This window comes from Kogia breviceps, chromosome 3, assembly GCF_026419965.1.
Source record: "Kogia breviceps isolate mKogBre1 chromosome 3, mKogBre1 haplotype 1, whole genome shotgun sequence".
Taxonomy (NCBI): domain Eukaryota; kingdom Metazoa; phylum Chordata; class Mammalia; order Artiodactyla; family Physeteridae; genus Kogia; species Kogia breviceps.
Genome location: NC_081312.1, coordinates 183,946,354 through 184,069,446, shown reverse-complemented (window position 1 = coordinate 184,069,446; position 123,093 = coordinate 183,946,354). Strand labels below are relative to the sequence as shown.

General features: G+C 39.7%; 2 protein-coding genes across 5 annotated transcripts; one reads left to right on the top strand and one right to left on the bottom strand.

Annotated features, from left to right (window-relative positions):
• Positions 1-4,050: 4,050 nt before the first annotated feature.
• Positions 4,051-74,030, bottom strand: STAM (signal transducing adaptor molecule). Of its 2 annotated transcripts, XM_059058339.2 has the most exons (14): positions 73,752-74,030; positions 55,986-56,070; positions 39,140-39,215; positions 38,963-39,058; positions 37,363-37,509; positions 32,500-32,590; positions 30,467-30,659; positions 28,097-28,191; positions 24,466-24,554; positions 22,382-22,469; positions 21,855-21,909; positions 21,122-21,275; positions 19,100-19,272; positions 4,051-5,361 (listed from the first exon to the last, which is right to left on the bottom strand). In XM_059058339.2, exons 1-14 carry the CDS (start codon positions 73,789-73,791, stop codon positions 5,154-5,156), a joined length of 1,590 nt encoding a protein of 529 aa, XP_058914322.1. In that variant the 5' UTR covers positions 73,792-74,030; the 3' UTR covers positions 4,051-5,153. The 2 variants fall into 2 exon arrangements, with proteins under 2 accessions (XP_058914322.1, XP_066886598.1); XM_067030497.1 differs by lacking the exon at positions 19,100-19,272 and having other exon boundaries at positions 73,752-74,009.
• Positions 74,031-91,167: 17,137 nt separating this feature from the next.
• On the top strand, positions 91,168-121,775 carry HACD1 (3-hydroxyacyl-CoA dehydratase 1). 3 transcript variants are annotated; one of them, XM_067030741.1, is made up of 8 exons: positions 91,168-91,439; positions 101,309-101,426; positions 101,615-101,633; positions 101,710-101,798; positions 104,438-104,559; positions 109,212-109,390; positions 112,516-112,615; positions 120,624-121,775. In XM_067030741.1, exons 1-7 carry the CDS (start codon positions 91,180-91,182, stop codon positions 112,596-112,598), a joined length of 870 nt encoding a protein of 289 aa, XP_066886842.1. In that variant the 5' UTR covers positions 91,168-91,179; the 3' UTR covers positions 112,599-112,615; positions 120,624-121,775. The 3 variants fall into 3 exon arrangements, with proteins under 3 accessions (XP_066886842.1, XP_066886843.1, XP_058914326.1); XM_067030742.1 differs by lacking the exon at positions 112,516-112,615; XM_059058343.2 differs by lacking the exon at positions 120,624-121,775 and having other exon boundaries at positions 112,516-112,686.
• Positions 121,776-123,093: the final 1,318 nt, after the last annotated feature.

Here is a 123,093-nt window from a genome sequence, read left to right as displayed (position 1 = left end):
TCACAACCTGATGGTGTACATTATTGTAACTTGCATGTGTTTCTAACTTGACTGTGGGTATAAATTTTAGTCGGCCTGATTCCAATTTGGCAACCAATTTGAGGAAAATAAGTAAAAACTAGAACTTTTAAAAAGAAAGGATATCCCTTCCTCTGAAGTGATTTCAATATCTTAATAGAAGATATAACTAATAGGTAAAGAGAAGTCTTTTTAAACAAACATGCCAAAATGTACACATCCCAAAACAAAGTCCTATAATTGTTGATGACATTTCTAAAATACCTAAAAGCCATCAAGAGTGACTCAGGTACATGAACAAGCTTGAGAAAAGCTCATTCTGGTTTGAATGGTGGAGAAGGGGAGCCAATTATTTTTTTACAGGGCACAAATTTCCTTCAGGCGCTCTGAATGCAATTTGAAAGGAGAACACCAAACTCTACCGAGCCATGGTGGCATCAGTGGCCTGAGCACACGGTCTCTCACACAGAATAACCATACTTTAGGCTAACAATGTTCACTTATATGTGCAGTTTTCTGATACGAGCTTGAAAAATTTAGATTCATCCCCTGTAAACATAAGTCACATAGTTCTGACTGCAATTTGGAGGGATTAATTAATAATAAAGAGTACTATAATGAGAACAGTGCATCAAGTTAATTAAATAACATCATACAGAAAGAAGAGATAAATCCAGAATGTGGGACACACTACAAGATAACTGGTGTAGATCTTTAAAAAGGCAGGGAAAAATAGAAGAGATCACTCCAGATTAATAGAGAATAAATGGACATTAAAAATGTGATATATTTCCTGGATTTTAAAAAAACTGTCCCTATAAAACCGTTTGGGGATGTTTGGTAAGAATAATAGTACAGAATTACTGTTAATCTTCTTAGATGTGACAAAGGTTTAGGTTATGAAGGAATATGTACTTATCCTTACAAAATACATGATGAAATGCTCAGGTGTATAGTTTAGTGCGAAGTCTGTAACTTTGTCTATTCACACAATAAAGTATATGTGCATATACACACACAGACACACCTATGCACACACATGGATACACACACACACACACACACATATATATAAACATACATAAAGAGATAAAGCAAATGTGACAAAATGTTAATGATCAGTCAGTCAAGACGAAGTGTACTCAGGTGTTCAATGTATTATTTCAACCTTTCTGTAAGTCTGAAAATTCTCAACATAAGAGTTGCTGGGAAAAGCACCACCTGTACTATCAGATACTGACTTCAAAGGGCCAACTGAGTAACATCGTACTCCCCTCTGCTTAATCTTAACCTCTAAAACAGTGGTCTCCAAATCGGGCATACACAACCTAGGGCACAGACTAAATGAACCAGAGATACGGGAAGAAAATATTAGAATTTCTATTAATAATTTATCTCTTGCCCTGTCAGATTCCTATTTTTGGTGTGTTTCATAATGTACTATATGTATTACTACAGTAGAACTTCTATAATTTGCAAATACACAGACACATTTTGAGGCTATAAACTCAAAAGGTATTTGTTACTGATGAGGGCAGCAGATCAACGAATTTGTATGTACTCTTATGAGGGCAGCAGATCAATGAATTTGTATATACTCTTTTCTAAAATAGACATAGCTTTTTTTTTTAAGTCTCTGAACATCAAACGATTATTAGAACCAGTTCCTTTCGCGTTTATACAGGGGCTTACCGACACAATAATTTAATCTTCAATCTTTATCAGAAACTCTTGACTCTAAAAGAAGCAGGAAACAGAGAATAATTGCAGAGGGAAGTATTAACATAAAGCTAGGGAGTTGAAAAATCAACAAAGAACAAACAGTATGACCACAAGTTATCACCAATAAAATGTTAGGTTTTGTTCAATAAGGAAACCTAATATTTTAAACACTGAGATTTAAAATGCTCTAGAATATTATAAGGAAATAATATTGCTGAAGCTAGAAAAACTTCAGGGAAAAAAATTACTAAGTATTGTAATTTCAAAGGACGACTACACTAAAAAAGAATACATAAAACTCAAGGCAGCTTTGCTTAAAAACGAGAGGGGCATGTAATTATAAACAGCATAGAAAATAATCTAGATATTTGACTAGAATACTTAATCGAACCAGGATTCTAAAATAAGGTCTCTGAGAAAATATTTAGATAAGTGTCTTTTATATATTTATTCTAAAGGGTACAAGGATTCATCGACAATGAAAAAAATTTTTTTAAATTAGAAAATGATATGGGTGAAGAATTTAAACTATAATTTTGTTACTAAATATTTAAAGAGTTATATAGCAGGAGGCTATATAATTGTTAATACAATCTGTAAGATAAGAAAAAGAAAACAGTAATTTTAATGTATTAAAGAAATAAAAATTTGACCAATTATACCAATGGACCTCATTTTAGGAAATAATTATATAGTTTTTGCAGTTGCATGGTTTATCATATAGGACACTAGTTTATCTTGTATAAACTTGAAGCTTGGGACTAAAGGTAGTTCCATGCTGAATTATACACACGTCATATATGAAAACTGTATCTATCAGAAAAGAATGTTAGGGTCTGTTAAGCATTCTAATTACAAAAATTAAGAGGTAGCGAAACAAGGTCCAGAAGTTTTCAATATAAAGAAGGGAATCTCTGGGCACAGGAAAAGGTTCATCACGGAGTAGGAGAGACAGGTAATGGTGAAGCAGGACCAGGGAGTTAGAGAAGACTGTAAAATCATGGTAAGGACATACTCCGTATTATTCCTACTAGGTAGGTTTAGGGCACTGATATGTTTTCCATCCAACTGACTGTGGGGTTGTTGGCTACTCAAGCTAGATAGTGTGTAACTGGGCTGAATTTTTCCATTCAAATGTCACTGGTTTATGGATACACAAACTTTATAAAGGAAATAAACTGAGAAGTAAAATTTGCTTCACAGAAATTCATATTACAGTTAGTTCTTTTTATCAATAATCCTATTCCCTTTAAAAGGGGACAGCTATCTTTTAAAGAAAGACTTTACGGAAGTGCCGCACATACACCGGTTGCCGAACAAAATCACTGCGCTCTTAACTGGTCCTCTCCTATTTCCGTCCTTGCCATGTCATCTGAAAGATGGAAAATACAGTGGTTCCTTTTCAGTGGATTTTTTTCTGTCTGCTATTTTTATAACTAATAAGTGAAAACTGTAAACTAATATAGTATCAGTTTTAAGTACTCATCATTTAAATCTTTATAAAGGTAAAGAAACTTGCATATGCATTGTAATAAGGGTAGTCTTTTTTCATTTCACCATACTTTGACCTCTACAGGGCAAAACACATACTAGAGAATATATCATTGATTTTACATCATGAAGCATATCAAAATAAAACGGGAAAAATGATACATTTGCCATTGGTAAACAAGAATTCATCAAAAGACAAAGAGAAAAATACAGTATGACTTGAGACGAAGTGTATCACTTACACTGGAGCATTCAAACTGGAATGAGAAAGAGTACGATGTTTTGACAATGTTCATCAAAAAACAACATATTAAAAAATTTTAATGTAAAGTTTGAATTCAAATTTTAAAATTACTATTTGAGGGCAACGTACTCTAAACTCAGGAAAACACAACACTAGGGTGAAACACCCTAAGCTGAAGATGAGGATTTAAGTTTGAACCTACCTTGCCAAAGATGGACTCATTTGTCAATAGGAAAAAGCAAGCACCTGATTAATAACAGTTTCAGAAAACAGAAATTACATCTTCATTTATGGTGTGACACCTGTTACTAAATCAATTTACTACCATGCTCAATTTTTCAGTTGTTTAAATAACAGCACAAAACTAGGGAAATTATAAATATTTAAGGAGATTAAAGTGTCCATAGAAAACGTATTACATATGGGTTAAAAGAAAAGCATTCATTCAAACTACTCCTGAATAAGAAGCCAAAATAATTCCATTTAGAACTTTAAAAGAGAGAGAGCAGCCCATAAATCCCGTATGAAAGACACGAATAAATAAACAAACTGTTAAGCAAAGCCAGGAATCTAGATGACTTTGAAACATCCACTTACATCCATTTTAATGAAGAAATGAAGGATACACTGTGTTAAAGACACATTTAAAGGACTAGCAGTGGAATAAGACAGATGAATCAAATTTCGTTATAGCCTAAATAATTACAAGAGGCTTTGAAAACGTAGTGTAATTTCATGTGTTCTTTCCAGTTTCAAAGCTTCTATCCATTGCCTCTATCTTTGGTGTCACTGCCACCAATAAACACAGTATACAGCTTAGAAACCTGATTACTATCTTCAACTAGGAAAAAGTAAATTAACATTATTTCTTTAAGAGTAAGATATAAAGAATGTGGTCCAACTTAATTTTGTCTCACGGTCCCACAGTATTCTGAAATACCATGCCAAAATGTAAAAGTTTAAAGGGGAACATCATCATTTCCTATAAATGCACCAAAAATTTAGCTCCTGTACGCTGGTGTGATGACAGCTAGTAGTACGCAGAGGCCGCACAACGACATAACATGCGTGTGTTCAGCGCACAATCACTCCAAGGAAGGCTCAGTTTAACGGGAAACTGAAACACGGACAACACGATATGCCTTCATGTACATACGCCATAGCGTGGTTCTCTTGCAGTTCAAAAGGACACTGTAATTCTCTTCAATTCACACAAAACATTGTGAGACATGGCAGTTGCTCGTGATTAAAATAAAACAGCAATGTCAATTAAGTTAACAGTGTTAAATATATTCACATGATCACCACCGTGGTTCAACGTGGCCACGAGTGACGTTACACAGCGATCTATGCACACATCTGCCACAGCGGTGTTTGCCAGTTTGACTTTCTGCAGACCAGGTAATTTTACGAGACAAATAATCTTGCACTGATTCTTTCATATTACGAAAGGAATTAGATGTTGTAAGTAGTTTCATTCCTCTGGGGGAGGGGGAGGGGAGGACCTCTAAAAAGTCAGTGCAAATTGAAGAGAGGTCTCCCTTCTTGAATATTGGAACTTGCTGACCAAGATACGATTCCTATAAGCTGAGGATTAACAAATCTTAAGATATCAAAGAATCTCATAACATTGTCATCGGCGTTTAGCAGGTATTTGCCACAAAGAGGAATCCCAGCCCTACAGCAGGGCCTTCGGAGAGAACGGCTGCTGGGGCGGAGGCGGCTGGGGCAGCGCTGATGTTAGAGTATAGCTCGGCACCTGGGACAGGCTGCTCCCTGCGTTCTGGTACACGGTGACGTCGGGGCCGGCAGCGGCGGCAGGAGGAGGACTGTACACTGAAGCCTGGCTGGGGTACGTGCCGCCCTGAACGGAAGTGCCCATCGTGCTGTGGAGGGGAGAGGACACTCGGTTAGATCAATACTGACTTGCCCAGCCATTTAGAGATGAACAGGAAAGCTGTCCATGAAACAGATGCTCATTCATGCAACACATTCGATAAATACTTAGTAAATAGCTATAACGTGCCCAACCCGTTATTTGAGGCATGGGGTATCATCAAGAAAGAAGGGAGAAACGTCCCTACCATCATGGAGCTTACATTCTAACAGGAGAAAAAACATGATAAAAATGTATAACATGTCAAGAGGTAGTAACAAGAGGTGGTATAAAGAAACATAAAGCATCGTGGGAGAACCCCGAGTTCCTGGGACAAGAGATTCCTGGGTATCCAGGGTGGTCCCAGAGGCTGCTCAGACACAGCTACACTGAAGCAGAGACCTGGAAAGAGGGGGAGGGAGTGATACCGATCATCTAGGGAAACAGGCTTTCAGGCAAAGAGAAAAGCAGGCCCTTGAGAATAGAAAGGGCCAGGCGTGTTCAAGGAACTACGAGGAGGCCTTGACGGCTGGAGCAGGGCGAACAGAGGGGAGAGCGGCGTGGAGCGAAGCGGCAGAAGCGGAGCGGAGAGGAGACTCCGATGAGGACGCTGGCGTGCGTTTGAGGGGGACGGAGACGCACAGGTTGGCTGTGGACACAAGAGCAATGCGATGTGACTCGGCTTTAACAGGCTCACCCGGGCCCAGGACAGAAGCCAGGTGAGCTGACGGGGGGCTGCTGTAATCGCCCCTGTGAAGCCGTCGGGCAGCTGGTGAGAGCCGTCTGGTGAGAGCCAGTCGGGCGGCTGGCCTGAGCCAGGAAGGAAAGGGGAGGGAAGGGTTCGATTTTGAAGGAAGTTCCATCAAAGGAGGTTTGCATCACGTCTGAGGTAAAACCTTAGAACTAAGTCCTACTCTACTCTGGTAGAGTAGCCATTCACTGGAAAGGAAAAGACTACACATAAGGGCCACGGCAGATGTGGGGAGGGAGAATCCAAGCACGGCTTTGGACATGTCAAGCGAGACACCTGGGAGGTCCCCAAGAAATGGCAGGGAGCAGGCGGCGGCTAGGCGGGCCTGGAGCCCAGCAGAGAGGAAAGGGCTCGGAGCTCGAATGCGGGGCTCATCAGCACACACAAGCGGCGTTCAGGGTCAGGGACCTGAACGACATCCCCCAGGGGGCGACTGCAGACAGAGGGAAAAGCACCCCACGTTTTGAGCTCTAGAGCTAGAAGTCAGGGAGATAAAGAGGCACTAGGCAAAGGAGGCTGAAGCGTGGCAATGCGGCAGAAGGAACGCTAAGAGAGCATGGTCATGGCCAAGTGAAGAAAGTATTTTCAAAAGGAAGTGACCACTGGGTCTGGCCACATGGACGTGGCTGGTCCCTAAGAGCAGTGCTGGAGGACTAGGGGAGATGAAGACCTGATATCCTTCTTTCTCTTACTCCCTGAAAAGAGAGAAGCAAATCACAGAGACCCTCTACCGACCCCCACGAACACACTTACCCACGGCCTCACCCTGCCTTGCCTCCGGCTGGAACTGACCACCTGGCGGCGCTCCTGTCCGAGGTGCCCCCCACTGTGCACTGACCCCCACCCCGCCAGCCAGAACTCCTCCGAGCCGTCCCGACTCACGTCTCGGCTTCCGCTCTCCCCATCCCCAACCTGACAGGCGAGTCTCTACTATGTGTAGGACACCAGGATATATACAAAGAGAAATACTAAGAGTTTTAACAAGCAGATCCCCCCCCCCCACCTCTCTGTGAAAAACGTAAAACAAGCTATACAATGGGCAATTGCCTAAAATTTTCAAAATACTGCCTATTTTAAGACTTTTCTTCAATTCCTAGATTGTTTATAAATCCAGGTTGGTAAATTCAATACTCTTGTACTTTGCACAAATTAAACCGATTCACTATTATAACAGATAGTCATCTGCTGCTACATTCCACCGACTAATGTGACCACGAAAGTCACGCTTAAAGGCATCCCCCGTTATCATTCCACAAGTGCTGTGTCGTGAAATATAAAGTATTACAAGAACTCAGGTTTCGTGCTATTGGTCACATTGATAAGGGTCACAACAATGCTACTGTATCATGTTGAGACTACGTGCTAAGCTCTGGTGCCCAAATGCCTAGTTCTGTATCTTAGCTAAATGGGACCTTAGCCATCGCTCCCTGCCTCAATTTACTCATCTATAAAATGGGGATGATAGTGTACCTACTTTGTGGGTTATTACCGTCAATGAGTTAATACACATAAAGCATACAGCGCAACACCTAGTGCTTACTATCCCATAAATGTTAGCTATTCCTGTAATCATTCCGACTTTGTACTATATTCCTTATCTCAACTGAGAAGTCCTACCATCCACCCAGTTGTCCAAGGGTTAGACCCCAGCAACTGTCCCATATCTCTGCTCTGCACGACCTCCCCGCCGTGTTACCCACAGGCAATCACTTGCTCACCTCTAAACAACTCTTTTCTCATCCCTATCTTGCAGTGAGACACTCATCATTTCTTGCTTAATATACTAGCCTCCCAGCTCCTAATCTAGTCCCTATGAATCCATTAACACTATCACCACCTGAAGCTCTTTACGGGCTTTCCCAGACAAGACCCAAGCTCCTTCACATGGTATCTAGGACCATCCATTACCCTTGTCAATAAGTCCAAGCATCTCTCTCGCCTCTCCCCCCGGAGACTTTAACCCTTTAGTAGCACTGCATCACTGGCAATGCCCAACATGCACCATGCGTTCTCACTGCTCCCCATTTCACCCGTTCCACGGGTGCCATGCATTTCATAGCGTGTCAGGTCAACAAAAGCATGAAAACCACGTCTTTGCTCATGACAGACAATCATTCTTACTTTTTCCTCCAGTCTTAAGAGCACATTTTTCTTGGAAATCTTCCCTTAACCCTGAGGCTCCTCAAGTACCCTGCATATACCTTTATTTGTAATTTGTGTTGTAATAACATACTTTGTGTGTGTTTGCCTCCATTAGCCCCTAAGAACCTTGAGGCTCAAAAACTCCAAATCAATGGTCAACTAGTATCTGACAAGGGAGCCAAGAATACTCAATGGGGAAAGGATAGTCTCCTCAACAAACGGTGTTGGGAGAACCGGATAACCACGTGCAAAGGAATGAAAAAGGAGCCCCGTCTTACACCACACACAAAAATAAACTTGAAATGGAATAAAAACTTAAATTTAAGACCTGAAACTGGAAAACTCCTAGAAGAAAAGACAGGGGAAAAAGGTTGTTGAGACTGGTCTTGGCTGCGGTTTCCTGAATATACAGCAAAAACACAAGCAACAAAAGCAAAAATCAGTAAGTGGGACTACATCAAACTAAAACGCTTCTGCACAGCAAAGAAAACCATCAAAAAAAAACAAAAGGCAACCTATGAAATGGGAGAAAATATTTGCAAATCACATTATCTGATAAGGAGTAAATATCCAAAATACATAAAGAACTCATACAATTCAACAGCAAAAAACCTAACAATCCATCGTTTAAATAAATAATCACTTTGCTTTCTTGACCTCCCTCTCTGTCTCTGAAGTCTTTCTGCCACAAGAACCTACCCTGGGAACCATCCTTGTTGGAGCCATCCAGGAGAATTCAGGAGGATCTTCAAGATGGCAGAGGAGTAAGATGTGGAGGTCACCTCCCTCCCCACAAATACATCAGAAATACACCTATATGTGAAACAACTCCTAGAGAACACCTACTGAATGCTGGTAGAAGACCTCAGACTTCCCAAAAGGCAACCAACTCCCCACGCACCTGGGTAGGGCAAAAAAAAAAAGAAAAAACACAGACAAAAGAATAGGGACAGGACCTGCCCCGCTAGGAGGGAGCTGTGAAGGAGGAAAAGTTTCCACACACTAGGAAGCCCTTTCTCTGGTGGAGGTGGGGGGTGGGGAGGGACGAAGCTCCGGAGCCGCGGAGGAGAGCGCAGCCACAGGGGTGAGGAGGGCAAAGCCGAGAGATTCCCGCACAGAGGATCGGCGCCAACCAGCACTCACCAGCCCGAAAGGCTGCTCACCCATCGGGGCAGGTGGTGGCTGGGAGCTGAGGCTCCGGCTTCAGAGGGCAGATCTCAGGGAGAGGACTGGGCTTGGCTGCATGAACACAGCCTGAAGGGGACTAGTGCACCACAGCTAGCAGGGAGGGAGTCTGGGAAAAAGTCTGGAACTGCCTAAGAGGCAAGAGACCATTGTTTCGGGGTGCGCAAAGAGAGGGGATGCAGAGCGCCACCTAAATGAGCTCCAGAGATGGGCGCAAGCTGCGGCTATCAGTGCAGACCCCAGAGACAGGCATGGGATGGTAAGGCTGCTGCTACAGCCACCAAGAGGCCTGTGTGCGAGCACAGGTCACGATCCACCCCTCCCCTCCAGGGAGCCCGTGCAGCCCGCCACCGCCAGGGTCCTGGGATCCAGGGACAACTTCCCTGGGAGAACGTGCGGCGCACCTCAGGCCGGTGCAGTGTCATGCTGGCCTCTGACGTCGCAGGCTCGCCCCGCATCCGTTCCCCGCCCCACCCCGGCCTCAGGGAGCCAGAGCCCCCGAATCAGCCTCTCCTTTAATCCCGTCCTGGCTGGGCAGGGAACAGACACCCTCGGGCTACCTACACGCAGAGGCAGGGCCAAATCCAAAGCAGAACCCCAGGAGCTGTGCTAACAAAGAAGAGAAAGAGAAATCTCTCCCAGCAGCCTCAGGAGCACCAGATTAAATCTCCACAAGCAGCTTGATGTACCTGCATCTGTGGAAAAACTGAATAGACAGCGAATCATCTCAAAATTGAGGCAATGGACTTTGGGAGCAACTATAGGCTTGGGGTTTGCTGTATGAGACTGATCAGTTGCTGATTTATATGTTTATCTTAGTTTAGTTTTTAGTGCTTGTTATCACTGGTGGATTTGTTTATTGGTTTGGTTGCTCTCTTCCTTTTTTAAATTACTTTAATTTTTTAAAAAAATTTTTATTTTAATAACTTTATTTGTTGTCATTTTTTTTCCTTCTTTCTTTTTTTTCTCCCTTTTCTTCTGAGCCGTGTGGCTGACAGGGTCTTGGTGCTCCAGCCAGGTATCAGGCCTGAGCCTCTGAGGTGGGAGAGCCAAGTTCAGGACATTGGTCCACCAGAGACCTCCCAGCCCCATGTAATATCAACTGGTGAGAGCTCTCCCAGAGATCCCCGTCTCAACGCTAAGACCCAGTTCCACCCAATGGCCAGCAATCTCCAGTGCTGGATGCCCTATGCCAAACAACTAGCAAGACAGGAACACAACCCCATCTGTTACCAGAGAGGCTGCCTAAAATCATACTGAGGTCACAGACACCCCAAAACACACCAACAGATGCAGTCCTCCCCACCAGAAAGACAATACCAGCCTCATCCAGCAGAACACAGGCACCAGTCCCCTCCACCAGGAAGCCTACACAAGCCACAGAACCAACCCTACCCACTGGGGGCAGACACCAAAAACAATGGGAACTATGAACCTGCAGCCTGTGAAAAGGAGACCCCCAAACACTGTAAATTAAGCAAAATGGGAAGACAGAGAAACACGCAGCAGATGAAGGAGCAAGGTAAAAACCCACCAGACCAAACAAATGAAGAGGAAATAGGCAGTCTACCTGAAAAAGAATTCAGCGTAATGATAGTAAAGATGATCCAAAATCTTGGAAACAGAATGGAGAAAATACAAGAAACGTTTAACAAGGACCTAGGAGAACTAAAGAGCAAACGAACAATGATGAACAACACAATAAATGAAAGTAAAAATCCTCTAGAAGGAATCAATAGCAGAATAACTGAGGCAGAAGAATGCATAGGTGACCTGGAAGACAAAATAGTGGAAATAACACTACCACAGAGCAGAATAAAGAAAAAAGAATGAAAAGAATTGAGGACAGTCTCAGAGACCTCTGGGACAACATTAAATGCACCAGCATTCAAATTATAGGGGTCCCAGAAGAAGAAGAGAAAAAGAAAGGGACTGAGAAAATATTTGAAGACATTATAGTTGAAAACTTCCCTAATATGGGAGAGGAAATAGTCAAGTCCAGAAAGTGCAGAGAGTCCCATACAGGATAAATCCAAGGAGAAACACGCCAAGACACATATTAATCGAACTACCAAAAATTAAATACAAAGAAAAAATATTAAAAGCAGCAAGGGAAAAACAACAAATAACATACAAAGGAATCCCCATAAGGTTAACAGCTGATCTTTCAGCAGAAACTCTGCAAGCCAGAAGGGAGTGGCAGGACAAATTTACAGTGATGAAAGGGAAAAACCTACAACCAAGATTACTCTACCCAGCAAGGATCTCATTCAGATTCGACAGAGAAATTAAAACCTTTCCAGACAAGCAAAAGAAGAGAATTCAGCACCACCACACCAGCTTTAAAACAAATCTAAAGGAATTTATCTAGGTAGGAAACACAAGAGAAGGAAAAGACCTACAATAACAAACCCAAAACAATTAAGAAAATGGTAATAGGAAGAAAACATATAGATAATTACCTTAAATGGAAATGGATTACATACTCCAAGCAAAAGACACAGACTGGCTGAATGGATCCAAAAACAAGACCCATATATATGCTGCCTAAAAGAGACCCACTTCAGACATAGGGACACATACAGACTGAAAGTGAGGGGATGGAAAAAGATATTCCATGCAAATGGAAATCAGAAGAAAGCTGGAGTAGCAATTCTCATATCAGACGAAATAGATTTTAAAATAAAGACTATTACAAGAGACAAAAAAGGATACTACATAATGATCAAGGGATCAATCCAAGAAGATATAACAATTGTAAATATTTATGCACCCAACATAGGAGCAACTCAATACATAAGGCAAATGCTAACAGCTATAAAAGGGGAAATCGACAGTAACACAATCATAGTAGAGGACTTTAACACACCACTTCCACCAATGGACAGATCAAACAAAATGAAAATAAATAAGGAAACACAAGATTTAAATGATACATTAAACAAGATGGACTTAATTGATATTTATAGGACATTCCATCAAAAAACTAACAGAATACACTTTCTTCTCGAATGCTCACAGAACATTCTCCAGGATAGATCATAGCTTGGGTCACAAATCAAGCCTTCGTAATTTTAAGAAAAGTGAAATCATATCAAGTATCGTTTCTGACCACAATGCTAAGAGACTAGATATCAATTACAGGAAAAAATCTGTAAAAATACAAACACATGGAGGCTAAACAATACACTACTAAATAACCAAGAAAACACTGAAGAAATCAAAGAGGAAATCAAAATATACCTAGAAACAAATGATAATGAAAACACTATGGCCCAAAACCTACGGGATGCAGCAAAAGCAGTTCTAAGAGGGATATTTAGAGCAATACAATCCTACCTCAAGAAACAAGAAACATCTCAAAAAAACGATCTAACCTTACACCTAAAGCAATTAGAAAAGAACAAAAAAACCCCAAATCTAGCAGAAGGAAAGAAATCATAAAGATCAGATCAGAAATAAATGTAAAACAAATGAAGAAAACGATAGCAAAGATCAATAAAACTAAAAGCTGGTTTTTGAGAAGATAAACAAAATTGATAAACCATTAGCCAGACTCACCAAGATAAAAAGGGAGAAGACTCAAATCAACAGAATTAGAAATCAAAATGGAGAGGTAACAACTGACACTGCAGAAATAGAAAGGATTATGAGAGCTTACTACAAGCAACTATATGCCAATATAACAGACAACGTGGAAGAAATGGACAAATTCTTAGAAAAGCACAACCTTCCAAGACTGAACCAGGAAAAAAGAGAAAATATAAGCAGACCAATCACAAGCACTGAAATTGAAACTGTGATTAAAAATCTTCCAACAAACTAAAGCCCAGGACCAGATGGCTTCACAGGAAAATTCTATCAAACATTTAGGGAACAGCTAACACCTATCCTTCTCAAACTCTTCCAAAATATAGCAGAGGGAGGAACATTCCCAAACTCATTCTACGAGGCCACCATCACCCTGATACCAAAACCAGACAAAGATGTCAAAAATAAAGAAAACTACAGGCCAATATCACTGATGAACATAGAAGCGAAAATCCTCAATAAAATACTAGCAAACAGAATCCAGAAGCACATTAAAAGGATGATACACCATGAGCAAGTGGGGTTTATCCCAGGAATGCAAGGGTTCTTCAGTATACGCAAATCAATCAATGTGATACACCATATTAACAAACTGAAGGATAGAAACCATATGATCATCTCAATAGATGCAGAAAAAGTTTTTGACAAAATTCAATACCCATTTATGATAAAAACTCTCCATAAAGTAGGCATATAGGGAACGTACCTCAACATAATAAAGGCATATATGACAAACTCACAGTCAACATCATTCTCAGTGGTGAAAAACTGAAACCATTTCCACTAAGATTAGGAACAAGACAAGGTTGCCCACTCTCACCACTATTATTCAACATAGTTTTGGAAGTTTTAGCCACAGCAGTCAGAGAAGAGAAAGAAATAAAAGGAATCCAAACTGGAAAAGAAGAAGTAAAACTGTCACTGTTTGAAGATGAGATGATAGTATACACAGAGAATCCTAAAGACGCTACCAGAAAACTACTAGAGCTAATCAATGAATTTGGTAGAATAGCAGAATACAAAATTAATGCACAGAAATCTCTTGCATTGCTATACACTAATGATGAAAAATCTGAAAGGAAAATTAAGGAAACACTCCCATTTACCACTGCAACAAAAAGAATATAATACCTAGGAATAAACCTACCTAAGGAGACAAAAGACCTGTACGCAGAAAACTATAAGACACTGATGAAAGAAATTAAAGATGATACAAACAGATGGAGAGATATAGCATGTTCTTGGATTGGAAGAATCAACATTGTGAAAATGACTCTACTACCCAAAACAATCTACAGATTCAATGTAATCCCTGTCAAACTACCAATGGCAATTTTCGCAGAACTAGAGCAAAAAATTTCACAATTTGTATGGAAACACAAAAGACTCCAAGTAGACAAAGCAATCTTGAGAAAGAAAAACGGAGCTGGAGGAATCAGGCTCCCTGACTTCAAACAATACTGCAAAGCTACAGTAATCAAGACAGTATGGTATTGGCACAAAAACAGAAATATAGATCAATGGAACAGGAAATAAAGCCCAGAGATAAAACCACGCACATATGGTCACCTTATCTTTGATAAAGGAGGCAAAAATATACAATGGAGAAAAGACAACCTCTTCAATAAGTAGTGCTGGGAAAACTGGACAGCTACATGTAAAAGAATGAAAGTAGAACACTCCTTAACACCATCCACAAAAATAAACTCAAAATGGATTAAAGCCTTAAATGTAAGGCCAGACACTGTAAGACTCTTAGAGGAAAACATAGGCAGGACACTCTATTACATAAATCACAGCAAGATCCTTTTTGACCCACCTCCTAGAGAAATCGAAATAAAAATAAACAAATGGGACCGAATGAAACTTAAAAGCTTTTGCACAGGAAAGGAAACCATAACCAAGACCAAAAGACAACCCTCAGAATGGGAGAAAATATTTGCCAATGAAGCAACTGACAAAGAATTAATCTCTAAAATATACAAGCAGCTCATGCAGCTCAATATCAAAAAAAACAAACAACCCAATCCAAAAATGGGCAGAAGACCTAAATAGACATTTCTCCAAAGAAGATATACAGATTGCCAAGAAACACATGAAAGGATGCTCAACATCACTAATCATTAGACAAATGCAAATCAAAACTACAGTGAGGTATCATCACCTCACACCAGTCAGAATGGCCATCATCAAAAAATCTACAAACAATAAATGCTGGAGAGGGTGTGGAGAAAAGGGAACCTTCTTGCACTGTTGGTGGGGATGTAAATTGATAAAGCCACTATAGAGAACAGTATGGAGGTTCCTTTGAAAACTAAAAATAGAACTACCATATGACCCAGCAATCCCACTACTGGCCATATACCCTGAGAAAACCATCATTCAAAAAGTCGTGTACCACAATATTCATTGCAGCACTATTTACAACAGCCAGGACATGGAAGCAACCTAAGTGTCCACTGACGAATGAATAAAGAAGATGTAGCACATATATACAATGGAATATTGCTCAGCCATAAAAAGAGATGAAATTGAGTTATTTGTAGTGAGGTAGATGGACCTAGAGTCTGTCATACAGAGTGAAGTCAGAAAGAGAAAAACAAATACCGTATGCTAACACATATATGTGGAATCCTGAAGAAAAAAAAAAGGTTCTGAAGAACCTAGGGGCAGGACAGGAATAAAGACACAGACGTAGAGAATGGACTTGAGGACACGGGGAGGGGGAAGGGTAAGCTGGGACAAAGTGAGAGAGTGGCAGGGACGTATATACACTACCAAATGTAAAACAGATAGCTAGTGGGAAGCAGCTGCATAGCACAGGGAGATCAGCTCGGTGCTTTGTGACCACCTAGAGGGGTGGGATACGGAGGGTGAGAGGGAGACACAAGAGAGAGGGGATGTGGGGATAGATGTATACGTATAGCTGATTCACTTTTTTATACAGCAGCAACTAACATAACAATGTAAAGCAATTATACTCCAATAAAGATGTTAAAAAAAAAACAAAACTAACAACCTGATTAAAAAATGGGCAGAGGACCTGAATAAACATTTTTCCAAAGAAGACATACAAATGGCCAGCAGGCACATGAAAAGGTGCTCAACATCATAATCCACCAGAAAAAGAAAATCAAAACCACACGGTATGACCTCACACCTGTTGGACTGGCTATGATCAAAAACACCAGAAGTAAGGACTGCTGGCGAAGATGTAGAGAAAAGAGAACACCTATGCAGTGTTGGTATAGTCACTATGGAAAACAGTATGGAGGTTCCTCAAAAAATTAAAAATAGAGCTACCATATGATCCAGAATGCTGCTTCTGGGCAGATTTCCAGAGGAACTGAAATCAGGATCTCAAAGAGATATCTGCATTCCTATGTTCATTGCAGCATTACTTACAATAGCCAAGAAACGGGAAAAGTTAAGGGTCCGCCAAGGGATAAATGGGTAAAGAAGGTGTGAGGCCGAGATAGAGATACACACACAAATGAATAGTATTCAGCTGTGAGAAAGAAGGAAACCTTGCCCCTGTGACAGAGAAGGACAAATACCATATGATCTCACTTACACCTACAGTGTCAAACTCAGACACAGAAAACATCTGTTTAACAGATGTAAAATGAAATAACCGACAAGTAAGTACCTAGCTTTGGTCACCTTAGTATCATCGTGGCCACCATCACTCAGGTAGGTCTAGAAAACTGTATCAGTACCACCTTCCCCAGTTGTCAGTAATATCACCCTAGGGTGACAGAAGTCTGGAAAAGTGACCACCCTAAAACCAAAATTCTATGTAAAAGAATAAGAAATTGCCTCCTAGATACAAACTGAGGGACATGAAAAAACCTGCCTACCAAAAATTCCTCCTTGATCTTGATTTGCAGTTAGAAAGCTCGAGTAAAACATGCCGTACACCTCTATCGAGCACACTTCCGCCCCCAGCTCTCACTCCTTCCAATTTCGTAAGCCGACGTTTGTTTTGCCATCAGTTTCTCATTCGAACACACACACATGCACACTTACACACACAACTGTTCCCAATATATCTTTTTAAAAATTGCCTCAAAGCCTGTGTGAAGCCTTTTCAAGGAATTGAAACATATATCTCACTGGCCTAACACAGCCCTTGAAATTCCCATCAAAACATTTACTTATCAAATATTTACTGAGTTCCTACCAGGTGTAAAACTCTGTGCTATATACTGTGGCTCTAAAGGTGAAAGATGCCGCTCCAGCTCTCAAGATACGACAGTTTAGTGGAGATACAGAGGACAACAGGGTGACACGATGTGCTGGGGGCCTGAGATAGCATCAGAGGAGGAACAGTGCTGGTGAGATGGGAAGGCAAGACAGGCTTCTAGTAAAGACGAAGCTAAGCTAAGAGCTGAAGAATAAGCAGCAATTAGCCCGGCGAAGAGGGCTAAACGTTTCAAGGAAATGCTCTGCAAAAAGCAGCTACTGAAATGTACTTGTGTTTCTGGAGAGGTGACATTTACAGCTACAGCGCGTCAGTAGCCAGGCCCTGGAACACAGCGCGGGTCCTGCATGGGGGTCTCGCATCCAAATGGCAGAAGAGGACAGAGCAGCCCCCAGCAAACAGCGACAAGATGCTCTGGCTCTACAGCACGTCCTAGTTTAAGAACCTCCCAACAGAGGATCTCACTTACAAGGATAATTCCTCAAGGCTCTGAACTAAGAATGGATCCCAAGTAATCTCCAGTAATGAGACATCCAGAGCAGCATGTGACATGGTAACAGAGGACAAGCTGGGACAGAGGCGGCACTTCTGGCTAATACTGAAGTATCTGAGAGGTTCCTATATATGCTACTCGAGTACACTGGCTAACTTCTCAGCAATACCTACCTCTACTCACTTTGATCTAACTTTAAAGCAGCATGTCTCTCTCCTAATAGTTGCTCCCTACCAATTTCTATGTAAGGGTATTCGCTTTTTACCAAACTGAGACTTAGAAAAGAAAAAGAAGTCCTTGGACCAACAGAGTTAGACCTAACTTTTTTCCTAAGCTACATAACCCACTAGGGAGCGCTGTGTGCTTGTTGCTGCTGTCTGATGCCTGGAACAGGCTTCCACATCACCACCCTTCTTAAGGTCACTTCGGAACACGGGATGTGGCCACAAAATCATGTCTGACAATCCCCAAGCATCCCTAGAGTGTGATCCTTCGGCGGATGGACAGTACAATAGTGAGGGCAGTACAGGAGCATTCTGGGCAACTCCAACATTGATGGAAAGGTCCCTAGAAATTGTACCTGTGCCACTGAGAAACTTCTGTGGTGAGTCAGAACGTCATGACCTCTGCAGTTACACACTACTGAATTCTGAAGCCTACCTATTCGATCCAAAGTGATGACTTCAGCTTAGATGCCCACTGAAGTAGAAAAGGCATTTATAAATTATGAATAATATAATATATAAATATAATCACTTCCATGACAGGGGCGTTCTAAGTAAATGACCAGAACAAGGGGCCTGCCATTTCGTATTCAGCTACTCGCCCCATGAGCCACAGGGGCGCGCAGCTTCTTGTACTGCCTCTTTCCGTGTGGCTTATCATGCTGTGACATATACTGACTTCCCACACAGGGTGAAAAGAAGGGAATATCTGTCTTTAAGAAACAGCCCAGAACTATAAATTCTAAAATAATAACCACAGGAACATTCAGCTGTTACGTGAAATTTGTGTAAAGCATTAAATTATAGTTATCAAAATAAGTTTAAGTTACATTGAAGTTCTTAACAAATATTATCACAGACTCGGATAAAAAGAAAAGAAACTACGATAGGAAGGAATATAAAACCCACAAAGCTAAAACCAGAATACAGCAGTTTAAGGACTCAGTAGGACAGAGGGCTGGCAAGCTGGCTGGGACTGCGGCACTGAAGGAGGTCCTACGGAACCCACCTGCCACCACAGACGGGGCTGACCGTCTGGCATCAGTGACGGCACCTACCCCGGATTTTTCTTATCCATTTTTTATGATTGCAGACGACCAAGGGCACCTGAGACTTTTAACGGCGCCGAACGCAAACAAGAGCCAATGACCACATTACTTGAGGTAGGACGCCTGAGCCTGCTGACTAGGAAGGGCCGGGCCGGCAGGCAGCGCGGCTCCTTGGCTGAGAGGAGACAGCTGCTCTGCGGGAAGGCTGTAGCTCTGGGGCTGGCTCAGCTGCGCGCTCCCCGCCACCAGGTAAGCGCCACTCTGAGGAGGGCCTGGGTACACCTAGGGCAGTCGGAGACAAAACGCATGAGGGCTGCTCAGACTTTAACAGGCATGCATTCACTTACAAAAGAGCAACAATTAACATCTCTGAATTGGTTTTCTGAGTTCCTTCTGGTGACAGGCATTTTATTTAATTTTTTAATGTAGATTTCATTTATTTATTTATTTATTTTTAATTGGGGTACAGATGCTTTACGACAGGCATTTTAAAAAGTGCTTTTCAGTGAAGTGGGCTTCTGATGATTTTTGTTTTTAGGGAAACATTAGCTAAACTTGTGTCTGTCTCCGTACAGAAGCAGTAAAGAAACTCACCTTGAAATTTTATACTAATATAATCCCTCTTTCCACGTTGATACTGTATCTCCCTAAAAGGAACCCCCAAATGCTGAAGAAGTGTCTTTGAATTCTGCATTACAGCAACAGTCTGCATTTGTTTCTAGGCATCTACACAGAGATATATCTCCTAAGTTACAGCTTACTGAACATAGAGCAAGCTATCCTCCTAAAGCAAGGTCAGCAGACTTCTTTGTCTACGGCCCAGACAGTAAACGGGGCGGGCTTTGTGGGCTACATGCGCTCTGTTGAAACTACTGGGCTCTGCCCATAGAGAAAGCAGCCAGCAACAATGGAGAAATGAATGAGAACGGCTGTGTTCGAATAAAAGTTTATTTTTAAAAAGAGGAGGGAGGCTGGACTTTGCCCTTGGGCCACTGTTTGCGTACCCCTGCACCTAAAAACTATACTTGTTTTAAGCTAAACAGAGTAGTCTTAAGTGCCCCCCGAATCTTAAACACACATAATATTCTAATTTTCTGTAGTATCCATTAGATCCTTCCATTTCACATGTTTTAAAACAGAACTCCACTGTCCAGGGAGTGAGACTTGTAGCAGCTGTTAGGACAGTAACACACTCATCAGGAAATAAAACAACCATCATCTGAAGGCTGTGTTAAGCCACACAAGACTCACTACACACAGAATCCAACAGGACTTCATTATGGACACAGCTAGTCCAGTCCTCACAAATACAACTGTTTGTACTTTGCAAACTGAATGTGAAGGGTTTCTCTTTGTCTGCTGGCTCACACTGGCATCAAGACTCATGGGTAGGTGTCATCCAGCCCCACATTTCTCAGGCCTGGCTGCTCTTCTCCAGGGTTCTGGCCTCTCACTCCAGAAGCGGACTGCGTCAAAAAAAAATTCATCTGCACAAAGTTTATGCTACCCTACGTGGATAAAATGCTGTGTCTGGCTAACTACTCCCTATACCCTGAACTTAGTGAGTTTGTGGGAAATGGGCTCTTGAAATAGTTGCTGGACATGATGAGAGGAAAAAGGGCTCTCTGTTGCATTACACACGTTCTCATGTAAAGGAATGGAAAAAATCCAGATTAAAGAAAGTCACTATAAAACTGGAAATGGTAGATACTCACAAGAATTTAGTAATAATTAGAAATTTTACTCAGACAGACAAAAATTGTAGTTCTTAACCAGATAATTAGATATGAAGCTTTAAAAATATACAGATGTTTGGGCCTCATGCCTGGATTCAATAGGTCTGGGTAGAGTCAAAGCATCTGTTTTTTGGTTTTTTTTTTTTAAAGCTTGACAGTGATTGATGTGCACCCCTGCAGAAAAATCATTTTTTAGAAAAAGAACTATTATTATAGCTAGCATACTACACATTGTATTTGTCAAGTGAAAAAATCTTTTTAACTTTATTTTTACTCCAAACATCACTTTTAGAAAGTTTCACGTTTTACAAAAAAAAAAAAAACACAGCTATTCCAAATAATGTCAAATATATTTGAGAATTTAAAATGAAATACTTGCATTTTTAAAAGCTTACCTGAGAACCAGAAACACTAGATGACTGAATATAATACTGCTGATTCTGTAATTTTGCATACATGGAATACATTGGATCTTCATTCATTAACTTGGTATACAAGGACAGGGCCTCCATCACTTTAACATTGAGTTCTGAGAGTTCTGAATGTTTTCTGAAATATTATACAATAATGTGACACATAACTGCTATTTAAATGACATAATGTTCTAAATAATAAGATGCATCAAAATAGCAAAAATGGCAAAGAGTGGTATAAGTAGATATTATTAAAAATTTGACCTTGTAATGAAAAAAAAAAAATCCTATAGTTAGCTCCAAGGCAACCAAAATTGTTTCAGATTTAGGTGCTGTGCTGGAAGGACTCTAGCTTACTGTACTTGACTTTACCTCAAAATATCCAGGTTCCCCTCATTAATAACAGATGGGTCATGTGTGGGCCCCAATGATGCCGCTTACAGCAAATATGATAGTTAGTTAATAATAGTTAACCCTTATTTTTAAAACAGACTAACATAGTGAAAGTCAAATAAATCCTCACTTAAAAGCGGGAAGGGGGGCAGATGGGTCTAATTTTAATTCCCACATCAAGTAGAAAACAAGTGAATGAGAACTGGTATATCTTTAAAATGAAAATAAAATAAACTACAAGGCAGCTCTATTCCAATACTCAGTTTAGAGAGATCTGTGGGGAAGAAGGTACACAATACTGACGGAGCATATGTTCTTTTACCTGTCAATATCTTCCAGCTTCTCATCAATGAGAGGTCCCATCTGGTGACACATGGCTAAGATGACAAGGTTTAAAGAAACATAAGAAAATGCAGCAAAAGAAAGCAACTCTCTGCTGGATATTCATGTAGTTTAAGGAATAAAAGACCTAATTTGGAATAATAAAAATTCTATTAATTAATCTTAGCCCACAGAACCCAAGACTGATTTTCCTAGCTATTTATAAAATCAATAATTTAGATTGATTGTATTGATCTCCGAAATTTTTAATACCAATTTTCATTTTACAACATTTTAAACGTTGAATAAAATATTTAATTTGGGTCGAAAAGTATAAGAATTTGACTTCTACCAAAGGTTTAATTAAGCTGCATATAAACATGAGACTGGTCACAGAAGAGTCAGAAATGTTACCATTGTTTATATCATTTTCAATTTTATTTAAAGATAAAACCATTCTGTAACAGAACACTAGCTGTAACCCCGAATTATTCTTTATTTGCAAGGGAAATGGAAAACAAGGTTTACCTTCAAGATGCAGTAACTCTGGAAGATCTGGCTGATCATCACTGGGGTCTGTACTTTGCAACATCTGTAGCACTTGGTCCATTTTATCCTACCCGAATTAAACAGTTACTATAAAAAGTAACAAATCATTATGCAACAATACCTTCTCACTTCATTAGTTAGATAGTGGCTAATCCTGTAATGCACAGATATGAAGACTTCAATTTCGCTTCTATGTATTTACTGTCCGTGTATTCCCTTTACTATCATGTGAAGTCAGAGCCCTTTTGAAACGGCTACCAGAAATTCTCTTCGATGAGAAGAAAGAGGGCAACTTTTAAACTTACAACATGTGAGTTCTTTAATTTCTTAAGTCATGCTATTGGACTTCTGTGTCACTTTGTTTTGGGGCAGCTGTAGTCTTGCCGTGCTGACAGGTGTAACCTCTCTCTCAAGTTGGCAGTACTTGTGACTAACAGCTCTGTTACTACTTCTCTACCAGGGAGAACACAGCAGCTGTTTCAGTAAGGCACAGCTCAGCTCTGGTACAGCTGTTCTTCTAAGTAGCACCAGAAGGATTTACTCCACATTCTCTTTCCACCAATGCTTTACTTTGTCATCAAAAAAAGGAGGAAGATTTGTGGCTTCTCTATTCTCCTATGTGAAAGGCTGGAAGGCATCTCAAAGCAATGACTCAGATCTATTTCAGAATCTTTTGCCATAAGACCAACAGAACTAATGAAGGCATCATTCCATAAATACATCTATACATTATATTAGTAGAAATGTATCTACACGTAAGTTTTAAAAAACCAAAATATAGACCTCATGTACCAAAGAATATTAACATAATAATTACACTTTTCTCCATTCATGGTTTTTACATGCTTATGCTACTAAGCATAGTTACTTAGGTAAATAATTTAAAGACTACCAATTCTAAGCCAAGTGGTTATTTATACCAAAACAAAACTCTATACTCTGTACAGAAGGACAACAGTTTGAGAGATGAATTAATCACTAGAGAGTGAAAATGACACACGTATATTAAAACACTCTTCTGAAGTCAAAAGAATTCCATATTTAGAAATGGATATTATTTTTCAACATAAAAGATTCAGAATTTTCATTTTAAGTAGTCTAAAAAAGAAGGCACATGTCAGAAAAGTTTGCCTACAGCCATAAAAAGAAGGGGAGGGGAGTAAAATGAGAGTGAGAGTCAACTAACACATGGATAATTTCTCTTCTCTTTGTTTACAGAATTCTACAACCTATCTGAAATTATCTACTATCAGAGAAATGAGGTTTCTAGATAGACCGCTAGCATGCATTTTCCGATGGAATGCTATAGCCAAACCTAACTTTCCCTGACTCCAGTACATTCTCTGGGGGCTCTCAGCACAGCTTCTACAACCTGTTTTGCTAAAACAGTGCTCTTCAAACTTTCTGCTTCTGGCTCCCCTAAAAAAAGGCTAAAAACGTACAAATCCCCTCACACAATTTAAAGATGACATCTCATTTTTCATCATTAGTTTAAAATGTTACAAAGAATATAATTTCCAGAGCATTTAAAAATAAAAGTCACACACAACCTAGAGGGGTGGGATGCGTAGGGTGGGAGGGAGACGCAAGAGGGAGAGGATATATGTATACATCGAGCTGATTCACTTTGTTGTACCGCAGAAACTAACGCGACACTGTAAAGCAATTATAATCTGATAAAGATGTAAAAAAAAAAGTTACACATTCTTTTGACTATACCCCAAAAGTCTCATTATAATAGTGTTTGTAATAGCAAAAAACACACAAAGAACTGAAAACAACCTAACCGTCCAACAACAGAATAATGAAGTCATGATAAGTCCATTCTATGGAATATTAAGCAGGAATTAAAATAATGAGGTACAACTTTAAGTACTGACGTGGTAAGAATGGGACTAGGGAGGAATCTTCCAGGAGAATCTCTGCTTTGTCTATACTGTTTGAAGTTGTATAACAACAAAACACATGCATTAATCAAGTACTGAATTTTTTTAAATAAGAGAAGAAAACCATTGCAACTTCAATACTGAAAGTATGATGCTCTCAGGCAGGAAATCACTCACTTCATCAATGTAGGCTTGTTCCGGCTCTGGTTCTATCGTTTCTACCTGAACATCATCACTAAATTGTACCGTCTTCTTCTCCGTTTTAACTGTAAAACATGTAACATTTATCGTTTCCTTATAAATTTAAATTTTATTTAAATTTTTATTTAAAAGCACTTTAAGGAGAGAACTTTGATTTTTCTTGTATTCCCTTCAATCTGAGAAACTCAGTTTAAGGGATAATTTGGTTGCAGATTTAGGCAACCATGACAGAACATGATATTACGAAATTCTGTTAAAACTTCTTAATTTTTTCTTCTAAAGATTTTTTGTTTTCCATAACAGATACTTCACTAAAAATAAGAACTATATTTCTGGAACAAAGATTAATCACCTATTACATATGAGAGTTTAGTAAACTGCTGAACAGAAAGCAAAGTTTTACAATGACATAAATGAATTCTGCTATTGAAAATAAATCCTCTTTTCAAATTACCAGTCCTTTCAAAGAAAAATCTCCACTTTTCCACAGGCCACGCTCTTTCAACGTAATGAATTGGGAAGTTAGCTATATATTCCCCGCACGCCACTCAGTCTTCTTTTTAACTAAGGGAATGAACATCCAGGCCAGTGGAGAGCTTTACAAGTGGCCTTGGCAGGGATCTGAATTTTCCACTAAATCAGTCTGTATTTTTTAGTTACATTATTCTTACAATTGAAAAGGTGGTTACTAAGGGATCTGCAAACCAGAAGCACGTATTTCTCTTACTCAACAAAGCAATCTTTAAAAAGATTCAATGTAACATCAACCAGCAAATATAAGGTTATGATTAACATAATAATTAATCTTATCCAAAGTAATACTGAGAAACACATACAGCTTTAAAGGAATGAACTTCCTTTTTGGATTTTTTCATCCTGATATCAACGTAGTCAATCAGTATTCATAAAAATTAAGAATAAGGGGGATGGGAAAGGGGCAGAATTAAGGAAGGGAAATAATATTAATTAAACTATTAAATATGCTTAATGGAAGACTGCATTTCCCCCATTGAATCTCTAATACAATCCTATGAGATATGCCCATCCTGTAAATGAGGTTAGCAGTGGCTTAGAAAGATTAAAAACGCTTGCATAGGAGAAAGCTAATAAATGGTGAAGCTTGGATTTGAATGCCAATCATTCTAGCTCTATTAGCCCACACTACTGGGATCTGGCCTGTGATTTTACTCTGCGAACAAGAAGTCATATCACTTACGTATTCTATGCTATAGAATATAAATGGAAAAATAGTTTAATTTCCAATATAAGGAATATATTCATCCCACACAAATCATCATAAAGTAAAATTCTACATACAAAACCAGTTCCAGCTGATTTCACTTTCCCATGGAAGAAAAAGAGCCATATGCTATACATATTTTTGCTTTTTTATATCTTGAGCTATTAACAAGTAGAAAGCTGGGACAGCACTGCATCGGCTGCTACTCGTAAGAAAACACATGGTAGACTTCACATCCTAACAGCTGACCGTGCACAAGGTTGCAGCGCTTTTGCTCTCAGGGACTAATACTATTACTGTGTATGTATGTGTATGTCTGTGTATGTATTATGTGTATGTGTGTCTAAATAATATACACACAGATGTGTTTATGCATATACATATATAAAACACAGTGCTTGCACGAAATCTTACTGCCTCTCCCAAACGAAAACAAGCTAAGTAGGTCAGGCACTTCTAATTGACACATTCAGTGAAATGGGCTTCTGTTTCCTCGTAAAGAACGATGCTACAAGGATCTTGCTAACACTCATTTTCCAAGCTTGAGAACTGTGACTCCACTGTATAAGCTCTGATGCTCTGGTTTCTCTTTTACATGGTCCAGAGTGAAACACATGAAAATAACTAGTAAGGCTACATTGCTATGTAACGGGAAAAAAAAAGATGAGATGGCTACTTTATCTACCTGAGATCTTGGATCTCCTCTTGAATGGAAGCCCAAGACAATTCCATCCTTTCCAACAGCTATTTCAAGATTTTTAAAAAAAACAACCCAAACCCAAAAATCAAGCAAAATCCCCCAACACCATCAGCTCAGATTAAAAAGTTAGCACGTTATGCACTGCCTTCTAAACAAGGTTCCACAGGACATTTTCTGAGTTTACCAAAGAGAACTTTATTAAAGGAATGGGTATCACAATCTGTCTCTATAAAAGTGACACAAGACATCCCGACAATAACTAGGAGAGGGCATTACTTTATCAAAGATCTGTAACATCTGGTCTGTTATTAAAGCTTTTTCTTGAAAGAGAAGCATTTTTATATTTTCAAAGAAAAGTGTATCTTTACTGTTAATACACAGACACTTATGCTTCATTTATTGTATAAACATTTATATAGTCTGTATCCTGGATAAGATTCAGTACCAAGAACTGCTGGAAATAAAAAGACAACTGAGGGGGCTTCCCTGGTGGCGCAGTGGTTGAGAGTCCGCCTGCTGATGCAGGGGACGCGGGTTCGTGCCCCGGTCCGGGAAGATCCCACGTGCCGCGGAGCGGCTGGGCCCGTGAGCCGTGGCCGCTGCGCCTGCGCGTCCGGAGCCTGTGCTCCGCAAAAGGGACAGGCCACAGAAGTGAGAGGCCCGCGTACCACAAAAAATAAAATAAATAAAAAAATAACTGAGACAAAGATCTTTTCTTAAAATTCCTGTAAACTAAAACTGACCAAAGCAGATCGTGATTTATAACTTTCTTTGATCTCTTCTACCTGGCATTATAGAAAGATGAGATATTTTGCCAAGATAACTGTAGCTTACCAACTTACATACAAAAACTCTTAAAATTCTAACCATTTCAGTCACTACAGAAATCCTTCTAGATTAGAACATATTTCTGTCTCCTTAAAAAGAGGAACGTTGTGACTTAATCTTGATGCCACAAACTCATCATTATGAAGATTCATTACAGTATTGCCTAGAAATACAGTGAACCGCGTACCAACATTCCGACAGACTACTGGCAGCTACACGTCCTGCAGTGACGACGCCTCTACCAGTAATATCACCTTTCCTCCTTTGCCCCACTTTCTAGTCTGTTTCCCCTAGTCAGCAAAGGTTTGAAACTCAAAAAATTATTGACATGATTCATTATGGCTCCTTCTGAATATCTTACATGGTGGCTTAGGAAAGCCTTTAAGTTGCTAAGAGGCCACTGCTTCCAAATTTGGGGCTGGACACTAGAAAAATGAGCTAACCTTTGAATAGGAAGAACTCTCTATAAGGTTACACTGCATTTGTCACCCTTTCATCAACTGATGATACCAAAAATACATAATGCATAAATTCTATAACACTTCTTAATCTGCATTTTAATAATGACATATATACATACACACATACATATATATATGTGTGTGTATATATTTTTTTTTCTTAAAGAAAAATCCATAGTCTGTCTTAAGATAATCTTGGTAGACAGATGATTTCAATTCTTAGATGATTAGATGACTCCTCATAAATAAATTGACTAGGGAGCTGCATTTTTAATAAACACCTTGGAGGCACTAACTTTTGAGAGTCTCTGCTCCAGAAAGCTGAATTTTAGAGAGAATTGTGGATTATCATCCATTGACAGGCTGGAGAATACTCACTCATTTCTGGTTCAGCAGTGAGATCTGCAGTCACAAAATTAGAGGGGAATAACCCCATGCCTTGATGGGTTTCACCCTTCCACCAGTTGGGGTCACTAAGAGAAACAAGAAAGAATGCTTTACTATAACAAAGGATTTTTATTCCTATGTATCTTTATCTTTTATAGTGTTTAAGCTATATTATGACCAGATCTGAAGCTCACAACAATCCAGTGGAGGAAGTGAACGTATCATGATTACAAATTAGAGATGAGGCCTCAGATGCTACTAAACAGTTCTTTCTCATATTCTGGAAGGCTGGCGAACGCTTCTTAGGATCTAGGACAAGGCTCTGAACTCTCTCCCTCAAACAGAGGTCCCCACACTTGAAAACTGTCAACTTCGAATGGTTCACAGGCTCCTGCGTGAGAATCCTTTATAATAAGACAGACAGTAGGCTCTGAATCCAGGCCTCCATTCCTAATCAGTGCGCTTTCTAGCACACATTAGGAAACTTTCCCCCCAAGAGAATACACATGACAGTAACACCATTTATAGCACAAAGTGTTCACAAGGAACATACTTCCAGGTACGTACCCACACTAACCACTGTATCCCAGGACCTAGGATAAGGAAAGGTAGCAAGTGCTCAATAAATACTTTTTGAATGAATGAATGATCAAGGTTTTGTGCAACTCCCAGCTAACCAGCTCAAACTTTACTTCATTTTCTTCCACTCAAGAAAACATATTAGTATGTAAGTGTGACACTATAAGAATAATCTTAGGGCTTCCCTGGTGGCGCAGTGGTTGAGAGTCCGCCTGCCAGATGCAGGGGACACGGGTTCATGCCCCAGTCTGGGAAGATCCCACATGTCGCGGAGCGGCTGGGCCTGTGAGCCATGGCCGCTGAGACTGTGCATCCGGAGCCTGTGCTCCGCAACAGGAGAGGCCACAACAGTGAGAGGCCCGCATACCACAAACAAACAAACAAACAAACAAAAAGAATAATCTTAAATGTATTTGAATTGATCTTTAAAAACCACATGCAGGGACTTCCCTGGTGGCACAGTGGATAAGACTCCATGCTCCCAATGCAGGGGGGTCCAGGTTCAATCCCTGGTCAGGGAACTAGATTCCACATGCACGCCACAACCAAGAGTTCACACACCACAACTAAGGAGCCCATGTGCCACAACTAAGAAGGCCTGGAGCCACAACTAAGGAGCCCACCTGCCACAACTAAGGAGCTCACGTGCTGCAACTAAGGAGCCAGTGAGCCACACTGAGGAGCCCGCGTGTTGCAACTAAGACCCAGTGCATCCAAATAAATAAATACATAAATATTAAAACAAAACAAACAAAAAAACCTAGTGCATTTATCCGACCTCAAAAATAAAGATTTAGGCTTCCCTGGTGGCGCAGCGGTTAAGAATCCACCTGCCAAGGCAGGGGAGACAGGTTCGAGCCCTGGTCCAGGAAGATTTCACATGCCACAGAGCAACTAAGTCCATGTTCCACAAGTACTGAGCCCACGCACCAGAGCCCATGAGACACAGCTACTGAACACGCGTGCCACAATTACTGAAGCCTGTGAACCTAGAGCCTGTGCTCCGCAACAAGAGAAGCCACTGCAATGAGAAGCCCGCACACCGTAATGAAAAGCAGCCCCTGCTCGCCACAACTAGAGAAAGGCTGCATGCAGCAACAAAGACCCAACGCAGCCAAAAATAAAAATAAATAAAATAAATAAAAATTTATATAAAAAAAAAAACTTCCAGGTCAGCTCTCCCTTTAAAAAAAATTTAAAAATAAAGATTAAAAAAAAAAAACCACTTGCAAATTTTAGCACTTCATTATGAGTAATAATCATCAGTAACAACTAATTTTCAAGTAAACATGAAGCTGTAGTAAAAAAACAGATGCACTGTATCACCTCCCCATGATATAATGTATACAACACCATGTAAAATGAATTTGTTCCACACTGATATACTATTCTGTGCAAATAAATTAATTCAATATATTATGTATTTCTTATAAATTCCATATATATACATATATATATTTGGTGTATTTTCTAAAATCTTAACCTTTTTTTTTTTACTAATTTAACAATCTATATTATAAGATGGAACCAAAAATGAACAGAGTAAACTAGGCCTCCAAGACATATAAAACCCATATAAATGATAGATGAGGAAAAATTAAGCTACAAAATACGAATCCAGACAGTATGACATAAGCAAAGCAACCAATTGTCCTACAGAGAAACTACCTGTGTCAATATTTGATTTTATTACGTTTGATAAGGTGTTCAGCAAGAATAATATGAAACACAGAATATGTTATATATTTTCAAATGAATGTTCAACTTAATAGTAACCATCACCTGTCATCAAGAACTGTAATAATTTCTCCAGCTTTAAAAGTAAGTTCGTTATCTTCAGCAGCTTCAAAGTCGTATATAGCACGAACTTTTCGGCCTTCATGTTGGTGGTTAGTTAAGAGATTAGATGTGCTTGGATACAAACTGGAAAGGGTGGTTGACTGCTGCCTTTGTTCCTTCAGCGACAACTCAATGGCTGGAAAATAATGGGTTTAAAAAGACCCAAAATGTTAATATACCCAGCAATCCTAAGAAGTACAAAAAGATATCTGAAGGTAAAAATTATTCTTCTAATAATGTAGAGGGAAACTAGGACATATCCTGATATAATATACTGAACAAAAATAATGTCATCAATTTTATTCATTCATTCACACTGAGAGCTTAAAAAATAAGTAAACGAAAAAAAGAAAAACTGAACAGCATGATGACTATTTTTACTTAACAGGTACAATTTTAAATATTCTGGGTAATAAAAAGATATAAACTCAAATCAATTTTTGTTTAATTTAGTTGCAGATATTTTACATTTTCTTTCATCTTTTCAATGTATTTCTATAGCTTAAGTTTACCAAATAATAATCAAAATCACTTGAGAAGTCCAAAGTCCCAAGCTTGAGTCCTTCACTGGGGGCTTACTAAATAGAAGCCTCAAAAGTAGTATCTGAGAACCTACATTTTATTGTTCCAAAGGTCATTCTTAGGTAATCAGTCTAAGAACTGTAATTTGGAAATAACTACAGTAAAGTCTCACCTAACAAATCCCCCAAAATAGATTTCAAATGTGTCTGCTCTATCTCCTCTCCTAATACAGGCCATCACCATGTGTCACACAGGCTCTGTAACATAATCTCAATGAACTGACTTCCCTGCTTTCAGTGCAACACACAATCCCATCTTCCCTTCCATCTCTGTTCTCGATGAATAAAAGACCAGACGGGAAAATGAAACTTTAAAATTATCATAGAAAAATATCTTTCGGGATCCTGGGGGAGAGGAAAATATCTTAAACATTAAAAAAAAAAAACAAAATCATAAAAGAAAAGCAAAAATTTTGACTACATGGAAATTTAAAACTTGTTTAATAAAACATCCATTATCAAAGTTAAATTATAAACCAAAACCCAAGAGTAGACATCTGTAAGAGATATAACAGGCAAAAGATTAATATCCAATACAAAGATGTTCTATACATCATTATTAGAAAAAAATAGACAATCAGAACAGCTAATAAACATATAAAAAGGACTGAACCTCACTAGTAATCAAGAAAATAAAAATTAAAAACAATTAGTTATCATTTCAAACCCATCAGATTCACAAAAAATTAAACTCTGACAATAGCAAATGTCATGAGACTAAAAAGAATAAGTAAATAATAAGAGCTTTCATACACTGCTGATGGAAAAGGAAATACTACAACTATTTAGCAAAGTTAAAGATGTACCTACTCCATAAGCCAACAATACCACAAAACAAAATCTCTCTCTCTCTCTCTCTCACACACACACACAAGAGAAGGTGGACAAGGATACTCAGTGCAGCTTACTTGTTATAGTAAAAAAAAAATCAGAAAACCCAGCTGTCCATCAGTAGGAGGATAAATTACAGCAGATATTTATTAGTTCACTGGAATATTACACAGCAGTTAAAACAGATGAACTTGATATACATGTCTCATTATGAACAGATCTCAAACATACTGTTGCATGAAAAAACAAGTTGTAGATGATACCTAGAGTACACTATTTATGAAAAAATTTGTTGGACACAAAAAGTATTTGGTATTGTTTATGGACACATAGATAGTGTAGTAAAAACTTATAGAAACATAGACTGAACGGACATACATGATAGCAGTTGTCTTGGAAGAGGAGAGGAAAAGAGTGACACTGCAGAGAGGAATGAAGGAGAACAAGTAGATTTCAACTATAGCTGTGAGCTCCTATTTCTTTTATTTTTAAATATCTTGGGGGAAAATAAACATCAAGTAAGAGACCTATCTTCTTTCCATGATCAGGGACTTAAAAATGTACCTTTCGCTAAATCTTCTTCTTCTTTTTTGTTAGCCACAGTACCAGGATCCTTGGCTACCAGAGCTGGGCTTGCTTTTGCTTGTTCTGCAGCCTAACACACAAAAAAGGAAAATGATATTTGAAAGTTGTTCTCAAATTTTCCCACCGCCAACCAATCTAAGAACTCGCAAGATCCTTCCCATCAATCCACCACAGACATCTGAACAAGAAAGAAATCCGAACCTAAGCGGCCTCCTCTTTGAAAGGAGCCAGACAACAGGTAGAACTGCAGAAAACAGACTGAGAGGGTTTGTTTTCTTAGGGTTAACAGCCTAGCCACACCCTCCCAGGTTTGTGTGAAGAGGTTAAACTAGAAGCAGACACTACACAAACCAGAGAAGACAGACTAGAGGAGATTTCAACAAAAAGGGGTTGAGAGCGGAAAGGAGATGACTGCTTTGAAAACAAGCAGTCTTAAAATTTTTAAAATATCTATTCAAGAGTTTCACTGTTTCCTTCCAGATCAAAAGGATGTTATCATCTTTAGGAATCCAGATTGATATACAGTAATACAAATGCTCATAAAATTATACTATTTTCTAAACCAAAATACTAGCAGTTAATTTTGACAATATAGTAACTGTCCCTCTTAAACATATTTTGTATATAAGGTAGTGTACAAGTAAATAAACAAATACATTGATTCACAGTTACAGAATTACAAGTTTCTAAAGTCTTAATCGCTGCTGAGTTTTTGTGTGGTCAACGAGGTCAACCAGACTCCAGCCTCATTTTTCATCCATTCTATCAGCGCGCGCGCACACACGCACACACGCGTGCACACATGCACGCACACACGCTGTGACACACATTTGCTTCTACTCATGACGTCCTCCCCTCTGGCTCACTGTACTCCATCCACATTGTTTCCTAGTGAGATTCAACCCACCAGTCAGTGAACAGCTGAAAATCACTTTCTCAGTGAAATGTTCCTAAACCCTCTCATTAAGCCTTCCCTCCTCTGTGCCCCTCTGGTAACACTTTTTTTTTTAAACATCTTTATGGGAGTATAATTGCTTTACAATGGTGTGTTAGTTTCTGCTTTATAACAAAGTGAATCAGCTACACGTATACATATGTTCCCATATCTCCTCCCTCTTGTGTCTCTCTCCCTCCCACCCTCCCTATCCCACCCCTCTAGGTGGTCACAAACCACGGAGCTGATCTCCCTGTGCTGTGTGGCTGCTTCCCACTAGCTATCTATTTTACGTCTGGTGGTGTATTTATGTCCACGCCACTCTCGCACTTTGTCACACTTTTAAACAAGGTATTATGATTCGGGTAGTTAAGGACAGTTAAGGATGCAAGCTGGGGAGTCAGGCTAATGGGGAGTCAGGCTAATGCGGTTCAAACCCCAGATGCACCACCTTCTAACCCACGAACCCTGAGCGCCTAAAAGCCTCCTTATGCCTCAAGTTCGTCATCTACGAAATGAGGACAACAATAGCCCACACACCACAGGCTGTCATGAGGATGAAATTAGCACATGTAGCTTCCAAAATCAGATGCAATGAGGGCCATTCAGGGTTTAAATCACAGAGTATATAACGTTGTCTCCTGGGCTTTAAAATGTATGCAGAGGTGATACATGCCACACATGTGATAACTACAGCATAAAGGATGCTGAAGTAGGGAGTAAATAAACTCTCTACAGTTGCAAGGTTTCTACATTTTATGTGAAATAATTTGCTATTAACTCAAAATAGACTGTGACAAGTTACAAATGTATGCTGTAATTCCCAAAGCCATCAATTAAGAAAAATGAAATTCTAAAATATATTCAAATTACCAAATGCATAGCACTTAGATCACTGCCCAGTATATAGTAACAGGCAATAAATCTCAGCCCCTATTATAATTCTCTGCTTACATGTCTGTCTCCATAACCAGGCTGCATGTTCTTTGAGGGTATATGGGGCTAAATATTACAAGCGATCATAAATGATTGTTGAGTAAATGAAAGGCAAAATATTCAACATTACAGTAAATACTGTGCTACAGTCTTCACTTAATATATTTATAATGTCAAACAATACACAAGGCATTTATTTTTAGAAAAGCTGATTAGAAGAGAGCTTTTGTATTCAGTGAATAGAACTTCAAGCACTCTCAATCTGACCCACCTCTAGTTGTAAACTTCCTGAAATAAAAATGTTTTAATCATCGTACACTTCTGAAAATTGAACGTATGCTTCATCAGATGCAACCTTTATCATTATATATGAATTTTTTTTTCACAATTTGTGAACTTCACAAAATAGACATATTGATCTTTTGTGGTCTGAGAAGGGATCTCTACTGGTCAAGAAGGAAGTGCAGAAACAAGCTATATTAAGCCCTACATTCCTGAACTGCTCTCTTTTCAAAGTTCCTTTCTATCATCAGGTTCCAAGTATAGCAACGCTACTTGTCTGATTAACTAGTCAAACACAGTAGCAGTGCCAGCATCACTTCGACCTCAGTGTCCAAAGTCAGTGCCAAGAGAACCACAGCAGCAAGAGTTAGGTGACTCAAGTATCACTTTTCTTAATATTTTTATATTATTTTCTTCTGTACTTGTTTGAAAGAATATACTTTAAAAAATTATCTTGTTTCCAGAAACTTTTTTTAAAATATGCTAACAAAGGTCTAGTCTGATTAAAATGTAGTAACGACTTAAGCAACTAAGTGACTGTAAGATTTGGAGGGACTTCTGCAGTTGATCCCAGATGATAGATTTTTTTAATTAAACATGAAGCTCTCTACAAACACGGTTTTCAATGAAAACCTCTTCAGAAACTACTATTAAAAAAATCACCATTCTACCTCATCATAGTTTACTTTATACACATTTTACATATTTCTTGTGGTTGAAAGACAGCAACTATAACAAAACGAGCTTTCACATGTTTTAAAAGATCTAGATGAAAACAAGAAAGGTAACTCTTAACTTGACTACTGCCGCCCTACAGGCTGCACCTTCTGAACAGGAGCGCAGTCTCACGTCCACACCAACTGGTGCGTAAACGCTCTTGCCAGTGTTCACTCCACTTCTTGTCCTTCGAAGCCTAGTCCGGACAGACACATATCTACTAACCTCAATATCAAACGGAAGGCAGGATCGTGTAGTGGAAGGAACACTGGACTGAGAGTCAGGAGGCCTGTGTCCTAGTTCCAGCTCTGTCAACTACTAGCTGTGGCCCTGGGCAAGTCACTTAACCATTCTGGGTCTCAGTATCCTCATCTGTAAAATGAGGGGATTAGATTAGAGGATCACTAGAGTTGTTCCCACAACTATCTGAGATTCTAGGTTAACCAAACGAAGCTACGTATCAAACGGATCATTAACTCTTCTTCCTTCTCTTACAGGAACAAGTTCCTTTGTGGATTGAAATGCAGTTTTCACTTGCACTGAAAGCTGTCCTCAAGAGCAGTGCTGCTCAAAACAGTGTCACCCGGGGTCTTGTTAAAATGGAGACCACGAATCCACTGTTGGGAGGCCCATGACCACCGTGAATGAGGTGTTTCAGTTCTCACAAGCTTCCAGGTGGTGAGGATGATGGCCAACCAACCACACTGTAAGTAACAAGCTCCGGAACAGGCTCTCAGGGAACAGAACCTGCCATTCCACTACGCAACTACACTCGCTGGCTCTCCATAGTAAGTCTACTCTTCGATAATTAAACATTGCTTCTATTGTCAAGAATATCTTATTATAAGATATCTGGGATTATTCTGCATAAAATTATTCCTTAATTATACAGATTTAGAAATTATCCTGAGGTAGTAAAAATGAGCTATCAATTATGAATGACTACTTCTCAAAGATGTAATTTATTATCATAAAACTATTCATAAGCCAAATTTTTTCAAGTAAGAAGAAAAATATCCTCTCCTTCATCTCCAAAATATATTTCTCGGTTTTCACATCTCAAGAGTACCTAGATAAATCAGAAGTGCCTTGGGAAGAAAGTCTAGGTAAGTCTGGATGAATCACTTCATAATTCCCTTGAAACGGTCAAAACCCTGAACGTGAGCCCTCTACAACTAAGAGTTTTCTGCTCATGCTTTCACATCACTCATTATATTCTACCCCAAGCCATACAGTGGGGAAAGACAGTGCAGTAAGCTACCACACACTTTAAGCCTACTTAGTTAGCTGGGCATCCTAAAGGATGGTTACCGGAATAGAAAAGGAATAAAAGAGATAATCTTCCATTTTTTTTCCTATATGACATAAATTAGAGATTGAGCTCATTACATAAACAATTTTTTAAAGGCAAGTTAAGCCTTTCAGTCAATCATATTTATTAGGAAAAAGAAAGAAGACACTTATGTGCTGGTCAGCTCTTATTAAGGGGAACTTCTCTTCCCAATGACCCCCTTTTATCTCCCTACCATTTTTTAATACAGGTGTTCATAAATTTCATAATCCAAAGAACCTCTAAATACTTCCTTAAATTTTAAGGAAACCTGAGTTTTGAGCTGTCATTCTTTGTAGATAAAATTACAGCAAGAAGAGCATTTAAAAAGAATGTCAGTATTACCTAATAAAGCAATTTCATCTGTATTATTAAAATTATATTAAAAAATTTTTTAATTGTGAAAAGGTTAAATGAATTCATTAATAAAGAAGGAGAAACAGTGGGGAAATGGAAGATGGAACACATTAACATTCCACTATATTTTTCTGGCAACTTTATATGCAAGATGATTATTATTAACAAAAATTCCTCTGGAGTATTAAAAACTACCTGCGTTTGGAGGAAAAAAAGAAAAACACAAATAAACATGGCTACTTTAGAGAAATGAACTGTAGCACACACACAAATTTATATAAAATACCTGAGAGCCAATAGCTGGAAACGTAACACCTTGTTCCTTAAGGTTCTTAATCATTGCTGATATTAGACTAAGCTGTGGATCATTCTTAAATTCATCCGTCCATTCAACCATAAGAGCCTTTAATTTTTCACACACTTTAGGATGACCCTTAAAAATAGAGAAAAAAATTAATAAAAAAGCACTAATTTCCTGGCAAATGATTTAATACAGATACTGTAAATATAAAACTTATAAAGTGTTGCAGATCTCTTTTTAAATCATAAATTATCCCTAGCTATAGATGACACATAAGAAAATACAGATGGTTACTAGAAATAAACTAGTTTTATTTCCACACTATGAAAAAAAATAGATTATACTATCACATACCTCATAACATATTAAAACATTAAATATATAGTAACTTATTCTGGAGGTCAGAAAGACAGGACTTTTCAGAGTATTTTGCAACTAAGCAAGTGTTATCTATGAGGAAGACATAGAAAAGTTTGTTTTCTTTTTTGCAGACCAATGAAAAATAAGTTGGAAAGAGAGAATAAATAGTATAATTCCTTTATTCCTAATTCCTGACTTTTCATGTGCATGGCTGTGTTTTTACCCAGTTACTTAATTATCTGAGGCCTGGCACGAGGTCTACTATATGCCGATATTCCTGGAAACTTCACTTCTTCAAAATAACATTTCCCCCTTAAGTATAAAACCAATATGTTCACTGTAAAATATATGAAAAATAAAGAGTTCTTTCTCCTATATGCAACTGTTTGCTTTTTAAAGTTGTTCACATTACTAAATACTGAGTACAAATCTTCAATTAAGGAAAATATTACATTAGAATCTCTTCATAAACCATTGTACATTTTGATGGACATTCAGGACATCAAGAGAATGGTAAATAATTAGCACAAAATACCTAAATATAACTGAATAAAGCAGAACAGGAAAAAATTATCACATAACCATGTTCTAAAAGGAGTACAGAATTTTAAATTCTTATTTATGTACTATTTCCTACTAAAATCTGGAAATACTCATTTTTTCCAAAAAACATGAAGCATTTTCCCTTTTAACACTTAAAACATTTTTTATATATAATTATCCCCCCCTAAAAAGGCCAGAAATAATTACCTTTAGAATGCATGAATTTTTACTGAGACAACTCACATATTACTTAGTAAGTTAAAATTTCTGAATTCCTTAAATTTCTGGATTTGAATTTTTAACTCTACATTCAGTTAAGCAGATGACCTCTGTGACTAAAAAAAAAAAACTGGTTATAAAAACTGTGCCTAAAGTAAACTGGTACCTCTTGGAGAAATATACATATTTTTCATCAGAAGAAAGGAATGGTGAAGAAAAGAGGTTAAATATATTCGAATTTGGCTTGACCAAAACCAAATCTCCAAGTTATATAAATGTGTAGTCTCTTCAGCAAAACCTAACATGGACTTATACATGGGATAGACATAGCCTTGAAAGAGTTAAAAAAAAAAAAAAAAAGCACAGTCTAGTCCTTTGTGATTTAAAATGTGAAGAACTGAACAATAAAATATATGAAGAAAGAACACAGTGTTAATTCATTTCTAGAAATAATGTGCCTTACCTTGTTTAATACGTTGCTTACTTCACTAGCAAAATCTCTTGAACATACTTCTAAGTGAAAAATTTTGCCACAATTTGATACACACGCTCCTAGAAGCTAAAAGTATAAAATAGGGAGTTAAAAGGGCTCAATTTCGGTAGACAATTTTGCAGTAGATCTTGAAATGAAACCACTCACAGTCAGAGCCTGCATAGCAACATGAGGATCTTTATGGTTCACCCTCCTCATAATAGACCGAAGACAATCTTTAGGTCTAAAAAATGAGAAATGTAACAATTAGTAGTACATTCTACTTTTTTCCCCCTTAACTATAAAAGGCAATAGACTATGATAGAAAAGGGAGAATATGGTAGAGAAGTTTAATTCTTACTAATGACACAATTGAAAAACTGTACACTAAAAAGTTCCTTTAAATTTTTCAAACAAAATTAACAGACTCTCTTCCTTAACGATCACAGATAAGGCGTTCTGGGCTAATTCTAGATGAAAAGTTTTGAAAATAAAATGACAGACCAAGACTTCCACTTCCAGTCACGATGGAATAACTGGAACCAGACGTATACTCCTGTTGTAAATAATTAGAAAACTGGAAAAATATATTTAAAATAGACTTGGGACATTAGGCCACAGGTAGCACTGAATGATGATCTCTAAGAAAGAACACAAATTAGATAAACAGACATCTGCCTCAACTTTCTACCCAGGGGCACTTTCCAGGTACCGAAATAGGCTTTCTGTCTAAAGGCAGTTTCTGGATCTCAGCACAGAGAAGGTGATCCCAGGAAGATGGCGGTGATCTCACTGAATTGAGGGGACAGATATCAGAATTCCGGCAGGCTGTGGGAGCTAGAATTTGCAGGACAGAGTAGAGGAGCTATATGAAGAAAGAGTGCTAGATACCTGCATGGGGTCCACTGAGGTCTGCTGCCCACCAGGCTGGACAAAAAGTGACTGAGAGCTCTACATTGAAGGGTTCCCAAAGCTCACACAGCTGTCAGAGCTCATACCAAAGTGGACAGTCCTTGCAGCACAGCGTTTAGGCCTTGGTGATGGGGCTACACCATCTCAAAAGACTATCCTAAATCCATCCAATAACAACTTAAAAAACAAGCCACAGAAGAATAAAATTGATCCAGACGTAACCTCTAACAGAATCAAGTCCAATATTCTTTAACAGGAGTATGACAAAACCTGGCATTCAACAATATAAAATTCATAATAGTAAGCATTCAATCAAAAATTACCAGATGTGACACAAAGCAGGAAGAAGTGACACTTAACTAGGAGAAAACTCAGTCAAATGAACATGTGGAAATTACATGAGCTATTTTAAGTGTGCTCAAGGATGTACAAGGGATGGTCAACACAGCAAAGGAAAGAAGTGGTATACAAAAAAGAACCCGATAAAACTTCCAGAGAAGAAAAATATATAAAATGAACTAATTAATTAACTAATTGGATGAAATTAACCTGATAGAAATGGAAGGGCGTATCTAATAAGGGATTAATATCCAGAATACATAAAGGGGTCCCACCTCTCAACAACAAAAAAATGATAATCCAATTCAAAAATGGGCAAAAGACTCAAACAGACATTTTTCCAAAGAAGATACATAAACGGCCAGAAAGCACATGAAAAGCCGGTCAGAATCATCAGGGACCGGCACAGGAAACCACAGTGAGACACGACTTCACGTTCAAGAGGAAGAGGCAGCCAGGGATGCGGGGAAGCGGGAACCCTTACGCATAGCGGTGCCCACGGCGAGGCGAGGCGAAGCGAAACGAAACGACAGCCACTGTGGACAAGTCTGACAGCTTCTCACCAAGTCAGACATAAAACTGCCCCGTGACCCAGGAACTCCACCACTATGTGCTGAATACGCACATAAAAGAACTGAAAGCAGGGACTGAAGCAGACATGTGTACATCCATGCTCAGAGCAGCATTATTCACAACAGCCAAATCTCCACCAACAGCGAACGGATAAACAAAATACAATGGAGTACTATTCAGCCTAAAAGAACGAAATTCTGACACATGCTACATGGGTGGACCCTGGAGACATACTTAGTGAAATAAGCCAGACACAAAAGGAGAAATATTATATGGTTCCACTTATACGTAGTACTCAAAACAGACAAATTCCTGGAGATACAAAGTAGAATAGAAGTCACCAGTGGCTAAGAGAAGGGGGAAGTGGACAGTTACTATTTAACTGCATACATACAGAGCTTCCATTTGGGATGGAAGTTTAGGAAATGAACAGTTGGACACACACATACAAAAGAAAAAACAGTATCAAGTGATCTGAACAACACTGAGCCCTGGGAAAACTGGCCAGTAAGAATAATTGTCCTAAAATATTTCTTTAAGAATTGAAAATGCAATTACTAATGATAAACAGAAAAGAGTCATTCTTAATAAAAAGATATTGGAATAAAAAATAAAATTTCTGTTTCTAAGGCTGTTTCACTGCCTGTTGGGAAGCTTTCCACCTAAAGAGCATGGAAAAAAGGGGGAATTGTATTTATGGGATACCTATTATATGTCAAGGATTCAACTCACGATTCTGCAGCTCTTATTCTACTGATTTTGTATTAAAAGTATCTAAAAGCAGCATCATTAGACTGAAGAAATAATATAACATTATTTAGATTTTGCCTTTTTTACAGTTGGATTTATTTTAGGAGCCAGAATCTGTGACCTCATGCTAATTTTTGCAGTTGTGAAAAGCATGTTGACAAACACAAAATTATCATTTCAAAGCACTGGCAGAGGCCAAATTATCTAAATACCAAAATTAAAATCATTTAACAATAATGATCCAAAGATGATTCAGCTCAGTGAATAAAACATTTTAGAAAATAATCCTCAATACTTGCTTTACCACCAGATTTTAAATGAAATTTCTGACGTATTGTTCATGAACCACATTCTTCTCTTCTTTTTTTTTTTTTTTAAAGAAAGAAATCTAAACTGTGGTGACTTCTGGAAAAGAGGATGGAGAAAGGGGCTTTGAAATGGAACCTTTTACTTTTTATTTCACTCATTTCTATACTGTTGAAATGTTTAACCACAGCCAATTTTAAAAACCAAGGCAAGGACATGTCTGGAACCAAACCAAAGTTGGCTATTGCATCCATAAAAAGGATAACGCCCAAAAAAGCCAACTAGAATGTTTATAAGTCCTGATGAACACTTTATGTATGCCAACAAAGCAATATCTTTTTAGGTATAATAAGCTAAAAAAAAAAATCCCTTCAGAACTGCGTATAAAATTGGCGCTATTAAACAACAGAAGTGACCCACAAAAATCTAATATTTAACGACCTCATTCTGTTCTGTTTTTTTTCAATTCAGCTTTTCAGTATTTCCACAAAACGATAAGTAAAATACAGAAGTGAAAGTATATTTATATACATTTCATTATAAATCTTACAATTCAACAAAAAATTATAGCTAAAATATTCTTTTTAAAAAGGTTTAAGAGTTATAATTGAATTTAAAGTAGGTGTCCTACGGCTATTATCCTCTCATTGACAAATGAAAATGGACTACAAATACAGTGTCTGTATAATTTATCATCTATACAAGTGCCCCTTTGAGAGTGAAAGGGGGTGCTAACCAGGCGGAATACAAGAACAGCAGGCACAGAGTGAAACTATCCAAGGGAAATTGGATGCATGGTCACCCCAGCCAAAACTATGTTCATTCAAACATTATCTTTTTATGCATAGATCTCAGACATGCAGTTCATACAAGAGTGAGAAAAAAAGGCAGTACTTCCATCTAGTTGTGGCTTCTACTGTCTTTTCCTCAAATCCTAGACCAGACAAGAAAACAGGCTTTTCATGAATGGACATAGCTGCCTAGGCATATGTCAGCTCTGATGAACTAAAGCATCAAAGTCAGTTTCATTATTCACATTACTCCAGGCCACCTCAATATACTGTACTGTGGGCTTCCACGAAAAGAAAGCTTTAGGAGGGGGCTCTTCTCCACTAGGCCCTCTCACTCCAGCTCCCCTCTCTCCACACCACTCTCCATCTTTCAGGTTCTATGTCTTCAACATGGCCGATGCTCAAGGAGTCATTGAGCTAAATGGGAAAGACACGAGTTTTCACTGTTGTACAATAATTAGTATTTAGAATAACTGAATAATCATCATTATAAAGCTCTATTTGTTACCAACTTCTGCATCTTCCGCTGAGTTTGCTTTCTATGTGGAAAATGTACATGCACTCGCAAAATCTATTTCTGAAAAATTACGTGATGAGGGGAAAATGCACAATAAGTAGTGCTGGGAGGAGCACAGGATGTGAGGAAAGGGCCTGTTGATACGTGCTAATGAAGTAATTTGTAAAATTACCTGCTAAGATAAAATCTGCATGTGCATTTAGAGGAGTCTACCAACACTTTCCACCACCAACCTTTTGTAAAGGATAGTCAAATACTGATCTCTCTCAAAACTCTTCCCAAAACTCCATTTTGGTATTTTAAAACATTCTGTAAGACTCATCCTCTCTCTGCCTTATCTTGAGATGGGAAAACAAAAAGATAGGAGAGGTCAACGATACAGACAAGAACAAGGAAAGAACTCTCTCTCACCCTTCCCAGTTTTCCAACCCCAAAATAACTCTCTTAACTTACCATGTGATAAATGACCAGACCACAAATCACACCACTGTAAAATGTAATGGAATTGTACTGTTTCCTGAGTTTCCAAAGTAAGGATAATAAGGCAAAAATGGCAGTTAATCCATTTTCTTTGATTAGGGAGTTACTACTGTTGTAAAACATATTCTGCCATCTCTCAAATATGCTCAATACAGGCAATTTCTCCTCAATGACTGAAGCAAAACTGTTATGTGGAGCACCAGGTGAAGAAGATGGCTTGTATATTCAGGGCCATGCTGTTTAAAACACGTATACTCTGAGGAAGAGTCATACTCAGTGCAGGGAGATATACACACTCTGTAAGAGAAACGGGAACTGGAATTTAAGACAGCACGTAGAGCTCACTAAATGGACAGAAGAACAAGTTTTGAAGAAAAATAAAATTAAGGGGGTGGCAAAAGAATATAGTTAAATTCAGTAAGTTAAACATGCATAGGATGTAGCTCAGATCTAGAGTTAAGAGGACCAAAGAAAACTAAAACTAATTTTGCATTCCTACAGTTCTCTTTTCAAAGAAAAATGAAATTTCAAATCTCTTTGAATAGCCCTGAGTAAATTTCCAAAACTGTCACCACATTATTTATAAATGTCTATCTACCTGTCGGTATGTTGTTGTACAGTTATGACAGATAAATAGCTCAGCATTCATCTCTAGTCACCAGTTAGTGACATTACCTGAAAAGGTCTTTCCATTAATATATAAGGAGGGGCTTCCCTGGTGGAGCAGTGGTTGAGAGTCCGCCTGCCGATGCAGGGGACGTGGGTTTGTGCCCCGGTCCAGGAGGATCTCACATGCCGTGGAGCAGCTGGGCCCGTGAGCCGTGGCTGCTGAGCCTGCGCTCCACAACGGGAGAGGCCACAACAGTGAGAGGCCCACATACCGCAAAAAAAAAAAAAAAAAAAAAAAAAAAAAAATATATATATATATATATATATGGAGAAAGCCAAAAATATTCAATGATTTTGTTGGATAAAGGAGTCAAAATTTGTGAGATCTTATGCTTTGTATGTTTTTAAAAGTCTCTTATTTAAAAATATGTCTCATCTCTACATCTTAATTGAAAAGTACTTTTATATTATAAAGATACTGTGATGAGATTTTATACGCTTGAGGAAATTATTACCATTGAAAAGGCAGTGAATTTAAATACTAATTATTGCACCTATTACTAAACCAATGATTTTAGATCAATCAACTTTTCAAAATGAGGATACCACCTCTTTATTCTCCCCCTCACAGGGCCTGACAGAAGAACAATAGGACATTTTCTTTAAAGTATTGTAAATATAAAAGAAAAGCAATATTTTTTAAAAAGTAACAGAAATAACAGTGTATAGCGCAGTTCATGAATGTGCTTGCACAGTTAACCTCTCATCACCTTTGAGGCAGGACTGAAAAGGTACAATATGTTTCTAAACAGGGGCAGAAAAATTCTTGCAGTGTAAGACTAGCTGGCGTATCACATCTCTGGTCCCTGCCTAATCAATGTCAGTAGTAACCTCCTGTCATTGTGACAACCAAAACCATCGCTAACAGAGCAACACCACTGGGCTGAGAACTACTGCTGGACAAAAGCAGCACTGTGGGGCTTCCCTGGTGGCGCAGTGGTTGGGAGTCCGCCTGCTGGTGCAGGGGACGCGGGTTCGTGCCCCGGTCCGGGGGGGGTCCCACGTGCCGCGGAGCAGCTGGGCCCGTGGGCCGTGGCCGCTGGGCCTGCGCGTCCGGAGCCTGTGCTCCGCAACGGGAGAGGCCCGCGTACCGCAAAAAAAAAAAAAAAAAAAAAAAGCAGCACTGTGATTCGGTAGAAAAAGATCTGAGGCTTGACAGACCTCATCTATAAAAGGGGACTTGAACGCTTCCTGTTCAGTATGTTACTACATTACTGCCAGAATCATGCCAGGGACTTAGAGACACTCATTGTTAGTTCTAGAAAGCACAAACATGTTCTTCTATCAAGTTACTTTTACAACATTAGCTTTCAAAGTTATTTTAGAGTGATTTAAAGTTTACATTTTCTTTTTACATGCTATAAAAAGTGCTTTACTACAACTTACAATTCAAGGACACATGTATAACTGTATTGTGGAGGTGGGAGGGGATATGTGTCTGCGTAACTTTTATAGGTCTTAGTACCCAGCAGGCACACACTAAAAGATATGGAACCTCAAATCTCTGCTGAACAAAGTAAAAAAAATTTTAATTAACAGAGAATATAAACCTTCCTTGAACAATAAAGGGAGTCTAATATAGAGCGTGGCTTTCAAAAGCATAAAGGCATTACATTAACTATAAAAGAAGTTTAATATTATAAAATGCAGGGCTTCCCTGGTGGCGCAGTGGTTGAGAGTCCGCCTACCAATGCAGGAGACAAGGGTTCGTGCCCCGGTCTGGGAAGATCCCACGTGCCGCGGAGCGGCTGGGCCCGTGAGCCATGGCCGCTGAGCCTGCGCGTCCGGAGCCTGTGCTCCGCAATGGGAGAGGCCACAACAGTGAGAGGCCCGCGACCGCAAAAAACAAAAACAAAAACAAAAATATTATAAAATGCGAAAGAAATCAGAACTGAAATAAATAATAACTGTATAATCAATGGCATATTCAAAGTGCATATTTGATTCGTAATATACATTAAATAAAACACAGTCTACAGAGCACAAGGGGGAAAAGGGCAAAACACTGAATACAAATATCAAATTCTGATTCTGAGCTTGTTAAATAGGTATTTCTTATGAGATAGCTGATGGAACATGAATATGGTCTACAAATTATGCTATTTAAAGAACAAGTTCACGTGCCCAAAGGACTTCATCAGAAAAGGAGGTAAACTTCTACATACTAAATATTGAGGGTTAATGGAAGTATAGATAACAGTCACTGAATACTTAAATTTAGTATGATATTTTGAGTTTCCCAGATCATATAACACTGAAGTATATTTCAGTCAAACAGAACAATATGTAATATAACATATGGGAGACAGAGGAATCACTAAAAACTTAATAAAATTGGTATGTCTTGACTCATGATTTAAAAAAATTTTTTTTATTTTTTGGCTGCATCGGGTCTCAGCTGTAGCACGAAGGATCTTTCGTCGTGGCACATGGGCTCTTTGCTGCAGTGCGCAGGCTTCTGAAAAGACTATACATACTATATGATCCTAATTGTATGACATTTTGGAAAAGGCGAAATTACAGAAATAGTTTAAAAAAAAAAGGAAATTAATGGTTGTCAGGAGTTCAGAGAGAGAAAGGAGAGGGATGAATGGGGGAGCACAGGACATTTTAAGGTAAAACTAATCTGTGTGATACTGTAATAATGGATACGTCATTATGGGCTTGTCAAAACCCTTAAAACTAATATAGAGTGAGTCTTAATGTAAACTATAGACTTTAGTTAGTAATAACGTATCAATATTGGTTCATTACTTGTAACATATACCACACTAATGCAAGATGTTAATAATAGGGAAGGGGGCTTCCCTGGTGGCGCAATGGTTGAGAGTCCGCCTGCCGATGCAGGGGATGCGGGTTCGTGCCCCGGTCTGGGAAGATCCCACATGCTGCGGAGCAGCTGGGCCCGTGAGCCATGGCCGCTGCGCCTGCGCGTCCGGAGCCTGTGCTCCGCAACGGGAGAGGCCACAACAGTGAGAGGCCCGCATACCACAAAAAAAAAAAATTAAAAAAGTCTATTAATTATAAAACAAAAAATGAAACCATAAAGAAAACATGAGATAATTCTACTAAAACCCTGGAGAAGGAAAGTCTCGTACAACTCAAAATTCTAAACACCATAAGACTGATAAATTCAGCTATATAAAAATCAAAAATTTCTAAATGGAAAAACAACAAAACAAAGTCAAAAGAATAATGGAAGGAATTCCCTGGCAGTCCAGTGGTTAGGACTTGGCGCTTTCACTGCCAGGGCCTGGATTCGATCCCTGGTCGGGAACTAAGATCCCATAAGCTGTGCGGCACAGCCAAAAAAACCGAAAAACAAAAAATAATGGAAAAATATACGCAATTCATAAAACAGACAAGATATGTCCCTAACATATCAAGGATTCCTAGAAATGAGGAAAGGATAGATACAGATAGTTCACAGAAAAGGAAGCACAAACAGCTCTTAAATACAGAAAAAGATGTTCATCCCAGAAAACGGTAAGAATGTACCTTTGCCTCTGGAAGACCACCCACCTCAAGCCTCTTCACCTTTATGGAAAGGGGTCAAAGGGAGCCCCGACCACTCCTTCCCAGGACTCCAAGGTTCCTTCTGCAGAAGTCAAGACCAAGTCTTGGGCACCCAACTTTCTCTACGATCCAACAATCGAGAACTTGAGAACATATGCCTGTTACTCTTGTTTAGACAAGTCCCTACAAGAAGCTCCGGACTATCCTCTCCATCATTAAACAGCTCTGCCTATCCATTACTCCTCAGCTTCTGAAATCTTTCCATTGGACCCTCTCGAAGTCACAGCCCATGACCAACAGAAGGCCCTACCCCTGGCCCTTTTGCTCCACAGCAGACTGGCTTTCCAGGGAAGATAACGCTTCTCCTGCAGCCAGCTCAAGCGGTAGCTTTCCGTCTTCCCACGGCTCTTGTACCTCCTAAATGAAGGGTCCTCTTTGCTCCCTTTGCTACTTCAAAACCATTCTCCCTCCCTCTTTCCTAAAACAGCCCAGTTCAGATCTTCTCATTTAAAAAAACCTCACTGCCCCCTCATCTTTCCATGATTTTAACTCCTGGCTCACTGCCACTCTCTCTAATGTTACTTCTGTCTTAACGGAAGCGATGCTTCCAACACCATTGGCTTTTTGACTCCACCTTATTATGACTAACCGTCAAGGTCACATCCTAGACCATGTCATCACCAAAAACTGAAGACCCTCTACAAACTCAACTTCAAGTACTCCAGCCACCGTCTTCCATTGTTCTCAGACACTCACTGTGTGCCCGACTCTGTGCCCGCTCAGGGCGGCTACCTCTGCTCCAGCCAGTCCGCATCTCTCAAGTTCTCAGAGAGCGCCAAGTGCCCTCTGCCCTGCAGCGTTCACGTGAAGGCTGTTCCCTCTGCCTGGGACCTCGGCCTGCAGCTCTTTGCTTCTTCTCAACTTTAAAATCATAGCATGCATGTTACCCCTCACGCCTGTGCTCCCCTGAACAACCTAAGTAGGCCTCCCTTTTATTCTCCACTAAAGGCCTCCAAGGTTCCTGCTCACTATCTTCTTAGACCATTACCTGTTTATTTCTAACTTCCACTGGCAAACTGTTAGCATAGCTGATGACAAAGGCTGTACCTGCTTTATTCACCACTCTAGACCCAAAGCATGATACCCAGTCAGTACTCACTGTTTGTCAAATAAAAGAAAAAATAACTGATACAAAAAGAATGAAATGAACTGAAGTAATTCTGTGGCATTAAGAAAGTGAAAGAGACTGGGAAATCAAGATCACGCTTTACAAAAAAGCCTTTAATTTTATTCCTGCTATAACTCTTCCCCTAGTTTAAATTATATTTTAAAAAATCCTAAGTATGAATCAGATTCTCATTTGTTAACTAGAAAAAACTAGAGTACCTAGAGCTGTTGTGATGATTAAATAAAATGTTTATAAAGCACTTAAACAAGACCCAGCAGGAAATAAGCAGTCAATAAATGTTGGCTATTATCCTTAAAAGAACACTTAAAAGACTTTAAAACCTAAGGCCAGTAAATTGAGGGTATGATTATTACAAAACATATGTTGGAAGAAATCTGTTTCTAGAACTGATGCTGCCCTTCCAACTGGAAGAAGTCTAGGTCAGAGATTACTTTTCCCTTAAAAAATCAGGACATATTCTATCAACCTCCAGCTAAAGGTCAGAAGTACTCAAAGCCTGGGTCCAGGACAAGACAACATAAAGCCAATGAAAAATATTTTTAACAACTCTTTCCCAAAGGCTTATATTTATATTTTTCACAAAATATCAGTAATGACTATCATTTTCTCCTTCTAATTCTGTACAAATAAATCAAAGACTTACTATCCAAATAGATCCCTTATCCAAGTAAAGAAAAAAGTTTATCACGTTGTCCACTCTCAGTCAACTATATTTTTGTCTAAAGCTAAACAAAGACAGTTAAGGCATAAAATAATAGCACAAATTAATCTGGATGTCAATTAAAGAGTTTTAATTTTAACTTTTTATTGTTGATAATCAACACCTACCCTCACATCTATTTTTTACATATGAAATTATAATCAAATCAATCAAAACTAATAGACAAAAGCTATTTATTATGGGAAGCTATGTATTATGTTAAAGAAAACTGCTACTATTATTCTGAAAGTTCTCTTGATTCTGAACAGAGACTTTTCAGTCCATCATATGACATCACTGGCTAAGCATTTTTCAGTACTTAGACATTGGAACTGCACACTAAAAATCACATGAATATCTCTGGAAATCAGAAAAAAATTTTCAGAATTTTTTTTATAGTGTTAAGTCCAGCATATTCAAACATTTAGGGCTGACAGGATATATTAGGGAATTAAGTAATTACAAATGCATAATAGTATATAATATGCTTATTGTCTATTACAGCAGGGAAAAGATACTCATATTTGTGTAAAGAAACAATGGAAAGGTACAAAAGAAACAGAAGTGGTTACCTATAGAGGATGGGGGAGGGAAATGGGGACAGAAGTTAGACTTGTCAATGTTCATCTTTTTAAACTGTTTTAATTGAGCCATGTATCTATTTTTGAAACAAAAAAGTACATATTTCATAAGCATAAGTATTTCTTTAAATCAACAAACATAAATACACACATATGTGTGGCTCAAAGAACAGTAAGTTTTTTTTAAAGAGGAAGAATTAAAGAGGGTTTTTCGAAATACTGCTGGAACCATGTTTCTGGGTCACAGTTCTCTGACCAAATGAAATTTCACAATAATTGGCTCTTCATTTCCCCTTAAAAATTGAATATTTTCCAAACAACCATAACTCCAAAACAGATGACTAAAAAAAAGGAAAGGAAGGGAGGGAGGGAGGGAGGGAGGAAGGAAGGAAGGAAGGAATATTTTTAAAGGGCCAAAAGGATTTTTAAATATTATTTTCTTAGGGAAGAAAGACTTTAATATAAGTTACTTTATGCACTAAATAATTCTACAATATATTGCTGGTTACAAATCATTTTGTTTAAAAAAGAATATTACTGAAAATAGAAATGCTTTTCTTAAAGTTCCCTCAACAATCCCTAAATCCGTCCTCTTAAATAGATCTGTACGTTTTATAAAATTACAGATTAATACCATATGGCAATGTTTTTAAACAAAAAAAAAAACCTAGACTGTTGCCTAGTATACAAATAACCTGATGAACTGCATTCCAGTCCATACATGCCTCTACTTCAACCTGTCCTATCCGCATTTGCCTCAGGAAAACTCATGTCCCCTTTTCCCTCTCACACCAATGACATGTCTCAATCTTTCTTAAAGCACACCAGGTATCCAGAATACTTCACTGAGAACCTACAACACCAGTTCAATATTCTCATGCTACCATCAGCAACCCATACTAAACATATGTATCTAGATTCCTAGACAACATAAACCAGATTTCCATAAGTTTTCCATATAACTAATTATGAAATGATTTTACAAATTAAAAACAAACTAAGTGGTTACCAGGATCTGGGGAAGGGGGAAGTGGTAAGTTGTTTAACAGGCAGAGCTCACTTGGGGATGATGAAAAGATCTGGAGATGGACAGTGGTGATGATCCCACAACAATGTGAATGCCACAAACTTGGGTCAAAGAAAATGTTTTCGTGTATAATAATGCACTTGCCTTTATAATAATGCAGTCATAAAATATTTTTATTACTTTTTTATGGAGAAAGGGAACCAGGGAGACAAAAGTGCTGATGGCCCATGAAAGTCAAAATGTGTCCCTCATGCTTATTTCCTACTATGAAATCATCAAGGTACAGTAAGAAAGTGAAAATAATGAAAATACAACTGGATATGTATGTAAAATATTATTTTTAAAGAGAAATCACAGGGCTTCCCTGGTGGAGCAGTGGTTGAGAGTCCGCCTGCCGATGCAGGGGACACGGGTTCGTGCCCCGGTCCGGGAAGATCCCACATGCTGCGGAGCGGCTGGGCCCGTGAGCCACGGCCACTGAGCCTGCGCGTCCGGAGCCTGTGCTCCGCAATGGGAGGGGCCACAGCAGTGAGAGCCCCGCGTACCAAAAAAATAAATTAAATAAATAAATAAATAAAAATAAAGAGAAATCACACACATAAGCAAATTTTGTGGGTTTGATTTTTTTAAACCCTAGTAATATTAGAATGGCATCTCAATTGTTACACAATCCTCTGCAAACAATTCTTTATTAACAAGAGCTATAAAGAGATTTCCATAAACGAACAAATAAATGCTTGGAAATTAACTTAATGAGAATTTAAAGGAACTAGAGAGCAAGTATTAAGGAAGAAAAAACAAGTGAAAGAGAAAAAAGGAAAAGAAGGGAAGACGAAAGGAAAAAATATTGATTAAAAACAAACAACAAAAAGCAAATAGAAAACAATTACTTAAAGCTATAAATTAGTACATTTTAAGTACACAAGGACAACATGGATGGAACCTTGAAGGCATTCTGCTAAGTGAACTCAGTCAGACAAAGACAAACACTGTATGATCTCACTTATATATGGAATCTAATAAAATCAAACTCATAGAAACAGAGAACAGACTGGTGGTTGTCAGACGGGCGGAGGGGTGGGCAAAATGAATAAAATCGGTCAAAAGGTACAAACTTCCAGTTATAAGTAAGTTCTGAGGCTGTAATGTACAGCATGGAGAGTACAGTTACAATACTTTGTTGCACGTTTGAAAGCTGCTGAGAGAGTAGATCTAAACAGTTCTCATCACAGGAAAAGACAGAAAAAAAATAACAAATTATCATTTCTAGTATAATGCTAACATGAAGAAAAACAAATTGATCTCTTTAAATCTCCATGACATATCATATAGGATTTTTAGGTGGGTTACAACTTTATTTTTTAACTAAAAAAATATGGAATATTTCTAGTAATGAAAGGGAGTTTGTCCTTTCATTTCAAGCAATTAACCAAATTATTGTAAAAAGTATCTACAAAATGAAGACTACCAAACTAAAGATAAAAAGAAAACTAATAGAGTGAAAAGAGAGAGGAGGGACTTTGCAACTGGAATGCTAGATAAAAGTTTTATCTCCAAAATACACAGGGATGGAGCTAGGTCGATACCTAGTCCTCAACAGACAAACTGTCAGAAAATATCATTTTAATCAAAAAGAGGTAGGTTTGACATAAATACACTACCATGTGTAAGACTGATAGCTAGTGGGAACCTGCAGCATAGCACAGGAAGCTCAGGTCAGTCGGTGCTTTGTGATGACCTAGATGGGGGTCAGGAGGGAGGTCCAAGAGGGAGGGGATATATGTATACATATGGCTGATTCACCTCCTTGTACAGCAGAAACTAACACAACATTGTAAAGCCATTAAAAAAAAAAAAAGAGGCAGAGGTGTACCCACTTAAGGATGCACCAGATACTATTATAAACACTTTAAATATATTAACTAATCTAACACTCACAACAAGCCCCCTAGAAAACGATACTATTTTTATTCTCATGTAGCAAACTAGAAAAGGAAGTTACTATTTACCCAACAGTGACACAGCTAAGCAGTCAGAGCCAGGATCTGAACCCAGGCAGTCTCACTCCAGAGGCCATGCTCTCAGCCACTAAGCTATTTGCTTTCCTCCGCACAACAAAAATTCACAGACCTTTCATCCTACAAATCTAAGTCTACTAGATGTAGATAAATTACTATTATATAAGGCAAAACACAAATAAGAATGGTTTTGTAGAGTGCTTTGAGGATTCAGGTTTTTGGTAATGATTTTCAGTACTAGGGATAAGGAAAGCCTTTGTGGAAGAAATAATATCCATAGTGGGTCTGGAAGGATATGAGACACAGAGATAGGAGATGGGAGAAGAGAATATTCGACACTGAAGGAACAGAATGACCAAAAGCATTACAATAAAGCGGAAAAGCACTGGCAACTCAAATATTTGAGTCGAGAAGAACAGTAACTACAAAAGAAGTAAATGAAAAACAAATGATTCAGAGGCCTAAGGAGGTTACTAGACTTAACTCAGTATGGAAGACAGGGGAGTAACATGGTCAGAGTTGTCATATGGCCACTGGCTATAAGAACTGGACAGAAAAGAGATGGAAACAGAAGGAAACGCCAGAAGGTTAATTCACTAGGCTAGGCGTGGTTAAGGATGGCTCAAGTAAAGCGGGGCCAATAGACGTAGAGAAGAAGGAACCAACACGTAACACACAATAACTACTCAAACATCAACTAAAGGAACTAACCAGGCCGGAAAGGATGCAAAGACAACAAAGGGGATGGGGGAAGCCACAATCTTGGGAACCTGCCAGAGGGAGCACATTACAGACTAACAAGGGCTTGAGTGGTGGTGGAAAGGACTTAAAGACAAACTGCCCCACCTGGTTTGACCAAGTTCAAGAATTTAACTAAGGAGACTCTATGACATCAATATCGTGAGAGATACTATGGAGGCATGCTGACAGAATTTAGTAAAAAACTAAATGCAGAGGAGAGTCTGAGGTTTTAGGTGTGAATGAAAGAATAACCTTGTCATTAACAGAGACAGGGGACAAAGGAGGGAATGTAGGTTTAAAGCAAAAGGAGACATGAGTTCAGGATTCTAGATGTGAGACCGCGGCTTATGTGATGCTCAGAAATTATGCTGCATCCCCAATATTAGTGCTTGAGTTAGGGATTCAGAGCTAAAACTACAGATGTCATGTAAAGAAATCTGAAAGCTGGGAGATTTCAAAAGAAAAAGTATCTGGTAAAAAAATGGATCAAAGAAAGTTTAAGGAACTATCTCTATTTAGAAAGGAAGGAAGAAGAGCCAGAGAAGGCAGCAACAGAGGTAAGATTACCACTAAGATTACCACCAGAAGAATCAAGCAGAATCCAGCAGTGCTCCCAAATATTCTTCACATGAAAGTACATAAATAAGACAATATTTGTGTGGCACAAAGGGGTAAATGTGGCTACTAATAACTGGACATTATTAACCCAGGAATGAAGGAAACCATTACTCTGTACACCAGTAAATCCCCTTGCAGCACTGCTGAGAAAGCCCTGTATTACCAAAAAGTCTGTATGCCAGAAAGTTTACAATTCTATTTCCCTAAAACTGTCTCTCTTTCAACAGTCACTGATTAGTTGGGTTGAATGGGCACATGTGACAAAGAAGAAAAGAACACAGAAATAACCAAAAAACTTGGTAACTGAGAAATCACTGATGACTTTAAAAATCAGTGGGAATGGAAACAACCTAAATATCCATCAACAGATGAATGGATAAAGAAGATTTGGGGAAAAAAAAAAAAAAAAAAAGAAGATTTGGGGAATATATATATATACATACACACACACACACACAGATATATATATATATATATATAGATATATATATATATAAAATATGCCATTGGATATATATATATCCATTGTGTGTGTGTGTGTGTGTACACACACACACACACACAATGGAACACCACTCAGCCATAAAAAAGAATGAAATAACGCCATTTGTGGCAACATGCATGGACCTAGAGATTATCATACCAAGTGAAGTAAGTCAGAAAGAGAAAGACAAATATCATATGATATCACTTATATGTGGAATCTAAAATACAACACTAATTAACATATCTACGAAACAGAAACAGACTCACACACATAGAGAACAGACCTGAGGTTGCCAAGGGTGGGTGGGGGGAAGGAAGGACTAGGAGTTAGGGATTAGCAGATGTAAACTATTACATAGAGAACTGACAAGCAACAAGTTCCTGCTGTATGGCACAGGGAACTATATTCAATATCCTGTAATAAACCACAATGGTAAAGAATATGAAAAACAATATATGTATCACTGAATCGCTTTGCTGTACAGCAGGAATTAACACAACATTGTAAATCAACTATACTTCAATAAAATGTTTTTTAAAAATCAGCGGGAAAATAAGATTTCAGAAGGCAATTATGGACAACGGAGAATAATTAAAGTATCAACACTGTTACCAGTCATGTTCCCCCTCCTGGTTACAGGGAGTAAGCTAAACGGGATGATCTCTCTCGAGCAAAAACATTCTCCTTTAAACTCAATTGTGATTGTAAAACATGCTTTACCTTCTAACTCTTGTTTCACTCATGGTAATTAATAAACAGGAAGAATAAATAAAAATCCTGTGAAACTTTGCAACACTTACCCAGTGCGAGACTGACCGACTTTATCACAAATATCCAAAATGAGGCCCCAATCCTCAGCAGTATTCATCTCACTGGTTGCTTTCTCTGTATATTATAAAAAGAAAACACAGACACATTACTTTAAAAAATCTTTAAGAGGTAAATGATCGCATTCAAATTACCAAACTGTAGTATAATCAAATATTAACAAATCACAATAATTGTCAACACCTGGTTAATGAAATATTTAAGTCCATCTTTAAAAGGAGGTAGGGCACCTTTATTACCTATCATAATTATTTTCCCCATTTATACTTCATTTGTTTGTTACTTAGTATCAAAAAATATAGGCCACTGATTATTTGTTATAAATATACACCCCGCGCGCTTCCTTGGTGGCGCGGTGGTTGCGAGTCCACCTGCCGATGCGGGGGACACGGGTTCGTGCCCTGGTCCGGGAAGATCCCACGTGCCGCGGAGCGGCTGGGCCCGTGAGCCATGGCCGCTGAGCCTGAGCCTCCGGAGCCTGTGCTCCGCAACGGGAGAGGCCACAGCTGTGAGAGACCCGCGTACCGCAAAAAAAAAAAAGAAAAAAGAAAAAAATACACCCCACGTGGCACAGGGAGATCAGCTAGGTGGTTTCTGACCACCTACAGGGGTGGGATAGGGAGGGTGTGAGGGAGGGAGACGCAAGAGGGAAGAGATATGGGAACAGATGTATATGTATAACTGATTCACTTTGTTATAAAGCAGAAACTAACACACCATTGTTAAGCAATTATACTCCAATAAAGATGTTAAAAAAAAAGATAATATGGAATGGGGTGAAACAGGTGAAGGTATAGATAAAACATGACAGCCATCAGTTGGTAAATATTAAAGCTGGATGAGTTCACGGGTATACAAGGAACACTCACAGTATTTTGTATACTTTTGTATATGTTTAAAATTTGTGATAATTGGTTAAAAACAAGACAACACTGTAGAAAATAGTTTGGCAGTTTCTCAAAGGTTAAACGTACAGCTACCATATGATCCAACAACTCTGCTATTACCTAAACTGCACATCTAAAAGAACTGAAAGCAGGGATTTGAACAAATATTTGTACACCAAAGATCATAGCAGCACGATTCACAATAGCTACAAGGTGGAAACAACTCAAGTGTCAATCAACCGATGAATAACAAACTACGGTATATATACACACAGTGGGATTTATTAAGCCAAAAAAGGAATGGCATTTTGTTCCATGCTATAACATGGATGAACCTTGAAAACACTAGGTTTGGTGAAATAAGCCAGACACAGAAGGACAGATATTGTAGATTCCACTTACACGAGGTACCTAGAATAAGCAAATTCATAAAGACAGAAAATAGAATAGAGGTTTACTAAGGGATGGTGGGAGGGAAAATGGGGTTGTTACTGTTTGATGGTTACAAAGTTTTTGTTGAGGATGATGAAAAAGTTTTGGTTATAGACAGTGGTGATGGTTACACAACACTGTGACTGTATTTAATGCCACTGAACTGCATATTTATAAATGGTTAAAGTAAATATGATTTACATATATTTTGCCACAATAAAAAAAAGAGGAATTAAAAAAAATACACCCGCAGGCACACACACACCCGCACGCGCACAAATCCATCCCTTTCTGCGCACAGAAAGACTAAAATAAGGAATACTTTCATTCAAATAATTCTTAGCTTTACTCACCAGCGAAGGAGCATGACTAGGCACAGATCTCTATCAAAATGTTCCAGGTAGTTAAATTAATTAACTATCTAGTTTTGCTGATTCTGTTGTTTCAGGGCAGGGTGGCGCTGAGCAAAAGAAAACCAAGCTTTAACTGAATATTTTACCTTAAATAAAAACTTGACAAGTTGAAAACAACAGAGGTATGGCAGATTGAACCAAATCACCTAATTTAGACCCCTTTCTTAATTACAATAAAGGGACTTTTTTCTTCTTTAACACAAACACACAAGGATAAGGAACACATGAGAAGCAATAACAGCAACAATATCTCAAAAGCTATAGGACAACATTAATACATGGTAAACTACTTAGAAGACCCAAGAAAGGTGAATCCTGTATTGGCAGTAAGAAAAAAAAAAACCTTAAGAACCAGCTCAGTGCTTTGAGACAACCTAGAGGGAATAGGCAAGGAGGCTCAAGAAGGAGGGGATATGGGGATAGATGTGTGCATATGGCTGATGTACTCTAACAGTCTGGTAAAGCAATTATACTCCAGTAAAGATCTATTAAATAAATAAATATTTTTTTAAAAAAAGAACCTGTCTGTTGAATCCTCAGAAAATTCAAGTACTCATAGCAGAAAGAATGTCTGCAATTGAGAATGAAGAAGAAAAAGAGGACCTCCAAGTTAGCAAAATCGGTTAATGCTGTTTGAAATGTAGGTAGTCCCTACTTTGCTTCCTTACAGGCTCTAGCAATCACCTCTCCCCCTCAGAGCAAATGAGTGATGGTTTACTTTCTGCAGGTAAAGCAAATTTCTTTTCTAGACAAGGAGATACCAGGTATAGTTGAGACTTAGGCACCAAAAGTAAGCAATTACTTCCGTTTTCCAGTCCAGTATGTAAGGAGCTTGGAAGTATTCACTTCATCCTAACATGTAAAACAGTAAACAAAGTGAAAAGTCAACAACTCTTCTTAGATGCCTCAGAAGTGAGGTCACAGGGCAAACTGCTGCCCCCCAAATGAGAAAAATAGATAGGTGGATACACAGAATCACAATTTAACAGAGCAGAAGCCCGTGAGCAGAAACATCTCCAGGAACCAGTACCAGGGCACAGAAATCTAAACTGAAACTGACAAACTGCTGGAGGAGAAGTCTGCACAAGTCTGAGAGTTAAAACTCCAGAGAAGGGATTCCCTGGTGGCGCAGTGGTTGAGAGTCCACCTGCCGATGCAGGGGACGGGGGTTCGTGCCCTAGTCCGGGATGATCCCACATGCCGCGGTGCGGCTGGGACCGAGAGCCATGGCCGCAGACTCTGTGCGTCTGGAGCCTGTGCCCCGCATACCACACACACACAAAAAAAAACCCTCAATTGAAGCCTAGGCTTAGGGGAGTCCCCACACTTTTGTGAGCTTTTTTAAAAAAAAAAAAATTTTATTTGTTTTATTCACTTATTTTTGGCTGCACTGGGTCTTTGTTGCTGTGCACAGGCTTTCTCTAGTTGCAGTGAGTGGGGGCTACTCTTTGTTGCTGTGTGTGGGCTTCTCATTGCGGTGGCCTCTCGTTGCAGAGCATGGGTTCTAGGTGTGCAGGCTTCAGTAGTTGTGGCACACAGGCTCAGTAGTTGTGGCTTGCAGGCTCTAGAGCACAGGCTCAGTAGTTGTGGCGCACGGGCTTAATTGCTCCACAGCATGTGGGATCTTCCCGGTCCAGGGCTCAAACCCATGTCCCCTACACTGGCAGGTGGATTCTTAACCACTTCACTACCAGGAAAGCCCTTTTGTGAGTTTTACTTCCATGGGTTCTCCCAAGTTCTCAAGGTGAATATCACAGAAAATTTCTCCTATTTTTCTAGCAGGGGGAGAGAAACTGAACATTTTGACATACACCAGAGTATTCTCTTCTTAACAAGGCCTACTCTCAAGAGAAATAATTTTACCAGCCCCTAACTAACTAGAGTTTCCTCAGCGATTAACCCACCTGGGGGAAGGGAAATCCCAACGCTAGCCTGCTCTAGCCTTCCACGTGGGAGAAGGGGAATATCCAACTCCAGCCCCCTGTAGCCATCCCGTCCCAACTTAAGGGAGAGCAGCCCATGAAAATTCACTCCCCGGGGCAGAGGCTCACTGAGCCCTAATCACAGTTCCTGATCCTCACACCACTAAAGGCTGGCGTCCCTTCATCTAGTACATTGTCTCCAGCTTCCAGCAAGCCACACTCTATAATGCAAAGACCACCATGGGAAGAGACCAGACTAGCATCAGAACCAGACTCAGACATGACAAGGATGTTGGAATTATCAGACCAGAAATTTTAAAGACTATGATTAATATGCTAATAAGAGCTCTAATGGAAAAAGGAGGTAACATGCAAGAACAGATGACAATGTAAGCAGAGATATGGAAATTCTAAAAAAGGATCAAAAAGAAATACTGGAGATCAAAAATAGTATAACAGAAACAAATGTCTTTGATGGGCTCATCAGCAGTCTGGACACGGATGAGGCAAGAATCTCTGAGCCTGAGGATATGTCAATAGAAATTTCCAAAACTGAAAAGCAAAGAGAAAAAATGACTGGCAGGGGGGATAAAACTGGAACAGATTATCCAAGAATGTGGGAAACTATAAAAGCTGTAACAAAGGCATAATTGGAATACCAGAGAAGAAGGAGAAAAAGAAATGGAAGAAATATTTGGAGCAATATTGGTCCAGGAAGCTCCAGGAACACCAAGCACAATAACTGTCAAACAAACCAACCTCTACACCTAGGAATATCACATTCAAACTGCAGAAAATCAAAGATAAAGAAAAAATTAAAAAGAAGCCAGAAGAAAAAAACACCTTTCCTATTCAGAAGTAAACATAATGATTACACCTGACATCTCAGAAACCATGCAAACAAGGAGAGAATGGAATCAAACAGTGTTGAGAGAAAATAACCACCAATCTAGGATTATATACCCTGTGATATTATTCACAAGGAAAGGAGAAATAAAGACTTTCTCATACTAAGAAACATTGAGGGAACCTGTTGATAGCAGACTGGCTTTGCAAGAAATGTTTTAAAAAGTTGTCCAAGGAGAGGATATAGGAGACATGTATACACGTGTGTGTATGCATTTTTGTGTGTGTGCAGGTGTGTGTATAAGTGAAATGAATCACAGCAAGGACACCAGGAACAAAAGAAAGAAATTAGGAATAGTTTGCTACTAGAAGGTGAGTTGTACTACCAGTGAAGTGGTACAATGTTATTTGAAAGTGGATGTGGACTAGTTGTAAATGTATATTGTAAACTCTGAAAGTAGAAAAAAAAAGTATAACTGATATGCTAAAAAAAGAGAGAAAATGGAATCATATAAAATGCTCAGTTAAAACCACAAAAGGCAGGGGGGAAAGTATAAGAAACAGGAACAAAGAACAGGGCTACAACTAGAAAATTGTAACAGATATGGCAGATATTAATTCAACAATATCAACAATCACTTTAAATGTTAACGGCCTAAATACAGAGACTGTCAGAGTGATCAAAAGATGAAATCCAATTATATGTCACCTACAAGAACCCACTTTAAATATAAAGATACATATAGATTAAAAATAAAGGGACGGGCTTCCCTGGTGGCACAGTGGTTGAGAGTCTGCCTGCCGATGCAGGGGACACGGGTTCGTGCTCCGGTCCGGGAGGATCCCACATGTTGTGGAGCGGCTGGGCCCATGAGCCGTGGCTGCTGAGCCTGCGCGTCCAGAGCCCGTGCTCCACAACGGGAGAGGCCACAACAGTGAGAGGCCCGCGTTATCGCACAAAAAAAAAAAAGTAATGGAACTGCAAAGAGAAACAGATGAAGCCACTATTATAATTGGAGACCTCAACACCTCTCTGTCAGTAATGGACAGTTCCAGTAGACAGAAAATCAGTTTAAGGACATAGTTGAACTCAACACCACCATCAATCAATTGGATATAATTAACATCTGCAGACTATTTCATCCAACAACAGCCGAATACATTCTGCTCAAGCTCACCTGGAACATAACAAAACAGACCATATTCTGGGCCATAAAACACAGCATAACAAATTTAGAAAACTAGAAATCATACAATGTCTGCTCACAGGCTACAGTGGAATTAAACTAGAAATCATTAACAAAAAGAGCTGGGAAATCCCCAAATATGTGAAGATTAAATAACACACACTTCTAAATAATACACAGGTCAAAAAAATGGAGAAATATTAAAATATTATGAATTAAACAAAAATGAAAGTACAGCCTATCAAAATTTGAGGGAGGCATTTGATATCAATGCTTAGTGGGAAATCTGAATTTATAAACCAGAAAAGAGAATCTAAAATCTCTAATATAAACTTCCCCCTTAGTAAACTAGAAGAGGAAATTAAATCCAAAGTAAGCAAAAGGAAAACATTTAGAGCAGAAATCAATGAAATTGAAAACATAAAAGAGAGAAAAATCAGTATAACCAAAAATTGGTTGTTTGGAAGGATCAATGAAATTGATAGGGTAACCCAAAAGTAACGCCCCCCCAAAAAAAAGAATGAGAGAGAAAACACAAATTGTTAACATCAGAAATGAAAGAGGGGACCTCACTACAGCTTTCATGGACATAAAAAGGATATTAAATGAATACTACTCTGGGTAAAGAGCACTGAGAGAATCATGGGAGCCTCCAATTTACAGCCAGTCAGTCAGAAGCACAGGTAACATCCTGGGCTGGCAGCTGAAGTGGGGAGTTAAGGCAGTCTTGTAGGACTGAGCCCTGAAGCTGTGCAATCTGACACTCTCCCTAGGTAGACAGTGTCAGAAGTGAGCTAAATATGTAGAACATCTAGTCAGTGTTCACTGAAAACTGAAAACCTTCTTGGTGGTGTTGAATAAAAACACATAGTAATTATCAACAATGCTATGCCCACAAATTTGATAACCTAGGAACAAATGGGCCAAGTCCTCAAAAGACACATCTGCCAAATCACAAACAAGAAAAGGTAGATAATCTGTATAGGCCTATATCCACTGAAGAAACTGAACGAGTAATTAGTAACCTTACAATATAGAAAGCACCAGGCACAGATAGGTTAACGGTGCATTCTACCAAACATTTAAGGAAGAAATTACACCAATTCTCTACGATCTCATCTAGAAGATAGAAGCAGAGGAAATACTTCATAACTCATTCTGTGAGGACAGTATTATTACCCTAGTACTAAAACCAAAGACATTAGTGGAAAAGAAAACTACAGTCCAATATCTCTCATGAAAATATCAATAGATGCAAAAATTCTCAACAAAATATTAGCAAATCCAACGCAGAAGAAGGCAACTTAGAACAAACAAGAGCCTATGTAAGAGGAAAAAAAACTTCAAAAAGAAATAACTGTTATCTTCTGAAACAAAAACTATACCAAAGCAAAAGGTAACCTGTCTTGACTGGAGCACTGTAATGCCACGAACAGATATGTTAAAAGACAGCATCTCTAAGATCTTCACTAATATTTATATGTTTTTTAACCTGAGGTGGTTTGGGGGTAGAAAGCCTGATCCACTTACCTATAATGATAGGCCTTGGTGATGAGATAACGAAATTCCTGATCCCCTATTCCCCTCAATGCCCTGCTACCCCGTTCAACAGGCAACACTTACTTCCCCATTTTGACATCCTACTGAGAGCTGGAGGTCAGTCATAGCCAGTTTAAAAGCAGAAAATACAAAGCAGCCAACTCTGTCCAAATTCTTTGTAGGTTTGCAATACCTGAGCCATATCACGGTCCCAAGGGATATAGCAACACCTACCAGTTAGTCACTGCCATGGAGAACTATCCACAGAATAAATAATAAGGCGGCAGTGGGTGCTAACCAATGGGTGGTGGCAGATAGGGTACCTATGTCCAATCACCCTACCATTTTCTAAAAGCAGATTATTCACACAAATTAATTCCTGTTAAGAATTAACACAAATGTCCAAAACATCTGAGATCATGGTACGGTGACTTATTTGCAGGAAATTACAAAAGCTGGACAGATATTCAACAAAATGGAATAAGTTTCTAGTCTAGGCCAGACCCTATCTGAAGTAGCTCAGACTCTAAAAACGGAAAATGAAACCAACAGATAGAGACCTGAAAGTATATAGAAAAAATATCACAAAAAAAATGCAAAACCTAAAGCAAATCGAAAAAAAGGTAAACACCTGGGAGGAGAATGAGTATCAGGAAAGGATTCTTAATATATTTAGAAACTAAGACAGAGGAGAACAGGATTAATAATAAACTCTTATTTCTATTTAAGTGAATACAGTAAAGTTATGAAAACAAGAGAAATATAAAGAATGTAGGCTGGCTGAAATAGAGACTACTTTGTGAAAGGCAGGAAGCACTCTAAGACCCAAAATACAAAATGAAGCATCTGTATTAATTCAAGAAACACCAAAAAGCCTAGAAAATCTTGAGCAAGGGAACAATCTGATCAGTGCTGGACTTTTAAGAAAAAAAATGAATCTATTGCCAATATGTAAAAATGGTTTGGAAGAGGGAAAAGAAGAAAATATAATAAGAAACTTAACATTACTCTGGAAACTAAATGGGTAACTTTGAAAGCAAATGTCTAAACGCTGTTTAATTTTTTCTCGCTGGCAGGTATGCCAAGAGGATAACTGAGTCAAACTGACCTGTTCAAGCTTCCATAATAGTAAATCCCTTGAAAATAACAATTTCTACTTTGGGTAATTCTTTCAATATTCATGCTTTCAGCCTAAATGCTCAATAAATAAGAAATCTAATCATATAACTGCAGTATGAATCCATAAAAGTCACAGAAACATAGACCTTTAATAGCATCTACTTCAATGGTTTTCAAATTTTACTTTTCAATGCAGAAACCCTCTACAATGTAATTCTGATGCTGACTACCCAGAGTTAGCACACACTTCACAGGTTGAGGGCACAGAACTCCCCAAGTCTCTCCTCATTTCAGACACAGAAACAAGCTCTGGGGTTTCCAGCCACATGTACTTCTGACCAACTGGCTACAAATTCAGGGGTTTCCACTATCCCCTCAGGTTCGATAATTCACAGAACTCAGAAAAGCACTTATAATTAGTTTTACTATAAAAGATACAAATGACAACCAGCCAATGAAGAGAGACACAGGGGGCTAGGCCTGGGGGGATCTCAAATGCAAAGCTTCTGTGCCCTCAGGACTCACCATCCTCCTGGCACATCAGTGTGTATCACCAACCAGGAAGCTCAACAGAGCTTGGGTGTCCAGAGTTTTTACTGGGGTTTCATTATGAAGGTATGGTTGACTGAATGATTGGCCACCCCCTAGCACTCCATCTCCAGGCCTCCTCCCCCTTTCTGGAGGTCTAGCTGGTATCGTGTGACTCAAAGCCCCAGCCATCTTACCACAAGGTTAGACTTTGTGGAGCCACCAGCCCCCATGCTGAGTCATCTCTCTAGCATAAAACAAGGTATTGTCCCAGGAACCCACCATGAGTTAGAAAGACGCTCCTATCACTCAGGAAATTCCAATGATTTAGAGGTTCCCTTCCAGAAAACAGGGACAAAGATTAGCAAAATTCTTTATTATTCAACAATCTCTTTTATTCGAAAAAGTTGTCTTAAAGGAAACCAATATGTGAAGTAAATTCAAGTGGAATTGCTCTAATTGAGGAATCCCAGAGCCCTACCCCATAAACCCCCAATACCTTCGAAGCTCAAGAAGACTGAGTGAGTCATCCTGAACAATATCCTCCAGTCTAACACTTACAGTCCACAGATTCAGCGTCCACAGGTCAAAAATAGTCAGAAAAAAAATTCCAAAAAGCAAAACTTGAATTTGCTGTGTGTGGGCAACTATTCACATAGCATTTACATTGTATTTACAATTATTTACATAGCATTTACATTTTATTAGGGGTTACAAGTATTCTAGAGATGATTTAAAGTATATGGGAGGGGTGGGGACTTCCCTGGTGGCACAGTGCTTAAGAATCCACCTGCCAATGCAGGGGACATGGTTCGAGCCCTGGTCCAGGAAGATCCCACATGCTGCGGGGCAAATAAGCCCGTGCGTCACAACTACCGAGCCTGTGCTCTAGAGCCCGCGAGCCACAACTACTGAGCCCACATGCCACAACTACTGAAGCCCACGCACCTAGAGCCTGTGCTCCACCACAAAAGAAGCCATCGCAATGAGAAGCCCACGCACCACAACCAAGAGTAGCCCCTGCTCGTCGCAACTAGAGAAAGCCCACACGCAGCAACGAAGATACAACACAGCCAAAAATAAAAAATAAAATAATTTAAAAAGTATATGAAAGGGGAATTCCCTGGCAGTCCAGTGGTTAGGACTCCATGCTTTTGCTGCAGGGGGCGCAGGTTTGATCCCTGGTCCGGGAACTACGATCCCACATGCTGCAACACAGCCTAAATAAGTAAATAAATAAATAAAATAAAGTTTAAAAAAAAAAGTATATTTGAGGATGTACGTAGTTTATATGAAAACATTATGCCATTTTATATAAGGGACTTGAACATCTGCAGTTTTTGTGTCCACGGGAGTCCTGCAGATACTGAGGGATGACTGTACATCATCTTAGAAAAAGGAAAGCAAGTTATCACTTTGATCTGGTAGTGCACTTAATTCACCATCCTCACTAACTGGTAGCCAAGCAGATATTTTAAAAGCTTAGTGCATTTTTTTAAAAGAACACACTTAAATCTTAAAACCTATCACTCTGTTTAAAAATACTTAAGCTTATTAGAACTTATTAAAAAGTAAATAGTTAACTAGAAATGACAAGCTTATGTCTGATAAAATACAAATTGTCTATTATCACAACTAAGGATGATTTGAATTAAGGCATACCCAGGAGTGTCTGGTATAGTCATTAACAAATATTATGCTAAACGTTCTCCTATGCACAAACAGGATCAGGATCTGACTCAAACTTATATACACAGATCAGAAATGCAACCCATTTCAGAACGCTAAAATTGTTCACATTATTTATTGATGCTGCCTCAAGATCAAGAGCTATAGCACAGTTCTTCTACGTCGTAAAACAACAAATACTTTTTAAATCAGAAAAATATAAACTACCAGTAGCAGTTCAACATGGCTTTGTGAACAGCAAATGAATTCAAAACTATTTATTTTCTAAGACAAAAACACGGTATGTGGGAAAATAACACACACTTGCTTCTAAAGAATTCGAAGCTTCATAATGATCTAATTTTATCCTCAGATTATCCTTTTCCTTATCCCCAAAAAGAGATTGAGAAATTTGCCTAGCAGTACCCAGAAAAATCACACACTGAGACTCATTTGAATTTCAGTAGTCTTCTCAATGGATTGAAGCACTTTTTTCTGATAAGCAGCTACTTTTGTTTTTCTCAAAATGTATGACCGCCAAAGATTTGAGGAGCTAAGAAATGCGGAGAGGATGACTGTCCATCACATTCAGGCTATAGGAAAAAGACTGTCATTCATTCAGTTTGGAGACATAAAAGTTCATCAAAAATGGCCAATGGAAAAAGCAAGTCCTAAAGAAATTACCCTCTTTGTGAGATCGGAATCAATTTTTCAAAAACGTTTGTTTCACCAAATAACCCTATCCCTCCTGACCACTGGAAATTCCACTGGAAGAGCAATCTGAAGCTCTTCTAACCAGAAAGGGAAGTAGGTGTCAAAGGAACAGCATGAAAGCATCTCAGAAAAGAGCACAAAATGGAAATGCAAATCTAGAAGGATTAGAAAGACTAGCTTATAGGAGAAGTAAAATAGGAACAGAAGAAACAATGAGCACAAAATTTCTTAACCCCATGGATATCAGACGTTTAACAGACCCGTATTCTAGATTTTTGCTTTTTTCTCCTGAGTATGTTTTACAGTAACTGATTCCAGCCCTCAGAATCTGAGTAGCCTCTAAAGGCTCCAAACGATGCCTGACCTGATTATAAGAGGAGTTAAAATGTTTCCCTTGCATTCTACATGTTAGGTACTGGGCTGAGTGTTCTATGTGCGTCATCTCCTCAAAACAACCTTAACGGGGACTATTGAAGAGAAAGGTACGGCAGCTCAGAGGATCCACAAATGTAAAGGCCGTGATGTAAAACCAACAAGGAAATATGCCTTGAGGAAAAGAGTGGAGACTGAAGAGGTAAAAAAAGGAGCCACGTGCTACAAGGTCTTATATGCTATGTTGAAAAGTTCAAATTCCTGTGAAAAGCTGTAGATTCACTGAACTATTTTAATCAGAGGAGCCATATGATTACATTTACATTTTGGAAATATCACTGTCACCTGGAAAATGACTGGGGACAGACTGGAGGCAGGGATAACGGAGCTACGGGACTCTCCTAAGAGAGCAAGCTAAACTTGCTGGGCAGTGGCGCTGAGAACAGAAAGGAGGGGAGGCCTGAACGGACGGATGGACGAATGGACTCAAGAGCTATCAGGAAGAGAAGCACACAGACTACGGCAGCACCAGAATCCTGGAGGGCAAGTTCAGGGCGGCTGGGACACAGCAGACAGTATATATTTGCCGTGGGGATGGAGAAAATTACAACTACAGAATTTAAGAACGACTCCCAGGTTCTTGACATATCTGACTAAGTAAACTGAAGTACCAGTCATGAGAACAGAGGAAAAGCAAACTTGAGAAGAGAAATCTGAATATTAGTTTGAACATGCTGAATTGGACTATTCAACTCCAGTAAAGAGTTAGAACGTCCTGTGCTTTTTAAGCGTTCCTCACAGCAACTCCTAGAGGCAGATATTTTTATCCCTATTCACACAAGTGGAAAGTAAACTCAGAGGGGTTCTGTACTTGTCTATGTCCATATTTTGCCCACTTACTAAGAGTAAATGCTGCACCTGCAATTTAAACGCAAAGCCCAAGCAAGGTCTTTCCATCACACTAAACTGCAGAAGAATGTGACACCAACATTTACGAAGATGAAACTGGTTGTGGTTTGATATTGACTGGGCTAGCAAAACTGACTAAAAACATGTCCAATTCTGTAGGCTATGAGCAGGTCCACAGTGTGACTAGGAATGCAATGTAGTATAAAAACAAAGACATGATGATTTGGTAGAGGCAGGGTAATGATTCAGAGATGCCTCTTTGGTTTCAAATCAAGATAACTTGAACATTACAAAATAACTGCATAATGAAGGAAGAACTAGACTGGAAATATAGGTTCAGTTTCTGATAGATTGATTTTTTAGGTGATAGTAGAACACCAAATAGATATATATGCAAGACCAGAGCGAAAGCAAGATATCAAAAACTCATCCTTTAGTAAATACTTATTGAGTGCTTACTAGGTACCAGGCACTGTCCCTGAAGTACTAGGAATAGAAATGAAAAGTTCTTGTCCTTGTGGAGTTTACATTCTACACAAGCGGCAATCAATCAACCAATCAATCAATCAATGTGAGGTAGTTGAGTACTATAAAGAAAACAAAATGGAACAAGGACACAGAGCCGGTAAAGATGGATATTTTTTACAGAAGGTAATCAGGGAAAGCCTCTCTTAGAAACTCTTCTGAACAGAGTCTTGAATGGTGTGATGGACATCAAGACCTTCAAACACCTGGGGGGAAAATAGCCTAGGCAAAGAAAACAGCACAATATAGATAAAGAGGCAGGAATGAGCTTGGCATATTCAGACCCAAGAAGCTTAGAATGACAGAGAGTGTTTGGAGACTGTCATCCTATCAGAGACATAGGAAAGGCCAGACTATGGGCCACACTAAGGAACTTGCATTTCCCTGTAAGTTCGATGGGAACTCCTGGAAGGTTCTGAGCAGGTAAATGACAGTACCTGAGATTTTTAAAAGATCACTGACCTTTGTAAATGAGAACTGATTGTAAAGGGCAAGAGCAGTAGCAAAGAAGCCTGCTAGAAATCTCCTGCCACAGTCTATGAAAGAGAGAACGATGACTGGAGTAAGATAACAGTGATGTGACAAGGATAAGTAATGAGATTCTGGATACATTTTTAAAGTAGAGCCAGAAGATCTTGCTGATAGCATGGATATGAAGCGTGAAGGAAAAAGACGAATCGGTGATGACTCCTAGACATTAGAGATGAGTGACAGTAAATATCAACGGTGCCATCTACTGAAATAGGCAAGGATAAAGGAATGAGAAGGTTTGGGGAAGAAACCAAAAACTATTATTATCTCTATATCCCATATTAAAGATAGGGAAACTGAGGCACAGAATATCTAAGCAACTAACCCAAAGTCACACTGCTGGTAAAGCAGCAAACCTGGTAATTGAGTTCAGGCAGTGTAGCTCCAGAGTCTGAATTCTTAATGCAAACCTAAATTGCCTCCTAAGACTCCAAGGGGAAAAAAAGTCTCAAAAAAGAAGTTCTAGAACTGAACATTTGGAAGTCACAAAAAGGAGAAGCCAAAAAGACTAAAAAGGAGCTAAGCAGAAAATCAGAAAAAGTTTGGTGTCCTGGAAGCCAAGTGAATAAAGTACATCAAAGAGGAATGCTAAGAGATCAACAAAGAAATGAACTAGGAATTGACCTATGGCTTTGGCAAGACAGAAGTCACCAGGGACTCTGAAATAAAAGCTTGATGGAATGAGTTATCTTCATAATTTAAGAGTTGAACTTAGCAAGAAATATAACATCAAAAATGAGATTCAAGTATTCAGTAAGTGTTTACTAAATGTTTATTAGTGCCAGAGACTGGTCTATGTGTTAGGGATACAGTAGTGAACAAACCAAACAAAAATGCCTGTCCTCATGGAGCTCACATTCTAATAACATATTTAGGCGCTTCTTCACAGGAAAAGTGATCACCAGTATTTTATCTCTTTATATGAAATGTTACGTGGTATAAATCACTGTGTAAGTTTCCAATTTACCATTTCAGTTTATCAGTTTATTTATTTTTTTTTTTTGCGGTATGCGGGCCTCTCACTGTTGTGTCCTCTCCCGTTGCGGAGCACAGGCTCCGGATGCGCAGGCCTAGCGGCCATGGCTCACGGGCTTAGTTGCTCCGCGGCACGTGGGATCCTCCCGGACCAGGGCACGAACCCGTGTCTCCTGCATCGGCAGGCGGATTCTCAACCACTGCGCCACCAGGGAAGCCCAGTTTATCAGTTTATTGATGAATAAAGCTAAAAGGCAATTAATTTTGAAGAAGTAAAAATATATGCTAATGTTAAGTGATAAATATATCAAGTGAGTTAGTGGGAGTACTTTAATATCGCTGACAAACTCACTGATGGACAAAGTAAGAAGAAATATTGTTAAATGTATTCTACATACTATATTCTACATGCTATACTAATGAAAAATTTTAAATGGGAGTCTGTTGGATTCTGTCCAAGGATGATTTGCTGGGAATCTCTGGCAGGTCTTCTTAGATAAGCTTTCACGATATATTTTTTTTTTGCGGTACGCGGGCCTCTCACTGCTGTGGCCTCTCCTGTCGCGGAGCACAGGCTCTGGACGCGCAGGCTCAGCGGCCATGGCTCACGGGCCCAGCCGCTCCACAACATGTGGGATCTTCCCGGACCGGGGCACGAACCCGTGTCCCCTACATCGGCAGGCAGACTCTCAACCACTGCGCCACCAGGGAAGCCCTTTCACGATATTTTGATACATGGATCATGAGGAGAGAATTGATCCAAACACTAAAACCTAACTTTAAAAAGTAAGCTTTTCTGGTAGTTCCCTGGCGGTCCAGTGGTTAAGACTCCACGATTTCACTACCGAGGGTGTGTGCGGGTTCAATGGGGAACTAAGATCCCCAAGCCACACAGCAACGTGGCCAAAAACAAACAAACAAAAAGTAAGCTTTTTCTGGAGCAAAACAATGTTCCCACACTCAAGAAGCTTACCATCTAACAGGCTCCATGGGCACGTCCTCAACTCAACAAACTTTTATTAAGCACCTACTCTGTGGCAACCAACAAAAGAGTTCAGGGGCTTAATACAAAATATAACTATCTTTAATGCGAAATAATCTGGTAAAGACAAAAAGTGTCGCAGGAGTTTTGAAAAGGGTGGAGATTACAGTGGGCTAGAGCAGTGTTTCTTAACTGGAAACTATTTTGTGCCCCCAGGGGACATCTAGCTATGTCTGGAGATGTTTTAAATCATAACTGGGGTTTCGGTGGGGAGAGGTGCCACTGGCATCTAGTGGGGAGAGGTCAGGGATGCTGCTAAACACCCTACATTGCAGAGGACAGACGCCCACGACAAAGACATTTATCTGGTCCAAACCATCCGTAGTGTCGCTAATAAGAAGCCCTAGGTTAGAGTAATCAGGAAATGATTCAGGTATGAGTTGGATTCTGAGTTGAGTTTTAATCATAAGTAGGTGAAGAAAGGTAGAAGAAATAATACAAGCAAAAGTATAAAAGCAAGAAGGAGCCTGTGTCTGAACCGGGTGGCGTAGGTACTGGGAAAGGTGTGACATTAAGAATCCATTGGAAATGTGGGTTCAAAAGGCAACAGGATATAAAGGTTACTGGGTAGTTGGAAGCTAGATTACATACGAACATGAAAACGAGATCAAGGTGCTGGAAACAGAAGAAGAAGGTATTAAGAAATAGTTTTATTTTAAGCCTTTGCCCTGGAAATTAATGTGGTAAGTTATAAACCTGCTTGAGAACAGCAGCATGCTGCTTATTCATCACTCTTACGTCGCTGAGCAGTGTCCTGTGAACAGTGTGTGTTAAGCGCTTATTAAATTAAATGTAATTTCCCAATTATTTATTTATTAACTATTACTAGTCATCTCTAAAGTTCCATCCACTGCTAAGATTCAGGACATTCATTTAAACTGAAACCGAAGAAGGCTATCATTTAGTTGGTGCCCACTGTATAAAGGCACTGTAGGACGCCCCTCTACACATACTATTCCACTGAACCACAAACAGAATGTGTTTTCCCTCTCTTTAAAGACGAGTACGTTGGAACTCAAAGGGCTTCAGTAACTTGCCCATGATTCCACTCTGAGCTAGGCAGCAGCAGGGATGGGACTGAACCTTTTTCTAGTCTTAACCCAAAACTTCAAGCTTCAGTGGCAGGCTGTAAGTCAGAGTTTAAAAGATTCAAAACAAAACAAAACAAAACAACAACGAAGATTCAAACCTTTTATCGTCAAGATACAAAGACATGAAAAGCAACTCCATTAGGGTGTCCTTATTCTTCTTTACTCTAGCAATTAGGCACGGTATTAACTTGCTTTCACTCCACACGCGTGTGCCCCAAATGCTAGGCGCATTCAAATCACCCCAAAATTCTCTCACCGAAAACTCAAACTCCTGTAATTATTACCCTCAGACCAGGAAAACACACACACACACACCCCTAACCTGTTGAATTGGTATGATCACTACTTAAAACCGATGATTCAGAAAACCAAAAATAGACCATTTCAAATTCAAAACAAATTAGCATTTTCGGATCCCAGGTCCTCTTCCACACTTAAAATACCGACACCTACCCAAGGAAGGCAGCCCAGTGTCTCCGGCCCTCAATGACGTCTACACTATTGCCAAGTATTCCATCTTAATCACTCTCTCCCAAGATCTCTGACAGTCCACCCTGAACCAGCAGCTCTGTCCTCCCGCTACAGTTCTATCACAGATTTTAAAGTCCCCTAAGGAAGCCAACCTAAAACATTCCCCTAGTTCCAGACGTCTGACATGTGTCCCAGGAAACACTCTATCATAAGGCTTAATATCCTATGCTAGTGGAGACTCCCTAGCTCTCGACTGTCTTCCCAGAAGCACCTTCCCAGCACCAGCTCCCGCCCCAGCTGTTCCTCCGCGGCCTTCGACACCCACCTCTGCAGCAGTTCTTTAGGAACCCACAGCCCCAGCTCAAGGCCCGTTTCCCAGGCTCTCACAGCCCCCCTTCTTTCCAAGAGGATGCGCCGAGCCCCCAACCTCCTCCAAACTCTTACAGAAAGAGCCTCAGGGAAGGGGCAGGACTCGCCCGGCCCGGGCGTCCAGACCGTCCGCCGGGAGCGGGCAGAGCGGGCTCGCGGTCCGCCGGGGGTGGACAGGGGGGCGGCAGAAGCACCTACCGACGTCCTGATCGAAGGGATTGGTGGCAAAGAGAGGCATCTCCACTGCGTGCTGAGGTGTCCGCAGGGACTTCCCCTCGACACCGCGGGAGTCAGGGTACGACCGAGGAAGGAAGGCTCCTCAGGCAAAAACAGCGACCAAGACGGACCCCCCGGGGTCCGCCACAGCTCCTCCTCTCACAGACCCCCAGCTACCGCGGCGGCGGCGGCGGCGACAGGATCGGAGGAGCCGCCAAGGCCCCCCGCGCGGAGCCTGTCGGGAATATGGGAGCCCTTGGCGCCGCCTGACCAGAACCTGCCCGAAACCGGCCCCGCCCAAACCGGCCCAACCCCAGCGCCCCATCCGCCCGGCCCCGCTTTGATTAGCCACACGAGAAAGTGGCCGTGATGCCTGCGCTTCCTGCTTTGGCCTTGGTCGGGAGCCTCCGGAGGACGGGGTCCTCCGGGCGCGCCGAAGCCGCCTAGCGAGCCCAGGCGTGAATCAGAGGCTGAGTAGAAAGAAAAGGGGTCGAGGCTGGGGAGAGGGGAGATCTCTTTCTCCCACCCGTTCGGTTGGTTGTCAGAACTTTGTGGTCCCTGGTGAGGGGGATGGAAGCCCCTTCACTCGGGGGCATCTAAGTAAAAGGGCTGTGAGTTCAGTTCTTTGCCTGCGGTGACGAGGAACTTGCTCGGTGAAGTCATGTGAGCGGGGCGGCTTGGCCAGAGTCCCCACGAGGGGAGTGTCGGGCGCGCGGCTGCTCGCGGCGGCTGAGGTTGCGCTGGCACCTTCCCGAGAGGCCCCGAACGCCCGCTTCGGAGGCTCGGTCAAAAGCACTTCTGGCTGGGCGTTGGCACCTACTGACTGACTGTGCACTCACTAAGGGATTACGGTGATTGGCAAAGCAGTGGCACAGCGCAAGAAGGTCTGCGATACCTGCCCCCCGCCCCAAACCGAGCAAAAAGAGAAAACTGAAAAATGGAGCTAGCGATTGATTAGTGATTCGTAATAACTTAAACTATTTCGTCATTTTATTTATAACTTTACCAAAAAAATTATATCCTGTAGAAATGTTAAGGAGCATCTTCTAGAGATTTTTGCATCCTTCTTGGAAGGAACTTAGAGCATCTTGCATGTAAATTGAAGTTATGTAAGTCTACCAAAATTAGAGCACTTCCGAATGTAGCATGTAAACGTTTACAACGTGTGGACAACAGGATTGGTATTGTGAAATACGAGGAGGGCTTAGAAACCTCCATTAAGAATGAAGCCCCATTTCTAAAAGTGAAAAATGACGATTAGAGTAGCATTTAGATACGTGTTTGTCATTGAGACAAAGATGAAAAAGAGGGATGTGGGGAATCGTACACTCACAATGTTGGATGAAATTATTACAGTCTCCCTACGAGAAATACCTGGAAGTATGTAACAGAAGCTTTTAAAACCGTGAATACCTTTGGACCCAACAATTCTTCTTTTTGCAGTTTATCCTAAAGACATTCTTTAAGAACGTGAACAAATCTATTCATGGCAACCTTGTTTATAATATCAGAGCATTGTTAAACACGAAAATGTCCGACATTAGAGATTGGACACATTACTTCCCTCTTGGTGCCTCAGTTTCCTCATCGATATGAAGCAGGTGTAATAATCAGGTTGTGAGGATCAAATGGATTCACACAAACGAAGCCCTTAGGTGCCCAGGATACAGCAAGCGCTAAATAATTGTAAGTAATCGTTTTAACTAGTATTGGTTCAGTAAATCATAGTACACACAATGTAAAAACTCCCCGGCTATTAAAGGTGATAATATAGATCTATATTTACATAGATAGACATCTAAATACATAAGTTTGTAAAAGCAGCTTACAAAACCATATGAGATTACAAAATACCCCCAACTTTTAAATTCTGAGAGGGAATAGGAGAGAATATTGCGATTATCTCTGAATGGTAAGATTTGTGATATTTTGCTCTTTAGCCACTTTATATTTTCCAGATATTTTAGTGATGATTCTATATGTCTTTCAAGAGCAGAAAAAAGTTAACACAGCAATGTAAAAAATGTGGTACATTAGTTCCACCGGTTCTTAACATTTTAAGGAGCCAGTACCAAAACTTGCTTGTGTTTCATTATGATGAGTATACAATTCTTCCCAAACATCCCTTGATATGTGAAGCAGAGCATTCTCTCTCAAAAACCGGTTCTTGATTAGTGGGCTGACAGAAACAGGTGTCTACCTCAAGTTCTCGGGCATTAGTGTCTGGGGCACATTATCATAATCACCATGTATCAGAGCCAAATATTTATGAAGATGCATTTGGATGTACTTTGTGCTTCACTGAATAATTCTGTTGCCAGCGATAAGCTAGTGATCAAATTGTTCAAGCCTTGATCATCAATATGTGAGCACTGGAGATAGTGAAGTAATAACACAACTGTTAGTCTTAATAGCATTATCTATGTATTCTGACCTAGAAGAATGGTTTTAGCTCTTTAGGGCTTTTATCATTAATATGCTATAAATAATAAACATTTTTAATATTATTTAACATAAAACCAAATAGAAAAAGTGCAAGTGGTTTGTATTTTGAGGTTAGCTTTCCATTATTATCCCTTAAAACATTAAAACTACATGAGTTTCACTTTTAGTTTCACCATAGTTTTTAAAACGTTGTAGAGACACTTTCAAGTGTTTCTGTAATATGTGTTTATGAAATTCTATGGTTAATTTTAAAATGTTAAATCCCTTTTTGTTGTTTGTTTGATTTTGAATATTCTTCTGTCTTTAAAAACAAGACAGCAATGTGCAATTGGAGTTCTCCAGGAAAAACTATAATTCTAAGGTTTAGGAAAAGAAATATCCTAGGAACATTACTAACACTACTTTAGTTCACACTCTTATCATCCTTTGGATGAATTATTACATTTGTCTCATACTATGTTTTTCTCCTTTCCTACTGCTATGGACTGAATCGTGTCCCCACAGAATTCATATGTTGAAGTTCTAACCCCTAATGTGATGACATTTAGAGATGGAGCCTTTGGTAGATAATTAGGTAATTAGGTTTATATGAGGACATAAGGGTGGGGCCCTCATGGTGGAAAATTAGTGCCATTATAAGAATAAACACCAGAGACCTTCCTTTTTCTCTTCTCTCTGCCATGTGAGGACACAATGAAAAGGCATGTGTATCTGCAAGCCAGGAAGACAGAGCTCCCCAGAACCTAACGATGCTGGCACCCTGATCTCAGACTCCAGCCTCTAGAATGGTAAAAAATAAATAAATTTCTGTTGTTTACGCCACCCAGTCTATGGTATTTTCTCATGGCAGCTGAGTTAATATACCTACCTGTCTCCAAACCATTCTCCACGCCCCTGCTGGAATGACTTTTCTAAAACAAATCTGATTATGTTATTCCTTTAAACTTCTCATATGGTTCTTCAGTCACTCAGTCATTTAATAAATATTTATTAACTCCTTATGTGTACGAATACCATACTAGATGCTGGAAATATCATAGGGATAAAAGCTCTTTTATGGAGTATAGCTTATGGGGAATACACTCATTAAATAAATAATTAAATTCTAATTCCTTAGCATTACATCCTTACAGAACTGGCCCCTGAAAATCTCATTTTTAAATTTTATTTATTTATTTATATTTGGCCACACTGAGTGGCATGTGGGATCGAACCCATGCCTCCTGCAGGAAGCACAAAGTCTTAATCACTGGACCACCAGGGAAGTCCCTCATTTTTTTAAAGTCTTTTTTCAGCCCCTCTACCTTAGTCTTTCTGATGCCCCCATACTTTCCATGTCTTCAAACAAGCAATTCGTTCTGCCTTTCCTGCTCTGATTCCATACCCTCTCTAAACCTCCACTCAATTTCAATTCCCAAAAGCCTTTCCTAACTCAGCACCTGACATGTACTAGGCATGTAATAAGTATTTGTTAGTTGATTATTGGCCGTTTCTATCATAGCACTTAATGATATTATATTTGTTCCAAGTGTCTTTTACTACATAAAAACCACCCAACCTTAGTGACTTAGGACAACAATAATCATTTCCTTTGCTTGCAAATCAAAAAGGTGGACAGAGCTCTGCAGGAACAGCTTGACTTTCTTCCACACAGTGTCAGCAGGGGTGGCTCAAGGCTGGGATGACGTTACACCTGGGGCTGCAGTCATTGGAAAGCTTGCACACTTACCTGTCTGGCCACTGATACTGGAGGTCGGCAGGGTCACTGGGGCTGCAGCCCAGAACACCTACAGGGAACCTCCTAAGTGTCAGCATATCGGGCTGCGCATTGCAAGAGGTGAGAAGAGAAAACCTCCAGTTTTTAACACCTGAGGTAGGAGGCAGGCACAGCAGGGTTTCAGTCATAGTCTACTGGACAAGCTGTGGCAGCATCTGCACTGACGGGGAAAGGAAATAAAATCCAACCTTCGATGGAAGGAGTATAAAAGAATTTGGGGGCCATGTTTGACAGCTGCCACACTATTATAACTTTTTACTTGTTTGTATAGCATTGGTCTGTGACTATCTTACCTTGGTATTTCTAGACTTTCCACTAAGTGTTCCATAAATATCTGTTAAATGTAGTAATAAAATATGTCATGATTAAATTGGCACACTTCTGTTACCAGCCATGAGAGAGTAACAGGATCTGGACTTACCTTTCACCATAACCAAGAGAAAACTGGATAAAGTACATGGAACAACTCATTTCAGACCTAAACCAACAGACTGGGATCCCAAGGAGAAAGGGAACAAGCAGTGAGCCCTATGATTGCCACAGCTTTCTGTCCAGGGTCAGTTTCTGGACTGTGCCACAGGGAGGGGAAACCCCAAAATTACCAAAAGGGATAATAAATGACATTTTACAATGGTAAAGGCATAAATTCACCAAGAAGACATAATAATACCAATTGTGTATCAACCTAAAGACAGAACTGGAAAAAAAAGGAAGCAAGATTTACAGAACTGATAGGAGAAATAGATACATCCATAGTTTTGTTAGCTGTTTTAATACTCCTCTCTCAGGTAAAGATAGAATAAATAGAAAATCAGTAATTACGTAGAAGACTCGAAGAACTCTCTCAACCAACTTGATCAAATTGACGTTTATGATGGCCCACCCAAACTCTGCAAGATAACATTCTTGCCAAGTAGACACAGAACAGTAACAAAGATAGACAATATGCAGGACCTTATAATGACTCAAAATAATTTAAAGGATAAAATTAAATAGATTTTGTTCCTTGACTAAAACAGAGTTAACTTAGATAACAGAAAGATATCTGAAAATTTTCAATTATGTAAAGATTAAACAGAACAGTGTGTCAAAGAAAAATCAGAAAATATTTTGAACTGGATGAAAGTGAAAACAACAAATCAAAATTTGTGAGATGCAATTAAAGTGATGCTTAGAGGAATAGTTTAAGCATAAGATATTAGAAAAGAAACATCAAATATCAATGAACTAAGCTTCTACCTTAAGAAGATAGACAAAGAACTCAAGTAGAAAAGAGAAATAATAAAGATAAAACCAGAAATCAGTGAAATAAAACACAAATGATAGAGAAAAATCAATAAAACCAAAATTTAATCTTTTAAATAAATCAATAAAATTGATAACACTCTACCTAGATCAAAAGATAAAGAGGAAACACATAAACTGCCAGTATCAGGAATTAAAGAAGCAACATGACTATAGCGCCTATAATTAAGACATTAAAGAAATTAAATAATATTAAACCAAAACATTCATAAAGAAATATTCTTTTAAAAACCTTTACACCAATAAATTTGACAACATAGGCAAAAGGCGAAAAAAAAAAATCCTTGAAAGATGTAAATGATCACAACTGGGTCAAGAAGAAACAGAAAACCTGAAAACATATATATATATATATATATATATATATATATATATAACAGAAATTAAATTCTTAGTTACACTCCACAAAAATCTCTAGACCCATGAATTCAGTAAATTCTATCAAACTTGTAAGGAAGAAATAATATCAAACATCTACAAAATCTTTTAGAAAATTCCTCAGTGGGGAACAATTTCTTAATTATTTTATGAGGCCAACATTACCCTGACACTAAAATCAAACAAAGATATTATAACAAAACATTAAACAATATCCCTCATTAACAGAAATAATAATAATCCTTTAAAAAAGAAATTTACAGGAATATAAAGGACTACACCATGACTAAGGAGAGAGTATCCCAGGAATATAAAGTTACTTTAGTATTTGAAAATCAATCAACGCAGTTGACAATACTAACAGAATGTAAGAGAAAAATCATATGAAAATCTCAGTAGGTACAGAAAAACACCATTTGACATAATTCAAAAGCCTTTGTGATAAAAACAAACTAAGAATAGAAGAAACATTTCTTGACCTGACAAAAGGCATCTTCAAAAAACTTAGACCTAACATCGCACTCAGTGGTGAAAGAGAATGATTTTTCTATAAAAATAAGCCATACAAGAATGCCCATTTTCACACTACTACTTAATATTATAATGATGGTCTTAGTGCTAAAGTCAAGAAAAAACATTAGAGCAATATAGGTTTCAGACTTCGCCTTTGGCCAAGATGGAATAACAGAGACTGGATTTATCTTCTTGCTGGAAACAACTGAAAAAACAGACGTAATATATGAACAACAGTTCTCAGTGACCCTGGACATCGGGCAAAAAAGAGAGTTATCCCTGAGACGTGGGACACAAAGTGAGCCTTATGGTTGCCCTTGTTTACTGCCTGAATAGAGTTTCCAGGCCATGGCATAGAGCTCAGTCTCCTTGAGATGAGAAAACAGAGCTGCAGGTCCAGATGGGCCAAGGTTGTTACAGTTTACAGGGCAGAGCACTGGAGACATGCTGGAACCCAAAAATATGAATCACCTGACAAGATAAAATACACAACATCTGACATCTAATCAAAAATTACGAGGCTATTTACAAGAAACCTATTTTAAATACACAACTATGTCATGGTATATAAACATATACCATGCTAACACTAACCAAAAGAAAACTTGAACAGTTATATTAATGCCAGACAAAGTTGGTTTCAGATCAAAGACTATTACCAGAAATATAGAACATCACTTTTTAATGAAAAGAGAGTCAAATAATCAAGAGAATATGAGAAAACTATATAGTTTTGCAAATAGTGACAACTTCAAAGAACATCAGACAAAAACTGATAGAACTTCAAGGAAAAATAGACAACTCCATGATTATAGTTGGAAATTTCAACTCCCCTGTCTCGATAGTGATAGAAGTCAGTAAGGCTGTAGAAGCTTGACTAAAACTATCAACCAGCTTGTCTTAATTGAAACTGATAGAACACTACATCTGATGAAAGCTGATTATGTATTCTTTTTAAGTACACATGACATACTTATCAAGATAGAGAATATTCCAAGCCATAAAACAAATCTCAATAAATTTAAAAGGATTCAAGTCATACAAAGTATGTTTTCTGAGTACAATAGAATTAAATTAAAAATAAATTACAGAAGAATATTTAAAAGTCCCCAAATATTTGGAAACTAAGTAACACTTCTAAATAACCCATTGGTCAGAGGAGAAATAAAAATGAAAAATAAGAAGTATTGTGAATGGAATGATATTGAAAATACAACATATCAGAATTTATGGAAAGAAGTTATAGCAGTATTTAGAGGGATATTTATAATATAGCATATGTACTGGAAAAAAAGGTCTCGAATCAATTGTCTCAGCTTTTGTTTTAAGAATCTAGAAAAAATTGCAAATGAAACCCAAAGAAAGCAGAAGAACGGAAGCAGTAAACATCAGAGAGGAAAGTAATGAAAAAGGAAACAGAAAAACAATTGGGGAAAATAAAAGGTAATAAATAAAATTGATAAAACTGTAGTTGGACTGATGAGGGAAAAAAGAGAAAAGATACAAATTACAAATTTCAGGAATGAGAGAAGTGACATCACTACAGATGCTACAGATATTAAAAAGATAATAAGGGAGTATTATGGCCAACTCTATAACTATAAATTAGATAACTTAAAGGAAATGGCAAATTCCTTCAACTGCACAAACTACTAAAGCTTAGGACAGAAATAGTTAACTTGAATAGCTCTATTTCTATTAAAGAAATATAATTTCTTGTTGAAAGCCTTTAACAAAATTAACTTTGGGTCTAGATGGATTCACTGGAGGTGATTCAGAGGTATGAGGAAATTGGGAAGGGATGGGTTGATGGTATATCTTCATTATTTTGATAGTGGTGGTAGTAGTTTCATGGATATATATATGTCAATACTTATCAAATTGTACATTTTAAATATGTACAGATTATTTTATGTCAATTATACCTCAATAAAGCTGCTTAAAAATCACCAGCAAGAATATCCTTTGCAACAATTTATAGTTTTGATGAAACATTTTTAGACAATCAGTTAAAAATATGAGTGAAGGTAAAAATGTTTGAAAACCACACCCTCAGGTCATTCCCCAGCAAGATTGCCCCACCTCCCCAGGCTCTCCTAATAAATAATTCTAAAACAATTGCTTCTTCTGACTAACATGGTTTAACATGGTTTTTTTTGAGCAGGCTGGACCAATCTGTAAAATGCAAGGGTCTATAAATAGCCTTTTCACAACCAAAGGTAGTTTTATAATAAATATAAACTCCCTTGATTTATTATAGCTCAACTCTTGACTTCCACTTTTGACCCCTTTCTTATTATAAAGATTATACATCTTCTTTAACCTAATAACTGCTAATGAGTGGGTAACTGGATTAGCAACACAACAGTTGGTGAGGGTTTATGGTGATTTCGCTGACTCAGTTTGCAGCTGGTGTATCATGAAGGATCTTTGAAAATGAAGACGTCACCAAGGAATCTGCTCCTCCTCAGCATTTACCATTCAAAGACTTTTCAGAGGCTTCCAGGCGTGTTAAAATAAGCCACAGAGTTTCAAAACAGATGACTCCAATTATGAAGCTCAAAGTTTCTGGGCACAGTGAAAAATGAATGTGCTTACTGTAAGGAAATATATAAGAAGGGAAAAGGAAGCTTCATTCTAAAGTTCCCTTGCTATATCTGTGCCTATGTAGCAAATGTTCCCCAAAGGAGCACTTAAAATACTACTTTTTATATTGTGTTTAGTCTAACATAATTAATGTTTATAATAGCATATGTGTATCTTTCATTATCAATTTTGTAAGGTATGAAATTGTTCTTCGAGAATGAATTTCTTACTTATAATAATATGACTGTAGAACAGAAGGATTTTACTTACAAAGGTTGGACTTGCAACTTTCTGCCTAGAACCACATTTGTAGGATTGGTTCTATCGTAGAGGAGATGCTAGTAAAGCTCTAGGTAATGATATCACTGTGCCTCAGTTTTCACATCAATAAAAAATTAAATTAATTCCAACATTCCTCCCAAAATACAGTGCTCAATTTATCATTTTCTAGATTAGTAACCGCTGTGTTTAGAGGTTTCTCACTCTTAACATTTCAGTTCTCGTTCTCTTTGTATTTGCTTTTAGTTGTACTTCAGCTGCATTTTATAAATACTCTCTTCTTGCATCTACCAGCTTTCTTCTCTCTCATATTCATTCCTATTGTGATACTTACAAATAGAAAAAGTGGTTAACATTTTTAATTGTTTTTTTCTGTTCAGTTACTGACATCACTTCCCATTAGTATCATTGTTCTTATCCTGTTGAAATAACCACATCAAGCCTAGTTAAGTTTTGTCACTTTATGCTAAAAACACGCATTACATATCACATTATATCACTAACATCACTAACACGGTCACTAACGCTGTCACTAATACTGTCACAAACACAAATCATTAACTCTGATTTCAAGATTTGTTTTAAAGCTATGATAATCAAGGCAGTATGGTACTGGTATAAAGATAGACAAATCAATCAGTGGAACAAAATAGACATTTGAGAAATACATCCATACATATATGGACATCTGATTCAGTACGCGGGCCTCTCACTGCTGTGGCCTCTCCCGTTGCGGAGCACAGGCTCCGGATGCGCAGGTTCAGCGGCCATGGCTCACGGGCCCAGCCGCTCCTGAGTCATGTAAGATCTTCCCAGACGAGGGCACGAACCCGTGTCCCCTGCATCGGCAAGCGGAATCTCAACCACTGCACCAGCAGGGAAGCTCTGGACATCTGATTTTTGACAAACATACAAAGGCAATTCAGCAGAGGAAGGATAGGTTTTCAACAAATGGTACTGGAACACTTGGATATCTGTAAGCAAAAATTTGAATTTCAATCTATATTTCACACCATATACAAAAATTAACTCAAAATGGATTATAGGCCTGAATGTAGAACTCCAAACTATTCATGTTCCACAAGAAAACTGGACAAAATATTTTGTGACCTTGGGTTAGGCAAGAGTTTTAGATATGACATCAAAGACATAATCTATCAAAGAAAAAAATTAGTAAATAGGACTTCATCAAAACAAAAGCAGCTCACAAGCTGGGAGAAAATATGTGCCCATGATATATCTGATAAAGGACTTGTATCCAGAATATATAAAGTACTCTCGAAACAATAAGAACACAATTGTACCACTAAGAAAATGGGCAAGAGATCTGAATAGTCTCTAAAGCAAAGAAAATACACAATTGACAAACAAGCACATGAAAAGAAGATCAGCCCATTAGTCATCAGGGAAATGAAAATTAAAACCACAATGAGATAGCACAACACAGCAATTAGAATACATTAATATAAAATTTCAAAGACTGACCATACCAAGTGTTGGCCAGGATACAGAGCCACTGAAAGTCTCCTGCATGGCTGGTGGGAATGTAAAATGGTACAACCCCTTAGGAAAATACTTTGGCAGTTTCTTTTTTTAATTTTTATTTATTTTTTAAATTAATTAATTAATTAATTAATTTTTGGCTGTTTTGGGTCTTTGTGTCTGTGCAAGGGCTTATCTCTAGTTGCGGCAAGCGGGGGCCACTCTTCACCGCCCCTCACTATCGTGGCCTCTCTTGTTGGGAGCACAGGCTCCAGATGCACAGGCTCAGTAGTTGTGGCCCACGGGCCTAGTTGCTCCGCGGCATGTGGGATCTTCCCGGACCAGGGCTGGAACCTGTGTCCCCTGCATTGGCAGGCAGATTCTCAATGACTGCGCCACCAGAGAAGCCCATTTTGGCAGTTTCTTAAAAAGTTAGGCATATACCAACCATGCAAGCCAGTCATTCCACTCCTAAGTATTTACCTAAGAAAAATGAAAGCATAGATCCGAACAAAGACTTGTCAATGAATGTTCATAGATGCTTTATTTGTAACTGGGAAAAAACCAAATATCTAAGCATGAGTAGATAAACAAATTATGTGGTGAATGGATAAACAAACTGTGGTATATCCATACAACAGAATACTTCCCAGCAATAAAAGAGTGAATTACTGATACACAACATGGATGAATCTCTAATCCATGATTCATGATTCATGATTCAGCCACATAATTCATAGAACGCAGAGCAAAATGAAAATATGGGTTCCCTTGTTCATATATTATTAAGAATTTCAAAACAGTGACAATAGAGCATTAAACCTAGTGTCAGGCCCTTTTAAGCACAGGATCCTGTGGGACTACACCAGTTGCAAGCCCATGAAGCTGGACCTTCTCTAAATAATTATCCTGAGTGAAGGAAGCCAGATGAAAAGAGTATACAATGTATAGTTTCATTTGTGTAAAAGTATTGAAAATGTAGACTCATTTAAAGTGATGGAGGGATTCCCTGGTGGCACACTGGTTGAGAGTTCGCCTGCCGATGCGGGGGACGCGGGTTCGTGCCCCGGTCTGGGAAGATCCCACGTGCCAAGGAGCGGCTGGGCCCGTGAGCCATGGCCGCTGAGCCTGCGCGTCCGGAGCCTGTGCTCCGCAACGGGAGAGGCCGCGACAGTGAGAGGCCCGCGTACCGCAAAAAATAAATAAATAAATAAAGTGATGGAAAACTGATCAGTGGTCGCATGGAGACCACATGGGGTGGGGTGGGGTAGGAGGAGGGAAACTCTCTGGGATGATGTACGTGTTCACTTTCTTGATTGTGGTGAAGGTTTCACCGATGATACATATGCCAAGGCTTATTAAATTGCACCTTTTGAATACATGCACTTTACTGTATGTCAATTATACCTCAATAAAGGTATTAAATATTGCAAAACATTAACTGGCCTTTGAGAAGGATTTTTTAAAAATACAGTTCATGATCACTGGTATGCAATTCTTCCCCACAGCCAAAACACACACAAGTGTGTAAAGTAAAAGCAGAAGACAATATACAATTAGCTGCTAAAATCAATGACACATTATCAGTACAAACTAATTCTGTGGAAGAATAAGGATCCAGTATGAGCTGAAGCAATCAGGGAAAGCCACTGGAAAACATTGGTATTGAATGTAGCCTTGAAGAGTGAATGAGACTTACACAAACAGGAAAGGGAAAAGAGCAGTTTGGGTAGGGAGAAAAGAATGGAAGTTTGCATTAAAAGTCAGCCAGATCAGTTTACAGACAATGAACAGACCTGCTTGGCTGGGTCAGAGTATTTTGGTGACAGGGCATTTCATAAGAGATAAATGTTCGATTGGCTCCCCTGGGTTCAGGTTATAGTAGACAGCTCTGAAGCCAAGCTAACTAATTCAGTTTTACCCTAAAGACAAGGGCTAATGTGTAGATTGATAAAAGATGTTTTGAAAAGTGAAACAATGTTATATGTAGAAAGCTATTCCAAGTCTTCTTTGCTTTGGGGACACCTTGCTTTCAAGCAGGCTCCCACCTCAACTTTCTTTTCCCTGCCTCAAAATACCTCCGTCTCCACTTCCTTTATGCCTGTCTGAGAAAGAAGGGTCCTTTCTCTTTTTGAAACCTAATTCCTCCATCTATGTTCTTAATCGCTAACCCTCTCACAACCACAGGGATCTTGCTTCATGAAATAGCCTATTCCACATAGACAATCAGCCTCTTCGTATCTTATGGCACCTTTTCTTCAACAAATAAGCAAATGAAACCCTTTTTGGGGGGACTCTACTGTGTCTCAAGATATTTCCTTATTCATTCCCCTCTTCGTGCTGAAGTTGACCACCAACCTAGCTCTGGGCTTTATCATTTCTCTCTCAGACTGAAACTCATCTCATTTCCTGCATCCCTCATGCCTTCTGCGTTCAGTATACTGCTGCCAGATTAACCTTGGGAAAGAGGCTTCTTCAGTATGATTTTCCTTCTCTCAAGTCTTCAGAAATTCCCTCCTGCCTTTTAAAATAGAGTGGTTCTCAACGTGTTTTTAGTCTACCTCCTACCTGATACTTTTAAGATTTAGTCAAAGTGCACAACTCACTTATCCTCCATCTTCTTTGTTTTTCCCACCCCCATGTTCATGGTGAGCCCTCAGCCTGCAAGATCCTCCTGCAATCTGTCTGTTGGAGTCATACGCATTCTTCAAGTATTCAGAGTGATTTTCTGAGCCCCCAGACGAGTTATTCCCATAGCACTCCGCGAGTCCCTTTTCAAATTTCTTTTACTCTGCATTTGATGATAGAATACGGACTTTGGTGTTAGGAAGAACATCAAAATCTCTACTCATTAGCTTCTGACCTCGGGCAAGTTTCTTAATCCCTCCAGAGTTCAACTGCCTCATTTGAAAATGTGGATAAGAATACCTAACTGTAAAGATGGTTGTATGGATTAAATCAGTGGAAGTGCCTGGCAATATGAAAGGTGGTTATGTTTCTGACATTATCTTGGAATACATTTATTTGTGTGAGTTTCTTATCCACTAAAAAGCACTGTAGGTCTTTTGAGGACAGGCCCCATTTTTCATTCATTTTGGTACCCCCTATTTATATGTAGTATACAGTAAATTATTCCCTTTTTAAAGGGACAGTTTTAGAAGTCTGTTGGCATGTAATTTACTCTTAGGATATTTCAAAGTTTTTTCCCCAAAATTTTATATTCAACTTTGTTAAAAAATATAGCCACTCTGAAAATGCTACATCTCATGTCACATTCAATGTTTTAAAGAAATAATTGGAGGAGAAACTATTAACTGTAATATACAAACCTAGTCTGCCACAAAATTTGGGTTTTATGCTAAACATATCAATATTGTAAATTTTACACTTTAAAATATTTATTATGCATGACACTAAAATCAACTCTAAGTAATAATTTATATACATAAAATGCTTCTGCTTTATGTGTTTAGTGTGATGAGTTTTGACAGATGTATACACCTGTGTAACACCACAATCAACAAACAGAACACTTACATTGTTCCGAAAGGATTCCTGTGTCTATTCCCAGTCTCTTCTCTTCGCACACATCCCCAGCACCAGGCAACAACTTTCCTGTTTCTTGTCACTGTATATTAGATTTTCCTTTTCTAGTTTCATATAAATGAAATCATATACTATGTAATCTTTCTATCTGCTTCTGCTCAGCATAGTTTATTAGATTCATTCATGTTGCATGTTCAGTAGTTTGTTCCTTTTCATTGCTGAATCATATTCCATTGTATGAACATACTACAATTTGTTTATCCATTCATGTGTTGAGGGACATGGATTATTTTCAGTTTGGGGCAACTATGAATAAAACTGCTATGAACGTTGGTGTCCAAGTCTTTGTATGGACCTATTTTCATTCTCTTGGTTAAATACTTAGGAATGAAGTTACTGGGTCATATGGTAAGCAAGTGTATGTTGATCTTTTTAAGAAATTGCCAATTTTTTTCCAAAGTAGTATTCTCTTTAGCCATGTATGAGAATGCCAATTGCTCCACATTCTTGCCAACATTTAAAAATAGTAGACGTAGTGATGTCTCATTGTGGGTTTAATTTTCATTTCCCTAATGACTAAAAAGATCGAGCATCTTTCCATGTACTATTATTTCCATATCTTCTTTGTGACATGTCTATCCAAATTTTTTGCTCCTTTTTTAAAAAAATATTACATTATTGAGTTATAAGAATTCTTTATATATTCTGGATACACGTTCCTTGTTAGATACATGTATTGTGAATAGTTTCACTTTTTTAATGGTGTCTTTGGGATAACAGAAGTTTTACATTTTGATGAAGTTCCATCTGTCTTTACTTTTATGATAAATGCTTTTTTCTAGGTCATTGTATCTAAGAAATCTTTGCCTTCCCCAAGGTCACAAAGATTCTGCTGTTTTCTTCTAGAAGTTTTAGAGTTTTAGCTTTTACATTTAGGTCTATGATCCATATCAAATTAATACTTGTCTATAGTGTAAGGATCAAGTTTCTTTTTTTTTTTTTTTAATGTGGATATCTAGTTGTTCCAGCACCTTTTGTTGAAAAGACTTAAACTTTGCATCTTTGTTGAAAACCAGTCGACCATATGTATGGGGGTCTGGACTCTATTCACTATATATATATATAGTGAATGGTGAATATAGTGAATATTCACTATATATTATAGTGAATATATATATTCACTCATTCATCTATATGTCTATCCTTATGCCTACCCCACTGTCCTGTAAACTGTAGTTTTATACTGTTGAAAACAGATATGTATGTGTTCCAACTTCATTCTTACTACACATTTCTGTATCAATTTTAGAGTTATCTTGTCAAATTAAAAAATATTCTGCTGGGATTTGGCGAGAACTGACAGTTGAACAACTTGAGTCTTCCAATTCATGAACATAGAATAGCTATTTACTTAGGTCTTCACTTTCTCTTGACAGTGATTTATAGTGTTCAGTGTACAGGACTTGCACGTTTTGTTAAATTTATCCCTCTCTATTTCATGGTTTGGGATGCTGATAAGCATTAGATAGTTTTACGCTAAATTTCAGTTTCCAGTTGTTCATTTCTAGAATGTATGAAAGGATTGATTTTTTTGTTACATTGGCCTTGTATCCTGCAACTAGTTCCAGTAGCTTTTTTGTGGATTCATTAGGCTTTTCTAATAACACGATGCTGTCACTTGCAAATAGTTGTACTTCTTTTTCCAATGTAAATGCCTTTAAAAACAGTAGTTCATAGTTTTCATGAAATTTGAACAATTTTCAGCCAGTGTTCCTTCCCCAGGCACACCTCAGACTTCCCCATCTCCCACTGTTAACATACTCCTCAAAATTATCTAAGTTTCTCAGATCAGGCTGGTAGTGTCGTCTCGGGGAGGTGCCCAGAGCCCAGGTCAGTATCCGCGTGGACCAGGTCCAACTTTTGTCTCTGTGGTCTTTTGGGGGTGGTCTCCAGCCCAGGGCCAGGCTCAGGTTCCCGGAGGACGACCTAACAAGTAGATCGCTTCCCTTGTTCTGCTTAGAATTTCTTTCACTGGATCACCAGAGATCCGAGTTGCCCGAATGGCGCTCACACACTGATTTGGGGTGACTCAAACTGTTTCAGGCCTGTAAGTGGTTTACATGGGTGATTTCACTTAAATCTCACAACAACCCCGAGGTAGGTTTTAAAATTATTCCCATTGAGGAAATTGAGGCATAGAGAGATTTAGTTGTCCGAGTTCACACAGCTAATAAGACTGGTGGAGCCTGGAATTTGGGGCTTGAATTCCAGTCATCTGACGCCAGAGCCTGCCTTCTTAACTGTTTGCTTTAAGGGGAAAGACGAAAGAACTGTTAGGAGGAAGCATGTGTATCTGGAAGAAGAATTTTTAAAAAGAAGACATAGGGTGCATAACAGTGGGATACTACGTTTCTTGCGGGAAGGGCTCTTGCTAGCTTTCCATCCGTAGGTTGCCTCTGTCTGCGCAAACTTTTCTCCTTTGGTATCTTGTCACGTCCTATTTCCTCCAGTTTCCCTCTAACATCCAGCATCCCGCGCTGCAGTGCAATGAACGCCCACATAACACTGGCTCCAGTGGAATCCACGCAGGTGGGGCACTCCTATTCCACCCCCACCCCCGCTCCATGCCTGCTCTACTGGCTGGGAAAAGTGAAACAGGGTGAAAAGTGGGCGCTTCCTCCCCAGAAGCTCTGAAGAATGAGTCTTTGGCGGGAGGATCCCACAGCCTCTCTCCACCTCCAGAAACAATCTTACAGAAGTCTGGGCGGGGCAGGGCCACGCCAAGTCCAGGTGCGTTTCGACTCAAGGCACCAAGTAGCAAGGCGCCCGTCGTCTGCGCCGAGACGCCCCAGCTGTCTCCAAGAAGAGGCTCCCCCAGCTGGCGAGGCGGATGGGTTTCCCCGGGAGCAGAGCTTGAGCTCGCACCCAGGAGCTCCCGGGACCCCCGCGCGCCCCCCGCGCCCAGGCCCTTGCGCGGCGCGCACTCCCGCGGGCCGGGGGCGGGGCGGGGCGGGGCGGGGCGGGGCGGTGGCCTGGGAGGCCCGCTCCTCCCCCTGCGGACGGCCGGGTTGGCGGCGCCGAGGCTACTGCGCGCGGCACATGGGGCGCCTGACTGAGGCGGCGGCGGCTGCGGGCTGCGGCGCTTCGGCGGCGCGCTCGGCTGGGCCCCCTCCCGCTCCCCTGCCCCTCTCGTCCACGTCTCCCGGCTACGCGGCCACCATGGCGTCCAGCGAGGAGGACAGCACCAACGGCGGCGCCTCGGAGGCCGGGGAGGAGAGGGAGGCCGCGGGCAAGATGAGGCGCCGGGGCTTGCTGGCCACCGCCTGGCTCACCTTCTACAACATTGCCATGACCGCGGGGTACGTGCGCCCCGAGGGGCCCTCCACGCGCTGCCGCCCCTTGGCGTTCCGCGCTCCGGGCGCCGGCGGGCCGGGGGTCGCGCCCGGCTCCGGGGAGGGGGCGGCGAGGGCCCGGGCGCGCGTGCGCGCGCCTGGAGGTGGGGTGGTCGCGGCGTGGGGTCGCGCGCGGCGGCCGAGCGGGAGGGGCGCTGCCGCCGCCGCCGGGCTTGAATGGAGCGTGGTCGGGGGGGGGGCAGGGGCGCCGGGGCTCTGCTCGCCGGGCATTGCCTAATACGGTGCAACGGCGTGCTCGGCGGCGGCGGGGCGCGGGCCGGAGGTTAAGTATAGACCCGGGCAGGAATGCGGGGCCGCCCCGCGGGGGAGGCGGCTCCGGCCCGGCCGCCGCGGGCGCCGCTGCTGCTGCAGCTGGAGAAACGCCGGGGTCCCGCCACCCCGGAGCCCGGAGCCGTCCGGCCGGGGGCCCAGACCCGCGTCCTCGGCCGCCGGCCCCTGGAGTGCGTGTCCTCGTGCCGCCGATGGCTGGGCAGAGTGTTCCTAACTTCGTGTCGCTACGGGTTTTTTTGCTGTCGTTGTTTTGTTTTGTTTTTTAAAGTATTAGTGCTCCCGAGAGCTTCTTACTTGGGACGGTTTTCAAAAAACCCTGCCGGATCGGAGCATAGCACTGGTGTCCAGCATCTTGTTGGCTCCATGACTGATACCCTGTACTTTTATTTGTGGCTTTGAGTACGACTTACAAGTTAAGGTTACACAATGACTGTCTCTTTGCAAAGAGCTGTCACAGTGACTTGTGTCGACCGCTTTTCAAAACCGGCTGGGGAAATGCTCTTGCGTTTCTCAACGGCATTGCCGTTTAAAAAAGTTATTTTCCCGTTATCACATGAAGTATTATTAATCTATACAGATCTGGGGAAACGTTTAATACCTTTAACTTTCTCTAGGGCTTATAGAAAAATGTGATTGATAAAGATTTAATAAATGATTTGACACAGTACTGAGTACTTATTATGTGCTTAATACCAAATACAGTTAATGAAAATATTGGTATCTATTGAGGATTCACTGTGCGCTAGGCACTGTGTCGGTCGCTCTAGGTGTAGTGTGTCATTTCTGGTCCTCTGCAGTCCTGTGAGGGGTGCATGATATTACATTTGATAGACTAGGAAACCGAGGCACAAATAGGTGAAGTAACTTGCTCAAGTTCCCCAAACCAGCAAGTGTCAGACTTGGATTTCGGCACAGTCTGAGTCCAGAGCCGTGCTACTTCTTTCCACTTTACTAAATTTTATAATCTTGAAAGGGAAAACTAATAGAGTCAAAGCTACTGGAGAACAATGGAGTACCCACTGTGTGCTGCAGCCTTTAGATACCCTGGAGGCTGAAAATATCCTCTCTCCTCTGTGCTAGTCTCATCCAGTTAATAAACGCTTCGGGGACGCCTACCATTTATTAACTGGTCTTGTCCGTTTTCTTTCCAGGCCACTCTCCCTTTTGAAGGCCAAGTTACCTTTTCAAAAAATGAAAATCAATGCATAACTCCAGTTAAAGCGTTCGGTGACCCCCCCCCCCCCATTACCTCCACTGTACTGGAAGGGATTTAGGCTGTCGTTCAAGGCCGTTTGCAGTATCTCCCTGATTTCCTCTTTCCAGTTTTATTGCTTTTGAAGCCTGTAACTCACTATGCCCTCAAACACCACGCAGTTTTATTTTCATGGCTCTCTCCATCTTTGCTCAGGCTGTTCATTCTTTGGTTAATAATCCCCGTGTTTCCGCTGTGACTTCTAGCCAAGCCACCTCTGAAGTTTTCTGGGTCTCTTACCCGACCTGAAGCAGAATTAAATGTTCTCCCAGCTGTGTTCTCACACTTCATTCCTAACCTTCCTCCCTGGCTCAGCAAATTACTGCGTCCCCGAAACTTGTTTCTCTCCCTGCCTATGTTGAGAAGGTCCCTTGCCATTCTTATCTCTGTTTAAAGGCAAGGGGAACGGAAAATGGAATAATGCATATAATTAACTCTTTGGAGGCTTTCTAAAGGCATTGAGATTTGAAGAAGGGATAGGATTTACATATGTAGAGGGTAGATATTCCAAGTGGGATTAATTCTGGAAATAGGCATGAGATGCAAGAAAGCCTCCCGATTTAATTGGAGGGTTGGGGCAGAGGGGTAAATGAGTTGGTGAAGTTGTGGTGTTGAAAGCGGGACACACGCGTGAACATTTAGTGGTTTGGATAGCAAGAGGCTCTTTGTTGTTGGGTTTTTTTTTTGCTTCCCCGCCCCCAGCCTTACTGAGTTGTAATTGACATGGAACACTGTAAGTTTAAGGTGTACAGTGTGATTATTTGGTATATGTATGTATTGCAAAATGATTTGCACCATAAGATTAGTTAACACATCACCTTCCATAGTTACCATGTTGATTTTGGGAATAAAAACATTTAAGATTCACTCTCTTACCACCTTTTTTTTTTTGTATTGAAGTAGAGTTGATTTCCACCGTTGTGTGAATCTCTGCTGTACAGCAGAGTGACTCAGTTATGCACATATAGACGTTGTTTTTTAATACTCTTTTCCATGGCAGTTTATCACAGGATATTGAATAGAGTTCCCTGTGCTACACAGTAGGACCCTGTTGTTTATCTATCCTATATATATACTAGTTTACATCTGCTAATGCAAAGGTTCTTTTTGTTCATTTGCTTATTTTGTTTTTCTCTTTTAGCAGAACTTTGGAGGGTTTATTAATTTTTTGTAATAGTTTTGAAAACAATCAAAATAATATTTAAGAAATAAAATTTTACATAAAAGTAGAAAAGAACTTGACTAATTCTATAAGCTTTGCATGGCCTTTCATTTTTCCTTGTTATCGCTCATGTGAGTTACTTCCTTCAGATTTTTACTCAAATCTCCATCCTCAGGGAGGCCTTCGTGGCTATCTTCATTCAAATAGCAACCACACACAAACACTCCTATTCCCCCTGCCTGATTAATTTTTCTCTAGCGTACTTATTACCGTATTAACTGTACAATGAATTTTACCGATGCGTCCTGCTGCTTATTACCGTATTAACTGTACAATGAATTTTACCGATGCGTCCTGTTGCTTATTGTCTGCATCGTCCTGTAACAGCGTCAGCTCCGTGAAGCACTCAAGAAATATTTGTTGAGTGAATGAATGCACATTATAGGATATTGTAGTTACAGTATCTGCGGTGTAGGATATTCTGTTTTCACTCACTGTTTCAGCAAATATTTCTATGTAGTTTTCACAATTACACTCTTTCATGGTTACCCAAGAGGGAATAGAGTTAAGGTACAGTAATGGACTAAATCATGCCTCTAATGATGTTTTGCTTTAATTTGTTTCTCTTGAATTAATTGCTTAGGATGAATTCCTGAAGTAGAACTACAGGATGTAATTAATTAAGTAATAAGGTAATTTAAAGGATGTGAGGATTTTTATTATACTTGCTCACAACAGATACTTGACTAGGAAAGGGAGCATTTCTCTCTCTCTCTCTCTCTCTCTCTCTCTCTCTCTCTTTATTTTTTTGCTTTGCTACAAACACTTTTGAAGCCCGCCTGTGTTAGTGCATTATCCTAGGTCAAGTGAGAGACAAAAGCTGAGTATTTTAGGCCCCGTCCTTGTAGGAGTGCTACCTGGGGCATTTGTAGATTGCAGTAGAAGACAGGATGAAGTAAGTGTTCCTCGGAGGTGTCAAGTCAGACAGGTATGGAGGATCCGAGAAAGCTTTGGTGGGGGAGGGGGACCATCGCCTTCCAGCTGAGCAGGGGGATGAGGAAAGAGCAGGAGTTAGGGAACAACTCACGCTGACATGCCGTTGGGGTCACAACTAGTGGGGTCACAACTAGTGGGCCTGCAGTGTAGGCTGGGAAAGGAAGATGGACGGGGAGCCTGGCTCACTGCACAGGCCTTACATGCCTCGCTTACGGGTTTGGATTTTAACCTGTAAACAGTAGAGGAAGGTGTTAATTGCAGGTTATGTTTTCACTCCTTTTTAGCTGGGTGACCTCAGGTAAGTTCCATAACCTCTCTGACCCTGGGTTTTCTCATCTGTCAAGGGAGCAAAACAACTACTTTGCTAGGTTATTACAAGGAATTAAGAAATAGTGGAGGGCTTCCCCGGTGGTGCCGTGGTTGAGAGTCCGCCTGCCGACGCAGGGGACGCGGGTTCGTGCCCCGGTCCGGGAAGATCCCACGTGCCGTGGAGCGGCTGGGCCCGTGAGCCATGGCCGCTGCGCCTGCGCGTCCGGAGCCTGTGCTCTGCAACGGGGAGAGGCCACAGCAGTGAGAGGCCCGCGTACCGCAAAAAAAAAAAGAAATAGTGCATATGAAGTGGTCGGCGGGGTGCTGGACACACAGTGGGTGTTCAGAAATGTTAATTCCTACTCCTAGTGGTGAATTTAAAAATGCACATCATGCAGAAAAAAGCTATTTAAGATATTCTCACAGTGTACATAGTCTGCGTTAGCAGAGCACTAAACCCAAGTTTCAGGCACATACATTTCTTGAAGTGTTAAGAAATAGACATATATTTTATTCCCGAGACAGGTGGATCCATGTATGAACCTACCACAGCTTGTTTATCGTGTATCTGTGGATGGACATTTGGGTTCTTTGCAGTCTGGGGCTATGACAGATGACGTGGTGAGCGTTTGTGTGCAAGTCTTGTGTGGACACACGCTTTCATTTTCCTTGGGTAAATACCTGTGAGTAGAATGGCTGGGTCATATGGCAGCCACATGGCTGATTTCTTACGACACTGCCAAACTGTTTTTTCAAAGCGCTCGCCCGTGCATCCGCACAGGCAGTGAAAGAGCTTTCCGGTTGCCACACATCCTCATCGGCGCGCGGTGTGGTCAGTCGTCATACTTTTATACCTTCTAAGTGGTGTATTGTGTTACTGTGATTTCAGTTTGCATTTCCCTAGTGACTAATGACCTTGAGCATCTTTTCATGCGGTTACTTACCAGTTGTGTACCTTTTCTCGGTATAGGGTCTGTTTAAATCTTTTGCCCATTTTTTATGGGTTTGTTGTTTGATTTTCAGCTATTGAATTTTGAAAGTTCGTTATACAGTCTGGATACCAGTCCTTTATCAGACATGTGATTTGTAAATATTTTCTATCAGGTATGGCTTGCTTTTTCATTCTCTTCACAATGTCTCTCAAAGTGCAGAAGGTCCTAATCTTACCGAAGTCCAGTTTATCTGGTTTTTTACTTTTATGAACCTTTCAGCTTAGCTCTGTTGGCACGAGAGCCTTATGTGTGATAAATTGAAACACATGTTGGCTACTAAACGAGTCTGCAGGTGGTCTAGGAGAGGAAGTTTAGAGCTGTCAGTGAACACCACACAGAAGTGTGGATTGTATGAACGTCAAAGATCATCTCTGGTACAAGCCTCCCAATGGTTACTTTGAAGGAGATTTAAAGAAGCAGCGATAAAATCAGAACATCATCATTCCTCAGTAACTGCCGAAATAATGGATCTGGACAGTGATCGTCAGTGCTGACACCACAAAGAAGAGGGACAGCCAAAAATTTTGGAGAAGTACACAACACAAGGGAGAAGTTAACCTTGAACGTGAATCTGTCTGATCAATCCTTTAGAACTAACGACGCACTCCCAGGAAATACAGAGGCCAGAAGAACATAATAAATGACATGTGGGTATCCAGTTAGCAAAACCCAGACCGAGGGTAACTCTGCAGGAACCACTCAGGGTCTTCAACAGATAAATTTCACGAGAAAGAGGGGAGGATCGGTGAGGATGGATGGAAGGAGGTGAAACCTATAGATTTAAAAGAGTCATAAGTCACATAGCAACTAATTGCAATGTATGAATCTTCTTTCAATCATGATTTTAAAAAATGATAAGACAGTTAAGGAAATTCGTATCTTGACTCTTAAGTTTTGTGTTTGGAGAAGTTATTGTTCAATTCTTCACATGGGATAGTGGTGTTGTGGTTATGTTTATGAAAAATAAACCTTTTAGAGATACATAATTAAGCATTTATGAATCATATTATAGGATGTATGAGATTTGATTCAAGTAATCAGGGAGGAAGGCTTGTGGGGAAAGAAGTGAATAGAGGTCTGGATGAAATAAGATTGTTAATAAGATGATACTGGTTGAAGCAGGGCAGTGGGCAAATGGGGGTCATCGTACCATCCATTCTCTACACCTTTGTATATGTTTGAAGTTGTTTGTAAAAAAATTTTTTTTTTCTTTTTTTGCGGTATGCGGGCCTCCCACTGTTGCGGCCTCTCCCGTTGCGGAGCACAGGCTCCGGACGCGCAGGCTCAGCGGCCACGGCTCACGGGCCCAGCCGCTCCGCGGCACGTGGGATCCTCCCGGACCGGGGTACAAACCCACGTCCCCTGCATCGGCAGGCGGACTCGCAACCACTGCGCCACCAGGGAAGCCCGTAAAAAATTTTTTAAAGCGGTGTTGAAATTAAGGAAAAAAAGGAGTATAGGTGTAGATAACCAAGTTCTTCAAAAAGCAGGTGGTCTCCAAGAAATCTGAGGAGAAAAAGAAGCACCAGAAGGTAGCTAGAAGAAGGAGCTCCACCTTCAGTAAGATGTTTCAGGGTGATTGCACCCATAGTGGCACGAAAAGGAGGCATTTGGTGAGTGTGAGGAGGCGTTTAGGAAGTTATGCCCCACCCCTCTCCTTGCTGCAGTGTTCCGTCTCCACTTAGTAGCTTAAGATTTCCCTGAGGCCAGAACTCTGTCCTGTTTATCCCTAATTCCCCAGCACCTAGCACAGTACCTGTCTTGTATTGATCCTGAAGATGAATGAATAAATAAATGAATTAAGCAAGTGAGAAACCTTCTACGTGTGGAACACGTTTATATTTTCCCAAGAGAGCGTTTTGTCAAGGACTGAAAGTGTCTATTTGGGTTCATATTTAGGCAATCGTTAGCTCTGGTATATTAAAAAAAAAAAAAAAACTGTCCAAAAAAGAATTCCTAATTGTAAACACTCCGATTGCTTTGGGAAATTTTTAGAATTACAGTTACTAAACTGACGGATGTAGGAAGCCCAACGTTAGCTGAATATAAGGCCCTCAAAAGACACTTTGATTCTCACCCTTTGTGATTGGGGCGGGGGGGGGGGGCGGGTTGCTTAGGAAGTGAACACGGGTTAGTTCAGATGAGTTCCTGGCCATATTTACCAAAAAACAGATGAGAGGTTAGCATAGATAGGTCCATGGTCCTTTCTAACCCCAGAGTGTTAATTTCTTTTATTTCCAACAGGTTAGTGGTGATAGCATCGTTATACTGTACTAGTTGGTACAATACTGCCACCTATGGGACAACAGTGAAATTTGTTATACTGGTAAAATGCATGGATTTTTCTATCATGCCTTTAAAAATGTAGAAAACTTGCCATGTAAATTAATCTTTTGATGAATTCTCTGGTAGGCTAACACTTACCTCTTAAATCAGTGTTTGGTAAAAATCTGATTTGGATTTGTCTAAAAGAAAAGACAAGTATATGGGGAAATGTGAATGAAAACATTAAGCTTTTTGTTTTCTTGGTCGAAGTAGTGTAAGGACTTGGCATTGAGGATAATGAAATCAGAACATTTTCAACCTGGAAGGTACCTAAAACGTTATCCAAATTAGCACACTCAGATTAGCGCAGCACAGGGTTGAGTGTTGGCTCTAATGCGGGATGGAACCGTGATTTGAATCCAGTAACAGCCATGGTGCAGTGGAAGGGGGCGCGCATTGAGGGTTAGGAGACCTCCACCATTAACGTACTTACTCTGAGCCTTAGGGTAAGTCGCACGGTATCTGCATGGTGATTGTTTCGTATAAAACAGTGGCTTTCAAACTTTCTTGATAGCGTAGTGCTATCAGTTAAAATATTTGAGCATCACATTCTGTATAACTTTAAAAGTTACTTATAATTTAAATACATGAATTATTATGATTAGCCAATATCCCAAGGCACAGTATATGCTTAGAGCCCGACCAGTGCAGCAGAGTAGCTCAGGAGCAGAGACTGTGAGGTGAGTGGTGAGTTGAGGTCCCAGCTGACTGGCTACAGGGCCCTTTCTGCCTGTTTCCACAGCAGTGACATAGGATAGTAGCAGTCGCTCCTTCACGGGGTGATTGTGAGGATGAAATATTAATATATTAAATATGCATATAACACAGTGTCTGGAACATTGAAAGCTCTCTGAAAGTGTACTTATCATTATCATTGTTGTTATTATCCTTAATACTTCTACATTTCAAAGGTCTTTATGATAGTTTCCGGCACTTGCCTGATTTCTTGTCATATCTCATTAAAGGTCATTGTTTTTAAGCTGAGGAGAAGAGATTCCCGGGGTTGAAGTGCCTCTCTGCCATTTTCTTTTCTTTTCTTTGTTTGTTTGTTTTGCTTTACGCGGGCCTCTCACTGTCTGGGCCTCTCCTGTTGCGGAGCACAGGCTCCGGACGCGCAGGCTCAGCGGCCATGGCTAACGGGCCCAGCCACTCCGCGGCACGTGGGATCCTCCCGGGCCGGGGCACGAACCCATGTCCCCTGCATTGGCAGGTGGACTCTCAACCACTGCGCCACCAGGGAAGCCCCTCTGCCATTTTCTTGCTGTTTGATTGAGTCTGCATTTTCACCCCACTCAGTCGGTCCTTTCTTTGCAGGCACCTTTAAGCCATTTGTCTATTTTATTGAGTGCTCTTTAATTAAAAAGTTAAAACTGTATAAGATTATTATAAATTTTATAATTCATAAATCCATTTAAGTAGACACCTTGGAGACCATTGTTTTCAAAAGCTTGGGGTAGCTATTCATTTCCATGGGTGTATTATTAAGGATTTTTAAAAGTTACAGGTGACACAACTTTTTAAAACTTCAAAGTGCTTTTGTAATTGCAATGGAAACTGGGGGGAAAAAAAATTACCTCTCATCAGTGATCCTTGGAGATTGAGTACCCAGGTGACAAAGCTGGTCTCCACAGGTGTAGCGTGTGTTTTTAAGCGCCATTAATTCACAGCAACCATATTTAATGTACAAGTGTAAGTTAAAAGGGCGGAGGGGGCATATGTATTTTTTCTTTTCCGAAAACAAACTTTTTTTTCAATTGAAGTATAGTTGATTCAGGTGTACAGCATAGAGATTCAGTATTTTTATAGAATATACTCTATTTGAAGTTATTAGGAAACAATGGCTATATTTCCCTATGCTGTACAATATATCCTAGGTGCTTATTTATTTTATACATACTAGTTTGTATCTCTTAACCCCCTACTCCTGTCTTGCCCCTCCCCCCTGCTCTCTCCCTTTTGGTAACCACTAGTTTTAAAACACTGTTTAAAAGCAGGCTTATGTCTGACCTCCTATATGTGTCTCTTCTGTGGCACCACAATTGTTTTTATTTAGAGCAAGTTATAAAAATGTTAATTAATGATTCTTATTCAAGATTTTTACCTATAATTACATATAAATATATACTATATATTTGTATAAAATACATATTTATACACACAGCTTTTTACCTCAAATTTTTGTATAATTATTAAATGCTTTACAATAACTTCATTTTTGGTACAGAAACCTATTTCTTCAGTCCATCAGTTTATCTGCTGAGACCAAAAATACAATGCACATTGTTTGACGTTTGTATGTAGTTGATCTCGAATGTTCTCTTTATTCCCTTGAAGAGTCAATGTAAAAACGATGTTTGTCATTTCTTCCTATGGGTTTTTAAAATAGAATAATGAACTGAGAGCATAATAACACATACATGTTATTACTGTATAAATTATGGCATTTCTTTACAGGATTCAGGGGAATTCATTGTGATAGAATTTTATAAAATGCTTTTATTTTCTCTAGGTGGCTGGTACTAGCTATTGCCATGGTACGTTTTTATATGGAAAATGGAACACACAAAGGTTTATATAAAAGTATTCAGAAGACACTTAAATTTTTCCAGACATTTGCCTTGCTTGAGGTAAGTTTTCAACGACGCTGTTTTTCTATAACTGCCGTATTTATTTGAAAATATATCAGTTGAGCAAAATCAGTCTTATTTTGCTGGTTATTTACTCCCTACAGATGCATTTAAAACCAACGATGACAGGAATTTATTTTATGTTGTATGCTGTTGACATGTGATTTTTTTTGTGTGTTTGCTTACAGATAGTCCACTGTTTAATTGGTGAGTTTTTAATTTAATTTTTATGTTTGGCATAGATTGCATTTAGGGCAGTGGTTGACTTGTTTTTTTCTTTAAGGAATTGTACCTACTTCTGTGCTTGTGGCTGGGGTCCAAGTGAGTTCAAGAATCTTTATGGTGTGGCTCGTTACTCACAGTATAAAACCAGTAAGTGACACAACACTTCGTCTACTTGAGCCTGCAGAAAACCTTTCTTATTAATAGGAATCCAAAATATTAACTGTATTTCAGGAAGCAGAACCCTTGGCCAAAGAAAGGTTAGGTTTGGATGTAAGTGTGATTGTACATTGACTTAGTGCGTTCATAGAATGGCTTTGAAACACCAGCAAAACCAAAAATTGGCATTTTTATAGCCATATAAAATGGGGTTTTCCAATTTAAAAAAAAATTTTTATTTTAGGCTGCGTTGGGTCTTCGTTGCTGCGCGCGGACTTTCTCTAGTTGCGGTGAGCAGGGGCTACTCTTTGTTGCGGTGCACGGGCTTCTCATTGCGGTGGCTGCTCTTGTTGTGGAGCACGGGCTCTAGGCATGCGGGCTTCAGTAGTTATGGCGCATGGGCTCAGTAGTTGTGGCTCGCAGGCCCTAGAGCGCAGGCTCAGTAGTTGTGGCGCATGGGCTTAGTTGCTCCGTGGCATGTGGGATCTTCCCGGACCAGGACTGCAACCCATGTCCCCTGCATTGGCAGGCGATTCTTAACCACTGCACCACCAGGGAAGTCCCTATCCACTCTTTTTTTTTTTTTTTTAAGATTCTTTTCCCATATAGGCCATTACAGAGTATTGAATAGAGTTCCCTGTGTTATACAGTAGATCCTTATTAGTTATCTATTTTATATATAGTGGTATGTATGTGTCCATCCCAGTCTTCCAATTTATCCCTTCCACCTCTTTTTTATCCTACAGAAAATCTCTTCCTTGATTTTACTATTAATCTTCTCCAATAGTGGTATCCCATGGGCATCTTTCCACCCATCTTTAATTAATTCAACCAGCATGTATTGAGTGCATTCTATACCCCTGGCACTGTGCTTACTTCGGGATTTACAGAAATGAATAAGTCAGTCTCAGCTGTCAGGGGTACTGACCGTCAGGGAGTAGGGGGCAGCCCTACAGATGTTGAATCATTCAACAAGTATGAATTATGCGCCTATTCTGTTCCTGACACTGTGCCAGAAATCTGGCTATTTATAATACACATATGGTTCCCACCTCATGGAGCCTGGAATTGGGAGAGATGGTACACAAGTTGTTGCAGAAATAATTGTTTCATTATACTAGTGTTAGTGCTTTGAAACAAGAGGCCAGTGTGGATTGCAGTAACCGGCAGACTTGGCCTGACTTAGGGAGTGAAGGAAGGCTTCCCCGGGGAAGGAGTGTATCAGCTGAGTGCTGTAGACATACAAGAGTTTGGCAGACAAATCCTGATAGAAATTGGCAAGTGTTGTAATACAGATATGAGCACAGGGCTGTGAGAGCAAGGAAGGGGAGCACGTAACTGCTCAGGGTGAGAGGCGGGGTTTGGGACAAGTTTTCCAGATGCTGTGGTGGTCAGGTGGATCTTAAAGGTGAGAAAGCATTTTCCATGGGAAGTATTGATAAAGGGAGGAGCATTCGGGGGCTTCCCTGGTGGCGCAGTGGTGAAGAATCCGCCTGCCAATGCCGGAGACACGGGTTCAAGCCCTGGTCCGGGAAGATCCCACATGCCATGGAGCAACCAAGCCCGTGAGCCACAACTACTACTGAGCCTGCGCTCTGGAGCCCCGTGGGCCACAACTACTGAGCCCGTGGGCCACAACTACTGAGCCCACGAGCCACAACTACTGAGCCCACGAGCCACAACTACTGAAGCCGTGTGCCACAACTACTGAAGCCCGTGCACCTAGAGCCCGTGCTCTGCAACAAGAGAGGCCACCGCGATGAGAAGCCCGCGCACCACAACGAAGACCCAACGCAGCCAAAAATAAATAAATAAATTTATAAAAAATGAAAAGGGAGGAGCATTCTCTTGATAATTAGAGGGAATGGCATGTGTTAAGACACATTCAGAGCATATTCTGGAAATAATACAAAGTTTTGTGTCCCCAGAGAGAGCTGGGGGTGGGGTTGAGTCGTTGCCCAAAAAGTCGAGATTTCTGAGCTCCAGCTGCTGTAAAGGTCCTTGAACATCATGCTCAGGTGGGAGGGTTTTACCCTTTCCTCCTGTTAAGCAGTGGGGAAGCCATGAAGCTTTTAAATCCCGGGACTAGCACCTTCCAATTTTGTTTCTGTTGGTTTGCTTCTGTGCTTTGCTTTTAAGAGGAAACGTCCACCTCTGAAGTGGAGACTGCATAGGGGTCTGTGACAGCATTCTGCAAGAGCAGTGATCAGGTCCTGAATTGACACCGTGGTAGCGGGGCTGCAGTGAGCGGGCAGATTTCGGGAGTGAGTGCTGCAGTAGGATGGGTGTGTTTGACGACCCTCAGAAAGTCCAAGGGTCAGTCAGATTGTTCCCATACTGGTTTTGAGGGGCTGATGTTGTCCTGGGATGGTGGAGTTATTGGCTGGAGTGAAGAGTGAGACACAGAACCCAACAGAAATTTGACCATTCCTGTGCTTAGTGCACATTTAAATCGCGTGTTTGTAAAGACTCATTACTGGTGACTGCATTGCGTTTTCTGTATTGCATCTGTCTAACCCTAGCTCTCCGTTATAGTAAAAGGCACGTGCTAAATAATAAACAGAAAATATCATCGTGGAGAAAGAAGTTCAAGGTTAAACAACCCTGTGGCTTTCTCTGTAATTCTGCAGATCCAGAATGAGGAGAGCGTGGTGCTTTTTCTGGTCGCGTGGACGGTGACAGAGATCACTCGCTATTCCTTCTACACATTCAGTCTTCTCGACCAGTTGCCATACTTCGTTAAATGGGCCAGGTGGCGACGATGTGTTGCAGTTTAGTTGCTCTCGGTCCTGCGCATGCGTGTTTTGTGTGCTGAGCTAACGCAGAGAATTAAAATGTGTGTTTTAGCCCTGTGTTGCCAGGAGGCTGCTGTTTTTGAAATTAGCAGTGTTACAACTTGCATTCTAAAGGCTTAATTTAATGACCAGGCAACAGTCATATTAACATATATCTTGAGTGAAAGCAATGCCAGACAAGCTACATTAGTGTCCTTAGCCTCTGAATCGGTCATTCATTTTTCCTTGAAAGCAAAATATACATCTTTGGAATTACATTAAATCAACTCTTGGCCAAAACTATGGCATTTTGTTTGATTGACTTAAATTTTTTTTTTGACAACTCAAAGTTTTTATTCTACAAAACAAAGTTAGGAAAATAAGCTAAAACACTAAAAATAAACTTTTTTTTTTTTTTTTTTTTTTGTGGTACACGGGCCTCTCACTGCTGTGGCCTCTCCCGTTGCGGAGCACAGGCTTCGGACGTGCAGGCTCAGCGGCCATGGCTCACGGGCCCAGCCGCTCCGCAGCATGTGGGATCTTCCCGGACCGGGGCACGAACCCGTGTCCCCTGCATTGGCAGGCGGACTCTCAACCACTGCGCCACCAGGGAAGCCCTAAAAGTAAACTTTTAAAATAGGCAAGCTGTAGTAACAAAATGCATATTAAAGAAATTATTTGAAACTTCCAGTGCATAGAAATTATTTTAACATGAGAGACTTTCATTGAATTAAATACATACGGTTCTTGTAATTGCTAAAAGTGGCCCTTATATCAATCAGTTATTGATTTAAATTACTTTAATATTCAACCTAGTATCTACAAGTTTTAGTATCTTATATATACAATGTCAACTTTTTTGTGTGTGTATAAAGTAGCAGAGACAGACATTTAAAAAAATCACCCTTAGAGACTTCCCTGGCAGTCCAGTGGTTAAGACTCCTTGCTTCCATTGCAGGGGGCACGGGTTCGATCCCCAGTCAGGGAACTCGGGGAACTGAGATCCTATATGCCACACGGCACGGCCAGAACAACAACAAACAAACAAAGAAGTCACCCTTATTTGAAATTGTATTATTTGTTATGAGGACGAAATTTATATTTCAAGGGTTCTAAGCATAGCCCTCCCAAAGCAACAGTTTTTAAAGCAGATGTTCTGTCCTTTTTAAAGTATGTGTTCTCTGAGCAGCTGATATTTTACAAAGTTATTATAAAAACAACTTATTATTTGTGCCTTTTGGAGAACAAATCACAAACCAGCACAGATTTGTTCATTTCATCCTCCATGTTGCACTTCGAGTCGAAATAACAATAATAACAATATAACCTGTGCTGTGTACCTACCGCATACCTGAGGTGCAGGTGTGAGTGCAACAAAATCTCTGTCCTCTCAAGATGGAGGGGACAGAAAATACAACAACTAACAGGTGTGAGAAATGCCAGGTGGTGAGAAATGCAGGGGGGCAGTTGGGTTAAAAGAAGTCTATCCCATATCCGTCTATGTAGATAGGTAAATTAGATAGATAGATACGGTAGGTAAGATAGATAGATAAGATAGGTAGATAGATAGATAGGTATCCCTCATAGGTAGAATACAAGAATTCAACAGTATTTTCATTCGTTAAAGTTTTTATTAAGCTACAAAAGTACTATGCTTTCATTGTGAAAAAAGTCTCAAATCGTTTTAGTATATAGAATAAACATGGAAAGTTCCTGTTTGGACTCCTACCTGAGCCCTACTCCCTTCCCTTGGAGAGAGAAAGTGGGGAGTTTACCATCAGACTTTTTCTTAAGAACAGCAATGTGAACACACAGATGTGAGTTTTTAAAAACATAAATAGGATGACATGATACTTGATTTTTGTTTATATATTGGAGATCTTTTCTTCTTTTTTTAAATCAGTACAGGTCCATTTAGATCTAGCTCTCTAACTCTTAGTGCTGCATAATATTCCGTAGTATGACTGACTCAGTTCTATATTGCTAGAATTTATATTATTCCCAGTTTTCTGATGCTATAAATACTGCTTTGTGATATTAAAAACAATGCAATATCCATATTTCCATTATTTTTTAAAACTCTGATATTTGCATTAATCCATAGATAGCTTATAAAGGTAATTCATAACTAGTGTCAGACTTGTTTTTGCTCCCCTTATACAAAAAGCCTAACACTTTTTATTAAGTAATTATTCCTTTTTTAATAACTCATATTATACATGTTCAAATATAATAAATTAGTATATATAAATAACCTAAAAGAATAAAAACCTTTTAAATTGTCTATATTCCCCCTACAAAGGATTATCACTCTTAATTATACTATATAGCCTTTCAGACGTTTTTATATTCTCTAGCTCTTTTTTAGATATTTGTGACTTACCATTTTGAATATGAAAAATACTTCAAAATTATAGTTTGAGCTTGAAACGTTTCATCTGTCATAAGAAGGTTGCACTACCATTTATAAGCATTTGGCAAGATTGGCAGTTTGGAATGTAGCTGGATTCTAATCCCAGAATGCATCTCATGCCATTTTGAATGACCTCAGTCTTTCAGACCTCTAGCACCTTTGAAAATACTAATTCATAATATAGTCTCTTTTTATTTGCTGTGTTTATAAAATCTGTTTGCGGGAGATAATGGTCTTTAATGCTTTGCCCACCTTTTAGAATGCACTTGCACGTCTTGAATTTCTGGAAAAGTTCCAAACTCTACCATTGCATGTTTAAATTTGCTGTTAGAAATCCTTTGTCAATTGCCTTAATGTTAAACAGGTTACTGTAAAATCTTTCAACTTTGAAATGCACCTGTTAACATAACATCACGTCAGTTAAGCATAATCGTGAATAATTATGTTTCATGTCAAAAATCTTAAAGATCACAACCAGCTATATATTTGCCAACCCCATTAAATAACCTAAAATAACATTTATATTTATGTTCCAGTGTTGAAACTGTTCTCAAGTAAAGCTTAAAAATGGCTTCTTATTTATAGAGTTGCCCTCTACTGTGATGGTTTGAATATACTTTGATTCTATTTATCTGTCAGACGTGTTCCTAGAAAAACCCACTGAATAGATAAATGCATAATGTTATGTTTTCATATTGATTTCCATTTAAATTTCAAAACTGCAGTCCCTTTAAAAAATTTTTGATGACAATTAGGAATCTGTAAGGAAACATCATGTCTCTTTCTGAATAAGTAGTTAAACCTGTCATGCTGCCGTCAGAACTTAGAGAGTTGGTGACCTAGAGCCTTTTTAAAGTGCAAGTAAAGTCAAATACATTGTGTAATTTTTTTTGCATTTCATTAAAAATAATCACGTCTTTAAGGCTTTAACCTAGTTTATACTTAGTGTGATTTTTTTCAGTTAAAGAACAATCTTACCCCCCCAAAAAATCATCTGAGGGTCACATAAAGTTAAAAAAAAAATTTAAGAGGTTTGAATGTCTTACTTAAGAAGGGAATATAAAATGCTCAGTTATGTACTTTTAAATTGAGGTAGGAAATTGAGGTTGGAAACAATTGATTTGAATAATACACACACAACTGCACAAGGCTGGTGAGGAAGCAGGTGGCATGCACAAGGCAAGAAGGGACCACAGAGGGACAGTAAGTAGAAGGATCATTTTCTTTCTCTACCAGTTCATCTCTACTCTGGCAAATAATTCTGCCCCCCTCTGTCCCCTCTTGTCCTTGCATATCCGTGGCACATAGGAATAAGGAGACTCTTAAGAAATGTCATTACCTTGGGCGCTTGAGGCTGTCCTGCGGGTCCACCAGTGGACACCTGTGCAGTGTTCCTCTACCCGTAGGCGGAAGGGATGCTGGGCCCAATGCTCCGCAATCCAAGGGAACAAACTGTGATTTGGATTTTTACTAGGACCCTCTCAGCTCTCCTTTAAGCAAGCTGACTATTCCTTTAATGTGCACATTCAGGAAACGACCTGTCTTCCTCGTTTTGTCATGAAAGCAGTTTTAGGCAGTATGTTCGTTAGTAGTTACTGATGCTTCAGGTGGTTTTATCAGTTTTCTAAAATAGTCATTTTTTTAATTAGTAACCACAAAGCGTTTTCCAAATGTCTCCTAACAACGACTTTGGCAATTTCAAGATTTAGATATAAAATTAGGATCATAACTGGTCTTTTTTAAAAACACACACAGCATTTGATCAACAAATGACTAGCTGCAGGGAAAAAAAAAAAATCAGAATGATTCCAGGTGTCAAAGCAGTTACTTTTACAAGGCCTTGCAATGCTTACATTTACTTTACAATACACTATGATAGTTATAATACTTGTATACTTTATCATACTTAAAAAACTGCATCAATCAGTCACTGACTTTAAAATGTATTTTTATTTCAGTCCTGTAAAGTAAGTTGACTTCTTACTTTATTAAGATCTTGCCACTTAAAATGGAAACTGCTGTAAGAAAAAAAAAAAGATAATTAAATTAATAAGCAAATGATGAAAGTGAAAAAAAATTAACCTTGTTACATGAGGTTAATATAAGTATGTATAGAAAGGAGAATTTTTAAGCTTAAATAAAGTAGTAGCAAAAGAATCATGATATAAAATCCAATAATTATTCTAGAAAATAATTGTCAGGTTTTTCTTTCTCCAGATATAATTTTTTTATCATCTTATATCCTGTTGGAGTTGCTGGTGAACTTCTTACCATATACGCTGCCTTACCATATGTGAAGAAAACTGGAATGTTGTCAATAAGACTTCCCAATAAATACAATGTCTCTTTTGACTACTATTATTTTCTTCTTATAACCATGGCCTCGTATATACCATGTAAGTATGTCCCTATTAGTATTATACTTTGACTTAGCATATGCTGTGAAAGTTTTTCAAAAGATGTCATAAAATGCCAGATTAATAAACAAGGAAAATTAATGTCTTACAAATACATCAAAACCTCCATTCAGTGCCACATGTTTTCATAATTTGAAATAACTGAAGGGTGAGTTGTGAGAAAAAGAGGTAAGTAAATTAACACACAAATGATTGCCTTCTCAAAATCACTTAAAAATAAGCTTAGTATGATTTATGTTTTTAAAGAAAAGATAAAGCCTGCAGTGAACTCTTTGAAAGCATTTAGAATTATGTATCTGAACATGAACATTTTATCCAAGAAAATCTGAGGTCATTTCTATTCATTAAGCACATACTTGGAAAGATCAACCAGGAGTACTTGTTAGTCTTAATGTGTGTTGCCCTGGGTACTAGAAAATAATAAAACTGCTTTTCTTAAAATATTTTGAATAACTCAGTCTTTCCACTAATTTCTCCTCACCTTTCAATAGTTGCGGTGAATTGGTGAGACTCTATTCATTTCATTTAAATACAAAGTGGTATTTTTTTTTTTTTTTTTTTTTTTTGGTAGTACGCGGGCCTCTCACTGTCGTGGCCTCTCCCGTTGCGGAGCACAGGCTCCGGACGCGCAGGCGCAGCGGCCACGGCTCACGGGCCCAGCCGCTCCGCGGCACGTGGGATCCTCCCGGACCGGGGCACGAACCCGCATCCCCTGCGTCGGCAGGCGGACTCTCAACCACTGAGCCACCAGGGAAGCCCCAAAAGTGGTATATTTTTTAGGTCAGATTTTGATAATCACTAGCAGGAAATATGAAGATAAAGCAAAGCTGTTATTTGCCCTCGTCAATAAAATTAGAGACTCCGGGGTCAGTGCTGGGGAAAAGAGAAAATGAGAAATGTTTATAGAACCTAAAATCGACTTTGACTCAATATGAAATATTTCATCCGAAGAGGATGAACATAAAATTTGGCCACTTCCTTGGGACCTCCAACTTTTAAGCTTTTCCAAAATCAAAATTGCCTTGATGGTCATATAGTGATTCTATTCCCCTCATCTTCTCCCATCTCAGCCTGACTCCCCTCCGATTATCCACCGGGGCCAGTTCAGGAGGGCCCGGGGCTGGTGTGCCTAGACACTTGTGTCTTCACCTGCTTTGCGCAACGTCTAGTGAACTGCAGCACACCTGGAGCAGAGCCAGACCTGTCCTATCACAGTTACAGGTTCAGGCCTTGGGCTGCCTTTTTCCTCCCAGCCCCTGAGGCATCTCTGTGGAAACCCAGGGTCCAAGAGGTCATGGTTTGAAACCATCAAACCAGTAACTGGTGACTGGGCATTTTCAGGTGTCCTGTGAAGACCAGCCTTTGCCATGAGCTGCTTCTCAGTTTAGGAGGCTGTCAGTTACCTGAGAGCCCCACCTGCTGGAGGATCAGCCAGCCAGGGGGGTGTTTTCTACCTGAGTATTAGTATTAGTAGTAATAGCAGCTAATTATACTTTGCTTATTAAATCCTTTGCTAATTACAAGTATAAAAGTACTTAGTGCTCAAAAGAAGTCCTTTTAGTTCTCATTTATCAATGGGGCCATTAGAGATTAGAGAGGTTACGTGAATTGCTTTAAAAATTGCTCAGCTAGGGCTTCCCTGGTGGCGCAGTGGTTGAGAGTCCGCCTGCCGATGCAGGGGACACGGGTTCGTGCCCCGGTCCGGGAGGATCCCACGTGCCGCGGAGTGGCTGGTCCCAAGAGCCATGGCCGCTGAGCCTGCAGGTCCGGAGCCTGTGCTCCGCAACGGGAGAGGCCACAATAATGAGAGGCCCGCATACTGGGAAAAAAAAAAAAAAAAAAAATCGCTCAGCTAGTAAATAAGATCAAGGTTTGAACTCAAGCCCATACTTCTACTAAACTGCTCAAGATGCTATAGAAGTATTTGCAAAAATCGGTCAGTTAGCTTTAGGTCTGTATGGCCTGAATATATTTAGGCCCTTAGGTATAATATGATGGTTACATTAATGAAGGTTGGATACCTAAATAAAAAAGTAAAATCTTTTATGCGTTTTGGCTCCATTTGAGCTAAGTTCAAAAAGTAGTCACCCACAGTTGCCTCAGCAAAGTATTCAAAGCTTGTTCTGTCATTAGGTTCATTAGTTTTGACTCTTCTGTCATTTTCAGAGATACTTGTATACTTGTATTGTTTGTAGCTGACGTTAATTTGTTCATATGCACCAACATTTACCCTATAATTTAAAGTACTGGTTCAAATTGGCTCAAAATAATTCTCCAAATCTGAGGGTGGATGACCATTTGTCTAACTGACCTAATACATGTGTGTGTGTGTGTGTGTGTGTGTGTGTGTGTGTGTGTGTGTGTGTGTGTGTGTGTGTGTGTGTGTGTGTGTACCAGACTCCCCAGCCAAGAGGGGCTTTTGCTCTGGGCCCAGTTTTAGGTAGAGGGCCCTCTCCTGGCTCACTGCCGATCACCACTCCACACAGGACCCCCTTCCTTCAGATCGCATCCTGGAAACCCGGGACCATGGAATTTGCAAGCCAGATGGCACTGAGCGTGCATCTAGACTGCATAGCTCTCTCTTCCCCGGTCTGTCCTGCTGAGGGTTAACGCTGTTGCCTGTGTACACATCCCTGAGATCAGGGGCAAGCTGTTTGTGAGGTAGATGGATGCAGCTGGGTTGTGTGGGCTTCTGGACATCCACACAGATGTTCCCGAGACCCCTCGTGGTACAGGACAGCCGATGGAATGGAGAGAAGGGGCCAGGTGGGGCAGCTTTCCTTGTGCAGCACTGTTCTGGCACAGTATTCCGAAGAGTTATAGAATTCTAAATTCAAACATGGCCTTCCAGGTCATTATGAAGATATATTTATCAAACTATTTAAGTTTGCTGAAAAGACTGACAGTTCATGGCATTAAAATATTTAGGCATATGGTATGTGGCCCTCCATTTGTACGCTTACCCTGAGCCCTCTAAATATTAGGGGAGCAGTAGCAACTGCATATGATGCACTTGCTTTCGAAGTCCGCCAGGTTTAAGAGGTTTCAAGTATAAAAGATTTCCAACCATAGCTTACCTTCTCTGTCTTCTTTTTTCAATTAAGTGTTTCCACAACTCTACTTTCATATGTTACGTCAGAGAAGAAAGGTGCTTCACGGAGAGGTGATTGTCGAAAAGGATGACTAAATGATCCCTTCAACAAGGTGCTTTTTCCAGAATAACCAGGATTACTTGATTCCAAGTTTTAATAATAAGAATAAAAAGCTTCATGAAATATTGCGGATTGTGTTATTTCTTAAACTATAACTTGAGACACATGGTATTTGCCAATATTTGTCTTCAGATTGTGCCAGGTCCGTTTTCTCCAAGAACTATGCAAGTATTTATTATCAACTCCTGGGTAGGTGATGATGATTAAAAAAAAATAATTGGGTGTATTACCTGGAAAAAGTAACTTTCGTTAGTTTTTAAACTAAAAATAAGTTTTACTAAATTTTTTTGCAACATACGTTCAAAGCTTTTGAAATCAATATTTAGAAATTAGTTTAATGATTTAACATTATGATGCCTGCCAGTGATATTTATAAATGAAACTAAATACAGAATTATAATAACTGTTAATGATGTATTAGCATTTCTTGAACCCAAGGTCTATTTCTCTCAAGTTATAAGGTAGCATTTTTGATTAATAACAATTTTTGGAAACATAGACATAGTTTGCTATGGTAAATCTTTTGATATAAATAAGGTAGTCATATAAAAAGCCCAAAATATTCAAGTAGGTGTCACAGTTGGAAAATATTCTTTGGAAATATGTTGAGGCCACTGAAATTATACTCCTAAGCAAGTTTATTTTAATTTGAATTAACTACTCCAGGTCAACCTTTTCAGTTGTAAAGATTTTAAGGGATTAGAGAGAATGTAAGTATATACTTGGCCTCACTTGTAAAAAAAACATAATAACATTGAATCTGACGGTAACACTGTGTCTGTTACATTCAGAACTCTGGCTGAAAAGGGCTACTCTATACTGTGGAATCATCTAATAAAAAATCATCTTGTGGACTTCCCTGGTGGCGCAGTGGTTGAGAGTCCGCCTGCCGATGCAGGGGACGCGGGTTCGTGCCCCGGTCCGGGAAGATCCCACATGTGGGCCCGTGAGCCATGGCCGCTGCGCCTGCGCGTCCGGAGCCTGTGCTCCGCAACGGGAGGGGCCCCAGCAGTGAGAGGCCCGCGTACCGCAAAAAATAAAAAAAGAAAAAATCGTGACAATCCCTTTGTGGTGCTTAGGTAACAAAAAGTTTTAGGGTGTGATCTGAAATAGACTCATTTTATTCTGAATTCCATTGAATAGTGAAAATTATGGTAAAGCTTCTGTCCACAGATTGAACAGAAAGATACACTGAAGACAACCTAATAATGCTTTAGTTCTAAAAATGTTTTAATTCTTAAAAATGTCCTTAAAAAATATCCCCCTTAAATTAAGGTATGCTGCTTTCCTGGCCTGTTTTAGAGACACTACTAAATGTGTGACTTTAAAAGAAAAGGAACTTTTGGCCTGCTATAGGTATGTAGGTGTAGTTTTGGCTTTAACTGTTCTGTGTTCTTTGCATTTACAATCAGCATGTAACTTTACACTTTTCAGAATTGCTTGTTTTGTGTTACTACCTCCTTTTCAAATGACTTCATGTGGAGATTAGTGCAGAATAGTTTTGCAAACTTACATTTTAGACAGCTGGATTTTTTAAAAGGTGCTATTTCTCTTATTACGTTACATTTTAATACTTCCTTTGCAGGATTAGGTTACTAATTCTCTAAAACGCTGATGTTCATTCTGCGCTTACATGGCTTTGATCGTTTTCATCTTGAATTTTTATACGGAAGAAATTTTCAGGGACTTTTTCCTTTTGGTAACGTAGTATAAGAAGCTCACATATTTATCTTGTTAGATGCCTGTCTTATGAAAAATATTTTTAATCCTTTTCCTAAAATTGCATTAATTCAACTTGTACTCCCTACCAGCAGCTGTAATACTCTTTTTTTCCCTTAAGTGGTGGAATATCTTGAAGTAGGAATTGTGATCAACTTTAATAAAAATGAAATACATTGAACTATTCAGGGACTATATATATATATATATATATATATATATATATATTTTTTTTTTTTTTTTTTTTTTTTTAATTTTATTTCTGCAGTACGCGGGCCTCTCACCGTTGTGGCCTCTCCCGTTGCGGGGCACAGGCTCCGGACGCGCAGACTCAGCGGCCATGGCTCACGGGCCCAGCCGCTCCGCGGCACGTGGGATCTTCCCGGACCGGGGCACGAACCCGTGTCCCCTGCATCGGCAGGCGGACTCTCAACCACTGCGCCACCAGGGAAGCCCCCTTACCCCTATATTTTTAAATGCAGTTGTTCTTAAATCCACCTGACACTTTGTGGGTTTTACTTTTTAGGATAAAGACTAGAAATATGGGTTTCAGATCACAGCTTTTATAAGAGTGATCCTAGGACCCCAGAGTCCCTCCCTTGGAGGCTTTGCATCAGTGGCTGTAGGGCTGAGGAATCTACATTTCTAGCAAGGTGCTGTATAGTTTGATGCAGGCAGTTGAGTTTCCACTACCCCTTTAAGAAACACTGCCACAGAGAAATATCAGGAGGTGGAGGGAGGTGACTTCTTACAAATGCCGTATTCCGTGTACTTAATATAACAGAAAAAATCAGCATTCCATGTTCTATTGTCTCTAACCAAAATGAACACCATAGCTTTAAGCTTATACAAATGAAAAACTCGATATTTGCATAGGATGAGGTAGTAAGACATTTTGTATGTGCCCTTTAAAGCATATGTTATTTTATAGCCATGTAATTGATATGTCCATTCACTTAAGTAGTGTAGGGCAATAAGACAGAGAACAGTAGTAAAATCCAGAGTAATAATCAGGTTTTTTTTCTTGTACTGAATTTAATGATATGAAATAAATGGACATCATAGTTTTAGTAGTTAAAAACTATGCTAAATGATTTTAGTTCAATAGTATTGTTCATTGAACAGAACTTCTAGTCTTTTCTTTTTTGGTCAGTAACCTAAACACACACACACACACACACACACACACACACACGCCTCTTAGGAATATATTCAGGATTGTGAAAAATGTATATGTTCCTGTTTTTGAGAAATATGCACAACAAAATAATTATAATTTGCCTGAGTGATTTATGACAATCAACGGTTGACTAAAATAGATTTGTGGCTAGATGAGTATGTTCAGAAGCTAGTTTTATTGAGTGTACTCTAACTGAACTTTATTAAAACCTTTACAATAGAAATTAATCTTAAGAACTGAGGAAATGGAAAGATTAATTTACATTAAATGTGCTCAAGAAGAAAAAAATGACTTAGTTTTCAGCTGGGACAATGTTGATATTTGAGCATCAAATTTGTTTTTCAAAGCTACAACTTTGTGACTTGTATGCATAAGCATTTGCTCTAAGATTAGGTGTTATTTTTTTGTTTCAGTTCCAAAATCAACATATACGGGATAATTTATATAGAAACTGATTTTGTAGCATTAAAAATGTATCACATTTTAGGGGCTTCCCTAGTGGCGCAGTGGTTAAGAATCCGCCTGCCAATGCAGGGGACATGGGATTGAGCCCTGGTCCGGGAAGATCCCACATGCCGCGGAGCAACTGGGCCCATGTGCCACGACTACTGAGCCTGCGCTCTAGAGCCCGCGAGCCACAACTACTGAGCCCGAGTACCAGAGCTACTGAGCCCGTGTGCCTAGAGCCCGCGCTCCACAACAAGAGAAGCCACTGCAATGAGAAGCCCACGCACCGCAACAAGGAGTGGCCCCCACTCTCCACAACTAGAGAAAGCCCTCGCACAGCAGCAAAGACCCAATACAGCCAAAAATAAAAACAAATAAATAAAATTTTAAAAAATATCACATTTTTAAAATGGAAATTAAAATTTCAGAAAGTTCAAAATTTGAGGATAATTTTTTTTTTTTTTTTTTTGCAGAACAGTTGATACTACCTGTACTAGGTAGTATAAACTAACAGTGTGATAGGTAGCAAAAGTTAGGTAAGAGCATAGCTAGTGAAAAAGGCCTTTAAAAACAGGTTTTAAAAATGTTGGTTATTTCACAGGCTGTACATGTTCATAGTTATGAAGCATTTTTGGCTCTGAAAAATTCCTAATTATTATTATCCTTATGGAATTATCTGCTTTATGTAAATGCATTCAGATCGTTTTTGAAGAAGTGTTTTAAAATATTTTAGATGCATACATACCTTGTGAACACTCGAGTTTGCTTATTTTTTTAATTAAAAAATTTTAAATTAATTTTTTATTGAAGTATAGTTGATCTACAGTGTTGTGTTGGTTTCCGGTGTATAGCACAGTGATTCAGATATATATATTCTTTGTCAGATTCTTTTCCCTTATAGGTTATTACAAAGTATTGAGTATAGTTCTCTGTGCTATACAGTAGGTCCTTGTTGGTTATCTATTTTATATATAGTAGCGGAGTTTGCTTATTTTAAAATAATGTGTTTCATTCAGTAAACATTAAAAGAAGAAAAGAAATCATTGCCACATTTATTTTAAAATTTTATGAAATTAAGGCTGAGTTGTTTTAGTACTAATTCTAGTCTTGTAGTGAACGAAATGGATTAATTTAAAGCTATAAATATTTCTTTAGGGGTAAAATGTACATAGATTTATTTCTTGACAAATATTAACAAAATAAAATTATAAACAATACTGTAGGTTATTTTTACTAGATTCTGATGGCAGGTATTTTTAAATTCATCAGCCACATTCAGTGAAAGAATGGTGACACTTGTAACGGTTAAGAACTGGGACCTGGGAGTGAGACCTGGGGTAGATTGGGGGAAGTACTTAATTTTCTTAAGCTTCTGAGTCCTCATCCATAAAATGGGGTAAGAAATTGTCTGAGTTGCAAATGAGATAACATCCATAACCATGTAGCACAGAGCTTGGCAAATAGACGTAATCAATTAATGACAATTTGCTTTTAATGGTTTTGTAACGACCGTATTGTACCAGGTGAAATTTCTGAAGTCACAGCAAACCCATTTACTTCTGGGGTAGAATTTAATATCACTGCCAGAGAATTGTTTTGGTGGAATTTTCTTTTCCTATACTTTTTCTGTTTTTATCGATTTGAACGATGGCTTCGATTTAGCTATTTGTCTTATCTTGAATTAGAAGGAGAAAGCTATCATTTCATTCAGTAGGGGAACAGTGGAAAGGAGCTACCTAGGCGTTGGTCTCTTTTAGGATATAAGTAGTATCCTGATTGACAAGCCTTTTGATAGTGAATATTTCAAATAAGGCGGTAGCTGTAGTGAGATATTTTCCAGCCAGCCTGGCCCCCTGGCAGTGCTCACAGGAGTGGGGCGTGGGCTTTGATTCGCCGACAGGAGTCCCTGGGCTGAAAGAACTATCTTTACAACAGTAGATCTTTTTTAGAGAATTCTGTTATGTCAGCGTATTATTAATAACTTGTATGGTATTAATAGAAGAATATAAAAGTGTCACAGGTTTCTCAAATGAAGAGTTCCTTGACCAGAACGGGGAGAAATAATTGTGTTCCGAAACGCCTTATTAATCTGCCCCTGTTAGCAATAAGATGATTTTCCAAAAACCTGAAGCTCATCGTAAGTCCCCATTTAAAAAAATTAGATATAAATCTCTGACATCCTAAATGGTGTGCCAGATCTAGATTATAAATCATCTTCTCTCGTGTCTAATCTGAAAAGCTAGATGACCGCGTTGGTCAGAGTTGACTGAAGGCATATGGTCCAGCTGTTATGGTTCCAGATGAGTCAAGTTCACTGGTTTCAGAGGGAGCATTGCAGCTTCTGCTGGCTGTTCAGAAAGGTCAAAATTCAAACAATACAGAATGACCTAGAGTAAGAAAGTGGAAGTTTCTCTTCACTTTTCCCCTTTGTTCCAATACTTCAGGCATTAATAACAGTTTGGTATCTTTTTAGACCCTTAAAAAAACACACATTTATTCTTTCTCTTCCCCTTTACACGCATACACACACAAATGGCTACATAAACAGAAATAATCTAAACGTATTATTTTGCTTGCACGTCTTGGAGATTTCATATGTGTACATGTGTATATGTGCGTGCCACTTCTTTTTTTTTTTTTTTTTTTTTTTTTTGTGGTATGCGGGCCTCTCACTGTTGTGGCCTCTCCCGCTGCGGAGCACAGGCTCCGGACGCGCAGGCTCCGCGGCCACGGCTCACGGGCCCAGCTGCTCCACGGCACGTGGGATCTTCCCGGACCGGGGCACGAACCCGTGTCCCCTGCATCGGCAGGCGGACTCTCAACCACTGCGCCACCAGGGAAGCCCCCGTGCCACTTCTTAATATGTGTTTCTCCACTGATGGACATTTTGGTCGATAATCTATAATCATTGATAGGTACACGAAAATAACATGAGGTGGTAACGCTGATAATCGTAGTATCAATATGTCACATTTACTGAAATTTATTGTGTACCAGGCCATGTGTTAACTTATCTCACTTAACAGCCAAATGAGGTACACATATTGTAATAAATATTTTACCATTGAAGGATCAGGCTCAGGTTACGTAACAGCCCCAAGTACTTTTAGACCTTTTTATAGATGTATACATGTAAGAGAGATTCCTAGGTGTAAAATTGTTAGGTTAAAGAGAACACCCATTTTAAATTCTGGTGGATGCTACGGAATCGTGTTCCAAAAAATCTTTGTCAGTTTAATCCCAACAGCGAGGTACGGGAGCACATATTTCTTCATATTCTTACACTAAATAGTGTAAATCTTTTCATTTTTTTCCCTTTTATATTTACTTGATTATTTCAACTGAACGTATCTTCAGATCTTTATTTTTTTTATCTCCGAGTCTACGATGCTATCGTGAGACAGAGGAAGAGACTCTTGGCCTCGTCACGCGTGGAGGTGATTTGTGTGTTGCGGTTCCCGTTCTTTCTACTATTTTTGTCTCCGTGTCTCTTCCAGTCCAAGCATGGGTCTGTTTTCACTCTGAGATTGGAATATGTGTTTGGCAGAGATGTGTTTCATGTCTCAGCCCATCAGTAACGGTGCTGTGGCCCAGACATGCCCGGGGCACTCACCTTGGCCCGTGCCACCTGTGGGAGCCCCACAGACATTTCACTGGCTGCAGCCCATCTTGTGATGGCGTGGCCAGCCCAGCCCTCGTGGTTCTCGTTATGGTTACAAAAGGCTCCTCAACAGCCATCAGGGAACTTTGGCAAAACGAGATTCATGACTCACAGGTCCTGGAGGGTCACAAGGACACATCCCAGGGCCACGGGGCAAGGTCGTGGGGAGAGAAAGAGAGCAAACTTGGGTTCTGCCTTTACGGGGGGAAAGCGAGGTCACTCAAGTGGCTAGTTATCTAGGTCACCCAGGGCTTTCGACAAGGGGAACTTCATGGATGCAGGGGGGCCTGGCTTCATCCAGTCGTGTGTCTGGCACTGTGTGTATTCAAGATAGATGACTTTGAAGTAGATGCTCCAGCAATCGGAAGCTTAAGGTCAGGTACCTACATGACAATCAAAAACGCCTTACCCTACAAGATGAAATAGGAAAAATCCATTATGATCTAATTTTGCTTATTTTTTCCCCTTGTAAGGGCAGGCCTCTGTTAGAAATGGTGTTTTGGGGGGCCATTTATGCATCTAGAGAGGAAAGAGCCCCCTAGGTTCTAAAATCTCTTTTTGTAGGCAGTCTAGAAATCCTTTAGTGGGACAAACAATTTAAATCTAGAAATAGCCATATGGTAGAAGATTTTCTTTTTCCTTAAAGAATATGATTTAAAAATCGAGTTCCCTCCATGTAAAAATCCCCAAGATAATTTTGCTAATGTGGGAAAAAGCAAGGGGTTGGACTAGTGTGTGTAAGGTGCACGTTTTGTTTAAAAAGTGGGAAGAGGAGAAACATCACATATATTTGTATGTCTGTACAGAAACTGTAGAAAGATGTCTAATAAAATACAGATGGTTTTTACCCATTGGCGACAGAGATGGGGGTGGAACTGGCCAGGTGTGGAAAAAACCTGAGAGGAGACTTCTTGCTGGTGACAATTTTAAACTTTCTAGTTTCTGAGCCATGTGAAAGTATTACCCGTGTATTTTTTTTTTTTTTTTAAACAGGGAGCGGTCAGTAGTGAAATGCAGCAGGAATTTCAGTAAGGCGAGAATGGGAAGTATCTATCGTGTCTCCCAATGATTTGTTGAATTATGAACTTTACCGGAACAGATTCGGCGTGCAGTGAATTGAAATGTGGGTGAGAAGCATTTTTATTGTATATTTACTGAGTGAAGAAACCACCCCAGGACTTCCCTGGCAGTCCAGTGGTTAGGACTCAGCACTTTCACTGCCGAGGGCCCGGCTTCAATCCCTAATCAGGGAACTGAGCAAGCAAGCCAGCAAGCCTCGCAGCATGGCCAAGAAAGAAAAAAAAAAAAAAGAAAGAAAGAAACCACCCAAAACGTCGTGGCTTAAAACAAGTCATTTGACTCTCCCACCGGCCTGAGTTGACTGGGCTCAGCTGGGCAGTTTCTTTACTCCATGGGATGTCAGCTGAAGCTGGAGTCACCTGGGGACTCAACTGGGTTCAGAGCATCCGTGATGACGTGCGCGCGTGGCTGTCACGTGGGAGCAGAGCTGGGGCTCTTAACTGGCTTTCCTGGGTACGGACTTTCTGTCTGACCTTGGCTTCTCCAGGGTGGCTGGGTGGAGAGAGGCTGCGTACCCAGAGCAAGGAGGGGAAGCTGTCTTCGTAAAGGTGACACTGAGAACTGGTCCGCATCACTTGCAAACCCCTTCTGTTGTTCAGGCAGACCTAGGGCCAGCCCAGAGTCAAGGGGAGGGGACATGAAGCCGCCTCCTAATGGGGAGAGTGACAAATCATTTATGTCCATCTTTAAGCCGTCACAGGAAGCCTTCGCCAGAAATTCACGACAACTGAAATGTCCCCTGCACAACTCATATTAAAAAAGAGTCCTGGTGAGAGAATTACAAACTCATTTGAAGGAAATGTTAAGATTATGACTAACAAAAAATCTGCATGCCCTACCCCCTGTGAAACGAGGAGGAATGTAACAGGCAACTTAGTCCAAAATGTTTGGGTAGCTTGAAAACTTGTGTTTCGTGAGTTTTGCTTTGGAATAATGCCCTCTGCTTACCTTGACGGAAACAGTAAACCATCACAGGCAATCTGCTTGTGCATTTCTCTCAGAGTATGGATAATATCCTCTACATTACCTATGTGAAGAGCATTAAAGATTTTTTTCCAAATCCTAGTGCTAGGACATCTTTACTTTCTGTGAAGAACTGATACGATTGTTTCTTATAGTCAATGCAAAACTGATTATAAAGAACATCCGAAAAATTTACAGGTCAAATTTAATAATACTGTAGTGTACGACCTGCATAAAATTGTGTTAACTACACCTTAGTGATGATTTTCTATACTAGCTAGATGTTCCATGAGGTGAATTGCTGTTTCTACTTTTCCAGTTTAATGTATGGTCCTTATAAATCTTCTAAAATCTTTTGTAAAATAAAATAGAGGGTACATGAATGGATAAAGGAAACCGACAAAAACATTGTTAGGTGGATAGAGATAAGACATCTTAAATTTATACCCTAATGACTGAAAGCCAGAGTTTGTTTAGTAGGAAGGCTAGCACAGAAGAACATTGAGTCTCTCAGCATCTGAAGAAATCTCAGAGGAATTAGAAAGGGGATGCTGGAGGTCCCAAAGATACTTCATCTCTCAAAAACTCTTGGTTAGAGCTACCCTGTTCTTTAAATTGAGAAAAAGAGGGAGTTTCTTAATCCAATACCTAGTACCTACAGAGAGCCTACAGCAGACATCACACTAAAGGGTGGGTGATCTAGTGAATGTTTTCCTTCTTGTAACAGGACACGTATGTCCGCTATTACATTTTCAATTCGGCTTTGTTCTGGAGGTCCTGCCTAGTAGAATAAGGGGAGTAAAAGTATGAGGAAGAAGGAAACAAAGCTGTCATTCTTCACCGATGATACTGCAGAAATTAAAGCAGCCAATGAAGTATTCCTGGTTATCAGGAACAGAGGAGAATGAGAGCTGGGAAAAAGATTGCAGAACTAAAAATGTAAGTGACAAAACAAAAGGTGACATGCTGGCTTGTAATGGAGGCTTGTAGTCAACCCCCAAATCTGTTCTCTTTTATGGTAATTGAACCCTTGACTTACAGCTTGCCACTGAGAATAAGGGTATTTCCCAGGGTCTCTTGCAGCTAGGTGCGCCTGTCTGACTAAGTTCTAGTCCCACTAGCATGAGATGGGAGGTGGCACATGTGGCTTCCGGTAAGCACGCTCTTACTGGAATGTGGATGCGGTGGCAGCCATCCCTTTTGGAGCGTGATGCATCTTGGAACTTCCTAGGAATAGCAGAGCAATAGGAGAAAGGAACATGGATCTCTCCCATCGTGGAGCAGCCATAGGGCCGCTGGATACACCCGTGCAGTTGGACGGGACATGAGTGGGTACACATCGCAGAGACCACAGTGTGAATGTGACCCCACAGAGTGGCGCAACAGACATCAGGAAAAATGGGTATCCTGCACAGCCATA

Coding starts and splice junctions, on each gene's coding strand:
- STAM (XM_059058339.2), bottom strand. CDS start 73,791: ATGCCTCTCTTTGCCACCAATCCCTTCGATCAGGACGTCG. Junction 32,591..37,362: donor TTCCAGCTATTGGCTCTCAG/GTATTTTATATA, acceptor TTTGTGTGTTAG/GCTGCAGAACAAGCAAAAGC. Junction 5,362..19,099: donor GCTCAGGCGTCCTACCTCAA/GTAATGTGGTCA, acceptor TCCCCTCCACAG/CACGATGGGCACTTCCGTTC.
- HACD1 (XM_067030741.1), top strand. CDS start 91,180: ATGGGGCGCCTGACTGAGGCGGCGGCGGCTGCGGGCTGCGGCGCTTCG. Junction 91,440..101,308: donor AACATTGCCATGACCGCGGG/GTACGTGCGCCC, acceptor TATTTTCTCTAG/GTGGCTGGTACTAGCTATTG. Junction 109,391..112,515: donor CATGGCCTCGTATATACCAT/GTAAGTATGTCC, acceptor TTTTCAATTAAG/TGTTTCCACAACTCTACTTT.